The sequence below is a fragment of the Phaethon aethereus genome (genome assembly GCF_964289735.1).
Source record: "Phaethon aethereus genome assembly, chromosome: 5".
In the NCBI taxonomy this organism is placed as follows: Eukaryota; Metazoa; Chordata; class Aves; order Phaethontiformes; family Phaethontidae; genus Phaethon; species Phaethon aethereus.
In genome coordinates this window covers 4,297,901-4,442,079 of record NC_138579.1, presented here as the reverse complement: position 1 = coordinate 4,442,079, position 144,179 = coordinate 4,297,901, and the positions used below count along the sequence as shown (strand labels likewise).

General features: G+C 46.3%; 1 protein-coding gene across 1 annotated transcript; it reads left to right on the top strand.

Moving 5' to 3' along the window:
• Positions 1-52,632: 52,632 nt before the first annotated feature.
• On the top strand, positions 52,633-123,479 carry DDHD1 (DDHD domain containing 1; the record flags this gene model as incomplete). The annotated part of the gene is made up of 13 exons (XM_082000986.1): positions 52,633-53,371; positions 70,799-70,972; positions 79,299-79,400; positions 85,957-86,085; positions 87,866-88,013; positions 97,288-97,394; positions 97,542-97,648; positions 108,267-108,529; positions 110,687-110,762; positions 117,479-117,628; positions 118,969-119,221; positions 120,519-120,701; positions 122,777-123,479. The coding sequence occupies 13 exons, from the start codon at positions 52,633-52,635 to the stop codon at positions 122,956-122,958; spliced, it is 2,613 nt and encodes an 870-aa protein (XP_081857112.1). The 3' UTR covers positions 122,959-123,479.
• Positions 123,480-144,179: the final 20,700 nt, after the last annotated feature.

Genomic DNA, 144,179 nt, shown 5'->3' with positions numbered 1-144,179 from the left:
TTCCTTCTCTGGTGCAGCTGTACCCTAATCCCAGAGAGATGCTATGGATGCTACACTGACTTCATTTTTGAGGTCATGCTCATCCAGCCCAAGGTTTCCATACCACACCAGCACACCTTAAGTGCTACCTTCCACCCTGGGATGTGAAGACTCCTTAGATGCTGCCTTATCCTTCTTTGCAGACCTGTCCTTGCCTTAGACAGCAGTGAAGGGCAGAAAAAGAACAGAGAAAGAAGAAGTGATGGGATCGTCACCAGCGGGTGGGCACCCTGATCTCCAGGCCTGGATACCATGCAAGTTCTGAGCACATGGCTGGCCCGGGACCAGGAGTCAAGATGAGTTCATGCACTCCCCGTGCCAAGCTGCACCACGTCTAGGGACCAAGCTGAAGGTGTGACAGGGCGCATCAGCTGTAGGTGACTGCATGGTCTAGAAAATGATCTGGTAAAAACAACTGTTATAGGTTCACAGGCTGGAAGGAGCATCAGGAGGTCCCTACTCCAACCTCTGAGCTCTGCCCAGGTTGCTCAGAGTTTTATCCAGTTCAGCTTCAAAAAACTCCAAGGATGGAGACTGCACAGCCTCTTTGGGTCACCTGCTCCAATGGTTGTCTGTCCTCATCATTCGTATCCAGAAATTACACTCACGTATCACACTTGGTATCTCCTCTCTGTGCATTTGTCCCAATCCCAAGATGTAGACACAGATCTAAACCAATCCTAAGGTCCTAGTTACAGCTTTACTGACTCTTCTGCTGCCCCCTTTGTCCAGAGCATAGTCACAAAGTAGTGACAAATTGTAAAGGAAATGGTGCCGTAGTATCCAAGTCACTGTGCTAGCAGGAGGATGAAGCAAAGAGAGTACACTGAAGGCAGCTGAACCTCAGCTAAAGCATGGGACCTCCCCCTCAAATGCAGCCGCATGCCTTTTGAGCTGAAGCCACCTCGTTGGTAGGTGTTGGTGCATGTTCTTTCACAATGGGGTCTGGCCCTGAAGGGAGTCTTCAGATATTGCTGCAATTTCAAAAAATGTGCAGTCTCAAACAGACGTTCAGGCTGAAGTGGAGGCTGCAGGTGGAGTAACACCATTACGGAGCTGTTGGACTCATCCCAAGCCCCAGGAGCTAAGGTCAGAAAAATCAGAATTAAATTGAAACGAGAAAGAAATCGAAACCAGTCCGGGGTGTGTTCATTCAGGATATTCTTTCTTTAACTCTGCCCTACAGTCAAGAAATAATGACGCGGTTATAATTCAAGCATGGTTATGTTTGTAGCCCTTGATTAGATTCAACTAATTAGATTCAGCAAAGATTTTTCTTTCTCTCTTCTGTTTTCCTTTATGCTCTTTAAAGTTATGATGTTATTTTGGGTGGGTGAAGGCTGCCAAACAGTTAACAAACTAGCCAGCACATTTTCAGAAAGGTCATCTTATTCTGCCACGTGTCGCACCCAGAGCACCGGGGAGGCGTAGCAGGGGCAGAAGCAGCCTTCAACTTGCCATCAGCATTGCACAGTCCCCCAGGACTGTATCTGGGCTTAACCATGGACCTAGGAAAACTGCGGCTATGACAGTGCAGGAGAGCTGGTGAATGGTTTGGGGTTTTTTTTCCAGTTACACACTTCTATGTTATGTTGTGATCCGTTTTTTGTGCTGGAGACCAAGAGATATGGAGCTGGAAATCCCAGTCCTTCTGGACCCAAATGCAGAAATCACCTGGCTCTGCCAGACCAAGCTTTCACCCCAGTGGAAATTAACAGACGAAATGTTGTCCATAAGGTAGGAAGGAAAGTGGTACTGTCACAAGAAAGCCTCTTAAGCAAGCATGGCTGCACTCTGTGTTCAGGAGAAAAGAAGAGTTCAGAAGAAAATAAAACACCAAAGTGTTTTGCCTTGGCTGATCAAAGACATCGGGGAGCGCAATGCACATCTTTAGGAGAAAACCCAGCAAGTTGCTGCCACACAAATAAAAAACAATAGATAAAAAGCAGATTAATGCAGAGCAATTTTCTTGGGCCTGGAGATGGCCCAGAAACTACAGAAGACCAGGGAGCAGAAAAGGGACCCACCCTGGGGTGTCCGTACCCATGACTGACTCCAACAAAGCCACCAATCTGATCACAAACTGCGCCAGCACAGACCCCCAAGCCAAATGCTTCAAATCCAAAACCTCAATTTTTGGATTTGGTTTAAGAAACACTAGATTTGCTGAAAGGCCAGTTGAGGTTTTGGAGAATGGAGTCCCCCAAGACCTCCAGAGGTAGGAGAGGGGCTGAAAGGATGCAGTCAGCAGGGAGCAGAAAGGGAAGAGAAACCAGCCTTGCCAAGGAAATTCCAGGAATGGTGATGGCAACAGCAGCACTGGCTCTGGCTCCCTCAGCTACTGCTTTAAGGCAGGAAAGGAGGAAAAGGGAGGGAAGATGTCCTCAGACGTGAAGGGTTGGCACTGATGGGGCTGTGGACTCTCCAGGTTTTATGGCAGCAGGTATAGAAACAGGGGTCTAGAAACTTGGCCCAATAATGTCTGAGGATTCTTCTTAGATGGGTACGAGGCCGAGGTCTGTCCCATCTCTCAGACTTGCACCTCTTGCAGATATGAAATGACTTTACTATCTTTTTATCTGCTGCTAGCCACACTCGTGACATAGCTCCGCAGTCGCCTGCCTTACAGGGCACCCTGGCACCTGTAAGCAGTGTCGTGCCGGAAGGGGACCAGACCCTGCTGTCACCTCTGTCAGGCCAGGATGGCCACCTTTTCCACTCCTCTGACCCAGCACAGGTATCTATGACATGCGTCTGTGGTGGTCCTCGCAGGCTCCCTTTTTAACCATCAGCAAGAAATGGGTAAATTGAAGGTGCCCTTTTCCCCTTTTGCAGCAGAAGATGTTGGGTGGATGGGGCCCTGGGAGCACCTCTTTCTGCCCACCAACTCTGTAGGGAGCCTGAGTGGACTGGACCATCTGGAGGCACCTAAAGTGTGATGAGATGCAGCCAGACCTTCACGGATGCTGATCCATGTCCAGGAGCAGAGGAGAGGTGTGTCGCAGAGGGCACGCAGGCTTAGTGCAGTGCCATGGGTTTTGGGGTAGCCCGTATTGCCTTTTCCAGGGCTCTTCCTCTCCTTACAGGTGAGAGGGACTCATGTCAAGTGGCAGGAGACAAGTTCAGGGCAGGAAAAACCCAGCAGGGCCTCTCTTCCTAGGGAGGGCTTTTCATGCTCTTGCTCCACCATGCCCTTTGTTGCCCATTTCCCACAGATGTTACCTTGCTACTAAAATTACACTTTCTCAGCATAACCTAACGTATTTAAAATCAAGTCCAGCTCCCTGAAACCGTGACACTCACTCAAACTCCAATATTTTTTAAAAGACCATTTTCTGTTCTTTATATTTTCTGAGTCTTGAAGGTGATCTCAGGTTTCACACCTTATTTGAGAAAACTTTTTGAACAAACACCGAAATTCTCATTTAGTCACATGACTCCAAGAACTGGGACTTAAGAAATACCACAGAGTTTGCAATGAAAGCCTGTGAGTTGGCAGCTCTGCCCATCTTTAGGCTTTGCTCAGAGCAATCAAGTTCAGATCTGCAGTTTCTAAAAATGCCAGAAAAATCAAAGCACTCCTCAAGTGCCCTGAGCCAGGGCAGGAAAATGCTTCATCCCTGTGCAAAATGTGGACAAGACAGCCCATGCTTCCCTCAGCCTGCGTTCCTCTGCTCCTCTGCAGGCAAATACTCTCTGCCAAGGCAGCAGTCAACACATCAACATCAGCAAAATGTCCAGCAAGGACCTGGTGCCAACTTGTGCATCTTGGGCTGAAAAAATGGTCCTGAAGGGAATTTTGGCAAAGAGGTGAGTGCATTGTCCTGGGTGATGTCTGACATGGGACCTCCTTGGTCCCCCTGGATCGTTGTACATCTCATGGTCAGATTAATCCCTCTGCAATGAATTCAGGTGCCAGCCTGAGGCCAAAATGCATGAATGTATCCATACCCAGCCTTACTCCAAGCGTGGCATGTTGGGACAGGAGGGTCATAGTCCCTAAACGACAGTGGGCAAGAAGGGATGAAGCTGGCGTTGATTAACTGAGCTGATTTTCCCAGAAAGAGCAGCGAGGGGGATCTCTCAGCCAGCACCAGCCGCAGGGGGGACCCATGGGTGCTGGCTGGCTGAGAGGGTAAACGCAAGGAAGAGGCGTCACGCATTCTTCTGTGCATCCCTCACCTACAGCTGGCTTCGAGGAGGAGGTGGCCAGCTTGCCGCTGAAGGGAAGGGTGTGTTAGTGCAGCATCCCATGTGAGCCGCCCCAGAGCCAAACTACCGTTTGATTAATCAATCGTTCGATCCAGCTCCCTGCCTCCCTCCGCATGCGACGAGCGTGAGCCGAACATCACGCACTCACAGCCTTCAAGGGCTGGCTTAGGCAGCCCTGATAGTGCTGTTTATACAGCTTCCCGATGGAAACAATGTGGATTTTATTAAACGATCCCATTAATGTTTCTCCATGTTGTCATTGCAGACTTCAAACGATGATTTATGTTGGCTCATAGGTCTTTGTCCTTGCAGCCGCACCGCGAGCAGCATCCAAGGACAAAGTGTTCTGGGACGGGACGGTGGGAGTCCTGCTGCTCTGGCTGCGCGGCTGTGCCGAGGTCTGCTCCTCCAGTGCCACGCGCCGGGGAACAAAGGGGACCGCTGGCTGGCCAAGGACAGCGACACGAGCCACATGGCCACCTGGGACCATCCTTCGTGCTGCAGTGTGGTGTTGTCCTCCCACGCCGATGGCTTAAAGGAAGAGCTGCACAGTGCTGCACTGCAAGGGAACCCGCACAACCGCGGGCAATTTTTGTACCCTAGTTGAAGTGACGCAGGTCTTTTTGTCCCACAAATATTCTACCTGTTTGTCCCGGGATGGTTCTTAGCCCTAACAATTACATTTATACTGCCAGCTTGCTTTTCCCCCTATTTTTCCCATTTCTCCACCCCATCATTCCTTGGTTGATTTTACCCCAAAAACAATTTTGCCTCCTTGCTGCCCATTTTGCATATCTGCCAGTTTTCACCTCAGGAGTGAACCGAACAATCCACTCAGCAGAGAAAACCCAGCTATGGAGTCAAGGACTGTCCTCTTTGGGAATGACAAGCCACAGCCACCCATTCTTGGCCAAGGCACTGCCTGGTGCGACTGAGCAGTCACTATGGATGGAGCCAGGTATATATCCCAGGCAGTTCTCCATATGTGCTTTGGGAGGCCTAAAAAATGCTGCAAAGTCCATTGTCTCCAAAGTACTCACCTGCATTGCACCGGTGTGTGCTGGGTCTGATCCGGGTGCAGCGCTCGGGTTGTGGGAACGAGGCATTCCTGACACAGGTGTTCCCATCCAAAAAAATCCCAAGGTTCTCACTGGCAGGCACCAATTTTTTGTGTGTGCACAGGGGCTTCACTCTCAAAGCTGACCCCGAGCATCCTCCAGATTATTTTGGTCACTCGGTCTTCCTGCCAGTGAGCAAAGAACTCTCAGCCCCCGTGGAAACTGCCTCAAGAGCATCGTTCAAGATGAGTGCTCTAGGTGAGATGGCCACAAAAACACATCCAACAACTGCATGGCCACGTGCAGCTGCTGAAAAATCAGTCAAGGTGGTCTGTAGCAAAGCTGCTTTTCATGCACCCGGGACAGCTGAGTGAATCTGCTCCGTACTCTCTTGTTTAAATACAGCCCCTGCCCTTGGCTGCAGTCTGGAAATATTTCACCCTGTGGGAGTCTCTCAGGGAAGATCTTTGCTCTTTGGGGAACCGCAGTCACCTTAGAGTGGAAATTGTGAAGAGGTTCAGACCTCCTCTCTCTCACACATGTAAGGTCACCATAACCACAGTAAAAGAGAGCTTTCAAGTTTTTGGAGTATAGGCTGTGACTTTCCCACTGTTTTTCTCGGCACCTGCAGGCACCAAACATTTCCATGCCCAAAAGTGTAATCCCGAGAACCACAGGGTGATGTTTTATAGAGGATTTTTGGGAAATCCCATCCAGAATAGCAAAAGTGCAGTGCAGTTTCTTGCATATTTTTGCTTTAAAAATCATCACAAGCTAAAATCAAAAGGCAGAATTATACCAAACAAAAATGCCTCTTGTTGTCATCCGCAGGTGATGTGGATGACAGAAAGATCCACAATTAAAGATCCACATAAAGATCCACAGTTGAGATCCTGCAGCATCAACAGGCTTTCCTTGCCCAGCTTTGGAAAGCTCATGTCCCTGGGCTATAGCCCTCCTTCTGCTTCTTATTTCTTCTTTGTTGGTCTATTATTCTCCTCAGACCTTCAGTTTTCCAAGCGCATCCTCTGGCCAGCCGGGACTTGACATCCACAGCACTGCAACAAACCTTGGACCAAACCCCAGGGGCTTGTAGGCATGGCCAGACCAGCTCTCCGGGCACCGGCTTGCTGGTATTGGAGCACGATGGTCACCACAGGCACCAGGTCACCTTGCAGAGGACAGTCACAAGCATGCAGCTGCTCTCCTTGCCCTCTGTGCTGTCCCCTCGACTGGGGGACACGTGTTGTCTTCTGTCTGCAAAGGAGGATGCAAACTTTTGCGGTAGTAACAACAAAACCAAACAGTCTTGACTCTGCTTCCTCCTCAGGACGAAGACTGCTGTATCTAGCTGGCAGCGCCATTTAAGAGACCATCAAACCACCAGATTTCTTGCCACACCAGTGGGAAATGGCAGTATGAAAGCCCACGTCTCAGATGCCCACCCGGACCTGCCTGAGCAGGGATGAGCCAAGGGCTGTATCTGAACAGGCCACGGAGCTTCCTGCTTTGGGAAGCCCCCTCCCACCCAAGGTGGCAGGAGGTGAGCTCTTCTCCACAGGGTTTTGCAGGGAAACGTTTCTCCTGAGTGCAGCATAAAGGCCGCCTGTATTACTACGGGCTAGTGAAAACCCTAAAACAGTAAAATACAGCTGAAGGGCAGAATATATTGGGAAGGGAGTCATATGGCTGGCTGGGAAACACAGGGCTTTGAAAGGGGATGGGGCGGGACAGGAAGAACATTCCTTTCTCACTACAAACGCCTCGAGCCGCTTGGGAAACATCCGACGAGGCCGCCCGCTCGCACCCTGGGGCCGGCAGCGTGGGTCTTGCTCGCTGGCAGATGCTGCGCCGCCGAGCTGCAGGCTCGTCCGAGACCACCGCCATAGACGGAGGGGGATGAGGTGCTTGGAAAGAGGCGGCCTGAGCCCCAGATGCTCTGGCTGGACATCGCCGCGTGTGCCAGGCGCGGGTTGCTTTGTGCGTTCACCTCAAACGGGGGCTTATAGACCCTTCCCCACCTTGCTGTGGAGCACAGAGGATTGGGACTGACTTCAGGGCAGGTCTCCTTTCCACCACCTTGTTCCTCAGCCCTCTGCCCCAGCCTCTTCTCTGCCCCAACTGTTTAATAGGGTTGTCTATTCTCCCCCAAATTTCTGGATTATTGTCGAAAGCGGGGTTTGTAGATACATGGAAGTGAGGAATTAAACCCCTCCTCTGCATCTCCACGCTGACAAAGCCATCACTTGGGACATCAAGGCCACCCCAAATGACCAGATGAGAAAAACAACTGCTGCGCTAGACCCCGGCTCCCTCGGTCCCTGCGTAAGCAGCACAACCCCAGCAACAAATTCTACAGACACCCAAGCGAGGGGAGCCAGGCCTGCTCCCCCACTGCTGCATGAGATGCCACCAAAACTGGCATCAGGATAGACCCCATCCTACAGTGGGCTTTTTTTTTTTTCTTATTTACAAAGGGCTGGCTTTTCCTTTTGATAATTATCGACCACGCTGATGTGGTTTTGTTCCCTTTGAAGTCACTTGTGTCTCCACAGATGCTTGCTGCTGCTTTGAGACACGCTTTTGTCCCAAATTGCTGAGGACACCCATGAAGAGACACAGTAGTGGAGCGGCCCCGCTGCCTCCTCCCTGGCACAAAACCGCATGGGGAAGGTCTCCGTTCCTTCCCAGATAGGTACCGGTTCCCCAACGAGTGCCAACAGTGCTTGTCTCCTGCAGGTATGTCACTGAGTGAGCTCTTCTTGTAGAGAAACTCTTAACGTCCGTCCTTCCCTCCTAGCAGCCGGCCGATGGCACGGCGTTTGGCCTTTTTAAATTTGATGTCCCACCTGTGTTTCGCTTCGCGATGCTGAGACCGACGCAAGGCAGAGGATGCAGCCAGCAAACGCGCACGCACCCGGGTCCCCACACCACCCCGGTGACACGCAGCACGTGGCACGGGGTCAGCAGGGTTTCTCAGGTCAACGCAGCCTGGGGCCAGGCAGGGTCCAGCTTCCCCACACCTGGAAAAAGCCGCTGCAGAAGCTGCAGCCGCAGCCGGCGGGGATGCGGGCAGAGCGCATCTCACCCTGGGCAGGCAACAGGTAAGTAGTAGAATTTCCTCCTTTTATTTTCTCATCCCGACCAGAAAAGAGGAAGATTTTTGGAGCTGGTGGGAGAGGCGTGATAGTTTAAGTCAACAGTTTGCTGTTAGCACTGAAGAACCCATGCTCTGCTCATTACCTGGTAAACAAACTGTGCTCTGAGAAAGAAAGGCCTGTTTATAAAAGCTCCTCTTGACATTTGCCTCCTCAAACATAGCAAGGCATGTGCTAGAAATAGCTGCATGAATGATCGAGTCTGTTTTGAGTCTCCTCTCTTCAACAACCAAGGAAATCCCTATGTACAAACATTTAAACTGTAACATCTGGAGCGCAGTAATTTTATCTTGAAGATCCACATCAAACAAACCTGCAGCTCAGCCCAAGAAGATATACAAATACTTCCCCAAGGAGACCCCAGTCTTACAACTTGGGTACCAGGAGACTTCTGATTTGAAAGAAAGATAATTCAGCATCTCTTTATCCACGCCTGACAAGTATGCCTTCGGAGGGCATTAGCACGAAATTATCGCTCTTAATCAAACCCCAAGTAAAACAGATTTGTCCCAATTATTTGATGCAGGCCTTGAAACACCCATTTTAAAATTTATAACCCAAGAAACCCTATGCATCATTTACAGCCAGAACTTTACCCAAGAAATTTCACTTTGGTTACACTTTTTCTGTACAGCTGAATTGCTAAAATAAGCACCCAGCCATATATAGCACAGTACGTTGGCACTCACAGCGGTGGGGAATGACTGGATTCAATTTTCCATGGAAGATGACAATTAAAATTGCTTTCTTTGGTATACCCCATCCTTTCTGTTGTTTTTCTGTGCTCTCCAAGCACAGAGTAAATTTAGGACGCTGAGCTCCTTTTCCTTCAAAATCTCACTTCCAGTTTCCATCTTATTAAAGACATGACTTAACTTTAATGTGTGTAACATAAACGGTATCGTAAAGAGGAAGAATTAAAACAGCATGGGAACATTTGTACTTTCAAGAGAGGGAAATGGCATAGCTTATTTCCTTTTTGGTTGTTGTTGTTTATCCACTGGATAAACCTTGGCATTCCCTCTCCTACCGAATACTTCGCCTGCCTCGCAATAATTGGGAATTCCACGTTTTGCAAAGTTATTGTATTATATCCACAAATAATCCGTCTTGTCAAGTCCATCTCGTACGTCGAAGATAAAGTTGGAGCTGAGTCACTGCAGACATCTGGAGAAGGTTCATTACTTGTAATTGCGAGCCCCTCTGTTAATGCACCCCATGAGAAAGGAGCTGACAGGCTGCATATTTCTGCAAACTGTTCCCAGAAAGAACCAATTTCCTGACTTCCATGTGGTGTCAATAATATAGGCATGAGATGGAGCAGTGCTTATGAAATATTAAATCTGCTTACAGGACCCAGCTATAAGCAAATTCAGACCACCTGGGAGATGGAGGTTTGCACTGGGTATGTGGAGTTTGGCACTCACCTGGTGTAGGAGACCAATGGGCTCTAATCTGTGCATTTTGGCTTATTTGCCACAAAACTTCCTGACGGTAGTTTGAGGGGGGGGGGAGAGAAAAAGGCAGAGGGTGGAGCGGGTACAACACATTTCTTCACGTTTAGGATTCAAACCTTTCAAATCACTGACATTATTAAATTTACTATCACAAGCAGCCAGAGGTCTTATTATTCATCAGTCAAAAAAAAAAAAAGCTGATATTTCATGGCTTTTGAGTTAGATCATTTTGGTTCATGCCAATGAAAACAAAGCATTAGTGTTTTGATGTTTTAATATAATGATTTAATTCTCTCATTGATATTAGAACCCAGAAACACAACAAACACGAAGACCCCTACAAAATCCTTGAGTCGGAGCAAAGGCTCTTAAATCACTTCAGCACTCCGACCTCCCGTTTCACAGCGTATATTTTATGTCGGGGATTTTGCAAAGAGGGGGTTCGTACCGTTGCAAGCGTGCGGTTTGATAGTGCTAACCTGCATCCGACGAGCTTGCCTGTGTAAATTGAAAAACATCTGGGCTCTTTCTGCTGGCAAAAGCAGCAGTTCCTTGACCTCGGAGCAGATCCATCGACTTGAGCTCCAGTGCAGCCTTTTCACCAGTTCATCCCTAATTTTCCACTCTTTGTGCAATGCTCCCCAGGAGGCAACCCCGCACCCCTGGGCTGGGAGCAGTCGGAGACGTGGAGCCACAAGCAGGGGGAGAAGGCAATTTTAATGGCATCAGGCCACCACCTATGTTGTACTCCCCAGTGTTCAGGGCTGGGGATGAGGAGTGGTCTCCATTTTCCCTACCTGGAGTTAAAAGACAGTTTTCCCCCAAGAAAGACAAGGGGAAGAAGCAAGGGAGAAATAGGCTTTCAGTAGAGCAACAGCAAGATGCCAGCAAGCCTAACGGGGATATTTGGCTCTGTGCTGCATAGAAAATAGAGGTAAAGCATTGCATGGGATTTATTAGCAACACCTTCCAAGAGGAGAAGCTGTCTGAGATGATGGGGACAGGCCCCAGAGGAGATGGGAGATGCGCATGGTTCTGCAGACCAAGAGCTGGCCTGCACCAAGCTGGGACACAGGGCACGGAGATGTAGGATGAGGCCAGGCTGGCACCTTTGCACCAGCCATGCCACGTCCACCCCACTCCTGGGGGGCAGGAGGGTGCACCCCCCTTCCCAACGCTGCGCTCCTCTGCCGGGGCACCACATAGCTCAGGACGTGGAGGTCTGGGCGCACGTACGCCTTCCCATCTATTTATTTCATGTGTGCGGGAAGGGGCTATTTTTGGTTTATAGCCTCTTTGCTGCAGCCAGTATCTGTCAGCGGGACATGACGTACGGCGCTGTGTGACGGCTTTGCTCCCTGCGCTCCCCCTCACGCGGCAGGAATGCCTCTTGTTTTCTCTCCTCCGGACCGCATCGGAGCTGAGAGCATCCAGCCGGGCCAGCTTGAGGCACAGGCAAATCAGGCAGCTGCCCAAAGCAGCCCGGACCTCCCTGCCTGTGCCAGAGTACTGCAAAACCGGTGGGCTCCTGCCACCAAGGGAGGGCTGGGGAGGTGCCTGCAGGGTTGCCTGCACCAGCAGCAACCGGAGCAGCACATTGAGAACTTCTCCCACTCCCCATCTTTGCCCCAACACTCCTCCTGAGGACCAATGGGCACAGGTTGAAAAGCTCTGAGGTGGATTTCACCCCGGCCACACGGCTTAGACCTGAAAGTCTGATGTTGTAAGGTGCTTTTTTGAGTTTTCTCCTGTGTCCATGTCCTGCATCCTCCACCCATAACTCAGTTGTGGATGCAAAGCCTACAGCTTCTCAAAGGATGAGTAGCCCCGCAGCCAACTGGCCATCATGTGCTTGTGCTGATCGAGGCTAAAATCTTTCCCGTATCACACAGGCTGAGCCTGGGATTTGACCATCCTGATGGCTGGTAGAGCTGGTGCAGCCAGAGGAGGGCTGAGCTGGTGCAGGAATTTGTCCTTTCTCTGGCCGTGCAGTGTACTGTGCAGAAGGACAGGCACCACTGAGGGGTTCAAGGTGCTCCTGGAGTAAGCACCTGCGACTGTGCAGTCACTGGGATGCTCTTCTTCCTTGCCTCATCCTTGGGTTTCTGTGGAGACACTGCTGACATAATCCTAGACCTGCAGAGAATGGACTCGCTGGGGTTTATCCATTGAAGCCTCTACTTTTTCACTCACCACTTCGACCACTTCAATCTGGATGGATAAAGAGCCGCCAAAACCTGGATTTTTTTTCCTTACTTGCCTTCACCCTCTTGCCACCACATTTTCCCAGCACGACATGAGTGATGCTCCCAGCCCTGCCTACAAGCCCTTGGCTGCCTGCCTGCTCTGCAGAGCTGCCTCTGCCCAGCCCGTCTGCAGGCAGCTCAAACCCACGTGCAGGCAGCACCAAATTGCACCCGAGCTGGCGAGGTCTCCTGCAAGGCAGGTACATCTGCTCAGGACCAGCATCAGTACCTGAAGCCTGGAAGGGGTGCATCAAACTCATGGAAAAAGTCTTTCTCAGCCTGCATCAAGCTGAAGATGGAAACACAGGCGCACATTTTTGTCTCCTTTTGTGGATTTTTAAAATCAAAACTACATGAACAGGCAAAGTTGCTTTTACCTGCCAGGGAAGTGTGGTGCTGGTCTCCTGCCTGCTGCCTGTCACTGGTAGACCTAAGCCTCTGACTGCCACATCTCCAGACCTCCAAAAGGAGATTCAACAACATTTACATCTAATTGCAGATGCCACACTCTGGCACTATCTAATGTTTCATGCTTCTCACGCAATGGGTGTTGTGTGCTATCCAAACAAGACTAATTAAAAATGTTAATAAAATAAAGGAGTGGTCCTTTGTGTTCCTCAAAAGGAAAAAAAAAAAAAGCTCCGGTTTGATGAAGGATGAAGTCTGTTGCTCCTGACAGCAGAGTCATACCTGGGTCTTGCTTTAAAGAAGGCTCAGCCCTGCTGCTGCTAGTACAAGGCTGCATGTCATGCCCATTGATGGTTGTTTGCATGGCCATGTTTCCATAGATGACTGCCCATGCACAGCCCAATAAGTTGTCATGAGCTCAGACAGCCAAACGAGCACCCCACCGTTAGGTGGGGGCCTGGCCAGATTCTAGGACACCTACCAGTCTCAGGAGCTTCATTTTACACCTTCTCTTCTCCCAGCAAAGACCCAACACCACACCATCCGTGGGTTCAGCAGCCTTGGAGGGTTACAATGACCTACGATGGGACTAGCAGTCTCATGGAGGGATGAAGGACTGTGTAGCCCCCCGTCTTTGGTACTCCTTGTAGTAAAGGGGAAAGGGGCTAAGAAATCATCCCTGGCTCACAGAAGATGCAAAGGTTTGTGCCTGAGCCACTCGCTGAGTATGCAAAGAAGCTCAACCCGGGGCAGGACCTCTCCTCTGAAGATACGCTGCCCTGAGCGCTGTGGCATCCCATTCATATCAGTTCATTCATGGTGTGGCTCAGTGTCCCCTTCTTGCATTAACAGAGCGGGGCTGTGCTGTGGCAGAGGGTTTGTGACAGCTCCAGCAGCTCTGCCTGGCTGTCCATCTCAGCTCCAGCTCTGAGACCCCAGATCCCTCCATTCTGGCCCAATCCTTCCTGGTGCTGAATGCAGAAGTAGTGCAGGCAAAACCAGGGACACGCAGCACCGAATGTCACCAGTCATTTATCACCTCAGCCAGAAGAGCTTGGTAACAGGCTGTTATCTTTAGCAGAAAGCAGCAGTAGAAAGGAGGCACCAACCCCAGGTCACCTCCCTGGCTGGTGCCGTTATAGGTTATCAGGGTCTGCAGCTCTCCAGGTGCTCGGGGAACAGAGATACTCCTCACCACCTGCAGATCAGCTCACCCACCCACGGAAAACCACTCAGCTGGGTGCTGCTGCCCATCAGTACACGTTGGGGCTTTCGCCAGCTGAGATTTGAGCTGGGGTGTGAGCTGCCTCCGTGAACCACGCTGACCTACCCCAAAACAGACCTTCCCTCTGTCCACCCTCCCAGTGCAGGGAACATGATGCATCGCCCCCAACCTTCCCATCTGCTTGTTTCTGATGGATCGTGGTGACCTTTTCAACATATTTCCCGGAGTATTATAAAGCATTATCTGAATGGGCCTCTTGCAAAAAAAACAGCACAAACCAAAGCAATTCGGGTAATCATGGCCTTTTGGTCCGGTTTATCCTGCACCAAACTCCATGGATGGGCAACTCTGAAAGTTTCCCAGACCTTCACGGTAGACCTTGGAACTGTCTCTCTGATTTATCGGTTGTTTCACGACACACGCATTTCTCCTATATAATCCTAGTGTTTTGCTTATAAGCCATATTATAACTGGGAATCAATCTTCTTTATTTGAATGTTTAGGACAGATTCACACATCATTTTACCATTAATTAGAATAGACTCAGCTTTGCAGATCTTTCAGGTTTCAAGCCTGGCTGTGGTGTTTTGGTTCTTTGCTGCTGCTGGCGTCACGTGAAAAAAATCACAGACTTCAGGGCTTTCTGTTGCGGCTTGAGGAAGAACACAGGTTGTTTCATCACGGGTTGTGAGACATGTGTTACCCGGCTCATTAATTCACAACAGTTCTTGTTTTCTCTGCCTTTTTCATGCTGATCTGATACATTTGTGAAGTCCGGGGTTGTACTGCAAGTGATTAATGCTGCAGTAAAGTCTAATAAACTGAAATTCCAACAAAAAGTGTGAAAAATGTAATCTCTAATGTTCTGAAAGCTCACATATGACAAAACCCATAAATCACCCCAGAAGTAGTCATTATGGTGAGTTACTAACTAGATTATACAGCTGCATTTGTCATAATTTCCCATTACGTAGAGAATAAACCTATCAGCCTGATTTATGGCAGAGGGCTTCACAATATGGGAACTGGGACCTGTGCTCTTCTGTGGCAAACGAAGAGAAATGTTGTGTCTGCTCAGCTGCAGCATGGAAAAGGCAGGAGGGGGGATCTTCCCTTTTGCTCACTGGCATTTGAAGGCACTGATTCAGGGACAACGGGTGCACAGAGAGGAGCCGGGCTTATGTCTGTGGAATGGCAAGAGGGAGCATCCACCAACCCGTCCCAACACCACCAGCAGCAGCAGAACATGCTCTCCACAAGTAAGGGGAAGCAAGAAGCTGGAAGGTCTTCTGGGGACAACAAAGTCGGTTATGGGGAAAGTGTATGCTTTAGTCATGCCTGAGCATACGTTTTCTCCAGACCCCTTATATACACCAAACAGCCATGCTTTGAGCATGGACCTAGGCAGAGCCTTTCCGCTTTTATGGAGGAAAGAACGGGAAGGACTGGCTTGGATCAAAGATGGCCAGGTTCAGCCTGTGGAAGAGAATTTGGCCCACACAAAGAAATGGCCTCATGAACAAGGGTAGGCTTCATTTCTCTGGAGGTCCAGTGTGTTTTTCAGACCACTGCAGGGTAAGTTAAGCCCTCCTACAGTGACCGCCATATCGCCACACCGTCCCGGATCGCATGAGAACGTCTGCAGCAATTCGAGGTGATTCCCAGCCCCTCCACAGAGGCACACAGGGAGCTGAAGTGGCTGATTTACTAGCAAGCACAGCCGATGAAGGCGACATCAATGAGGACACTTGGCAAGCCCGGCTCCGCACAACCAGAGCCTGCCTGTCTGTGGTGGTACAGCCTGTAATTAGCTAACACTCATCTGCTATATGCAGAAAGGATAAATATTGACAAACTTTGCAAGGGTCCCCATTTATGCAGCAGCTGCTGAAAGCACCAGGTGGTTTGGTAGCCTGGTGCATCTGTCACCACAAGCTGCCACCCACCCCTACAACAGCTCACAGCCAAGAGCAAGGAAGAGGCTGCCCGTGTCCTCCTCTTCTAATTAAATATCACAGGGGCCGGTAGCACAGACACAAGGCTCAGAGCAGCACTGTGAACTCCTTGCCTGTTTGCTGCTAGAGATGAGACACTGGAAGCTGCTAACACCTAGACAGAGGGGACTGGAACACCAAGTTTTGCTGCTGAGTTCTTGCAGGACTTTGGGCAGATCTCTTTGGCCTTCTGTGACTCAGGTCCTCACCTGTAAAATGGGTGGAGGAAAGACTGCTATTTCTGACCCAGCCAAGTGAACCTCCAGGCACCACCACGTTTAAGCTGCTGAGATCCTCTCTCTGGAGCACCTCAGAGCAATGGGGAACCTTTTTTCACCTGGAGCAGCTACAGGCATCCAACCCAAAAGCTCCCCATGGTCATTCTCCCAAAGGCCAGGGAGCCAGAGAGGGCAAGAAACCTGAACAAGCACTTTTGCCTTTCTAGCTGTGGAGAATCAAAAGCAGTTTGTGTGTTGTGGGAGGAAGGAGCTGACAGGCCAGAGTAAGCCAGGAGCTCGGCAGTCATGGGCCAGGTGCCCAGAGCTCCTATACTCCCCTGGGAGCCTCCCACCATGGTCTCAACTGTTTAAACACTCCAGAAAGGGCCCAAACATGCAGGAGAAGAGGCTGTGTTTGTCCCCCAGGAGATCTCTGCTCATTGCCGTTGTGCAACAGGCAAATGCAATGAAGAAAACAGTGACCATAAAGGTGATGGGGATCTCTAGGTGCTGGGACTCCATAGTCCCACTCTCTTATGGGCCAGCTTGTCAGATATTGGGTGAAGCCAAACAACATGGCTTTTTGGTTATGTATGGAGAAGTCCCCACTCAATGTCACCTTCTAAGGGCACAAAAAGCACGAAAGGTCTTGAAAAACAACATTATAAAGGGAGATGGAGGTGAGACCATGCTGCCACCCCTCTGAAAAGTAGCAAAAAGTCTTTCAAGAGTGATCCCTGAAGTGAGCACACATTGTTTTTCTTGCTCTAGTGACAGCAAGTGCTAGCAACAGGTAAGTGTAACCTGAGCAAAGAGCCTTATCTCTGTGACACCTGGAAGGCGATTTGCTAGACGTTATCACTGAGCAATACTTTGATCTACCAGGTGGGAGCAAAATGAAGGGATCCCACATGTTTCTTAGGAGACTTCTCCACTCTGAACATTCCTGGCCCACCTGAGCCCACCTGCGACATCCAGCTCGGTCTCAGATTCCCACCCCAGCAAAGCACCTGTGGAGCTGAAATCTACCTTGAAAGGCAACTGAAAAAAATCAAACAGGAGAAGAAACTTTCTTCTGTGGCAGCCAGGAGAGCTTGCTTTGGCCAGACAGCAGAGCCCTCTTCAGTCCAGCGGCGGGTAGTGAAGAACTGGTTGAACCAACGTGACCTTACAGGCACTGGCAATCTCCCAGCTGGGCCAAGCGGGGGCTTATCTGGTGCTTGGGTATAGTGGACAGCAGTGCCTTTGGGACACAACCAAATGCACCCAGTCATCGAAGCTCTCACCATAGATAGAAGACACGGATCTGTCAAAACCAGAGGGTGGGAAATGCATCATATAATTAGAGATTACGATTCTAGGAGGAAGTATTTTCTGGAGAAATCTTGGGGTGGGGGAGGAAAAAAAAGGGGAGAAAGGGAAGAAACCCACGTTCTGAAGCTAATAAATAAAAAAGACGACTTAACAAAACTTGTCATTATGTGACAAGGTAGTTTTTCTTGCAAGCAGGTGCACCGCAGTTTTAGAAATATTAAATCTTAAGAGGTTTGCATTGCACAATAGATGGCAGCCAGAAAGCATGTTGATGTTTTTTGGCAATGTTTCAGATGTCATGGTATTTTTTTTTCTTTAAAGCTTCCATCAGCAGGAGGGAAAACTGTGCCAAGGAAAAGGAATCAAATCTGGATGCAGCAAGACTTGCACTCAGACGGAGGCTCCCTGCCAGATGCTACAGGGCCAAATCGGAAACAACCACATTGAGTTCATTATGACAACTGCATAATCAAAAGCCTGCATAAAGGCAAAAAAAAATTAATCTATTTAATATTTAGCTACATTCTCAACTGTTGAAATAGATTTGAAGAAAAATTCATCATAATCCCCTCTTCCTGTTGAGAAATTCCTCCTTGTTCTCCGAGACGTCCATGAGATGGCAGGAGTGCACCCTCCGCCGATGGCCGAAAGGACCATGTCACAGGTGCCATTTCCACATGGGGAACCTCGCTCCAGCTATGGGCACCGCTGAGAAAACACTGATTTATCTTTCTGTTCATTGCTGCTGGAAAGAGGTAAGGGAGCGGCACCAAAAGGCACACCTTCAGAGAAGAAATTAACTGATAGCAGTTTCCCAGTGAGGCTGGGAATGGCTCCGTTTGCTCTTCTTGCTTTCAGCCCCTCTAAACTGCTTTGGGTGACACAGCCCTGCTCACTGCAGACTCTGGGTCTAGACACTTATCCCGTGCCGTGCGCAGGAATTTGTGAACGGGCACTGAGAAACTCAAAGAGCGCGATGAGAAAAGGATCCGGACATCCGCCAGAAAGCAATCTGGACAGCCCCAGCGTTTATGGCTGGGGATGACTATAGAAACAACCCCTCAGGGATGTCCCAATTTTCAGCTCTGTTTACAATCCCAAGGTCTCTACACAACTGGGGCACAGCTGCAAGCCCACCTCTGGTTAGGCAGGACCCACAGCAGCCCAGTTTCTGCACACCAGGCCAAAGGATGCAGCCAGGCTGCAGAAGTGACATCCCAACAAAAGATTGCTGATAGTGGCTGAAAAGCACCCAGCTGCCCCAACAGCTTCAAGAGAGCACGTTGCATGAAGGACCTGCTCTTTGCGTGCTCAAAGGTCTTAAAAACAGGAGGTCCTCCAATCTTTCACCCACTGGTTTGCCAAATCCATGCTTGACTCATAAAGGCACATACAGCTGTTGCAGTTTTGCATGGGGGAAAGGGTTCATGCGCATATGCTGTCTCTGTGAAGGGTACAAGCACTTCTGCACCAGCTTTGTGCTTGCTCAGGGACCCTCAGCTCAGGTTCTACCAGGACAGGAAGGCAAAAAGAACTCCAGCAGCCCCATGCTGGGTCCTCTCCAGCAGCGGGTATAACTGGGACATTACAGCCAATACCTCTTCCCACTGATCTGCTCATTGCATCTGCACTGTGGAAGCAGAGCTGGGCCAGTTTTGCTGCGTTCGGAGGTCCCTCTGCATCTGTGAGTTCACACCGACGTGCACCGCTGCAGTCAAATACATGCGTGAGTCACCATGTGTGTCTGCCTTGTACTGAGCAGCAGGGCATGGGGGCTTAGGGGATGCTGAGCGGGACCCAAAAGCCTCAGAAGATCTGTATGTTTTAGCAGAGCAAAGGCCCACTCCTTCTCCAGTGTCCCATCTCATAGCAGGCGCTGCCCAGCCAGCAGTGGAGCTGCACTCCCAGGATCATCTCTGTAGCCTGCAAACAGCTGTCCTGCAGAGAGGTGCTGCCCTCTACAATGACCAAAAGATGATGCTGGCTAACTTTTTCAATGACTTTTAATCTTCACAGAACCCAAACCTCCTTTATCTCTTGTCCATTGAATCCTTTGCTTCTGTATTTTCCTTAACTGTCTCCTGGCTTTCAAGCTTTGCGGTTCACCAACCCCAACATGATCTACAAGATCGCTTTCCTGTTCCCTTAATTCCCTCTTTCTTCTGGATGGTACATCAATTGATATCATAGCTCCTGGTTGCAGAACCAGTTTCGTATCAAGACAGACAGATCCAATGCATCAGATTGCACAGGTGAATCATCCTGAAGAGCTGATGTTTGCCTGCATCCAGGGACAGTTAGCTTGCTGGTTATAGATAATGCTCAGAAAGCAGTGGGACCGGAGCAGTGTGAACCCATCGACATATGAGCTCTACTACCTGGCTCCTGAGAGCCCACAGATCCCCAAGACAGCAAAGGGACATCATCAGGATACAACAGCTTTGAAGAGGAGGGGATAGTGGAGCAGGAATTGTCCCTTTCTCATGAGGACCATATCATTCACAAGGTTAGTGTCCCATTTACAAACAACATGCAAACCCACAAGACTTGACACTCAAAGAGAGCTCTAATCTTGAACCCTCAACCTGACTTGAATCACTGTTGCTCTCTCCAGTGTTTAAATAAATTATTAGAAAACCTCTGCCAAATGCATAAACCCCATCCTAATGCCCCCTGATGTCAGAGAGAAGGTGCCTGGTAACATTACTGGTCTTTGGATCAGGCCTCGGAAGAGCAGCTGCAAGATATTAACTCAGAAATTCATCTTTGCTTTAACTCAGTCTAAACCTTTGTAAATAACTCACGATAGGTCAGGGAAAAAAGAAGCTAACAGCTCATATCTGGCTGTGTTCCCCTGTCCTATAAAATAAGCTTACGCTCTGAAGAGGAAAACTCACTAAACAAATTCACTCAGAGCAGTGTTAGTTTCCATTCCACAAACAAAACCATTCGAGAAGCGCAGAAATCACTGTGATGATTCTTCATCTTTTTCCATGGCCGATAAAAATTTCCTCCTTGTTCTGTTCAGCGTTCCCACTGCGACTGTTTCCCACCATCTCCCGACTGCCAGGAAAACCCTCCTGCTGCTGCGAGAAGCGTGACAGCTCCTAGGAAAGACCTGCTCATGGTGTGTAAAAGCAAGGTGGTACGGGGAGGAGGAGCAGGTACGTTTTATTCTGGCAGGAGATACCATGGGCAATGTGTCTGGCTTGGGGGGGTACCAGGCTTTAGGGGGGTAGGTCTGTCCTAGCTTGGGGTGTGGGTGAATCATTCCACCTTCTTCTAGCTCCAGTTGTGTCAGGCAGCATCTAGAGAGCCACAATAACACAAATCATAAACCGAATACCTTTTTATTTTGTTTTTTCCAAGGTGGTTCTGAAGCGGCAGGTGCTGTTACCTGGCTCAGCTGAGAAATTCTGTGTCATGATTATCACGGCCCCAACTGGGAAAAAAACAGCTCGACAGGGAAATACAGAGCTGCAAGAGAGTGAAGATAGCTGCACCTCATGTGGAGATCTCCCACAGGCAGAAATACGGAAATATTAGCATATTTTCCATTATGCAAAGGACAGGATTCCCGTGCGGCATTGGCATATGCCGAGCAGCTGCGAAAGGCAGGGATCGAGCGTACCGTGCTGTCACTGCTGGGGACAGCAGCCAAATGCATTGACACTTCTCATCTCTGCTGGCTCTAGACCAAATAGCTTTATAGCAGGACTTCCAAATTACTATCTTGACCACTGCATGTGTTTCTTCTCTGGTGCTTCTTAAAATCCGTCTATGTAAATGCTTCTTCCTTTCTTCTACCAGGACAATTAATTTTTGCCCTAAACCTCCACTTTTCAGTTCTCTGGGCTCCGTGGGTATCTTAACAAGGCTGGGAAATCTCAGGCCTCACGCTGCCTGCGTCGAGGGGTGTTTAACTGTGTAAGTGAATCATCTCCCAACCCTCGGCGAGGGCAGCACCCCTGAGAGCCGCTCCGCATAACAGACCTTCGCAGAGCCCGAGCCCGACTGAATCGAATAGCAGGGACGAAGCGTTTCCCAGGGCTGTCTTAAGCTGCTGCTGAAATGCGGTCTCTTTTGGAACGAAACACAATCACCGATTAACAACACACGCCATCGGCCATTTGAAGCGGCGAGTGAAAGAGTACAGCTCCAGCAGAAATTGCAGACAGAAGTGGTCATGGCGCGAGGAGGGCAGAGCGTCTGGCTACAGGTCTCTGTTGAATTAGGTGTTGGAGCAGACCAGATCGTAACAGCAGTGCTAAACCAGATGCACTGATGTTTTCCTATCAACAGGGATTACATTGGTTAAACCATTTATTTGATACTGACTAATCGAGGAAGGCTCGGAGGAGCTGGGAAATGAAAGGGGTAATCAGATATTCTGGAGCTCGCCCGCTCCGAGCGCACACGCGCGATGTTCAAAGCCAAAGCAGTGCAGGTGCATATTCCCAAATGCAGACTCTTGTCTTGTGCGATTTAAAACTGGGCTGGCAAATGACTCAGTTTTCCATGGGAGCTACTGTGTCTGCAGAAAACTTCCCAGACTCCAGCTGCCATCTCGTGGTCGTATGAGACATCTTCCTATTTTTTTCCTTCGGACCTATGATTCATGGCTCGAGCAGTACTTTTCCAGGGTTGGTAATGGCAAAAATTTCTGGGAAATGTTTTCCCCAGGAAAGCCCTGGTTGGAAGCATCATATTCCTAAATTGCGGTGTTTCTGACCTTTTCACCAGGCTTTACAGAGGATACTTTATTTTCCACCAAGTGACATTTGGAAAAGGTGGGCCCTAAGGGAGGAGTGGTATTTAACATTGCTTGTCATCCTTGAAAACTCCAAGGAATTTCAGGCAGTGTTCAGCAATACGCTCAAAGTTTGAACTTTGCTTCTGTCTTCCCCTGACTCTTGGTTTATACCCTCTGGCCCAGCCACCCCAGGCAGGGAGGCTTCAGAAGACTGATGGGTCTGCAAAGCCAGTGGGCCAAGATACAGCATGCTGCAGCCCGTCCGAGTTGGAGACACTGTTTGTTGGCTCCTTCCTCCGAGCACTTGCTCCAGCCCTGCTCCATACAGCAGATCTCAGAGCCATCTGCACCCCCAGGAAAACCAGTGAAACAAAATCAGAGGTCCACCTGCACAGAACAGCTCGTGGTACAGGGAGTCCCATGGTAACGTCCCGGCTCCGGTGAAGCTGATGGGAGTTTGGCTGGTTTTTTCAGCAGGACCAAGGTTTTGTCCCTGTTCTCTTTTCCAAGCTCCTTCAATATGATTCAGTGTTAGTGGGATTTACAGATGCTCATGGGGTTACTCTGTGCATAGTAAGGTACATTCCCAAAGCTGCTCTCATCTAGCTATTAGCCTATGTGTATAACCACCACATCACACCCTGCTCCCCTGTCCTGTTGCATGTCATCATGGCCAGCAACCACCTCACTACAAAGGCCTGTTCAACTCAATCTCCTTGTACTTAATGGCATCTGTGTGGTCAGCATTGAAAAGCTCTGGGTTCCTCAGACGCTGTGCATTAATAGGTGTACACTGCATAAGTACATGGTACCTGTGCGTTGACATGAGATGTGGTTGGTACCACCCGAGAGTGAGCCATCAATAGCATCGCGTTTAAAGTTAGCTAAGAAAAGATGTTGCAAGCTTCAAAGCCAGACTTCTTTGCTGCTGAAGGTTTCAGGCCAAGGCTGGATGGTGCTTTGTCAGAGACACTTGCACTGCACCACAAGTTATGAGCCAGGCTGTGGCAGCTCCAGAATGAGATTTTCTGGCCCCTGTTTTGCAAGACATTAATTAATCACGAATCTTCGATCTGAAAAATAGCTGATGGCCCACCAGGACACTTCCTTTAGCTGGTACCATCTGAAGTCCACTGCAAAAGGAACACAAGTCTTGTGCATGGTCTGTCGCTCCTACAATAGTTCATGTATCCTGCTTCCCACCATCATCTCTCGGTTATCTGTGGTGTGTTAGCTATAGAGCTGTACCAGTCCAGTGGCAAAGCTGGTGTCCAATGCCAGGTACCTGAGTAGTCCTACTACTGTGCCTCCTTCTAGACCTGCATCCTCTGGCAGTCAATCCAGGCCTACAAAAAATCCTCAGAAGAGCACTTTCATTTTGAGTGTCTCAAAAGCAAGGTAAGAATCATGCCGCAGCAGGACCCTTGGACCAGCCATTACTACAAAATGTCCACGGCTGTGTTGTGTAAAGTCCTCATGTCAGAAGAGGCCATTTTCCTTTCATGCACTTTTCTCATTTGGACTAGGTTTTGGATCAAACCTTCACATCATATGATAACAGTAAAAGCCAAAAGTTTTCCCCTGAAAAACTGGGATCTGCAAACAGCAAAATTAATGAGACCTACAGGCTGAAATAAGGCAGTAAAAGTGTAAGGAGAGAAGCGATCACTTAAGCTGACTTCTAGTGCCCCAGGGAGCTAGACTGTATTACATGTCTTCAGTATTAGGTCAAATTTCATTGTCCAGCTCACGGGGGCTGGAGTAGGTGAGATAATGGAAAAAATCAAGTAACACAGGGCCCACGGTGTGGATCCACACTGACTCTGTGAGGAACCACCCAGAAATATCTGCTTTCTGCTGCAGGAGCAGCGTGTCCCCAAGCGAGCGCCCAGAGCAGACAATCCCATGCTGGGCGCCGTATGAGCACGGTTGCATGGGCCAGGGCCCGGGTGGGCACTGGAGGAGGAATAGCCAGGGATCTGTGCCAAAGCTCATAAACACATCTGTGCCAGAGGTTTATTCACATCCCCAGCAAACCAGGTGCACCAAACATTTTGGGGTGAGCCCTGATTATTGCTTCTCGCAGGCTCAGCCAGCTCGCTGTTTGTGCAGGCCTGATGCAAGGTTCCTGTAATGTCCTTTGCATCTCACGCTGGCCAACCAGTTCCTTCTTAGCTCAACCTGCTTCCACATCAGATGAAAGCCTGTTTCATGCACTTTGCTCAACTCAGAGATAAGAATCACCAGTAAGAAAGGATGTCAGCTGCCAGGTGAGCAAGGTTTGTAGGAGCGTTGTGCTGTAGGAATGATTAGAAAAACCCTCATGACAATGCCCACAAACTTGGCTTCAGGAAAATACCTAAAGGGATGAGCTTCAAAACACAGAACATCAGCAAAAAGGTTTGGCAAGGCAGTTCTGCCCTTCGGTTCTTTTGTTCTGCCATTGGTCTTACCCATGAGATCTCACCCTCTCCTGCTGATTCCTAGCCACTACCACAACTCCAGCAATATCTGAGCAGAGCTGAGGTGCTGGTGAGCTGTTGGCACCTTCTCGTAAGATGTGGGTGCATATCTCATCGGCACATATTTGGCTTTGTGCATCTGTATTGCGGAGCGTAAAAAATTGGCTCTTACAGGTGGAAGAGGGAAAGTTTGCCTTTTTCCATTCTCTGTGTGGATTTGGTGTGCAGATTTAATCAAGTTCAGTCTCTTGTGGTGCTTGCAAAGTCAAATGCCAAGTCTAGGCACAGGCTGGCTGAGCAGTTGCTGAGCGCCTCTGCGCTTTTCCCAGCAGAGTTGTGCAACGGATCTGATGTTTTTCTGCAACAATGGCGGGGAACCTCTTCCTTTCTCAGGGCAAAATAGGCTTTACTAACACATTAGCCAAGATTTTATTGTAAAACCGTGGAAGAATGAGCCATGTGGTCAGGGCTGTATGAATGAAATTCCAGTCTGTAAATGCTTGGGCTGCAGACTCCCCACCCTGGTTTACAAGCTTTCCTGCACCGTGGTCCTGATGTCGGCTCGTGCTGGCAAATGGCAAGACTGGGGCCACAGTCAGTTTGCCACACCAGTCTCTGGTACACAAACCCGTCCTTTCCAAAGGGTTTCTGCAGCAAGCTTGGTCTTGCCAGGTGCCATGCACTCCCGGTTCCCACGAATTTCAGAGGAAGCACTTGGCAGTTTGCAGGACTTGGCTCACACAGTATGAAGGAATGTCTCGGCATCTGTGGCACTTGGATTAGCAGTCTTCACGCTGTCAAGCAGAGCCGAAGCCGACTCCTCATATCTTTGATTAGATCAGTCTCAATCCGATTAACATTGCCTAATATGAAAATTTCAATCTACAGTCATTGACCTTCATGAAATTCTACATGATACAATTTTTTGCACTGGAAGTAAGACACATAATGTGTGCAGAGCAAGGATTCGGGTGAGGTTGCAATTCCTCAGGACTACTAGGAAGAAAACATCTCACAAAAAGAAGGGTTCTAATTATCTATATATTTCTTTTCTTTCATTTGAACAGTCAGATTCCTGCGGAGACCAAAGGTACATCTGAAAAGCACAGACTTTGTGTGTGAGACTCAGATAAGTACTGATCTTTTGTAATTGGACCTATTACTAAAATTTCTGTACGGATTTCTGAAGTCACTCGCTGTATTATTTTCTGGTGGTGGTGCAACAGAAGCTGTATGACATGACAAAATTTTACCAATAGTGATGAAGGGCTGTCTTTCCATGAGCTCTTCTCTGTGCTGGTAGGCAAATACGGAAATGAAAATGTGGAGATGGGGTGGGAAAAAAGCAGAGCCTCATCATCGTAGCATAAGTTTGAAAAGACTGCTTTTAATGATGCTTGTAAGGAGCCACAGGGGACAGGAAGTTTAAATCTCTGATCCCCCTCATCACGTCCTTTTGGACAACGTTGGATGCACGGTCGCTGCAGATGGATTCCAAATGCTTGGGATGGTCTTGCTGCAGAAAACCTAGCAAACTCCAGAAGAAAAAAAAAAAGACTCCTAAGCTAGTTATTTAAACATTTGGGAGCTTTTTGTCAATTGGTGTTTATCTAACACAGAAATGTAGCCAGCTTAGCTGTACTTACACATGTCTGAACTTGCCTTTTGCAGAGCATGGGACACAGTTGTGCCTTCCCTGAGCTGGTTGAAAGGTCTGTGCATTAACCTCCTCTCTCCCCAGCATTAACGCTCTCCTCCTGCCAAGAGGGGAGAAGGAGGGGCCAGAAGTGGGGCTGCAGGAGACCTGAGCCCTTTCCCTCAGCCCTTTCTTATAGTGCTGTTTTCATCACAGAGATTTTTCCCCACTCCTTCTTTAAGAGGGACCCTGAAGGCAGATGCAAGAGAGGGAATAGTTGTTATTTGTGCAAAGCTCACACCGCCAGAAGGCTTGGAGAGCAGCTAGATACCTTCTGATCTGGATTCACATCCAGGCTCTGCAAGAGCCCCATGTGCCTTCCCGCAAACCATTCAACCATGCAAAGCCTCACTTTGGTCGCTGCCAAAATCGTGTTAAAATACTTCATTTTTCTTGATTTTTCAGTTTCCTCTTAGAGCTTTGAGGTGGGTTGACCCTGGCTGGATGCCAAGTGCCCACCAAAGCCGCTCTATCACTCCACTCCTCAGCTGGACAGTGGAGAGAAAATATAACAAAAGGCTCGTGGGTTGAGATAAGGACAGGGAGACCATTCAGCAATTACCACCACAGGCAAAACAGACTCATCTTGGGGAAATTTATTGCCAATTGTAACAGAGTAGGATAATGAGAATTAAAACCAAATCTTAAAAACCCCTTCCCCCCACCCCTCCCTTCTTCCCAGGCTCAGCTTCACTCCCCGTTTCTCTCCCTCCTCCCCCCGAGCGGCGCAGGGGGACGGGGAATGGGGGTTGTGGTCAGTCCATCACACGCTGTCTCTGCCGCTCCTTCCTCCTCAGGGGGAGGCTCCTCACCCTCTGCCCTGCTCCAGCCTGGGGTCCCTCCCACGGGAGACCGTCCTCCATGAACTTCTCCAGTGTGAGTCCTTCCAGCCTGGGGCCCCCCACGGGTGCCGTCCTTCAGGAACGGGCTGCTCCAGCCTGGCCCCCCACGGGTGCCGTCCTTCAGGAACGGGCTGCTCCAGCCTGGCCCCCCACGGGTGCCGTCCTTCAGGAAGAGGCTGCTCCAGCCCGGCCCCCACGGGGTCCCAGGTCCTGCCAGCAAACCTGCTCCAGCCGGGGCTCCTCTCTCTCCCCATGGGGCCACAGGCCCTGCCAGGAGCCTCCCCAGCGCGGGCTGCCCACGGGGTCACGGCCTCCTTCGGGCATCCCCCTGCTCCGGCGTGGGGCCCTCCCCGGGTGGGGGTGCAGATCTGCTCCCCCGTGGAGCTCCATGGCCGCTGGCCTCCCCGTGGGCTTCCCCAGGGGCTGCCGGGGACCCTCTGCTCCGGCACCAGGAGTCCCTCCTGCCTCCTTCTGCACTGACCCTGGTGTGTTCAGGGCTGCTCCTCTCACATATTCTCACTTCCTCAGCTACAGTTCCACAGTTTGTTTTTTTTTACCCCTTCTTAACTCTGTTCCCCAGAGGTGCTGCCACTGTCACTGATGGGCTCGGCCTTGGCCAGCGGTGGGTCCATCTTGGAGCCGGCTGGCGTTGGCTCCATCGGACACAGGGGAAGCTTCTGGCAGCCCCTCACAGAAGCCACCGCTGTAGGTCCCCGCTACCAAAACCTGGCCACGCAAACCCAGTACAAGCTCACACATTTTGGGGGATAAACATCGTTGCACCTCTCTCTTTGGCACCACACCCAGCATGGTGGTGCTCTGTTTTGGTCAAGGCCTTTAAATCATTCATAATATTTATTAAGAGCTATTAAAGCCTCCTGGACAAGCTAGACATGTTCCAACTTGATGAGGCATTTCTGGATTGTCAGCTATGTCATTGCTAAAAGGGGGTAAAATGAGCATCATCATGTGCGAACCAAATTGTGATACCAAAGCCATTTCAGATCCTAAAGAACAATTAACCAAGCAGCACTTCACCTGCCAGGCTGAAATCAACCCAGAAGGAAGTTTGAATTCCCCAAATTTGCTGCCTAGAGTCACCTTTCTACGCACACTAAGGTAGTCTCTGATGGGTTTCTGTGGGGTTACGGAAGGAGCAGTCTGTATGGAGACGCTTTTCATGATCTGTGCTGATCCGTGCGGTAAAGAGGTTTGTTTTCATGGTGGGTGTATTTGCTCTTTGCATTGCTCCGTCCTGCCGTCCGCTGGCACTGAGGACCAGCTCGGTGCCCACCAGCTCCCGGGGAGCCCTCCTTCCCCCTGGGCTCCCTCGCCTCAGCTCGCCGGAGCAGAGGCGGTGAGAGGGCTGGGTTCTCGGTGTGGGGCAACCCTTCCTCCACCAGTTTCGTGCCTCTGGGGCACTGGATGGGGACGGCTGCAAAGGGCCTGCTGTGACTTTTGCAGCATGGCTGGAGGAAAACACACAGCGAGGTCAGGGTGAAGGAGAGAGAAAAGACTCCATCTTGCGCCCAGGGTGGAGAGGGCAGCTGCTAGAGGTGCCTCAGGTACCAATATCTGAGTAAAACAAATAAACCAAGAGGGGCTGGTCCCGAAGCACATGGAAGCTCCTGGAAAGGCTCCTGCTGCCCTGATGGAATCAAGCCCTTAGAGAAGCTCACTAATGAATGCACATCAGGCCAAAGAGTCCTTCCACTCAGGCACGACCAACTGACTTATAACAGGCACCAGCACCCGGAGGTGAAAACAAAGAGCTGCTTCTGGCTGCTCTGAAAAAAGCATTTTAAAGCAGTCCTGGTGGAGCGAGCCCGTGAAGGGGGCAAGCTGCTTCTCAAGGAAGAGGACACCACCAAAAACATGAGCAGCAGCCTACGCCAGCAGGAGCTGAGCTGTGTCGGGGGAGTGTTTTATTCATGCTGAGCACAGGCACAGAGAAGGGTATTGTTCGCCCGCACGTCCATGATCCAAAGCATCCACAAGCCACATAAAGAGAAAAAGCTGGACGCGAGAGAAAGGGAGGCAGCGTGGCCCTAAGAGAAAGTCACAAGGCAGAGGGTTGTTTTTTCTAAGCATAGCATTGCTGTCAATTTAGACGGAATAAATTACAAAAATACAGAAAAACTACTTGGCAAAGGTTTTTTGCACTGGTGATTGCCATGAAGTGACCGACAAAGGAGGAGGGATAGCATGTTTGCGGTACCTCTATTTGCTTGTGTGGCTGTGCCCAAAACTGTGGCCACGAGCCCACTGCTGGAACAGCATGGCTCAGAGGTTTTTGCAATCCTTAGCCTAAAAGCACATGGCGAAGGTGCTCAGGCTTTTATCGAAGCATGGATGTTTAATGATCAGGGCCACAAGGGAAAAAAGTGACCTAATATTTTGATCCAGGTGAAGTGACCATGTGAGACTTAACCAAACCCTACAAAAATGGGAGTGTCAGAGGTAGCCTGTTTTGTAGGAGTTTAGTCTGCCATATAATCCATAGGGGAGGCTGATGTCCTTGCATCTGCTCCTGCTCCCACAAAGGGGCAGAGTCTCTGCAAAAAAAAAAGCCCAGATCCCTGGCTTTCCCAGGCAGTACAGGCAATAGGCTCTTGCTTTCCTTTTACAAAAAAAGATATGATGAATGCAAGGTAAAGTAGTGAGAAAAAATGAATAAAAATACAAATCACTGCTTGATTTCAACTGTCATCTGTGATTGGGCTGCTGGGGAAACAGACACTTTCCCCACCTTATCAGCAGCCCTGAAACTTGATGCATTTTTGCTAGCTTTGGCCTCTTTCCTCGGATATTGCTTTTCCAGCATCAGAAACAGTTACAACAGTTACAACAGTTGCAAAATGTGGATTCTTGGCTGGCTTTGCTAGGCCTTAGGAATGGAGAAGTTAAAAAAAAAACCTCCCGAGAAGAGTAGCAAAAGGGGAAGTTGTGTGTCTCATTTTAAGCAATGTTCAGGGCATAGTAAAAGGCAGCAGAAAGGTCACTTCTGCTGGGCTACTCTTACTGGGGTCTGTCTCAGACACAAGGCAATGAAAGGGCCAATACCGGCACCTTGATACTTGGTAGGGGCCCAAGGCTTCATGGATGTAGAAGCCACGATGATAAAGCCTACTCACTGCCATCCAGATACCTCCCCCCAGAAATGTTCTTCCCTTCATTTTCTTAAGGACCTGAACAGAAAGTAATGGACAAATAGACCATCGCTTGCCCAGAGAAGTCTAATTGCAGCATATCCACTTTGCCTGATTGCACTTTACCTTCCCAAGTCATGGTCTGCAATGCTGGCCACCCGCTCAGGCCAGGAGGGGTGAGAATACAGAATGTGGTTCTGATTTTACTCCCCCCCCCGCCCAGCAGGAACTGCTGACTTAAAATCACTGTAAAAAGAGAATGAGACACAGGACACAACTGAATATGGACGTTCACTTCATTAAACCTGTCGTTACTCGTGCTGCTCAGTAAGCCAATTGCAGTGCTGACGCCAGCTTTGGGTATGTGACTCTGTTACCAGAATCTCCCTTATGAAGTACAAATCCCGTGTAATATCCAAGTGATAAAGTCCCGTAGGAAAAACAAACCCTCAGATCAGGGCGTGAAATCAGACGCAGTGAGAGTGACAACAAAACATTTGCTCATCCCTCACCCACCTAAAATGTCGTACCTGTACTGAGCCAATTTGAGAGGGCAGGCATCTGTTTTCCAGTGCAAGTACCGGCTTGGGGAACAGGGCAAGGATCATTACAGACACCGCCGTGTCGCAGATCCACCCGTTACGCTTTGCTTTACAAACATGGTGTACATGACTGTAAGCTCCTAACCACTCACATAGTTCACCGAGGGTGAGTGGGCTACAGTGACCTGGGACTTAAATAGCCAATGAGCCTTTCCCTAGGAAGGCTTTGGAGAGCCAGAATGCTCTAGAAAGGGCTATGATTCAACCTACTGAAGAAGGGAAAATATTCTGAAAGGTTTAAATTATTACATTTATGCCAGCCCAGGGACGGATCCACAGGTCAGTAGCAGGAGGAATACAGTCCTCCAAGCAGTGTCCCCATCCATGCTGCCCAGGCAGGAGATGCTGGAAAAGCTCTTATATGTCACTATGCATTATATAAATGGGAAATTTTGGGGCGGTATGTTCATGTAAAAGAACACAAATTGTTGGGAAGCAAAAGGTATATTAGATAGTTGCCTGCCTCTGCAAGGAAACAGGGAAGAAATTTCTTCATGTGGTCTTTTCAATAATCTGAGTCCTTGGAAGATTTCCACCACAGTCAGATTTCCTACCAGAGTCAGATTTTCTGCCACAAGAAGATTTTCCACATCAGATGCTTGTTCTTTCTTTCTTTTTTTTTTTTATCCCCCTGAACCATATGAGTACAGACTGTCTCATTTCAGCCCATAAGACAGCAGCAATCTTGGATAATGTGAAGGCTTAATAAGCTTAACTGGAAAAAGCCCACTCTCTGAGGTCCCTCTCCTGACTTGCCTTGCCAGGCCCTTTGCGACTTGCTGTAACAGTACTTCCACCATAAATAGAAGGAGATCTCCTGCTGGCACCACCGGCCTGGGCTGTAGGAACAGTTGGCCTTCAGTCCCTCTCAGGCTTGAAAAACTACAGTTCAATCCATCTGCCAGACATGACATAAAAGATGGACCTTTTAACAGTACTTTAGAGAAGTGAATAAATCTGGCAACAGAGGCAAAACAAAGTAGCTGGAATATTCAGCAAAGAGCAAAACCAGAGTGTCCTGAGGCCCATAGGAATTGGAGGCTTTTGATGAAAGCGATTCCACATAATTAATAAAATGTGGTATATTTATAGCTGGAATCTGACAGACAGACAGCTCCAGCCAGATGACAGCACAGTGTCTTTGACTGCACGCTACCACAGCAGCTTTCCACAACCCTCCTGCACATTTTCACACGTGCTACAGCCACGGGCAGCCAAGATCCCGTTTTACCTACTAAAACACAAGTCATAAGGACATTCCCTTGAGGCAATATGACTGCGTCAGATGATCCAAGGTCACTCACTCACTATCAGGTGTCATCTTACCAAGACGTAGTGTTTGCATCTCTGCATACGTGCAGGCTTAAAGGTCTTCTCAATCAGACCCTATTTCAGTAAGATATTTAAGACAGTAGCCGACTTTACATGAGTATTTCCGTTAGTGTTCTCATGCTTGAAGTTAAGTATGTCACTTAGCACTACCGTCAAGGATGCAGTGAGGAGCACTGCTACTTTATGTTTCCAGAACAGCATGTACTGCGAAGACTAAGTAATGTATTTTCTCTCTCTTACGATTCATCACGCGTAACCCTTACCTCAAGTTTGAGCCAGAAATGCGTCCAGTGGATTGTGATCAACTGACAATAATAAACGCTTGGGAGGGGAAGGGATGAACCACAGAGGGCAGGTGAATTTTTAACCCTGCTGAAATCAATGGCAACACTCACACTGGTCTCAGTAAAGCCAGGATTTCACTCATGATCACACTGACAGTGACCTCAAAGCCACTTTTAGTGCCAAGTGTTCCCAAGGTCCTACAACTCCAGCAATGCTTTGGGGTGTTACTATGAGACGAAACATTTGTGTCTAACCCTCGAGACCTTGTGACTCTGGTACAGAGGGCTTTAAAATTGCTTCATTCCCCATCCAACCCCGCTCTCAAGAGCCTAAGCTGTGAACTCTAGCACAGCCCCACACTCCTACAAAACCCTCCTTACCCTGGCCCTGTGTACACCAACCCTCTCCCAAGTGAATGAAGGAGTATTTTTGATTTGTTCCCTTATAATCCCCATGTGCAGGAGTTCTTTCACAACTTGTAACCACCTTTTGTTCTTGGCTTTTCAGCCAATCACCATCCAGGGGGTTTTGTGCATGATAAATGGCTTTTTTCTTTTCCTTGTGGCACTTCCAGCTTGTGCTCTGTGTGTGTCATATCCTTTCAGACAGCCAATGACAAGGTAGAGGCTTTGGCCTCCTACTCTTTACACCAGTGTCTACAGAAGGGAACCAGCCTTCTGCTTCCCCAAAGGTCTGGATGGTTGCCTCCAGAGGGTCTTTGTGCTTTGCCTCTCGGCTTAATGGTTGGCACAGCAAGAATACAGAGCCCTTGTTTTCAGCCTTGATCTGGTCAAATCCACAGTCAACACTTACCAGAATGTTACACAACACCCCTCTCCCCCCATAAAAATTATGTATGTCAACTTTATTGTTCTTGGATCTACAAAACTCATTTGCCTCCTGTGTGCCCACACTCTCAGTATCTCATCAGGAAGAAAAAAGAAAAAAACCCAAAACCAAACAAAAAACATGGGAAGAAATATGTTTACTCTCAGATTATGTTGTAATGGCTTTGGCTAAATGAAAGACCTAGAGAAAGTGGAACTTCAGGCACTTTCTGCATTCTGTTACAACTGGTTGAAAACACCAGAAAAACTACCTTTTCTACATTATTTTCATCCATCTGCTCACCATCTCTAGCAAGGAAAAAAATAATAGTGACCCCTCTAATATTGGGAACTGCCCCAATCCCAGAGCCGAAAGACATGTGACAAAACTCTTGGAAGAGTATTCTGGAAGGAAGGAAAATATCTTAGAAATGAGATGGCATCATTTACAGGACAGTGTGTACCCAGAGCAGCTGTTGGCATCCTTGGAGATGGGCTACATCAGTGCTCTGTGAGGAGAACTACCTGGGTTTGAAGGACTATCTCTGATGCAGGACATGCATCTGGATTGCAATCACATTTATGGAAGAGGTCTTTTGTCCCCCTCTATCAGCATGTGCACGTGTGTGCACACAAAGACAGAGCGTTATTTTAGTAAGTGAGCCTACCTTGTAACTAACTCCTTTTTAACACTCCGCAGAAGAAGGCTGAAGGGGTCCTATCAAGCAGACTGAGTGCAGTCCCTCCATTTGATGTTTTTATATCTTTCAAATCTTTGCCCCCTTCTTTACCAGGGGACAGGTGCAGGGCCAGGATTTTTTTTAGAGAAAGAGCGAGCAATAATTCATGTCCAACATCTCTACGACAATACTAGTTTGCGTGGTAACAGACTCCCCATCAGAAACTCTTCCCTTAGTCCCATCAACCCCACCTTGCCTTCTTGAGCAAGTTACACTGTTCTCATTCACGTCTGGAAGAAGGGCAAAATCTGTACCCCTGGAGATGCAGAAAGAGGTAAGGAAGAGCCAGGAGGAGATGTGGTAGCTGAGCCCACACGGCAGCACTGCTCCACTTCAGCATTTTCTTTGCAAGTGCTGCCAGCAATCTGCCTGTGCGTGGCTTTCTGCAAGTCTCACCGGCACATATGTGAACACTTAACACTAGGACTTCGCCAGATAAAAGTCTGAAAGGGTAAATATTTCTATCAAGGATCATTACTTTGCATTTCTCCTTTGTTTGCTCTGGAACAATAGGGGGAAAAAAAGGGAGAAAAAGCGTGTACTGTTTAACAATGCTGCATTGAGAGAGACAGTACCTGGTATCACAGAAATGACCCTTTCCTTGCCCTCTAATTCGTGCCTTTTAGAGCTAGGGGAGTATTCTGCTGCTGCTTGCAGCAGGGGTAAGGGAACGTGGAGCTGTGGCTTTGGAAGAACATTTCAAATCTAGTGAAAGGCACATTTGACCTTGGTGTACCAATACTGCTGGTGTTCAAGGAAAAGAAAAACAATAAAACCAAACAGACAAGCCTCCCATGTCTGACTGTAGGGTAAAACACTTGCAAGGGGGATTTTTAACCCAGTTGATCAACATCCCTTCTAAAAAAACAGAGAGTTAATGTTCCCTGTGCAGAAAATATCATGTTGTAAGCAAAGGTTTTTTGGAACCCTGCTTAATTTGATGAACAATATTTTAGTGGACTCCAATTACTAATACTATCAGTGTATCCAAATATATTTGGATAGCTGTGAAACTGAAAAAGCAGAAGTGTTTGATAAATATTTCCTGCCTGTATTTGGAATGAAGTTGAATGCCATTTCCACATTATATAATGATGATGAAACGCTTCCTATTCAGGCTACTTAAAAAAGAACATCAAACAGCACAACTAACATTTTAAAAGCAGCGGGTCTAGAGGACTTGCATGTTGGCATTTTAAGAGCTGGTTCTTCAGATGAATATTCTTGCATGAGGTGGGAATGTGAGAGTTTAGAAATGGTCCAGGAGACCATTTCTAAGGAGAAAAACAGTGTTGTGTCAATATTTGAAATGTGTCACTGAGGTAAGCCCACATAATTTCAGGCTGGCTAGTCCAGCATCGCTCCTGACCTAAGTATAATGAAGTGGTTTGTACCAATTAAAAAGGAGGTGGAGGGTGGGGATATAATGAAAGGGCAATCAGCAGTTTTCATGGGAAATGGTTTCTGTCAAAAAACAAATTTCATCTTGTTCTTTAATAAAATCACAGGTACGGTTGATAGCAGTAACTGTGTTAACTCAGTGCTGCACAATATCCAGATCTGAGAAAAAAAAAAAATCAAAATCAATATGAGTGCATAACAAATGGTTTAAAAATAGCTAATGGAAAGATCTTAAAATGGCTTGGTTATAAAGGATTCATCAATGAATAAAGACTGTTTCTAATGGACTCTTGCAAGCACATGCACTTATGCTATTCATTGTATTTTATTTAGGATCTGCAAGAAAATACAAGATGATTGCATCATTTGTGAACTGGGAGAGAGAGTTTCAAAGCTGATGACACTATTTAAAATTGCACTGATGGGAGTAGCTTGTCTTGCAAACAAAGGCTGCTGGGACGAGGTTCGTTGGGAGAAGTTGGTAAAACGAGGTTGGTAAAGGAAGTTTTAGGACAGGCGAGTGCAAAGTCCTACACTTAGGAGCAAATATCCAGCAGAGTGCAGGGTCATATAGACATAATCTCTAAATGCAGAAGGGCCTCTTGGTTAGTCCGTACGCTGGGAAGCAGCAGAGTGCACTGTGGAAAACTGTACTTCAGGGACTTCTGTAGCGAGCTAACTCCAGCACAATGCTGTGGCCACTGAAGCTAACAGCAACCTTGGGCAAATGAATAGGTTAAATAGGAGCGATTGCTGGATTTCATTTTTGGTGAGGTTGCTGCGGAAATTCAGAGTCCATTTCTTGTGTGCACATTTTTTTTAAAGAATGTTAAAAACTGGAGGATATTCAGAGATGATTTGCAGCGCATTATACTTTCAGTTACACACATACTCCCTACCTTCATGGTACTGATTTTTCTCTGGACAAAGGGAGGTCCTTGTGAGCTCCTCGGGAGCTCCTCATGGTATCTCCCTACCTCTTTTCCAGGAACTTCCCAACTGTATTAACTCTGCAGAAAGGAATCATGTATACATATATGGCTATGGAAGTCTTCTGTGAAGGTTTCGTGATAGAAGTATCACAGCATCCACTGCTCCTAGTCCACACAGAAATTCACAGTGCTATACAAATGACATTTCACAATAAAGGTAACTTTGCTTTAAAACTTCCATATAAACACTTACATTCTTCCATATTTATTGCACCATAAGGAAAGTTTCCTCCTCTGATGGTAAATGAACTTTTGGTCTTATTTTTCATTCCGTGTAACTCTGTGATGATGGAACTTGAATCCTGTGTCATGCCGGAAGCCTTCAAGCTACTCCACACCTGTGAGCTCAGAGCTGCTAACAGTAAAAAGGGGAAAATACTCCTTTTTTGAGCTCAGATGAGAGAGGTCTGGGCTCTCAACTTCATTCATACCAGCCCATTCCAGCAAAGACCTTCCTCACAAAATCAAAGTGAAAGCCATTGGGACTCTTTTGGGAGGGGCTCCAGCCTCTGGAGTTCCCTTCACTTTGCCTTTAATAAACCAGTTTTCAGGCCACGTGGCTCTGTAGGTCTCCAAGATGGCTGTAATGAAGAACAGTCACACTGCAACTCTCTGTGCCGTGGTTCAGCTTGATGATGATGAACCACTAGCACTCAGTTTTTCTGCCTGTTGTCTACAGAGAGACTGTGCACAAGAATGTAGTGTCTGCATGTGGAAAGCAGACATGTCCCTCCCGAAACGCACATTAAGACTAAATCAAATCATCTGAAAGAATATATAAAAAGGTAAAGAACACTTCAAATGCCCCTTGTTCACTTGGATAATCTTTCCTTGATCTCAGACAAGGAAAAAAAGAGGGAGAATTTGAGTAGGATGATATGAAGAAGGGGGTGAAACACTTGTTGAATGAGAAAAGACAGTGAAATCCCCCCGGCTTTGATGGAAATGGGGACAAAAAGGGAGAATCCTACAATCCAGGTCTTGAAAGCAATCTACAAGGTAAGTAATCTTACTTACCTTACAATCTCCACTGTGGAGAAAAATCTGGGACAGGCTTCATGCAGAGATTACCTTGTGGAGTTCATTAGAAATGAAAAAGGTGAGTTAAACAAGATGGATCATGTCCCTGTTGCTAGAGCAATGTGATCAAACACCCTAATGCAGCCTCCTCCGCTGACTTCTTGCTTGTACCTTTCTTATCCCCCCGCTTTTTCCTCTCTTTCTCCATTTGAAAAGGTAGAACAGGGATGCACAAAGTTCCTGCGGTGGGGGCTTGTGAATGCTGACAAAGTTCTTGGAGCTTTTAGGATTAAAAAGTGTTGCCGATGCATTCCAGAATCCGTGTGCAGTTTTTCAGCATGATTTTAATGACTCAGGGAAACAACACACCAGCAGCGAACATTTTTAAAGCTTCACCTACCCTTCCAGCCTGAACTTAATCTGGCCTCTCTCTGTGTTTTAACACACTCCATTAACAGGATTCCCCGGCTGAGAGCAGACGTAGGAGGTAGGACACAAACCTATTTTTGGACATACAACGCTGTGCAATACACAGAAGTCCCCTTGTCGCTGGAGACTGTAGGATGGAGACAAGCAGAACATGTAGGAGATGGGGGAATCAGGGAACACACGCACTGTACCCTGGGGTTTTTTCCACAGCTGACAGCGGGGCTGTGAGAGGGGTTTTGCTGTAAATCAAGGAGAACGACACACACAGACGCTTGGGGTGGGGGCACACAAATGTACATGGCACACAGCCAACTACTTTCCTTCTTGCATTCTGACTGTACACACACAGCCTCTAGCTGCTTCTTTTAGCTGGAGTGAAACCCAGCCATCCACCGCAGGCCAGCACAGGCGGTTGGGTGTTTTGAGTAGTTCACATTCAGAGGTGATATCCAGTCGTCTCCTCTTCCCCTGTTCTCCTCTTAGAAAAAACTGTGTGCGTGCACCACGGTTGAGGTGGGTGTACAACCTGCACACAGCCACATCCCCCCGTCAGGCTGCAGGGTGTATAGGGCTAGACCAGCACCCTGACCTGCCGACTGTGGTGCGTATATGCGTAAGGCAGCAGGGACGTTGTACGCACAGACGTGACAAACGCCGAGGTATCAGCTCTCTCGCCCTTCGAGGTGTAGGTGAGATAGGAGTATCACTCACATACCCTCTCACTGCCTCCTTCCTCCTGGGTATGTTGCGAAAAGGGGGTGTCTCATACACAGGTGACCCCACCCCAGTAAGCCAGGGTGTGTTTCTGGGAGTCTCTCTCTTTCCCACAGACACAACAACCCTCAACCCATGAGAAAGGATTGGGGGGGGGAACTGGCACCGCAGAGGTGATCTATCACAGCCCCTCACTTGGCTGTAGGGTGTGTGTTGGGACAGGGAGTTGTCTCACACAGGTGTTAAGCCTGGGCACCCTCCCTCACCCTTTTTCCTGCTACAGGCTGCCAGGTGATTTATCACACAGATATGCATCTCAACACCCCCTCTTGTTGATGGAGAGGTGTGTATTGGGGATGGAGGGGGATGTTTCTCACTCACACAGGCAAACAAGCACAGGTGAACCCGAGGCCCTCCAATTGTCGGGGGCATAGCTAGCATTTGGAGGAGTGGGGTCTCTCTCACACAAGGGTGTTGCCCCCTGTTAGTTTTCAGAGTGTGTGTTTGGGGTATGCCTGTCTCACCCCCACACACACACAACTGAGAGACGCCTGGCTGAAGGGAGAAGGGGTGTCACACCAACAAGCTGAGGTCAAACCTGACCACCTCTCCATGCCAGGCCGTGGGGGTGTTTAGCTGGGGGAGGACATCTCACGCACAGTGTCACCCCGTCCATGATTGCCAACCGTTAGCCTGTAGGGTTTCCTTGGCGTGGAGGGGTAGGGTTGCACGCACACGGCAGGGATCCCTGTCTCACTCTGGTGTGACACCCCCAGCGCACATGGAGGTGAACAGGTTACCCTCCCCGCAGGGTACAGGGGGGTTGATGAAGGGACCTCACACAAACCTTAGTACTTCCTGGCACACTGCAGGGTGTTGGCTGGCGTTGCTGCTCTTGCATACATGTGTCCCCCACTCACTCTCTTAAGTTACCAGGTGTGCATTGGGCCTGACACACACACTTACAGGCCAAGCCCCAGTTACCCCCCGGGCAGGCTGTAGGGAGCAGCACACACGCACACACAGATCAAGACCAACACTCCCATCAGGCAGCAGGGTGAGTCCTGGGGTGTCAGGTACCCCCCACAAGACAGCAGGATGAGTGCTGGGGGTGTCTCACAGGCAGACACCATTCCCCCGTGGGGCTGCAGGACATGCGTCCTCTCACACACGCACACACAAGGGTGTGTGATAAATGATTTAGTCCCAAACAGGATTCCAATTTAAGTTTACAATTTATTAAACGAATAGAGGCAAGCAAACAGCGCTGGGTGCGCCGGGAGTCTCCGCTCCACCTAGACGCACACCTTCACTTCTTACAATTCACAGAATCACAGAATCACAGAATCACTAGGTTGGAAAGGACCTTTAAGATCATCAAGTCCAACCATTAATCCAGAACTACCATGTCCCCTAAACCATGTCCTGAAGCGCCACATCCACACGTTTTTTGAACACTTCCAGGGATGGCGACTCCACCACCTCCCTGGGCAGCCTGTTCCAATGCCTGACCACCCTCTCAGAGAAGAAATTTTTCCTAATATCCAATCTAAACCGCCCCTGGCGCAACTTGAGGCCATTTCCTCTTGTCCTATCACTAGTTACTTGGGAGAAGAGACCAACACCCTCGTCGCCACAACCCCCTTTCAGGTAGTTGTAGAGAGTGATAAGGTCTCCCCTCAGCCTCCTCTTCTCCAGACTAAACAACCCCAGTTCCCTCAGCTGCTCCTCATAAGACTTGTGCTCCAGACCCCTCACCAGCTTCGTTGCCCTTCTCTGGACACGCTCCAGCACCTCAACATCCTTCTTGTAGTGAGGGGCCCAAAACTGAACACAGTATTCAAGGTGCGGCCTCACCAGTGCCGAGTACAGGGGCACAATCACTTCCCTACTCCTGCTGGCCACACTATTCCTGATACAGGCCAGGACGCTGTTGGCCTTCTTGGCCACCTGGGCACACTGCCGGCTCATATTCAGCCGGCTGTCAACCAGCACCCCCAGGTCCCTTTCCGCCAGGCTGCTCTCCAGCCACTCCTCCCCAAGCCTGTAGCATTGCATGGGGTTGTTGTGGCCAAAGTGCCTTGGTCTTATTAAACCTCATACAGCTGGCCTCTGCCCATCGATCCAGCCTGTCCAGATCCCTCTGCAGAGCCCTCCTACCCTCCAGCAGATCAACACTCCCACTCAGCTTGGTGTCATCTGCAAACTTACTGAGGGAGCACTCAATTCCCTCATCCAGATCATCTACAAAGATATTGAACAAGACCGGCCCCAGAACCGAGCCCTGGGGAACACCACTCGTGACCGGCCGCCAGCCGGATTTAACGCCGTTCACCACGACTCTCTGGGCTCGGCCATCCAGCCAGTTCCTCACCCAGCGAAGAGTAAACCCGTCTAAGCCACGAGCCGCCAGTTTCTCCAGGAGAATGCTGTGGGAGACGCTGTCAAAGGCTTTACTAAAGTCCAGGTAGACAACATCCACTGCCTTTCCCTCATCCACTAGGCGGGTCACCTGGTCATAGAAGGAGATCAGGTTGGTCAAGCAGGACCTGCCTTTCATGAACCCATGCTGGCTGGGCCTGATCCTTTGGCTGTCCTGCAGGTGCCCTGTGAGCACTCTCAAAACCAACCGCTCCATAATCTTCCCTGGAACAGAGGTCAGGCTGACAGGCCTCTAGTTCCCAGGATCCTCCTTCTGGCCTTTCTTGTAGACGGGCGTCACATTGGCAAGCCTCCAGTCTTCTGGGACCTCCCCTGTTGACCAGGACTGCTGATAAATGATGGAGAGTGGCTTGGCAAGCTCCTCCGCCAGCTCTCTCAGTACTCTTGGGTGGATCCCATCAGGCCCCATAGACTTGTGGGTGTCCAGGTGGCTTAGCATGTCCTTGACTGCTTCCTCCTGGATTATGAGGAGTACATTGTGCTCTCCATCCCCGTCTTCCAGCTCCGGGGGCTGAATACCCTGTGGATACCTGGACTGGCTATTAAAGACCGAGGCGAAGAAGGCATTAAGTACCACAGCCTTGTCCTCGTCCTTGGAGACAATGTTCCCCACCATATCCAGTAGGGGATGGAGATTCTCCTTGCCTCTCTTTTTGTTGTTAATATATTTGTAAAAACATTTTTTATTATCCTTTACGACTGTGGCCAGACTGAGCCCTAGCTGGGCTTTTGCCTTTCTAATTTTGTCCCTGCTTGACCTAACGAGATCCTTGTACTCTTCATGAGTTGCCTTCCCCTTCTTCCAGAGGTGATAAACTCTCCTCTTTTCCCTGAGTCCCAGCAAAATCTCCCTCTTCAGCCAGGCCGGTCGCCTTCCCCGCCAGCTCTTCTTACGGCACATGGGGACCGCCTGCTCCTGCGCCTTTAAGATTTCCTTCTTGAAGACTGTCCAGCCTTCCTGGACCCCTTTGTCCTTCAGGACTGTCTCCCAAGGGACTCTCTCAACCAGTGACCTGAACAGGCCAAAGTCTGCCCTCCGGAAGTCCATGATAGCAGTTTTGCTGACCCCTCTCCTTACTTCCCTCACAACTGAAAATTCTATCATGTCGTGGTCGCTAAGCCCAAGACGGCCTCCGACCACCACATCTCTCACCAGTCCTTCTCTGTTTGTAAACAGCAGGTCCAGCAAGGCACCTCCCCTGGTGGGCTCACTCACCAGCTGCATCAGGAAGTTATCCTCCACACACTCCAGGAACCTCCTAGACTGTTTCCTCTCTGCCATGTTATACTTCCAGCAGATGTCCGGTAGGTTGAAGTCCCCCACAAGAACAAGGGCCAGCGAATGCGAGACCTCCGCCAGTCGCTTATAGAATGTCTCATCCGTCTCTTCATCCTGGTTGGGTGGCCTGTAAAGACTCCCAGCAGGATGTCTGCCTCATTGGCCTTCCCCCTCATCCTTACCCACAAGCACTCTACTTGGTCTTCACAATCTTCGATTTCTATGCAATCAAAACACTCCCTAACATACAGAGCCACCCCACCGCCTCTCCTTCCCTGCCTATCCCTTCGGAAGAGCTTATAGCCATCCATTGCAGCACTCCAGTCATGAGAAGCATCCCACCATGTTTCTGTGATGGCAACTACGTCATAGCTGTCGCACTGCACAATGGCTTCCAGCTCCTCCTGTTTGGTGCCCATGCTGCGTGCATTGGTGTAGATAATTCTTTCTTTTATCCTTTTCTAGGCTTCGTTTCTCGCCTTTCTCCGCCTTTTTCTTGGAAGATGACTCTTTCTCTAAGTACGTCACCACTTCCCCGGTCCGGTCTGCGCATGCTTCATCTTTTTCTAGGTGGTCGTCCGGTGGTCGTTGGGAGGAAGATGCGCCTCTTCGTCAGTGCACTCTACATGACCTCTCTGTTTACGCATGCGCTCCGTTATTCTACTTCTATTATGCTACCTCATTTGGCTAAACATTTTCTCGACATTTCTGCGGTTATCTACAACACTGGTTTGCACTAATATATCAGGAACTAACATACACGTATCAGGAGGCTACATAAGCTACACCTATCAAGGCAGTTACCTAAGCTACACTTATCAGGAAGTTACATAAAGACTACCACTCCCCTGTTTATGGTCATGCCCTACATATATTCCTTTATTTCAATATAAATGACATTTGCTTCAAGCTTATATTCACTAGATTTTCTTTACACCAATCACTCATTCCTCACAATCCCCCGTTTTCTTTTTCACCAATGTGATTCGTGTAAAATTTATTTAAAGTTTGTTTGATGGGTATTAACTCGGGTTCCTCTATATGTTTTACCAACATTAAAACATGTTTTCTCTCACTCTGTGTTGGTTCCATTGGAGTGGCTGTAAATTTCATTCCATTAATCGCAGAAGCTACAGCTCGTGAAAGACAAGGAATTAGACATGGTATTATTAACATACCTCCAAACAATCCTGACAAAACGATAATGATTTTTGTTACCCAGTTTCCTGAGAATAAATTTTCCCACGTTGTCCATAGTCCTTGGACATTTACTCCATTCCACGTTTGGACTGGCACATGGGCTACTTTTTTCATTTCTCTTACTAATTCATTGATGGCTTTTCCTTCATAATTTATTTCTAAACAACAATTTGTGAGATTAAATTTTCCACAGACTCCTCCTTCCTGTGCTAATAAATAGTCTAGCGCGAGTCTATTTTGATATAGGGCTGTACGCATTTTAGTATTTTGTTTAGCCACCAATCCTAGAGCATTACCCGTTTTATTTACAATTATTTCTACTACAGCTTGCAACCTGATTATTCTATTCAACATGTAAATGGGGGTCCTATATCCCCAGGACCCATCTTCTGCCCATGTCGCTGGGTCATAATATGCTATTATTCTTTCAGGTGGCCACTCATTATCTTTCCATTTTCCTATTTGTAGCTCTCTTTTTTCCCTTCTGTCGTGAGTTTCTAATGCGTCTGTATATACCGGTACCCCTAGGTGTTCTCCTCGGTTTATAGGTAATAAGAAAAAGCTTGGCCGAATAGTTCCTAACACACATGCTCCGGCCCAATTTTTTGGTAATCGGTTATACGCAAATTTTCCACAGATCCAATATTGCCCCTCTGGACTTGACCACCCTTTATTAATAGTGGTTCCGTTGGTCCAATTTGCATAAATTCCGCTTATTTCTTGGGCAGTGCCCCATTTATCCCACTTTTGGTAAGTACTATTCCAGTTATATCCCCCTTCACATACTAAATATCCGACTGGTTTATTCCCGCCGTCATTTTGCCAACAGCTTCTTCCTATTATGCTTGTTTGTAATATCCATTGCTGCTTCCTAACCTGGGTTGATTTTTTCCAAACATTAGGGTCTGATATGTTGCTTTCTTGGGCCTCCCAGGGCCAACTCTCCCCTTGATTAGTTCCACCACATACATAACAATTAGTTACATTTAAAGATTTAGCTATGTTTTCGGCTAAATTTATAAAAAGGTTTTTTGCAACCGTTGGGATTTCATATTTGGTCCCCGTTTCCATCTCATGATAAAAAGAATGGAACAAAATTTGGTTTTCTTTACTTTCACGTATGTCCCCCTTTATTTCCATCTTAATCTGAGCTCCGGGATCATATACGCTAGCATATATTTTTATTCCAAATTCTTTTATCTTCTTATCTTTCCACTTTTGAGGATTTTCTATTGTTAAATTTATTAAAGTGCACGCCCCTGGTCCACAATTTGGTGGAGCAGGGAGATTAGTTATTGTGGCTTTTAATTCCCCACAATGTTGTTCATATCCCCATCCTTTTTCGGTAGACCAGCAGGTACAATCCCAACCGTTGTTACAACGATGACCGCCCAGTACAGGTGTACAATGAGTACCCGGGGGAGGCATACAAATGTACTTGGGTAATGTTGCATAATAACATTGCCACCCGATATCACCACATGAGGTGCTTTTTTTCCCAGTCTATTGCTTGACAAACATCAAAAATAATTGAAATGGGCTGTTCTAAGCTTGTTGTTATTACACTAGTATTCAACTTCTTACTAAATGTTGGTTGCCAATTTGCCAATCATCCTCCAGTCTTGAGTTCAATCCAATACATAGCAGGAAGATTTTCTGGATTATAACAAATGGTATCATTTCCCACTAAGCATTTCCGATATTGCATTCCATTATATATACAACCCCCATTCTGTTTCCCTTTGCACTCATAATAGGTGTGGTATATTAATGTTTTAGTACTTACTCGTCCGTGCCAGGTGGTTCTCATGCACTCGGTGCAATCCGGGTTGCTTGTCACTAAGTTGGTGAGTCCGAATAGAATCAGGAGAGGTCCGGTAAGGGTTCTCATGGTCGGAGGCGTCAGCTACAAGGGGTGCTCGTCCTTGACTGGCCTTGCTTGGTCGCAACTGAAAATCCCTATCTGGTCTTGCCCTCTCAATCTCAATCTATCTCAAGCGGACTCCTTGATTTCGGTGACAGCAATAATATCTCACCCACCAGAAATCATCTATAAAAGTGATCCGCCCACACCGAATGTAGAAGAAACTTAAGCTTTGATTTGGAAAATGTTCCTGTTTGCCTCCGTGAGAAATGATATATTTGTTACACAGATTACACTTAGCTCTTATAAACGTACAACATCATTTACATAGTGAACATAAACTTAGTCCTGCCTGACAATTGCTTAGTGCTATAGCCTTTAATTCGTGATCATTTCCCATGAGTTCATTCTCTTTTTAATGTTATTTTTGTAGCTCCAGGTTGTGAAATAACTCTCCAGTCTTTCATAGGTCCTTTTACTCGAGTCGCGTGTGTCCACCCCTTTTCCGCGGTCCGGATGGCAGTATCTGTGGTTAACAATACAAAAAAGGGTCCTTCCCATGAAGGAGCTAGAGTTCCTTCCTTCCAAGTTTTGATCAATACCTTATCCCCTGGTTTGAATTGATGGATTGCAAACCCCAAAGGTGGGGTTTGTGCCATGATTCCTATATCTCTTAGTTCTCTCAACCTTTCTCCTAAAACGATAATATATTTCCGAATATTATAATCTTCCACTATATTGTTTCCAATGGGCATCCCTTGGAGATAGGGCATGCCGTATAAAATCTCATATGGCGATAATCCAGTCTCACTGTGCGGTTTGGTCCTTATGTTAAGAAGGGCTAGCGGTAAACATTTAATCCATGACATCTGTGTTTCAACCATTAGTTTCGCTAGCTGTTGCTTTATTGTTTGGTTCATTCTTTCTACTACCCCCGAACTTTGAGGATGCCATGGGGTATGATATTCCCATTTAATACCTAATGATTGGCACAAGGATTTTATAATTCTAGAAGTAAAGTGAGTGCCTTGATCAGAATCAATATATTGTATCATCCCATACCTGGGGATTAGGTGTTCTAATAAAATTTTTAACACCGTCTGAGCTGTTGCTCTTGCTACAGGATAGGCTTCGACCTGTCGTGTTAAATGGTCTACTATAACCAACAAATATTTCAATCTTCCTATTCTCAGCAATTCAGTAAAGTCAACTTGAATCCTTTCAAACGGTCTATAAGCTAGCTTTCTTCCTCCCATGGCCACTTGTCGAAACATGGCCTTATTTACCCTTTGACAAGTTAAACACCCTTGTGTAATTTGCCTTGCTATTTCAAAAACCCCAATACGGCCAAACTGTTTAAGGAAATGATGACTTAATGCTTTTGTACCCCAATGTGTTTGCGCGTGTAAGCGTTCTAATATTTGCCTGGTGTAGGCTTTTGGCAACATCTCTCGCCCATCAGGCAATGTCCATTTTCCTTGTTCCGATCTAGCTCCTATTTTTGTTCCTCCAAGGTAAACTTTTTTTCCTTTTCCTCTTGTCCTCTTCCACCAGTGTCCTCCCTTGTTTGTGTATGATTAATTTTAACAGTTTCAATCCTCAAGGCTGCTTCCTGAGCCTCCTTATCTGCTAAATTATTTCCTCTAATTCGATAATCTAATCCCTTTTGGTGTCCCCTCACATGCACCACTGCTATTTCCTTTGGTCCTCTTAACACTTTTAAGATTTTTACTATCAACTCCTGATGTATTAAGTTCTTTCCTTGAGTGTTAATCAAGCCTCTTTCCTCCCAAATTTTTCCAAAAGTATGGACTACTCCATATGCATATTTGTAATCTGTGAATATGGTCCCTCTTTTTCCTTTTAATAATTCCAGGGCCCTACATAGGGCATAAAGCTCACAAGCCTGAGCTGACCATGATGGACTCAGAGGTCCTGATTCCACAAGTTCTAAGTCCTTATTAATTATTGCATATCCTGATTTTCTCTTCCCTTCTATTACTCGGGAGGATCCATCTACAAACAATTTTTCTCCTCCCTCTAATTCAATATCTCTAAGATCGAGCCTTACTTTTGTCTGGGATTCTATAACTTCTAAACAATTATGTTGTAGCGCTACTGCTTCTGAGGGTTCCCCAAAGAGGAACTGCGCGGGGCTCTGGGCAGAGGTGACTCCTAATTCCAAATTAGGTGAATCTATCAAGATGGTTTCATATTTCAAAAGTCGACTATCTGTCAACCATTTCTCTGCCCTCTGTTGGAGGACATTCCTAACATTATGTGGCGTATATACCTTTAGAGGTGCACTAAAGGTAATTTTCCTAGCTTCCTCTATCAATAATGCCGTAGCAACTAGGGCTTGGAGACATGCTGGCCACCCCCTGCTAACCGGATCTAATAATTTGGATAAATATCCCACCGGTTTTTTCATTCCCGCCCAATCTTGGGTAAGGACCCTGTAAGCTGTTTGGTTAGAAGTGTTCACAAAAAGATAAAAAGGTTTTTCCAAATCTGGGAGACTCAAGACAGGTGCTTCTACAAGGGTTCTTTTAATTTCCCCCAGCTTCCTAGTGTCTTCCTCAGACCACTTGAGTTGATTGTTAGATAATTTCTCATACAAAAATTTTACCTTTTCGCTATAATTCTCAAGCCGGGGCCTACAATATCCCAATAATCCTAATACCTGTCTTATTTCCTTTTTAGTCTGTGGAGGTCTTAGGATTAAAATACCAGAAACCCTGTCAGGGTCTAATTTCTTTTCTCCTTTGCTTAACCAATGTCCCAAATATTTTACTTCTTGCTCTGTAAATTGTAATTTCGAGCGGGACACTTTTAATCCCTTTTTCCCTAAAAAATTTAGCAATCTAATGGTGGCTTTTCGGGTCTCCTCTTCAGTTTCTCCTGCTACCAGTAAATCATCCACATATTGTAATAATTTTACCCCCTTGTGTACTGTAAAACCTTGTAAGATTTTCTCTAAGGTCTGTCCAAACAAATTTGGTGACTCCGTAAACCCTTGTGGTAGCACAGTCCACCTTAATTGTTGTTTTCATCCTGTTTCGGGGTCTTCCCATTCAAAGGCAAAATAATCTCTGGACTCCTTATCCAAAGGACAGGCCCAAAAGGCATCTTTCAAATCTATTACACTATACCAAATATGTTTAGGAGACAGGTGACTCAATAAAGTATAAGGATTTGCTACGACAGGGAATTTGGTGATTGTTCGCCGATTCACAGCTCTCAAATCCTGTACCATCCTATATGTACCATCTGATTTTTTTACAGGGAGTATCGGGGTATTGTGGGGTGACATACACAGTTCCAAAGTCCCATTTTTTAGTAAGTTATCCACAATAGGTTTTAGACCCCTCCGGCCTTCTATAGATAGAGGATATTGTTTAATTCTAATTGGCCTCTGAGGGTCTGTTACCTGTACCTTGATGGGTTCCATATCTAGTCTCCCAACATCTCCTTCCTTATACCATACTTGGGGGTCAATTTTTTCCTCATCAACTTGGGTTAAGGTACATAAGTTAATATGTAACCGATCCCCTTGGCTCTGAATAGTTAGGTTTAGTTTTAAAATCAAGTCCCTCCCTAATAGGTTATATTCTGCTTCTGGTAATAAAAGTAAATCATTTAAGCAAATTTTTGTCTCTGTCTCAATCTCTACTTCTTCTAAGATGGGGACTTTGAAGCGCTCTCCTTTTGCACCTATTACTGACATATAGGCTTTTCCTTTTCCTACCCCGTTTGGGAGTTTCTGAATCGTTGACTTCTCAGCTCCAGTATCTACTAAAAGTAAAAATTCTTCTTTTTGGGGACCTACTAATAGTTTTATCAAGGGCTCTGTTGATGTTGTGGTCCCCAGAAGATATAGCCCCTGACACCCCTAATCCTCTTTAAACATTTTCTCATCCCGTTCCCGTTTACGGCAGTTTTTCTGAACATGTCCCTTTTTGTTACAATAGTAACAGATGGGAATTGTGGGTCTGTCTTGATAAGATTGTCCCCGGGGTGGCTGTTCTGGTCTCTTATCTTTTTTCTCTCCCAGCTGAGTCTTACTCCTCTGACTTTCCCTCACTGCTGCTACAAAAATTCTTGCCTTTGCTTTTTGTTTTTCTTCGTCCCTCCTGACATAAACCTTTTGAGCTTCTCTTAATAATTCTTCCAACTCTCTCTCTTGCCAATCCTCTATCTTCTCTAATTTCTTCCTTATATCCCCCCAGGATTTTGCAAAAAACAAACTGGGTCCTTAGGAGAGCAGTTCCAGCCGGAGTATTTGGATCAATTCCCGAATACATCTGTAAGCTTTTTCTCAACCTCTCCAACCATTCAGTTGGAGATTCTTCCTTTCCCTGTTGTTCACTAAATGCCTTATTAATATTTTGTCCCCTGGGGACTGCTTCCCTTATGCCCTGTATAATTAGGTTCCTCAAATCCCTCATGTTTTGTCTATCAACGGGGACTTGAGGATTCCACTGGGGGTCTATATTAGGCCATTTCTGATCCCCCGGGGGTCCCGCTTGGTTTTGTCTTTCCCATATCCTCATTCCCGCCTGTCTAATCATCCCCCTTTCTTCTGTAGTAAATAAGATGGTCAAGATTGACTGAATTTCTTCCCAAGTATAAATGTTTGGACCTAGAAATTGGTCCAAACGGTCAGATACTCCTAAAGGGTCATCTAAAAGAGCACCCAATTCCTTTTTAAAAGATCTTACTTCTGTTGTATGTAATGGGACAGTTACATATCCAATTCCTCCTCTATTTCCACCCAGAAGTACTTCCCGTAAAGGATACAAAGATGTTTCTGGGTGCTCAGTTTGGGATCCTTTCCTTAGAGTTGAATTCGACCCCGGGGCCATAGGGGAGGTCGTCAAATTAGGTGACAGTGTTTGACGGGTAGCTGGATCATACGGGGGAGGTAAGTGATCTAGGGGGTCCCAATCCTTCTTTTCCTTTTCCATGTATTGCTCCCCTATGGTCTTATTTTCCCTTGCTCCTATTTTAAGATTATAAATGCCCACACGGGCCTTTATCCATAAACTAGCATACTCGCTCTCCTCTTGGCAAAACGGCTCCTTAGAATTTACATACAGGTTTAGCGCCTGACAAACCCAATCCTCAAATGACCCAAATACAGGCCAAAAAACGTGGGGTCTCAAGGGGTTCTTTGGCCATTCCATCATACAATATTTAACTAATTCCTCCTTTGTTTTTCCTCTCCTAGGGCCCTTTATTATTCCAATGTTTTAGCATTATTCCCAACGGGCTCTCCGGAGGTATATCTGGTAATTTGCTCCCTTTTTTCTGATCCTGGGTTCTCGATTTTGTCTGACCCATCTTAGGAATTTTATTTTGGCAATTCCTACTGCCCTTGGTTGTCAGTAAGAGTGTCTTGCAGGGGGTTTCAAACTTGTCACTCACCTACGGATCCTATAAAAAATCGCTTCGGTCCTTCACCGGCCAAGTCCCTCGCGGGAGATTGGAACCGCGGTTAGAAGACCTCCACAATCGCTTCGGAACGAGGTTCTGTCTCAGTCATGCTCTTACACACACAGGCAACCGAATCCCACCCAACCGAACGGTATACACCTTAAATACTTACAACCCCGTTGTCTTCGTTTGGATCTTCGCGCGCAGAATTACAGGCAAAATAAACTACTGCAGCCGGCAAGGGAGCTCATAAAAATTAAATTCTTTGCTTGCCCCTATTTGGGTTCAGGATGGTGTTAGTCCCGACCCAACCCGATCAGGAGCCACCAAATGGTGGGGCGCCCCTCCTAGATCAAGTCAGTATTCAGCAACCAAGACCATCCCGGACGAGCCCCCAATTGTGATAAATGATTTAGTCCCAAACAGGATTCCAATTTAAGTTTACAATTTATTAAACGAATAGAGGCAAGCAAACAGCGCTGGGTGCGCCGGGAGTCTCCGCTCCACCTAGACGCACACCTTCACTTCTTACAATTCTTTCTTTTATCCTTTTCTAGGCTTCGTTTCTCGCCTTTCTCCGCCTTTTTCTTGGAAGATGACTCTTTCTCTAAGTACGTCACCACTTCCCCGGTCTGCGCATGCTTCATCTTTTTCTAGGTGGTCGTCCGGTGGTCGTTGGGAGGAAGATGCGCCTCTTCGTCAGTGCACTCTACATGACCTCTCTGTTTACGCATGCGCTCCGTTATTCTACTTCTATTATGCTACCTCATTTGGCTAAACATTTTCTCGACATTTCTGCGGTTATCTACAACACTGGTTTGCACTAATATATCAGGAACTAACATATACGTATCAGGAGGCTACATAAGCTACACCTATCAAGGCAGTTACCTAAGCTACACTTATCAGGAAGTTACATAAAGACTACCACTCCCCTGTTTATGGTCATGCCCTACATATATTCCTTTATTTCAATATAAATGACATTTGCTTCAAGCTTATATTCACTAGATTTTCTTTACACCAATCACTCATTCCTCACAGGTGCAAGGTGTGCTTTAAGTGCATCTGTCACGCACATGAGGCCACAGTTTGTGTCTTGGGGGTGCTGGGCACACTCACAGACTGTTGTTTTAGGAGCACGGGCCGTCAACACGCCAAGCCGCAGTTTGTGTTTGAGGGATGCCCATCACTCACACGCTGGGCTGCAGGATGTGTTTCAGGGTGTCTCGCCCACCTGTGAGGCTGCAGGTTGTGCTTTAGGGTGTCTCACACATGCTGGGCCTCAGGTTGTGCTTTAGTGTGCCTGTCTGCGTGTCAGGGTGCCTCACCCGCATGGAGGGTCACAGGCCGTGTTGGCAGGCGTCACTCATGTCCATGAGGCGGCAGGCGGGGCTTTGTGTTTTAGGGGTGTCACGCACACAGGCTGTAGTTCAAGGCGGCTGTCACACACGGAGCCAGGGCTGTGCCTGAGGGTGCCTCACACCCAACGAGACAAGGCTGCGGGCTGTGCCTGGGGGTCTCACACGCTCAGACGGGGCTCCAAGCGGCCTCTGAGGGCGCCCCTCGCGCCTCTCTCCACTCCCCCCGAGGGCCCGCAACCCGCGTGCCGCCGCCCCGCCCCCGTCCGTGTCGCGTCGCGTCGCGCGTGACGATGCGGCGCCGCCCCCGCCCTGACGGAGCCGGCGGCGGCTGCGGCAGCCGCGGGCCGGGCGCGCGCGAGGCCGGGCGTGGGCGGGGGCGTGGGCGGGGCGGGCGGGGGCGTGGGCGGGGCGGGCGGGGGCGTGGGCGGGGGCGGGCGCTGCGAGGCGGCACCGCCGGGCTGGGCGCGCTGCGGCATGGATTACCCCGGGCCCGGCTCGCCGCAGGGCGCCTGGGACCTGCCCGGTGAAGCCAGCGGCTGCTACGAGCGGTCTGCCCGCGGCGAGGAGGAAGCGGCGGAGGAGGCAGCGGCAGCGGCGGCAGCAGAAGGAGCAGCAGCAGCAGCGAGCCCCGGCGTGCAGCATCCCCTCGCCCGCCCGCCTCGCCGACTCCAGCAGCGCTCCGCGCCGCTGCTCCGCGCCGCGCTCTCCACCTCCTCTTCCGAGGGGGAGCCGGAGGCGGCGGCCGCACTGCCGCGGGAGCCCAGCCTGAGCGACGAGGCCGGCGGCGGCGGCGATTTCGACTCGGCCGAGTCCGGCGCCTCTCTGCGCTACTCCACGGGCACGGGCGGCGAGGGCAGCGAGGGCGAGGGCGCGGGACTGGCGAGCAGCGAGAGCGGCGGCAGCGGCTTCTCGCTGGCGGCGGCCGCGCTGCCCGAGAGGAGGCGGCCGGGCGGCGGCCGGCCCCGCTATGAGGTGGTGCGGGAGCTGGGCGCCGAGGAGGTGCGCTGGTTCTACCGGGAGGACCGGAAAACCTGGAAGCCCTTCATCGGCTACGACTCGCTGCGGATCGAGCTGGCCTACCGCGCCCTCGGACCCGGCGGCCCGGCCGAGCCGCGGGAGGGCGAGGCGGCGGCGGTGGAGCCGGTGTGCGTGCGGAGCGGGCTCTACGAGGTGGACGTGGCCAGCGCCGAGAGCTACCCCGTCTACTGGAACCGTGAGTGCTGCCGTCCCTCCGGGGGGGACCCCCTTCCCCCTCCCATGGAGACCCGGGGGATCCCGGTGTCCTTGCACCGAGACCGCGGGGGGTACCGCGGCGGGGGGGGGCGGTGGCTGGGCTGCCTCTGGCCTCCTGCTCTCCCCAAAAAGGGACGCTGGGCATCCCTGTGCGGACAGAGTCCCTGCGCTGGCCCCACCCGCCGTGGGGACCACCGGGTAGCCCTTCCTGCCCCTCCAGCGCACCCCCACAGGTAATTGGGGGTCAGGGCACTCCCCATCACACCAGCCCGGCCAAGGGGCTGGGCACCACTTGCTGCCCATGTGGACTTGAGGATAAGTGATACAGGACAAAACATTCTCCAGGGAGAGGAGACCCTGGGTGCCTGTCTCTGAGACACACCTGAGCGAGGAGGGACTGGGAATTCTCCTTCCAAGTCTCAGACAAAAGGGTGGGGAACTGGGCATCCCACCCTCCCATGCACACTCATAAGTGAAGCGATGTGGGCATCCCTCAGCCTGCACTTGAGAGAGTGGGCGCTGATCACCCCTGCTACACACCTTCCCAGAGGATGAGAGGCACCGGGTAACCCTCACTTGCCGTACAGGGTCATGGGGGGAGGCTGTACTGGGCACCTCTTCACCCACTTCCAGCTGGAAAGGGAACTGAGCATCTTCCCCTCTCTCGCCCCCCGTGTGCACAAGCACCTGTGGGGGATCTGGGCATTCGCACCCTGGCATGCAGAGACATGGGAATGGGACGTCTGGGCATCTTCTCATTTCTCAGCACGTACAGAAGAGAGAGGAAAGGTGCCTGAGAACCTTCTTGCTTACCCTTCCCATTTCCTAAACAACGGCTGAGAGAGGGTGGAGATTTGCCTTCAGCTCTCCCCCCTTCCCTCAATATGCACACTCTTCCTTCAGAAGGAGCAGGGTAGAAACAGCAATTGTTTGTCCACTGTCTCACCACCACATGCATACTTCTGATCCCTTTTCATTAGTGAGGAATGATGGCTGATACCTGTCTTACCTCTGCTACCCTTGTCCTCTCCTTTAGGAAAATGATGCTATTGTGCTTCATCTTCCTTTCCCCATCACCTGCCCCTGGGAGGGGGCATGAAATGGGGCTTCTTCCTACTGAAGGGACGTAACAGGCATCTCAGATACACACACACTCTTTACTTCTTACCCTTCCAACAGAGGGGAATTTGCTTCATCCCCTCAACTTCAAAATGAGGTGGTGATGCGCCCCTCTCCCACCCTTCCCCTTGTATTCATGTCCTTTGTTGGAGGAGAGGGCACCTTGAGGACCAGAGATGAAGGAAGAGCAGTCACCTCAGCTCTTCTGCACCTTCCTTTGGAGGGTATGTCTCCCAGGGTCTCACCGGACAAGTGGGCATCTGCTCTCCTAGAGCAGACAAGCTGTGCCGCTGCTCGCCCTCTGTCCCTGAGGACTTGCTCTCCAACTGCATTCCTTCAAGGACAAGGGAAATGTTATGGAGTAGAGCGAGAGATGCAGAGTGGCTGAGCAATAGACACTGTCCTGGCATGGACATGGGATAAGGGCGGGCAGTTTCTCTCGTCTCTTCTGCATATTTCTGAGGCTCAGGTGGGAGTCACAGAGTCAGAGCAGCTAATCTGGAAACTAGGGCTTTTGGTCGTTTTCCCTCATCTTTCTCAGCATCTTTATGGGAGGGAGATCTGTGAAAGACAGCACGGAGTGTACCACTTCACTTGTGGTGTGACAATTTGTCCTTCAAAGCATTGCCCCAGCAGGCAGATACTGAGCTCAAGTAGTGAGCAGAGGTCTTGGTCCACATGTATTTTGAGTTAGAGGAGCCTGGGCACCAGCTCCTTGAGCAGAAAGTGGAGGTGGTTCTCCCTGTCACCACCCTGAAGGCCCTGCTGTTGCTACTTGATGCATCTGCCACATGGTTACTGGAAAGAGATGATGCAGGTCATCCAAGGGATGAGGAAACTGCTGCCATCCCTTTTGTAACTGTGCTATAGGGAGAGAGGGGAGCGAGTGAGCAGGGCTGTCAGGTGAGGCAGATTGCTCCTGGTAACAGCAGCATGAGGCTGTACTCATCAGCAGCTTAAAGGTTTAATTTCTTGACCCTGTGCCTTGTCCATTTTGGAAGCTGATTCAGCCTCATTAAGCCTGAGGAGCAGATGTTTCAAATGCCAACATACACTGTGCAGAGATGATTTCTGATGCTTGGAAGGAGAGATTCCCAGAGGTTAGCAGCAGAAGCGGTGCGAGGCAGGGGAGAAATAAACTCATGGTCCTGAGAAGACTAATGACGGGGATGTTTTCTAGTCCTCAGAAAGCTGATTAAGGAGAGTGCTCAAGTCTTTTCTTATTAGCAAGTCCACTCCTTCACAACACTAAGGTAAACTTTTGGTGTTTCAAGGGTCTGTCAGTGTCTTCAGGTCTAACTCCTCCATCACTTGCACATTTCCTTGCCTCTATTCCCTGTCTACGTGAGCACTCTTGCCTTTTTCCCATTCTTTCCTCCCAGCTGTTGTGTCCAGACCTGAGAAAGCAGCAAGGTCAGGTCCCAAGGATTTAGTTTCATCTGTGCTTTTGAAGGCCTTGGTGTAGCTGTTACTCCCAAATCATTCCCATTTGATAGTGTGTGTGTGTGTAATTTTGGATCCGAAGGGTAGCTACTACGTTGTTTCACCGTGGTGTGGGAGGGAGCCGGTGGTGGCAAACCAGATCTCACACTAGCGAAGCACAAGCGTGAGGGAGGAGGGTCTCGTGCTCTGATCGCATGAGCACGAAGTATAATGGGTACAACTGCCTTAAATATTCTGACGTGCATATGAAAGAGTACAGAAACTGCTGTCTGGTTTTGCTGATTCACATTTTCGGTTCAGAGCAAAGGTCAGAAGCTTTTATCTTTGTTGTTCTTACCCGTTTAGTTGTTGTTCTTCACGTAGGTGCCGTACTTCAGGGAAGGCCGCTATCCCACAGCGACAATACTGAACACGCTGACAGTTCTTCAGCTATTGTGGCATCCTAATGACAGGGAAATGTTGACTGTAGCTTGGCATGTGCTGAAATATTTTTGCACTCCATGTCTTCAGAAATCTTAAGCTCATCACAGGATTTGGTTGTAACATCAGGTATATCAGACCGAGTTACAATTTGAGCAGATTAATTACTGAGAGTTTTATCCTTACCTTGTGACCTCTGGGATTTATTTAATTAGTATTGTAGAACTAGCAAAGACGGCGCAAGAGGACTAAAACTGTTTGTGTAGGCTTCCAGATAAGTGAGTAACTTGGAGTTGGGCAGCTCCTTGTCTTCTGTGGACATGACAACTAGTGATATTTTATATGTGGGTCTTCTGTTTGAATTTTCCTAGGTTATCCAGCACTCTTCTGCCCTCCTAGTTGAAGAGGGCTGTTTTACAACCAGTTTTCTATAGATTTACTCAGTCGAGTTTTCAGAGACCCAGGTGGGTCTGTTAAATCTGCCGCCTGTGGACTTTTGGGTGACTGTCTCCTGTTCCTTGGCTTGTGAGTTTGTTCCATGCGACTGTTGCCCTGTCTGGTATTTGCTTTTCCCTTGCTTTTTAATGGTTACATTGTCAAGTTCCATGCATTTAGTTCTTGCAGTGTTTTCTTGTAAATCAGTCCGCTTTCACTCTCCAGGTAGTTGTCTGCATCCCAGCACGTTCTCCAGTTTGAATGCTGACTGTGTGTTGGGGACACTCATCACCTTGGCTGACATCTGTGTTGCAACGGTAGTTTTTAAAATTGAAGTAGGACGTCTGTAAAATCTGGTGGTATGTGGAGAGAGGCAGCAACAAAATGTGTATTTCTACAGCCATTTGAGGAGTTTGTGGAGCGTTGTCTTTTAGGGAAGGATAAAATACTCCACTCCCACACACAGGTTTGGTAAGGGTAGGGTTTTTTGTTTGTTTTTTTAACATGTATGTTTTTGTACCTAGTAGTTGCAGAAGTCTATTAACTAAAATACCTCTTGTATTTAAAAAAAATTGTTCACTAGGACCATCCCTGAGTGAAGATGTAAGAGTAATTTCTGCTGTACTGATATAATAGGTATTTCACTGACCTTAGCCTAGAAATACCTGTGAAGACCCAGTGGATCACTGGGTCTTGATACTAAAGTCTGTATGCTCGGGCTGGAATTGGGCAGCTTTTATTTCAACTTTTCTATTCCAGCTGCATTTAAGCTTGGACTGAAAGAGATGTCCAAGATCCTAGATTTTCTTTGGTAAGCTGCCTGTGAGCTGCTTTGTAAATTGGAAGAAGAGGCAGTCTGTAGATAGCTAGGGTCTGGCGGTCGGAAGATATCGCGCTGTACGGAAAGTTAGGGCCCCTCTCCAGAAAGCCAATAGCGTTTAGTTTATGATGCAAGCAGACGGAAGTGAGGTTATAAACCTAAGCTATATAACGCCGTGTCACACACCAATAAACGCCATTTGCCGTCCACCACATTGGTGTCAGCGAGCTGATGGCCCGAGCGGCCTGGGGTTGGTCGCCGTGCCGTTCCTGAACCAGGTCGCCACGCCTGCGAAGGCAACAAGTGGTGCCGAAACCCGGGAATCGTCGCCTGGACAGGTGAACGGCGGCCGGAGCGGCAGGACCAGCCCGGCGGGGAGGACGCTTCCGGACCAACAAGGAGGATGGAAGCCCTTGTGAAAGTCGTATCACAATTACATAAGCAGTGGGGTATTGGTTGTAAACCCAAAGATTTTACTCTCGCAGTTGCGAGACTTTTGCAAATTGGGGCCATTCTGGATATTCTCCACCCTGAAGTGTGGGATAAATGCACTAAAGCGTTAGCCGAAGAGACGATGTCCTCGGGTTGTGGGAAAAACCTTAAGTCGTGGGGGAAAGTCGTACAGGCCCTGCAGAAGGCTATACAAGAGCAGGACACCTGGAGGGTGGCAAAGAACTGTTTGTTGGTCACCCCGAAATTGGGAGTCGGGGCAGCCACGCAGACTTTGCACCCCCCAGACGATGACGATTCTACTGAGCCTAAAGATCTGCAAGAGGGCGACACGTCCCCTCAATTCGTCCAGAGAAGGGCAACGAAGCTGGTGAGGGGTCTGGAGCACAAGTCTGATGAGGAGCGGCTGAGGGAACTGGGGGTGTTCAGTCTGGAGAAGAGGAGGCTGAGGGGAGACCTTATCGCTCTCTACAACTACCTGAAAGGGGGTTGTAGCGACGAGGGTGTTGGTCTCTTCTCCCAAGTAACTAGTGATAGGACAAGAGGAAATGGCCTCAAGTTGCGCCAGGGCAGGTTTAGATTGGATATTAGGAAAAATTTCTTCACTGAGAGGGTGGTCAGGCATTGGAACAGGCTGCCCAGGGAGGTGGTGGAGTCGCCATCCCTGGAAGTGTTCAAAAAACGTGTGGATGTGGTGCTTCAGGACATGGTTTAGGGGACATGGTGGCACTGGGTTAATGGTTGGACTTGATGATCTTAAAGGTCCTTTCCAACCTAGTGATTCTGTGAATTCCCGAACTCCGATCCGCTTACAGACGGACAGAAACGAGCTAAATTCTTCTGGGGTAAGCTAGCCGAGGAGGCCAGGGGCGCCGCCGAGAAATCAGAGTCTGAGGAAGTCTGGGCTACACCACCGCCCTATGCGCCCCAAGATGGCGCCGAGCAAGAAGGCAAAGGGCGGGGCGAGGATGCCCTTAGCGGGAACAGGGAGGAAGCGTTAGCGTTAACAAGCGCACAGAAACGTGAAGGGGAGGAGAACGTGAAAAAGAAAGGTGATGAGAGTGACCGGGAAGGGGAGGAGAACGAGAAAAAGAGAGGTGATGAGGGTGACCGGGAAGGCGAGGAGAGCGCGAGCGAAGGGCGGAAAGCCAATCAGAGCGGCCATCTGAAAAAATGCCCCGATAAGCCAAACACCCCGCCGAGCAGAGGGCGGGACGAATCGAGAGGGCGGGAACGGCCCGCCCGCAAGGGAAGCGGGCGGGGCGAGCCAAGAGGGCGGGAACGGCCCGCCCGCAAGGGAAGCGGGCGGGGCCGGAGCCCAACAAAAAGGTACCGCAAACCAAAAAAAAAAAAAAAAAAAAAAAAAAAAAGAGCTGGGAGAATGGGAACAAGGGTGGAGGCTAATCCTTACAGGGCGAGGGTATGCCGCAGTTAAAAAAGATGGAAAAGTTAAGTGGTGTCCGCTTAAGTCTATTAAACCGGACCTTCTGAATAAAGCTGATGAAAACTGTGAGTTTTTGTCCACAGGACCGGATTATCGGACGTCCTTGTAACCCGTACACCCCTGTGGCGAGAGAGGACGACAAGCATCCTGTCCGCACCTGGGAGCTCCACACTGGTGGAATCCAAACAGCGGCGACCTAACCCCCAAAGGGGGAGGCTATGAAGTCTTTGTGTGATCTTGATTTTAGGGCTCGTCGCTATAGGGCAAGCAGTATCAGAACACCATCCCCATCGGCCATTTAAATGGTCCCTCCTTCGATTCGATGATCAGCAAGTTATCGCAACCCGCTGCTTTAAGAATGTTCTTGTTCAAAATTTCCTTTAACTATCCCCAGTTATACCCCGTTGCTCCCAGCTACCCCCCAGTCACCTCTTGACGTGCCTTGTGTTCTCTATTCAAGTTCGTAATATGTATATATTTTTTAAGATTATTATAAGGCATAGAGTAAGAGTAGGATGCATTTAGTATGTTTCCTATCCATGATTACGATATATATATTCTTTAAGATTGCTATATTTTAAACAATTCAATTAAATTTATTAATTAAATAGTAATTTAATTACTGTTAATATTAATTACTATAATTAATAATAATTAATTTATTATTATAAATTAATACATTAATTTAATTAATTTAATTACGCATAGGGAGGGGGGAAATGTAGATAGCTAGGGTCTGGCGGCCGGAAGATATCGCGCTGTACGGAAAGTTAGGGCCCCTCTCCAGAAAGCCAATAGCGTTTAGTTTATGATGCAAGCAGACGGAAGTGAGGTTATAAACCTAAGCTACATAACGCCGTGTCACACACCAATAAACGCCATTTGCCGTCCACCACATTGGTGTCAGCGAGCTGATGGCCCGAGCGGCCTGGGGTTGGTCGCCGTGCCGTTCCTGAACCAGGTCGCCACGCCTGCGAAGGCAACAGCAGTCATTAGCGCCTTGTGAAAACCTGCTGCACTTCGAGCTTTTTGCAAAATGAGAGGTGAATGCCAGGGCAGTGTTACCTGCTCTCTGAACTTAGAGTCAAGATTACTGAAAAATCTTAATGTATAGTACTTGATGCTTGGCACCAGATGAATACAAAAGGCTATTTTCTTAGCGGATTTTTGTTGTTGTTATCATGTGCTTGTTTTGAATGTAGGAGGTAGACATTAGCAGTAAGATATGAAGCCTTTTGTACCTTACCCACCGGTGGTTCTTTGGGCTGTACTGTCAAGGCTAAAATTCAGCATTTCAGAGCTGTAAGGTGCTTCTCTGCTGTCTGCTTTGTGCAGGAGCGTTCGGTGCTTGTGCCTTCCCTGGACCTGGCAGCATAAATTTGTATGTTGACACTTTACAGACTGGCAACCCTAAACCCATCTTGAGGGACAGGTCCCGCTAGACCTCTCGCCCAACTGCTTTAATCAATGTCTGGTATTCTGAGGCTGCGTGTTTAGTTTATGGGTTTTCTCTTGTATTCTGAAGCAGAAATAGTATTAAAACAGATTCATGAAGCAAGATGAAAATTAAGGGTTTGGAACCAAGAGTTTTTCAGTATGTTTGTGGTTTGCATTTGTTTTAGTCTGTTCTTAGCAGCAGAACGCATTTTTAGTTGCTTTGCAGCATGCTTAGGTCATTGCTTTTGTTGCGTTGGACAGTCTTCAGACTTAGTTGATACCTTTATGTAAAGGACCTTTTGATTGAAGGCTGAATTCCTTAATACTGTTTTCTTGCTTTTTTTCTCCAGGTATGTTATTCTTTTACAAATAAAATACTGATAGTTTACATGGCAAGGTAAAGCGCTACTTTTGCTACTCAAAACCTTTCCTTGGTTTTACTTTTCTGCTTCTGTTCTTACCATACCTTCCTTCCAAAAGTATCTTGTAGCTTAGTTTTGGCCAGCTCCTTCCTGACCAGAAGACCTAACACACATAGATGAAACAATTTTTTAGATTTGCAGTGCTCTGTGTATTAAATCACAAATTACATTTGTTTGTATGTTTGTTCTGTTTATGGTCTCTGGTACTTTTCCTTCTTTCAGTAGAGGTAACTTAAGGATGCTTTTACTAGAAGAGGTGGGAGATGTCATCATTTTGCTTGGATGTGCCTTTGAGGGCAAGTTGCTTCTGTGTCCTCAGCTTTTATTTTTGAGATTTACAAGCATTATTTAAGGAAAATGAATCTGTTGTCTCACTTCTGTAAATGATACCAGAATCACAGACTTGCTCTTTGGTGGATGGTGTTGGCTACAGCAGAATAGCTAAGGATGGACTCAGCTTAGAAAGCGAGTTGTGCTTGCTCTTCGATGTGGTCCAGCACTTTTCCTGCTGGATGTGGTCAATAAGTAAGAAGGCAGAGATGCAGTGGGTACGGGGGTTACAGGTTATGGGTGACAGGCAGAAGGGTGTTATTTACTGTAGCTGAGAAACCAGAAGATGCTTGTGGGATGAGAAGGAACAGGAGTTCTGTTCTGACTTAATTCAGGCTTGAATACTGATTTGACTGTGGCGATATCAAAGAAATAGGATAGGATTTAATTTGGAGGTGACAGAGCTAGATTAAGGATAGATGACAGGTGAATTTCTATGTGTATGTGTGTGAAAGGGAGATGCTGTCTAGGGAAAAAACGATACTGAAGGCAAAGAGAGACCTTGGGCAGAGCTGCTTTTTGCCCTGAGAGGACCACGACAAGAATCTGGAAGAGCTGACACTGTATAGGATAGTAAGCAGAAGGACTAGATGGAAGAAAAATTTGCTAAAGAGAAAGAAATTAAAATAAGAAGCATGAACAATTCTCTCAGTGGTGTCTGTAAGGTTGAAAAAAGTGAAGATGAAGTAGTGGTTTTGAGTGTTGGCCAGAGAAAAGGTCACTAGTGTGGTATGATCTGTTTGAGGGGGTAGCAAGTACACTAGTGAAGTTACACTAGAGTGTACCTGGTGTGGAACTGGAGAGGAGAGGCTCCAGAGATTGTAAATGTTGTAAATGGCATGGTTAGTGAGTGCTGGGATGAAGGGAGTATGAGGTGCAAGTGGGGTCCTAGGCAGTGATAGTGAAGATGAAAGAAACTAAAGTGATGCTTTTTATATATATATATATATATATAAAGGGGGGAGTAGGAACATATAGAGCAAAAAATTGAAGGAAAGAGTGAAATCTGGGGATGAAAGTGTAGGGAAATCTGGAGTTGGGGTGGGAGTAGACAGAAAAAGGAAGTGACATTCGGAGAGCATAGAAAAACAAAATCCCTGCAGAGGAGAAGGGAGGAGGAGTTGAGAGCAAAGGTCAGTGTCCCCTTTCATTAGTGGTAGGTCTGAGGTATGCACAGGAAGAAGCTTGCTCTTCTGTTTTTTTAAAAGATATTCCTGTATTGGAACGTACTTGCTCAAACTGTATATAGATGGTCATTGCTGCTCGGTGCTGGCGAGACCTCGCTAATGAAGACCGATTTGACGAGCGCCTGCCAGGAGAGCACACACGCTGAGCTGAGGGTGCGATTGTGCAAAAGTCCCGTGACTTTCAATGTGATTTGAGCACATGCTTACATTCTAGGAGGTGCTCACTTGTTTGTCATGTGGCATAGTCATTCTTTTCTGGGCTGGTTTAGCTCTCACCTAATGCGATTTCAAAAAATGCAGGTTTCTGTGGGTGAGAAAAGAGCTGGTAAGGGACTAGCTCCTACAGCTTGCTGACTCCAGCAGCAAACGCTGGTGGTGGAAGTACTTCACTTCAGAGTACTAATATTGAAATTTGGTAAACTATTTTTATTGATAAGAATTCAACAAAAATAAAGCTCTAAACTTAAAACCGCAGCCCTGTTTCATGTTTCCGCAGCCCAAGGTTCTTTGAGCTCATCATTGACGTGGCTGGTAAGGTGAGCTTTAGGATTTTAACTTGGACTATCGGGTTCAGGTCTGTGTAAAGAGCAATTGCAGAGATGTTAATTAAACTATTATCTTAAACCAGAAAAATCCTTTTTGAAAAACATGATCTACCCTACATTTTAGGGTGATATAGAGCACTTGAGAGATGACTTTGAGGGCATTCATCTCTTTTTAGGGCTTCCTTCTGTGTTTGATGCTTGAACCAGCCCCGAAGATCAGCCTTTCGTTATTGTCTTGGATTGCTCAGTTCACAGTGTAAAGCGATTAAAAACGGTTCAGAGCAAAACAGTTGCAAGCTGTTGCCTGAATACTTCACAGGGTCTTGGTAAAACAGAGGTGATTTCATGCTGACAAGTGGAGTAAAGCGCGTGTTCCTCCCTTGGCGTATCTAACGCTGAAGCAAGCGCAGAGGCTCGCATGTGTAGCTGGTCTGTAGATCAGAGTCTAGAAAGAAAATCCCATCTATGCCAGATTGCTCTTAATGGGCTTAGTCTCTGTGAAACTCAAAAGTAACTTCCACCTGTAATTTTGAAATTGCTTCAATAAAGCAGTTTAGAATTATTTGATGGACCAGCAAAATAATATCCTTTACTGCTCAGTGAACGAAGACTCTTTTCATCTCAGACACTGAATAAAAAAATAGAAGTCTGACTCCGTAAATTCATGTAGCTCTGTTAAGTTTTCTGAGGCCAGGATTTCACCCTTGAACTCCTCTTCAGGTTATGTTGTTACTTTTGGAAGAGCAGAATGGATTGTGTGTGTTTGTGGTTAAACAAAGGAAGGTCACCCAGGCTGTGATTAAATGAGTGGCTCTGTTCATTTAAATGTCAGTAGCCTGCTCTACTCTGAAATAATCTGTTAGGGAGTAGCTAAGAAAGCTGTAGAACATTAAGCTATTTTAAAAAAAAAAAAAAGTCAAAAAAAAAAAAGTCAAAAAGTCTGTTACACTACCTAACACGCATGAAATAATGAAATCTTAGTTTTAGACTATTTTATTATAATACCTGTTTGTTCACCCGGCATACACGATCATGTCACTGACAGTAAAACGTAGGAATCTTCAATCTCATGGTCAGTGTCTGTAACCATCTATTCTCATAATAAAGTGTCCTGTCCTCATGAGTTTTCCTTTTTTTCCTTCACGAGACTCTATAAACCCAGCTGGGAGGGAACTAAGTAAGAAGAACAGATCTTGTCCCGCAAACTGCACTCTGTGCATTTGCATCGGCAAAAATAGAATCTGCAAATCATTATTGCTGTAGAGGCGATGGTTGGGTAGGAGGAACGCTGACGCAGAGGTGGAGTCATACCTGTCCTGGTACTTAACAGTGCTTCCACTAGTGAAAAGTCCTGTGGGCTGTGCAGTACTTAATATACCTAAAATAAAATTTTAGGCCTGATACAGTAGGAATGGATAGCAAATTTTTTAAAATCTCCAATAGTACTGTTGATGTTACTCTGGACTATATTTATTTCGGTGACTGATGGCAACATTCAGGTTCTTGTGTGTATTACAGTTGCTGGGAATGCTGTGCCCCAAGACACATGATGTGCAGCACTTTTAGTGGGCCTTTGTGAAAAAAAAAAAAAAAAGAAAGCAGGGAAAAAAAGACCATTTCCCCCATTCCCCCCCCGCCCTTGGTAAATGTATGGGCATTTCTCTTCATTATTTAAATAGCTTTGGGCTTGAGATGACACATACGGTAGCCTCACAGTTACCTTCAGCTTGTGCAGTTGTTCCCCTCACGCAATGCAATTTGTTTGCAACTGTAGTAATAAGGAAGTCAAGTCTAGGGGACAGAAATTACTACTCTGAAAAGCAGGAATCTGAAATTACTACACTGAAAAGCATCTCGAGCTGACTGTATTTTATGAGCTTGTGTTTATTGTCCAACCTCTTGGCTTTGGGTTTGGAGAGCTGGGAAATTGGGACTGTGAATTTAGGCAAATCACCACCTCTGATTTAAATTTCTGAGCCTTTGAACATTATATTAACCTTTGAGATCTCATTTGTGGGTAAATTGGTATGGCTGTCTTGAGGCTGATGAGTGAATAGTGCCAGAAGTGCCTTGACTTTGCCATCAAGCCGTCTCAACAGGACCTCGGCTTTGAAGCAATGAAACAGGAGTTTGCTGAATCTTGCTCTTATAATTTTATTGTCTGTTTGTCTTCCAGATTGCATGTTAGCCAGTGTGGGTATTTCCGAAACAGACCTCTTTTGGGCTTTTTGTTTAAGCCCTATTTGTTAACCTTTAGTTATTATCTCCGTATCATCTTGGTTTTGCAACTGTTTCCTGGTTCTGAATCAAGTAAGGTGAAAGAGGCTTGTATGAGCCACATCTGAGCTGGACAATATTTCAATTTAAGTATACGCAGTTTCAACTAATGTGGTGGCAGGAAACAAATTAAAGTGTTCATGTCGTACTACAAGAAGAAAAATGGAGGCAAATTCTGCTCAATTATTACTTTTCGTACCATGTTCTGATGGTTAGTTAGCTTTTTCATGCAGTTTATATTGGATGTGATCACACAGTTTAAAGACATTCACCAAAAAAAGAGTAGCTGGTGTGTGTATATATATACAGACACATATGTGTTTATATATATATAAAATTTACTGCACGTGTGTACTCTATGTTGCATACAGTTTTTATTTTAACATAATTTTTGTTATTCAGAGGATTTAGGTGGTTCTCATAACACAAATCGCTCATGTTCTTGGTCCCATCACGTCATTAATTACAGCACTTGTATTCTTTTACTCTCTGGGTTTTCAGGAAAAAAGACCTTTTTTTCTGTGAAAATAAATAAAGCCTTTGTTGCAGTTTATATCTCTTAAACTATTTTCCTCTAAAATGTATGACTAATTAAAACAAAGTGCCTTTCATCAGCTTGTAATACCTGCCATTCAAATTTATTTAGAAATTCTTTTATAAATAAACCATGTGAGTGTATAACCAGCCAAATATATTGGTATCTTTCAGTTTGAAGCACTGCCAACTGCAGATTATATGGTCTGAGACTTAAGGCAGGAAAGAAATCAAGGCAAATCCTTTCCTAGGGATCAAGACTGTAGAGACAAAGATAAGTAACACTTCATATTATAGATTTGGAATTCTGTATTAGCAAAAAAAAAAAAAAGGTTAAATTACAACACGATGTAAATATCTGTGTATTTGATTCTCTCTTAAAACAAAAATAATGTAAAGAATGTAGTTTAAGCTTTCTAAAACCATCTAAATATCCAAGACATGAATGATTTTATTGAAGGTGGATAGGAGTGAGTGAAATCGGGTGCTAAAATGGGAATTTGGTTCTTCACGTTTTAATGGTGATTAGGTTGCATCAAGTTCTCTAAATGAATCTTTAAATAACAGCACCTGTCCAAGATTAAACAGAAGAATTGTGTTTATGAAGGGATGCCTTTGCTCTGTCCCACAGTCCACAGATTATACTGAAAAGTCTCCTCTTGTGTTGCAGTCACCTCGTTTCCCCACCCAATCCGGAGTATCCAGTGTAATTACATTTATATACTTCTCTTTTTCTCGTAGCCAAAATGCCACTTCCTTTTGGAGCTGGTGACTTTTAGCATCAGTAGGTCGTCTTCATCGTTGGGATTGGAGTTAGACTTTAACCTGGACCAAAATCCAGCATTACATGCTTATGATATTATAGCCATCGCCATTCAGTTTTGAAAACACAGACGTTAATGGGAAGTTGGTTTTTCCCACTTTACCAAGCGTCGGCTGTGATCACAGATTTGGTTGTTTCATTTCTGAAAGACAGCGTTCAGTTTTCTTAAAACCAAACCGTGCCTCTGATGGAAGGAAATGTCATTTACTCAATTCCTCTGCCAGGAGGTTTTCTCTTGGGGTTTCCCAGTAGCGCAGTGATCAAACCTGCCGTCTAGCTGGCGATGCAAAATAAGACAAGCTTGTAGTTTAGGATGCTGTGGCTGCACGCATAGTGTGCAATGGTTTAAAGGAGGGGAAAAGGAAAAAAAAAAAAACACCAAAACAAACAATGCAACTCCTGGGTCCCTCTCAAACTGAACTTTGGAAAACAAAATTACCTTGCTCGGGTTGTAAAGCCCTAGTCTGAAAACAAAGCTCCATAATAATCTGTCTTTTGATCTGAAAGTGATTTATATTTCCATATAAGTGCCCTTTCCAGAGCCAGATATATTAGTTTATTCCCAAACTTAACTGTGCTGTAAAGATTTTACAATAAAATTTTTCTTACTTTAAACATGCCAATTTTTCCTGGCTGAGCCTGTCTGGAAAAGGCACTGCCCATCTTATGTTTGAGAGCTGCTGTTGAGTGCTACAGTCTACTCTTGTAAAGAACCACTATGGGAAAGTCTATCACAGGCAAAAAGAGCCTGAAAATGTTTATTTTAATGCTTTATGTTTAGAATTTTAGAACTCTGTAGGTGGAAATTTCCATGTGAAAAACTTAAAACCCTTCAAAACTGAAAAAGAGGTGTCTCATATTCGTTTGGTTTGGAGTACAAAATAGTATTTATATGATTATTAGTTTTATTTTTTTTAAATCAATGAATGGAGCCTCAACAGAATGCATAGTCAAGAATTAAGGTCTTGCTTACAGATTTTCCCACTGAGAATTAACATCTGACGTAGTCGTGTCATTGCTTCAGCAACAACGGGATCCTTTATCTACGCTCTTGTATTATGTGCATTTCATTTTTTCCTACAGACAGGGCTTTGTTTGTAAGGGCAGCCTAACTGGATCTGTGTGCATTAGCTCTACCGAAAAATGCAGCTATCTGACAGGTGTAAAATGCAGGGGAATACAGCAAAGGTTAAGACACGTGCATGATGAGAAGCTACTGTATGTGGTGACAACTAACTTCCTGTGGTTAACTTTAATTTCAAGAAAACCAGATACTCATGTTTCACACTTCATTGATGGGATGTAGACTCCAAAATCAGTTTGAATTTTCATAGACAATTGAATTTTATATGTTGTTTGTAGTGACTGTTAACTTCTGCAGTTTAAAGGCACTCGGGTCTTTTGTTCTTCTGATATGTGTGGATTAATTTTCGTTAAATAACCGTGCCCTTTGAACGCCCCAACCTCTTTATTCATCTGATGGATCATCAGCATAGGAAACGTTAGAAATTCCGTGTGTAACAGCTGACTCCTGTTTGGAGTAGCTATTTTAGCAGTGCAAACAGAAGCTGAATGGCGTAACTGGGTCTTGCACAACTTCTGCCTGCGTTTTGGTCAGGCCAGCGAGACCGGAGTCATCTGCAGTGTATAGATAGGCAGAGGTGATGATGCAGGAAGGTCAGAGAGTTTGAACAGGGTAGTGCGGGACTTGGGGTGGATGAACCAGCATGCCCCATGTCTGCCAAACTGGGATATGTGGGAAGTTGGGATGGGAGAGGCTGGCGGCACTCAGAGCCACTGTTTCGAGAAATTCACTCTGTTGTGCCACGTGTGCAGAGAGGGGCTGTTTTATAGGGGTGCCTGCAGGTTTCCCTGTCACTGGAATGCTTGGGTAACGGGGAACATGTCTGCCAGCGCTAAGTGAGGGAAGTTCAGTGTTCATCTGGGCTCCTTGCTCCAGATGATCTGCCTCCAGCATCCGCTTCCTCTCCTGCCTCAAGCTTTCCTGCTCTTCACCTTTCCTTGCTGAATCACAGAATGGTTTGGGTTGGAAGGGACCTTTAGAGGCCATCTAGTCCAACCTCCCTGCCATGAGCAGGGACATCTTCAACTAGAGCAGGTGGCTCAGAGCCCCGTCCAACCTGACCTGGGATGGTTCCAGGGATGGGGCATCGACCACCTCTCTGGGCAACTTGGGCCAAGGTTCCACCACCCTCACTGTGAAGAACTTCTTCCTTAGATCTAGTCTGAATCTGCCCTCTTTTAGTTGAAAACTGTTACCCCTTGTCCTATCGCTACAGGCTCTGCTAAAAAGTCTGTCCCCATCTTTCTTCTAAGCACCCTTTAAGTCCTGGGAGCTGTAGGAAGGTCTCCCCGGAGCCTTCTCTGCTCCAGGCTGAGCCCCCCCAGCTCTCCCAGCCTGTCCTCCCAGCAGAGCTGTTCCAGCCCTCGGAGCATTGCTGGGGCCTCCTCTGGCCCCGCTCCAGCAGGTCCATGTCTCTCCTGTGCCGAGGGTTCCAGAGGTCTAGGAACAGATCTTTGAGTAGTAAAGCCTATTTTTTCCCCATCTCCTTTTTTGATTTAACTCAAGCTTTTGCGGTTGAGTTCTTGGCTGCTTTGGAGAGCTAAGCTCATGTGGTTAGTGTGCACGCACACACCAAGTGTTTGCATTTGGATGAGTCTCTATATGTGGGCAGTACACAGCAGCGCGCATTAGCGTGCACTGGAGGTGAGTGGTCTGATCGCTGTGGGCTCTCAGCAGAGCTGTATCTGTGCCGGTCTCGTGAGGCCGGAGGTTGGGATCTTACAGGCTTGTGGAGCACAGGCACACACAGTATTTCTCCTTGATTTTCCAGATGGAGGAGGAGAAATTCTGAGCTGAGCTACAATGGATATTATTGTCTTAGCTTGCTTGCAGGGGTCTGTATGAGAGGAGGAGTCTTGCTCCCTGCAGCCCAGTAGTTAATGTGAGCATCAAGCGCAGCTTGATGAAGAATAAGCACCAGGATACATTTTTCGTAGACTTCTCTTTTGTCACGTGGACAGCAAATGCTGGGCACCCAGCTTCCTCATTTGGAGCACTGAAACTGAAACTAGAATGGCAGTGACTGAAAACAGCCCTCACTGAAAGACATTTTAATAGAAGAATAACTTTCTTCTTTAAAAATAGCCTTTATGCAAAGTGATGTGTAATTTGGGTTATTGTAAATGCAATTCGCAAAGGAAAAAGGACTCTGCAGTCAGGGTAAGCGTGAATGGTTTTGTCTCTCCTCCTCATTCTGCATCCTCTTGATAACTTTGAAGCCAATGGCTGTTATCAGTCCAACTTTAGAGAGGAGGATGAGTCTCACAAAATTCCTAAATTTTTGAAAATACAAGGCAACTGGATAGGGAGGAGTATATCCCCTTAAAGTTGTCCTGTTGTTTATCCTTAATAAATTTTGCAGAATCTGCATCTTTCCGTCCATCTCACATCCTCACACACACTCTAAAAACTTGGCCTTTAGCAGATTAGCGCTACTTTCACTACTCGTTTCAGTCCCACGGGAAAAGGTGGTGGTATTTCTCGAGGCATTTGTGTTACCTTGTTAGGGGTCCCAGCAGAGGGGGTGTAACTTTTTCATCAAAACACCAAACAGAATTCCCTTTCCCTCTTATCTGCTGTCAGTTTGTGATTTGTTGCGTTAAAAAAAAATAAAAAAATCTCTTGTTTGATTTCCAGAAACAGAAAAGATCCCTGTAATGCGTGGACAGTGGTTTATTGATGGTACATGGCAACCTCTGGAAGAGGAGGAAAGTAACCTAATAGAACAGGAGCACCTCAACCGCTTCAAAGGCCAGCAGCTGCAAGAGAGCTTTGATATGGAAGTATCAAAACCTGTTGATGGGAAAGAGGGTAAGATTGTTTAGGTCACTGTTTTTATACTATGTTCTCTGGACAGTCAGAGTCTATTTTTCTGGAAGGAGGGTAAGATTGTTTAGATAACTTTTGTAGTTGGTTTTGTAGTATGTTCTCTGGACAGTTGGGGTCTGTTTTTCTTAAGTAAGAATGTGATCTGTGATAGTTTTCCATCCGATGTAGTGGGGAACATTATTATAAGCATCAGTCTGTTCTCCTATTTTTCAGTGCATCTTGATGTTGTAGGATTTCCTGCTGTAGCATAGTTGATGAACACTGTAAAAATTATATTAATGGATAAACTTCCTGTTCCCATTTTGCTTCATGTTTCTTATCTCTTAATTGTGTTTGAAATCTGACTTCAAACTGAAATCTCTTGATGGGACGAGAAAAGTCAGTGTCGAAATGCAAAGTGGCTATTAGCTCTCTGGCCAGCATTCCTAATTCTGCCCTAAAGGGAGTATCAGTTTTACAGGTCACATTTCATTTCCCATTCTAGTTCAGCCTGTGACTTTACTAGTAGTTTTCAGCTGTAGTAAATCCTGAGCATTCATTCTGTTTTGGAAATCCTTATATTTTAATGACAAGGCTGAGGACATTCAGTTACTGTTCTTGGCAATCTCAGACAAATGCATTTAACGTTTTTAAGAATAGCCTTCTGAAATTACTGATCTATTATTTGATGTACGCAGTTGAATTTGTTGATCAGGGTAAGTATAGCACAGTGAAAGTTCAGTATTTTTGATTTTAAACTTCCCTTCTGTTTATTGCTTGTCACTTGATGAACAATCTACAAACGAAGAGCTGCAAGTACAGAGGCCTCACAATATATTTTAGTAGGGTTTGATTGTGTTATTCTTTATAAAGCAACTTATTTTTAAACCCTTTAAACTACAGCTTTGTACAGAACAGCTGCAGAATGTAGGAGTGGCTGTGTTTTGGCCATGAGCATGGAGGAGTTCTCCTCTGTAAACTACATGACAACACAGGTTGATAAATTGGAAGCCAGGCAGTATTCAGGGCACTACTGTAATTACTACAAGGAAAACCAGAATATCGTTTGGTGATTTAGGGAGATTTTCCAACAGTAGAGAGAGCAGTTAAGTTTCTAACTCTCCTCAAGGCTAGCAAGGGCTCTGTGAATATTTTTGTTTCTATTTGTGCCACTTTAAAAGATCTTTTCCCCTGGCCAAACCTTCAGTACTGTCTTCTGCTTTAACAGCTCTGTCAGGCAGGCGCATAAAACGGTGTGACCCCTGAGCCACAGCACGGTGCCAGTACAACCGCCCGTTTGAAAGGCACTTCTACCTGTACTTCTGTGCGCTTGTACTGATTTATTGTTTCAGTGCGCCGGTACGAAGCTCGGTTAGTACAGCTGCACCGTCCCTGTGAGCGCGGTGCTGTCTGCGGTCGGGTAGTGTGCTTTTACACGGCGAGCACATCCTTAGGGCTGCCGAGTGCTTCCAGCCTTTGGTAGCTTAACTCCTGCTGGAAGGAAGGAAGGAAGGAAGGACGGCTCCAATTGTACTTGGATTCTCCTTATCGAGTAAGGAAGAGAGTTCAGGGTTTTTTTAGAAAAAGTCTGGTCCGTGGAACAGAAATTTTCAGATTTAACGTAGGAGAGATTGGGGAGAGTGGTGAGAAAGATGCAATGCCTGACAGTTACGAAAAGATAAAAGATCAGAAAAAGAAAATCCAAATTCAGATACCAGTGCCTTTTCTAAAACTAAAATAAAAAAAATAGCTGTGCATGCAGTCACTTCAAAATGGAATAAATGTCAAGTCACCAATAAGTTTCAATTATCATTTTTTTTGGTAGTAATAGGAGAGTTGCAGGAAAATTATAGCTAACAGTAAGCGTGAAAAGTGGTTTTGTCATTATACCATGCCTCTCAATACATCTCTGATCAGCTGGCATCCTTGATTGCCATCTGCACGTGGCACAGGGAGAAGCTTTACAGCTTGTATTATCACTGGTGAAGTAAACATAATTAGTTGGAGAAGCGCTGAATTCAGTTTATAAATTTCTTAAACGCTACAGTTTGTTGTGATTGCATCCTGTATGAAACATGTTTTGGTTCCATCAAGGTTTATGGGTAGCTGTTATTTAAGACTAGTGAAAGGATAGGTCTGTAAATATTCTTGGGAAGCGAAGTGACTATTCGCAATGCTATGATAAAGCATTGTAAATGATGAAAAACTAGCAATCTCTTCTAATTCCTCAGCAAAATCAATACAATCTGCTGTAACAGTCTCTTAGTTACTTAGAATGAACAAGCCAGTTTGCATGATAAATAACGAAAAACTAGCTTGTCAACAAGCATCGTGTTGATACTCCGTCAACAAACCCGTTGGTTTGTGGTTCGACCCCAGCTGTGCCGTAAACGGTGGCAGTAGGCTGAAAAGTTAGGAGCAGGTTCCACTTTGCTGCTCCTGTTCTGGATAATTTTCTCTTATTCAGCCCTGGGGGCAACATACGATACCCTGCAACTGAGTATCCGAGACTCAGTTGGCAATTTATTTGCACTTTAAAAATCACTATTTATTTTATTGACCTCTGAAATCTTTTGGTGAAGAAAACAGAATTGCTAGCAAGTTTACTAGGTGTTCGGCACCCTCAGCTGTTGGGCAGCCTGCCTGGTGCATTGGTGGCAATGGAATCGCCCTCTTTAAGCACAGGGCAAGCGGTGCTGCTTCCCGTCTGCTCGGATGAGCTCGTCTCTGCAAAATCTGGCAGCGAGCACTATGTACGTTACCTGTGAAGGGTAGCTGCTCAGCATGCAGTGCCCATCTGCTTTCCTCGTACCTTTGGTTTTGGGATACACGTTAGGAGGGTACCCTTACGCCTAAACAAATGATTTTCCACTCCAATGATTTGATTTACTAATTCTGCTCCTGGATTGCAGCACGTTAACAAGGAAATAACTAAGCTTCATCCAGGGCTTTTGTTGATGATAAGATGTTGACGAATAAATGCCCAGTCATTAAACTCTAAAACTTCCTACGAAAGTGCAGAATGCTCAGAACCTGTGCCCTCTCAGTAATTAATACCTGTGCTACCTTCCAGCGTCGTTTGGGAGCACATGAAGCTGTAAATGCTGGAGGTAACAGAAAGCATACGATGATGTTTAGGTGAATGATTTCTCAAGTTCTGTTTTCCATGGGGCAGCTTGCAGACCACTGCTTCAGTGGGAAATCCCTCTGATCTACAGAGCAAACTGCAGTGGTATTTTGAGTTTCATCCTTACCAAGTATTCAATTTCATGCCTTGCAAAACAAACAGTGTTTATGGTGCCTGATGTCGATGACTCCTCTTGGTGTCTCATCCTCTTCAGTGGTCTGCTGAGCTGTTGGTCTCAGCAATGGCATGACTTCCCAGGTAAATTATTTGTTATGGCAGAACACCGAAATGAGGCACTTTATTTCTTAGGACTGTCCAAGCAGGTTAATGTGACCTTTAGATTTACCATATCCAGTTGACCTGGATTTGTCTCCGAGAAGGTTATGTCCCATAGGGGTTCACAGACATGGTTCCCAGGTACCATAGCTCTATCTGCTGCTTGTAAAAATCAGGCAAATTTCTGAGATTTCTGGAGGGATGCTTGGTTTTGAACATCTTGGCATCTGTAACATTTGTAAAAGGCCAGCTACCCTGACCGGCCATCTCTGAAGTGCAGCATGCACAGGAGGTTTTGGCATGTGACAGCCGACTCCCCAGACCATGGCAGAGCAGGCAGAATGTGTGCGTGTCAGGGAGCGATGCTGAGGGCGTGAGCCTCTCTCTTCATCGACTCTGCAGGGAGCTCTGCCTCCAGAGGTGCCTAAAACTAGGCCTGAGGAATGCTGCTGGAGTCCTGGTGCAAGCAAATGCTGCAGGGCCATCGCCCGTCTCCTCCATCAGTTGGCTGCCCTCAGCTTCACATCGCATCATCTGCTTTGATCCTGGCCAAATTCCACGTACATTTTTCAGTTTGAATAGTTCATTTTATTGTTGATAGATACAGGAAAGTACGTTGCTATTCTGTCTTTTAAGTCAGGGTAATCGATACAGCTACAGGAGGACACCACACTTAGGACGAGGAATTAGGGGTTTGGCTGCATTTTGACTGCTTTGTTGTGGAACTGAATGGCTGCAGCCTGGATTTGAGTTAATGAAAATCACAAATTTGCACAAAGGCAAATCTGCATATCAGCAGATTCAGGAAAGCATCTTCTGGCTTGTCATTACATAAAGTAATTTTACATAATTTTTCTGAGCAAAAGGAGAGTCGTCACGTTGTCATTTTACAGTTGTGTTGAGAGCTTGGCATTTGCCATTCAAGACGTTGCTACAGACAGTCGAGTGATGACACCTTAAACCCCTAAATGAGACGCTGCGCTGCTGTGACAGCGTATGTGGGCTTCCAGGTCTGATTTGTTGTGCTGCCGCTCTGTTGGTTGGTACACAATATTGAGAGGTTTTTGGGCCCTCAAATTCATTTGTCCAGTACTTCATAGAATCATAGAATCAAAGAATGGTTTGGGTTGGAAGGGACCTTCAAAGGCCATCTAGTCCAACCCTCCTGCCATGAGCAGGGACATCTTCAACTAGAGCAGGTTGCTCAGAGCCCCGTCCAACCTGACCTGGAATGGTTCCAGGGATGGGGCATCGACCACCTCTCTGGGCAACCTGGGCCAGGGTTTCACCACCCTCATGGTGAAAAATTTCTTCCTTAGCCCTAGTCTAAATCTCCCCTTTGTTAGTTTAAAACCATCACCCCTTGTCCTATCGCTACAGGCCCTGCTAAAAAGTCTGTCCCCATCTTTTATAAGCCCCCTTTAAGTACTGGAAGGCTGCTTGTTAGTTTTCCTCCAGATAACACTAGGTTTTTTGTATATTGGCTTTGCTTGTCCTTCTTGAGGAAAATTCATTCTTCAAATTTAACATACATAAATTAATATCAACACAAGATGTAAGGTGACGTTTTGATCTAAATTCTTAGGTTCAAAATTCTGCAATATTTGATACAAATTTCAACCCTTAAAATGTGGAAGTATCTGGGGTATTTGTCTGACCACACTGAGAATCGGTTGTACCTCTGGGCCTTTGTGCAGAAATATGGACCTTTCTTGTATTGCATATACCCAGTGATTACATACATTACTACTGTAAATTAATTCCATAAATATTTCTGAGAAAACCCTAGGTTATTACACTTGTTCTGTGAAGCAATATTTCAGTCAAAACCATTATGAAGGTAATACAAAAAGGGTGTCATAATACCTTCTTAGCAGTCAATAAGCTTAAAACTTACAGAATAACAAGGTTTAGAAACTGCTTTTTGTGCATACTTAGGCAGACAGTGAGTTCAGGACCTGTCTAAAGTAGTCTATCAAAGGAGCAGTTCTCGAGAGATTGCAGTAATATCAAGGTCATGGTAAGATAAAACAAGACCATGAACTCAGATCATAGCAGGTTCATAAGGGTTCTCAAACTAGATATTTTGCTAAGGGTATTTAACCATAATAAAGGCAGCGATGTTCAGACCAAGAGCTTCTTGATGGAGGGTCCATCAATCAGTGTTGATTTTTCTCTCTTGCTCTGTGACTAGAGCCCACATATCCCTTGCTGTGAGTTCCTTCCTTCAGGTGCAGGGAGGCGGTCAAGGATGGACGAGCACCTTTTGTCACACAGTCTGACTTTCAGCTGGAGGTTCAACCCCTGGGACCCACAGCTGCCTGGTACATGGTGATGCCAAACAGCAGAGCAGGACCTGCAAGTGCTCAGCATGCTCCTGGGGGGGTAGAGGTGATACGCCCCACTGCTCTAGGCTAGCCTGAGGGCTAATTCTGATTCTTCTGTTTGAGACCACTGAGCAGTGGTTCAAAGGGCACATCATAAACTGATCCCCGGTACAAATAATATCCTCTAACAGCTTTAAGGTTTGCTGCTTCTGCTTTAAGAATACCTGGTTAGCTGTTACTATCGTAAATACAATTGAGTACCTGTCGTCTGTTGCTCCAAATTTTAGGTGTATTAGTTTAATTAGCTGAAATTAAGCCAAAAGCTTAATATATGTGATAGTAAGATAGGAATAGACATAGTTCATTGTATTAGCACAAAGACTTGTTCAAAATTCAGCTGCAAATTGCCCGAGCAACCTGATCCAAATAGGAAATTGGATCCAACTTAAAAAGTTCATCCTGCTCTGTGTGAGGGATTGGAGCAGACGAATCCCAATCGTCTCTTCAGAAAATAATAGTAAATAAAAAATAATTCACAGAAATTTTTCTGTGATCAAGTCTGTGATTCTGTTATGGATGATTTTAATCAAAGGTAGAAGAAATCCGGTGAGTCAGAATCAGAAGGAATTTTTGAAATGCACTGATTTTGAAACTGCGTAAGTTTATTGGTTTTTCTTATGGATTTTCAGTGTGTGATTAGATGCCACTAAACTTACAAAAGTTGTGTTTGGAATAGTTGATTTGTTTTGCCTTAGATTTCAAATACATTTTTTTTTTGTTCATAAAAAATTTATATTTGAATTTTTGTTGCAGCTGGCTAAGTTAACCTTTAGATGGGAAAGTCATATTCATAGAATCAGAGAGTTGTGCAGATCAGAAGAGATGACCTAGTCCAACCTCCCCGCTCAAAGCTGCGGAGTCAGTGAGAGCAGGTTGCTCAGGAAGTTTCTGGTGGGGTTTTGAATATCCAACAATGGAGACTTCACAACCTCTCTGGGCAGCCTGTTCCAGTGGTTTACCATCCTCACCCTAAAAAAGGTGTTTTTTTTCTTATACTTTACTTGCGTTTCCTGTGCATATTCTTCTTGAGCTGCCATAGCCAGTAAACTATTTTGTAGACTAAATTATCCCATCAAGTTCCAAGTGCAGTAGCTATGAGCCTAATTTTCCTCTCCTCTAGAAAACTGACGTGCAACAGTAATATACTTCACTTGCACCTGTATTAAGGCACCTGCTGACAGAGCTGTTAGCTGAGGGTGTGAAGGCGTGTGAACCTGGACCAGCATAACTGTGGCAGTCAAAGTCCTTGACACAAGCATGGAATATTACCCTCTTGTGCTGGCATCAGTTAGCGGATCATAGATATTAACTGCTCCTGGTGTTTGTAAGGGAAGATGTCGTTCAGCTGCATTTCTCCCCGCTCTGCAGCAGGTGATCGCAGCTTAATGACTGTGTGGATTCAGAAGCCAGGCTGCAGCTTCTTGATTTCTCATTGGATTTAAATACACTCTCTTGACTATATCTGGGTTTTGAGGCTAAAACATTTTGAAATTAAGACTATTTGTATTAGTGAGGGCCCACAGAGCAGTAACACAGAAGATGTAGATCTAGTTGAAGATGTCCCTGCTCGTTGCAGGAGTTTTGGACTAGGTGACCTTTAAAGGTCCCTTCCAACCCAAACCATTCTATGATTCTATGATTTGTAGGACTTCACTTTCAGCCTTGCTCAGGAACCCCTGAAGAAGCATAGAAGTCTTCAAAAAGATATCAACCTTAATTGATATTCACCAATTCGATCAACATTCAAAAAATATCCATCATAACCGATTCAACAGCGAATCCAAGCCTCCTGTTGCGTAAGTGCCAAGAACAGCTTCTTCCTGCTCGCCTAACTTTACCTGCTCCTTAGCAGCAGCTTTCACTTAGCTTAGCGTATTTCTTCCATAATCCCACAGCACCATCACCTAAGTCCCTGAAAAAGAATCTTTTGGACTGCTGTGCAATATTTCAGTATTCTCACGAGGAGTGAGATAGCACAATTGAAAGTCTAGTAGAAGTTAGGGACTTGCCTTACCATCAAGGGGAAGGAAGCTCAGAGGCAGAGCGTGCATGCTGTTGCATTTCACCGTGGAAGGCAGCTTCTTGAGGATTTACAGAACAGGGTAGCAGTAGGGTATTTTATCTGATCTAATTTTTAATGATCCTTTTACACTCTTTGGTGGAAATAATAGACCCGTGCTTAAAATTGAGTTGTTTTGGGTTTTTTTTCAAATGTTTGGTGTATACTTAAGAAGGGTTACTGTGTTCTACCCTCTACAAATAGAGTGTTTATGCTTTTGTATGAGTCTGATTACACTGTGTTCCAGCTATCTTTTACTAATGCCTGTAAGCTTTGTTGTGATGTCATAACTGTTTATGAAGAGTGACGAAATTGAATTTGGCTAGTGTGACCTGACACTTCTGCTACAAAACCAGTTTAAGTGTATATACTTTTTAAAAAATGTGCCAACTTTTTTTTTTCTAAAAATGGTAACACTAATGAAAAAAATGACACCCCTTTTAAAAATTTTACTTTGAAGCTCAGTGTTTTTACTTTTAGTTCTCTACTACTTCCCTCCCTTCTCCCTCCCTTCTTTGTTCAAATGGAGAGGATATAAGGAGAATTCAGATGCTGCATGTCTTAAGCGAAAGCGTTCCCAAGGTACAGTAATCGTAGATTTCTTTTTTGTAGTACTTCTGGCTTAGGAAACTTTAAATTCTAGTTTGCTTGTATAAGTTAAATGTGTTAGATTTACATGCTTCCATTTCTTGAGCTGTGTTCATGCCATTTCCTTCAAAAGGGAAGGAAAAAGCACCATAGATCTTAGAAGAAAAGTAGAAGTGTTGTGAATCTTAGAGAAAAATAGATGCTAACAGTATCGTGCAGTAATCCTTATTATAATTATTTGTGACTGTGATGAAAACTGTAAACGTTTGTTTCTTACACTCTGTATATTTAGTTTGGCTTTTTCAAAAAACGCAAAGCAACATTTTCAGAATCACAGTAGGCCTGGTACAAGATCAATTATGTCAGACAAGGAATTTTTTTTGCTACTTTTTTTTGATAATGCACGCATCTTTAATTTTATGTTGTAAATTATTTTTACTGCAGCTTTTGTATGAGTACTGGAATGAAATGAGACTTTGGACATACGATATAAGAAGGGGAGGCTGTATAGAATACGTGGTAAAGGCTGCTGTGTTGCAGAAAACAACTTTGAGCTTTGCAGCAGCTGATGTTTTGCAAATTTGTTTCAGAAAGTGGGAGGAGATCTCACAGGAACCATTAATGATTGCAGAAGGCTCAAAAGTCCTTGTCACTGGTCGTTCTCTGCCACCGTTAAAGCCAGTAGTGATTAAACTTTTACTGACTTCAGTGACTGCGGAGCTAGACTGCTGAAAACTGCACCCTCGATTTAAAATGTAAATGCACATGGTTGGTTTAGAGTTATTCTTGTCATACCATATATTCTTTTAGCTCCCGGGGATGTTGTGAAGTATGAGAATTTATTTTGACATGCATAAATGTTTGCCTTTTGATTTCCTTTGATTGTATTTTTCTATAGTTGGGTCCAAGTGAAAATGTCTGGAATCAAATTGTTTAATAGTAAACTTTTTCCTGCCTCTTCTCACACATGGAACTCAAGTCTGTTAAAGGTGTATAATTACTGTCTTGAGCAGTAAGAAAGGACTTCTGCCTTTTATTTTGGAATTCTTTTGTTTGGGTTTTTTTCTCTACATCATGTTCAGTTGTGGTAATGAATGTGCTTGAATTAAAAAACTCAAAGTAGGTGCTTATGTAACAAATGGCACTGATGAATTGCGAGGTGGTGAAGTGCAATACAAAAATGACAGCGATGTGAAACAACCCAATTTAGTTAAGCGCAATAGCCTTTTTAATGGCTTTGCATTTGTTTTTTAAATAAATTTAAAAAAAGTTTTAAAATCTACAGCTGAACCTCAGTTTTATATACCAGAACTTCAGAGTTGTTTCAGAAAGAACAACAGCGGCCAAATTATGCTCTCGGCTGTGTGTGTGATGTGGCAGGGTTTTGTGCAGAAACGAATGCTTACTGGTTTATTTTAAAATCCTTGAAAAAAAGAAGGCAGAAAAGGTTTTCGGGCAGTATGTATCCCTTCTCTGGTCTTTAGCCCTGACTGGAGTGACAGTGCCTTTGTGGAGGAGACGGAGATAATATCAGCTCTTGGCGCGTCAAAGGTGCTTGCCTCCAGATTGATTTTTGACTTGAGCATAGCCAAACTCTGGTGGTAGAAGAAAATCACCCCATGCTTTGGTCTCGGCAGGTGGATGAAAGTATCCAGCAAAAAAGAGGTGCTTACCTTAAAAGGTATTTAATTTGAAACTGTTGGCCCCATGGCACGTCATGGTCAAGTGCCTGTCTGTCTGCACCCACTCCTGGAGGTGTTCCGCTCCCCAAGCACTTGTGCTGGGAGGATGTTTGCGCTAGCAGTGCGCATCCCCAGCTTCTCCACGGGTTTTGTGCTGTGAGCATACAAAATAGCACAGGCTTCCTGCTCCTCGGTTATTTTGACAAAATAACTCTCCAGTTATTTTGACTCAAGATGAGTTTCTGCAGTCTAATTGAGATCAGGCTCTTCAAGGCTTTAGGAATACGTATTCAGTATTTTCTGTTTACCTCTTTGTTTTTCATGTTTAAACTTTTTAGAGGTATTTTTCCCTCTGTGTTCCTCTATCTTGGTGAAACTGGAGGTTTGTGTGATAGTAACCATTGATTTCTTCAGCTGAAAGTTCGTTCTTGATCACTCTCACTTCCCCTGTGCTTCTCTCTGTGTTTGCATGGCTTGCTCGCTACTGTCTAGCGTCTGGCTGTCTTCCATCTATAGTGGGGTTGTGCCTTCCATGTTACTCATACTCTAGGTGTCTGTCGTGGTTGATAGTCCTGAAAAATGTTTCATTTCTACTTTCTGGCTACAAAAGAAACCAAAACTTGGTCTCACGTCTATGGGCTTGACTGTTACTCCCAAACTGGACAACTAAGCAGTGTGCAGAATACCTTGGGTTTTCTGCAACTGGGGAAGATGCACCTTCGGAGATATCTACTGAGAAAGCTGTGCATGTTGTCAGTGTCAAGGAAGTAGTTCATGTGAAAACAAAGCCGCAAGAAGTCTGATCCACAGGGAGCTTCCTGTCCTGTGGTTTTATGGGAGACTCTTCATCTTCTGTGCTTGCTGTTCAGAGATGCTGTAGCCACAGCCAGATCTCAGCGCAACTCAGCGATCTCCTAGCCTGGTGCCCTGGAGAGGATCCACAACCGTAGAAAGCGTGCTCCTGAAGGATGCAGAAGGCAGAGGCGTGACCACAAAGAGCATTCCCCTATGCCATACCCACTGCCTAATCTGAATTCTGCGCCTTGGCTTCCTCGGCCATGCTACGACGCACCTTGGTGACTTCCTGACACTCTGACATCTCAGTATGAACACCTCCCGAGTTGTCAATTTGAGCATTTACAGGACAGTCACTGTTTGTTCTGAAAAGGGAATGTAAATCATGTTATGTCATCATCGCCAGGAAAACATAACTTTCTCTTCCTTGCGTTCAGTTTCAAAAGAGCCGTGGCAGCCCTTGTTATCTCATACCTGGAAGTCACGGTTTGCATAGTTTGAATTTTTAGCATGCTTATTTTCAGACTGCTATCAAATCCTCTCCAAAGACACTTTTTTTTGTTCTCTGCCTCACTGTTAACACACCCTGGGACCGTCAGCAGCAGAAGCTCCTTTTAGTTGGGCGCTTGAGAGTCTTGAGAATCTCTCCACAGTCCTCGGTGCAATGTTGGCCCTAATGAAAACGTACCTTACTGCAGGGTTTTTTTACCTAAAGAGTATCTCCTGTGCATAACGACAGAGAGCTGCTGTCTCTGCCTAGGTGTGCATGCTCACATGGCTTGTGGATCATTTATCCCTGTGACTGGTCTCAGCCAGGCAGCTCTTCTCTCAGTTGGGTTTCTGCCATGCATGTCTGCAAGGGAGTTTTTCTCTCCCCAGACATTGTCATCGCTGGGACAGATTCTTATGTAAGGATAGAGAAAGCACAATAGTCATCAAGTGGGGTGTCAATCCTGTTTTGAAGGGATATTCCTGCACACCAAGAGGGCCTAGAGCTCAGGGTGATAGATTCTCCCTTATTAGGGGATTTCTGTTCCACTGGTGGACATCACATCCAGGGTCTGAGGATGAACAGAAATCCCAATGTTTATATAAATTAAAAAAGGGGAGACAAAATCTCACCCCACCTCAGTAAGAGAATGGGTTGGCCTGTGGAATGGACACACTGATCCTCAGGCAGACTTTTTAAACAGTGCATCCCATGGGATTTCAAAACAGAATGCCAAGGTAGAGCACCCAGCTTTGTTCTGAGCCAAGTGACTCTTGTTAACTTTTAAAGGAATGTGTGTACTCCTGGTTGGTAAAATAGACACCCTGGAAGTGTTATCCAAACTTTTGCAAAATACTGCATTGGCGTGCATTGGTGCCTTTGAAATGTCCTGCAAGCCACTTTTTTTCAGCAATTGAGTCTCTCTACTGCTGGTTTGGACTTTGCTCTGGAGTGTGCACATGGACAGGCACTCAAAAGCAAAGCAGTGAGTGTGTTGGTAAAGAAAATTTACTGAGAGATGCAAAATAAAATGTTAATATGTCAATTAAATTGCAAAATTTATCATCTTTCTGGCAAAGTGGTGGATTCACTGAAAAGTGTTGTCCATATGCATGTTCTGGATCCTGCCACTTCCCTAAAATCTCCTGATATTTTGTGGTTGAAAGAAAACTGAGAAGCAAGAACAAACACACACCTTTTATAAATATATATATATATTTTACTGGGTGCTGGGTAGAAAGGAAGGTTGTATAGTCCAAGTGCTGTAAAAAGTATATCTGAGCTTGAATGCAATGTGTATGTTAACAACACATCTCAGAGAGGTAAGTTGCTCTGTTGTCAAGAGACAAGGAAGTACGGTCCTATTGAAGGTTACTGGTAGTTTCATGTGGTGCTTGCGTTAACAGTAGACCAAAGTTTTTGGATTCCTTTTTGAAGGCATTACTAAATATGCAGGGAAATAGTGTTGGATATTTCATTTGCAGTTCCTCAGTGCTTACATGTCTGGTAGTTGATTTTGATGTGTCCTTCAACATATGTGTTTTTGAAGAACACCATAAAAGTTAGGAATTTGTTCTTCCCAAGTGAGAATAATTCATGCAGGGTAGGAAAAACCTATTTCTTTCTTTATATTCTTTCCAATAGAGAGGCTGGACTTGATTCCAGAAAGAGTTTGAGGATCACTTCTCCCCAAACTGCTGTTCTTCCAGTGGTAGTAGGTGACTTGGCCACGGGCCTCTCCATCTCTTCCTCTGCATGCTTTGGACATTGAGCACAACACTCTCCTAAGGTATCCAGCTTCCAGCCCTCCTCTGTCAGCTTCCCCAAGAACATATTCTGAGAGGGATTTTACATAATACAGATGGAAAAGCTCTTAAAGACCTGTGAGACAATCCATAAAAAGTCTACATTGGTCATGGAATTGAGCATGGAGGAGATTGTGGAGACATCTGCAAGGAGGTCCCTTGCCTTTGCTGCTACATGACTATGTGCCTGCCTCTGGACATCACAGTCTGTGTTGTGTTGTCTCCAAGTCTGAAAGAGGAAGTTTTGCTGGGAATTTTTTTTCCTGCTCCAGTTCTAAATTGAGATTTCTGGACATGGATTCACCTCTGCACCTGCAGGGGTGTTTATGAAAAATTAGTTTGCATGTTCATTAAGTTCTCACTCAATTGCTTCTTGCTCTGGCCAGTCATTCTCTAAGCTGATGTGTCTGCTCTTCAAAGTCAGGCTGACTTCCTTTCCTGTTCTTCCTCTGTCAGTGTAAAACAGCAATGTAGTTCTAGTTATTTTTTGTGAATTAGTTGTTGACTATAACAGAAGGAGTCATCCTTTTCTAATCCCCTTACAGACTTCATTTAGTTTTTCTTCAGACTATGTCAGGTCTATCTGCCTTGGCAAAGAAACAAAAAATACTGCAGGAGAAAGGTCACAACATCTGTCTTAACATGGCTGGTTTGTGCTGTGGCAGAGCTAAAATATGAAATTGTGATGGCTCAGGCTTTCTCAGAATGTTTTTAGAAGAGTATAAAAAATCCAATTGAGTGGCTTCAAGTAGGGGACAGGTTAGAGCTCTGATTGTTATGAAAAAAAACCCAAACCCAAAACAACCTCTCTGGGTGTTTTCCATGACTTTGGACTTCTTAGCAAGACCAATGACAGTTAAGTAACACTTCTTTTGTCACAGGGCTATTACTTTTGTCAGCTCTCCAGATGTTGTGTATCCCACATTAGATGAGACCTAAGCAGCAGATTTCCAAACTTAGGTGAAATCCCAGTTACAAGGAATACAGCTGTGGTACTGCTTTGCTCACACAAGCTCCAAGCTTAGGTGAGGGATTCTGACTTGCATTATAACATGCCTGCTGTGCTTAATCCCAACAATCAGGCAGTGTGTCATGAGGTTGGTCCCAGAGCTCAATCAGTTCCAAATCTGGAAAATACAACTGCACAAAAAAAAAACGCTAGAGCTCTTAGTGGCTTTTGAAAGAGCTAGACTCTCTTCTGTGCCAGAAATTACTCATTCAGGGGCTTTCTTATTGAACTGCATTTCCAGCTCCTAGATATTTCTGAAAGGATAGAAATGCCATGGAGCCTTCTAGTAACGGAGCCTTGAAAGCCTCTGTGTTGCTGTAGTGTGCTGTAGTCTTGGTCAAAACCAGGGATCTCGCTGTACAGGACACAGGAGAGAGAAGATGGGAGTGAAATTGTGCTTTTCTAGTGAGGGTGCATGGGGCAGTCACCTGGTTATCACGCCAACCTGCAATATTTCAGGATGCTTTGCCCTGCCCGCCCTGTTTTTTGTTTTCAGCTAAGGGAATATTTTGGAAACCTACCATCCCAAAATGAGGGTGGGAGGAGAATGATGCGAAATGACCTCAGAGTTGGTCTCCAAACTGCTGCTTGTCCTGGTCAGATTAATTCTAAACTTAAAAACTTTTCAAGGTAAGAAGTAATACAGATTTAGGTATAAGAGAGCTCTAGATTTTAACGTATGTGTAAATTACTCTTCTCTCTCTGTGTTTGAAGAGGCTTTTTTTTCCTCTTACCCATCTAAATTAAATGTTATTCCTTTTTGCTGCAGCTATTCATAGTCTAAAGTTGAGTCGCAACCATGTGGACTGGCACAGTGTGGATGAAGTGTATCTTTACAGTGATGCAACAACATCTAAAATTGCAAGAACTGTTACACAAAAGTTGGGGTTTTCCAAAGGTAATATTTCTCAGAGTATGTAAAGAATATTATAAATACCGGTATTTTAAGTTTGTCACTTTAACACTAGAAGGAGATTTCAAGTTTGAAGTTTTAATATGTGACTAGCTCACTTTTGCCATTGCAGTTTTACAGAAGAGTACATTAGGGTCCTTAGGCTGTTGTACATAATTGTAAGTAGATGCGAATAGGCTATGACTTATTTTTATTGCATATTTTATTATTATTTTGGATGCAGCAGTTAACATTACATAATAAGTATATGAAAATATTACAGTGGCAGAGTCTAGCAGCTACAATATAAGAATTACATTTCCCTTTGCAACCTTAACTTCACCGCTGTGTGATTTATTCCTTAAATACATGATCATACCTTCCCCTCTAGCCAGCTCTTGGGTTTTTTCTGTTCATTAAACAGACATATGAACTGAGCAGAGGGGTGAAGCATTTAGACAGAAATTGTTTCCAGGAGGAAACCAGGCTCATTTAAGCCCAAAACTACCAGTTATAAAGCCAGCAAGGCTGAGATGGTTGGAGGAGAGGATGGTCTCTCTCAAGTAAAAGGCAGATTATTGCCAACCTATAAAACTGGAACTTGTCCCCTCTGTTGTGGTGCTCCTGTGCACTGCTGGACAACTACAAAAACCAGAACATACACATCTGTTTTGTTCCTTGGTCTCTGAGGAGACAAGATCGAGTGATAGGTTTGGCTTTAATCTCCATGCCTGTGTTCTGTAATTAATACCCTCTTACCCCACAGGGCTCTTGGGTGGATACTTAATTAATGTTTGTCAAGAATTAATATAATTCAATGCTTCAGTTCCAGAAGGAATGAAGTATTCTGTATCCAGAACATAATTTGGATAGTATGTAATAAATAATAAGCAAGATCTGTCCTGAGCAATTTGGGGGGAGAAATACCAAGTAGATGCCCACTTGATAAACAAAACCTGTCCTGTGTAAAAACTGCCCTTAGCGTTTTTGTAGTGTTTTCCTCCTCCTTAAAAACAAAACAACTTGTTTATTTCAATTTTTGTGGCGGGGAATGGTGCTGCCTTCCTCTACCTGGCCATCTGAAGGGGTTGCTGGATTCATGCAGGACCTTGGCATGTCCTCTGTATGGGTCTGTCACTAGAGGGGGATGAAGACACGCTGTGCCAGTAGGTTTCTCAAGCCGTTGGCGCAAGTAATAGCCAGATTTGCCCTGGCTGATTGGTTTTTGGTTTGGCCACTGAGCTGGAGAACGAGTGGGAAAATTTGAGGTTGGATCAGCTTGAAATAAAACAGAGCTTTTCCCTGTCAAAATGAAAACATGTAAAGCTTTTCAACCAGCTCTCTTAATTGGGTCAGAGAGAATGACAACACCAGTTTTGTGGTGAGATCATTCCCATGATCCTTCCATGCTGTGGAAGTAAGCTGGAGATGTAAGGAAGTTTAATGGCTGAGACGCACAGAAAAAGTGCATTGCAAAAGTGGATGGACAATTAACGCAACTGTTTTCTAAAATGTTGTTTTTCATAACGTCTCTGAAATTAGTTATCTTTACACTGGAAATGGCCTGTTAATACATTGAGTCATACAAGTAATGTCACCTAGTTGCTCAAATCTCTCAGGAGTGTAAAATTGCAAATATTTAAAAATACATGCTATTCCTTTATGTATAATCTCGTTTTCAAAATAGTTTAATGTATCGGTCTGAGACAAGTCAAGCTTCTGTCAAGATATAAGACCATTGCACTTCATAGACTGTAACTGATCTAGGATAATGTTTTTTCTACAGCTTCAAGTAGTGGGACAAGGCTACATAGAGGCTATGTAGAAGAAGCTACGTTAGAAGACAAGCCACCACAAACTAGTCACATTGTGTTTGTTGTGCATGGTATTGGGCAGAAAATGGACCAAGGAAGAATCATCAAAAATACAGCTATGTGAGTGCTTCGTAATATTTGCAGTACGGACTCTAGCCTGAATATAAGGCTGATGTTATAAATGACAGCAGACCCTTTGGTTTATGCTGTATCTTTTCCTGTTGCCTTCTCCTCCTCTTCCGCCGAGTCATTAGTCTCTATATTGTGGGTACTCTACTTTCTATGTTAATTTGGATGTATGGACCTAGTGAGAGCAGCTGCAAGCCAGAAGAACAGAGAGATATTCTGTTTTCATGACCATGCTTGCGACTTTTAGGGGAGTGGCCCATGAATTACTAGCTCCTGCGGTCAGTGACTTTTCTGAGCGAGGAGAGATTTTTCATTTGGTCAAAATCAAGGGGAATCTCCATTGTTCTTACTGGTTGTCAGAATAGTGGGCAAGTGAAGTGCATACTGGTAAGAGAGGGGAAACGAGGAGCTCTAGTGGGAATGTTGGCATTCCCAACAGGACAGAGTTACTTAATGCAGTTGGAAGCTATTGCTGTGAGACTGCTCATGGAGTTCTGTGCACAGATACCAGTTGACAAGTAAAACGTGACTGAAAGCTTACCGGATCTTTTCATTGAATGTTTTCTGTGAAGACTGGTTTGCAGATGGCTTTTGATTTGACACCTGAGCTAACTCAGAAGGCCAGTTATGGTGCTGGTGAATGGGAAGAGAAACTCCAGAGCTATTGAGAATGCTGTACCCGGAAAGATTTTTGAGTATTAGAAGAAATTGTAAAGTTGTGATGACAGCATTGTGGGGGACAAGGTGGTGTTAAGGAATGTTTCATTAGCTGAAATAAGAGGCTAAAAAAGTGTTAATTGCAGCTCTGTATTACACAGATGGTTTAGTATGTGTGTCCCAAATAGTTCCACATTTCATCAAAGTTGACAGAAACCGTGACATACCCAGTGACTCTTCTGAAAGTGTGTGTAGAGCTGGGATTGCTGGTTTCGTGGCAAGAGCTTTGTGAACTTCCCTTTCAATCCAGATGGGCAATGTAGGTCAGTGCTTATGTGCCGTCGCTGTGGCGTGTACCATCTTGTCAGCAGGCTCTTGTGTTCGTTCAGCTCGTTGTTCCACTCTAGTGTCCTCTGGTGTGGTAGAGTACACCTCTTGATTTCACTGCTGTGTCATTTGCCATCTCAAAGCAACAGCCTTCTCCTCCCCACTCCCCTTGTCCTGGCACTCCACTGCTCTTTTTTTTTTGGTGGTGGTTAAGAGCAAGCAATCAAAACCAAAGAGAAAAGGATCCACAGCCCTCCATACAAAGCTGAAATTAGTAACCAAAATAAATGTAAAAACTTAAATTTTTGTAGGAGGCAATTACACCGGAAATGCAAATACCCTAAATGCAAGTGCTGTTTTAACAGTGATGAGAAATAAAACTTCCACCTTGGAATCGTTAAGGTTTTCTGCTTTTTCTTTCTCCCTACCACATTTTACATTGAATATACGTACAGGGGTTGTAAGGGTGGATTAACTTCAGCTCAGGACACAGTGCATAGGCATTCATTCCATAAGAAGTCCTGCTTTAATTGGCAGCCTGTTATCTGAAATCTTTTATCTGAAAGAGAAACAAGACTTTTTGTGCCTCAGTGAATCTTGCTTATATCCTCAAAAAATACCAGTCAGTATTGCATAGCCTTTTAAAATGCTAATTATTGGCATAAACTGTGTATTCTGTACAAAATCTGCAAATGAAAGCATCATTTTAGATTGAAGTCTCTCTTTTTTTATAGCTTAAAACTTACCAGTGAGGAAGATGCCATACGTTCTAGGAAGAGATTTTAGAAGAAATGTCTGCCAGGCCAGCACAATGGCAGCTCTCACAAGCCATACTAGCACTTTCTGTTAGCACTTTCATCCATGATACGTGTGTGGTTGTTGGGGTTTTTTTAATATTCTTTTGCATTAGGGACACAGGGAGTCAAATGTTGCCTTTTGAAAAAGGATGAAACGGATAAAGAGAAATATTTTTTGACCCTTTACACTTTAAAGTAGAAGCTAAGGAGAAAAGAGTGCAGTGTTTTTCTCCTTTTAAATGCACATTCTTTAGTAGGAAACCTGTAGTTGCAGCCATGCTAAATCTGTAACTTAAGCCATAGGTCTGCCCATCAGTGTTACCATTTCTTTCTTCTCTCATCAATATCTGGGCACCACCAGCAGGTGTAGAAGGCACTTTCAGCCCTCAGAGCTCATCGTTGTCTTGGGCTGCGTGCAGCTTTGAAGGCCTTGGATGTCACCAAGTGTGGGAGCCTTGTGCTGGTGTGGGAGCCCCGGGGCAAGTGTTGAGTGTTTCCTTTAGAAATAGAAAGTTGCTTTTGGTTTAGGCCCCCCAACATCTGGCAGGACACGTTCCTCTGCACAGAGCCACCAGTCCTCTCCGTGGACCCTGGGGAGAGAACAGAGATGAGGCAGGTTGGAAGAGGCAGTCTCCATGACGCCTTGCGTTTTTTTGGTACGGAGCTCGGAGGGAATCTGGGATCTCCAGAAGGGAATGCTTGTTCAGGATCTCCAGAAGGGAATGCCTTCCCTTTCTACCACCCACAAAAAACTGTCTTGTGCATTTTGTCTTTGCCACGCACAGTTATTGTTGCTTCTTTGGGGGTTCAATCTACCCTGGGATAAAATTTTTGTATTTGTTTCAACCTGTGTGAGAGCAACACTTCAGTTCATAGCACAAAACGAAAGCCTCACTTGAACAAGTGGTCTGGAAAGAAAGGTGTAAAAATACAGCTTATAACCCAGACATGGAATACTCTCTCTGTAACCCAGGCTGGTGAGAGACCCTACCAGAGCTCATCTGATATGCTCTATTGGTTGCTCCTCAGGTTGCCACTTCGAGAAGAAATTGGTGCATCTCACATGATGCATCTGCATCATTAGGCAGATCCTGTTGGTTACGGAGGTGAAAACAGACTTCTGCTTCCAGGGTAATTTAAAATTGTATGGACTAATTTCATTAAGGAATGGAGTTCAATGGGATCATTAGCGTGGTTAGATGCTACGGTGGCAGGGGGTCCTGTAAGTAGGTAAATGGAAAAGGTGCATTTTATTGATGCTTGAATGAACAGGTCTTTGGTAGATGGGACGTGATTTTATTTCTTCGCAGTGTAGTTAAACACATTTATTACCTAAATGTAGCACGGCAGCTGGTACAACAAGCTGCTCCTGTCAGTGCCGCTATTAACTGCAGAACTCGTCTGGGAAGAGACAGTACCTCCTCCGGGCTGGAACAGTGATTCAGCTGACCCAACGTGAACAGAATAATGTGCTGGGAGCTGCTTTGGTACCGCAGGGATGACTGGTTAAGGAAGAAGATATTACATTCTGTATTCCTGTGTAATATAAACTAAGACATTATGGCATAAAGAGGGGTTTTTATTTGCCATCAGATGCAGTATTCTGACATTACTAGCTTTCTGATAAGGTACAACATTAACTTAAAAATGCATTTTGGGATAGCCTTTTAATTTTACTGTATGCTCTTTCATACTGTTAATTGGAATTCTTTTTTCACTGAACCCTAATCTCCGATTTTGTTGAACTTGCGCTTCTAGATTATGGCGGGGGGTGGGATGGGGCTTCTTGCATATATTAGATAGAATTTAGGAACGTTACTATCCATGTTTCCAACCTCATTTAAAAGAAACCCTGTTGTTTTACCTGACTTAGGTAAAGGTCAGACCTTTAGGCTGGCCCTCTAAATTTCATCAGCTCCTGTGCTTAAAAATTGAATGGAGTAACTCTTCTGTGTATTTCCATAATAGCTGTCATGTTGTGATGCTTTTTGGCTGCTCTTAACCTAAAGCTGGTATCTGTCTGCCTCTGCCTGAATCTCTTGTTTTGCTTTGAAAATTGTATTTGCCTGTGCTGCTGCTCATAGCACAAAAATTGCTGTCTGCGCAAGCAAGATCATCTTGGCGTTCCATAATCACCAATTACATTTTTATTGCAAGTCCCATTAGAAAGCATTTTAATCGTGGATTATCATTATAATAATTACTTCAAAATAGCTATTTTGGTAAATTTCCAGTGGTATGCAAGCCCTTACAGAGCGCAGAGCCTCTCAGAGGCCTTTCAGTGCATTATATATGTGCTGCTAAAATCTTAAATCAATATTTCCTGTAAAATTTTTCCTCTAATCTTTAGCTTTTCAGATATTTGTTAGTTTTGCTTATTTTCCATTTAAATGCTTGCATTGCATTAAATACATATTATGTACTTGTTTTCCATTCTTTTGTGCCGGTAATAACTGCATGTTCTTCTGAAGTTAAGTATCCAAATGGGCTTACAGGTTTCACCTTGAGCTTGTCTTGCATGCTACATGAGAAGTTCAGCCCAAGAGGTAAAAGGTGACGGTTAGGGCATTACATACTTTCACAAGAGCTTGTTTTGTGTGCATTTGTTAATTATCTAACACATGACTTCATATTGGACGGAAGTTAGAACAGCCTGTTTAGGACTTAGATGTATCTTTAGATCTGTTCTCACTCCCATCCTCGCCCCAGCCCTCATTTCTGCCCAGTCCTGCCCCTTCCCTGCCCACACCAGCACAACTGTCTGTAGTGTCCCGTTGTAAACTGGACCACTGCAGCTGGTCCAAAAAAACTGGAACACCATCTGGAAGATGGGAGTGAGTGGCGAGGATGCAGGGGATGACAGTGGGGACGGGGAATGCCTAATCTGCTTTATGCCAAAGCCAGCATCTCGCTTAGGGGCAACCTTGCCACCGTTTGGAACGCAGTGCTGGGGAGGGAGGCACTCGCACTTGGAGCACCTGGATCACCGTTGGCTTTTCTCAGGGATCCCGTAAGCAAATAACTGAGCAGCTTGAGTTCCTTTGATCATGCAGAGTCCCGTTATTCTTGAAAAGGATGAAGTGTGAGTCGTGATCGTGCCTACTTTGGTTGCATCCTAGAATTTCCATCTTTCTTTGGAAGTAAAATGAATCTGCATATGCCCTAGAGCCGCGGTTTTAATGTGTCCTGGTCTGAGAAGAGATGAATCCTTGAGGAACCGTGGCAGATGACTTGTGTCTTGCAGTTGCTCTTTGAAATCCACCTAGACTAAGACTTGAGTTTGCAGCTAAGCTTTTGAAAACAGCCTCCCTTTCATTTCCTCTGGCTTGAACAGTTCTCAGTTTTTATTACTGAGGCCCACTGCTCTCACTTCAACTCGCCAAATTTAGCTCAAGCCAGCCCCGAGTTTCCAACAATAACTCATGGTATTATTTTCTCAAAGAGGCAGTGAGTGCTGCCCTCCATTTGAGGGAACTCCAGAGTGGTGGAAGCCGTTGGGGAATGCCTTAGAGCATAATTTACCAGTTGTGTGACCAAAATCCAGAAATGGATCCACACAGTTTTGCAGGCAGTAGTGAGAGTTTAGGTTTTTTAATGGGGACATCCTATTGCCCTATCTCTTAAATCAAGAGGTCAGAGGAAGAGGTTGGCTGGTGTAATGCTTTTTAAATTAAAAACCATTCCCTTTTTCTTGTCTGTGGATCATCTGAATGAAGAGAGTCTGCAAAGATGACTTGTGAATGAAATGACTACCATCTTCAAGCCCTCAGGCATTTTGCTCCGTTACCAGCTATCGAGGTCATTTTGTAAAATTTGTGAACTAGCTGAAAGTAACTCTTTTGTAGCTCTCCAGTTTTTAATGTAGTATTTGTGAATGCTCCACAAGAGTAAAATTAACAGCATAAAATTAAAAAAACTACAGCAATAATCGTAAATATGTTAACATATCTCAGGAATATGCTTGCTTAAGCAAGGAAGTATACCTGTGAAAATATAGTTTCATTATTTATTATTTTAATCAGAGAAAGGCAGCCAAGGACACTTTATTTATGATGGGTCTCAAAGTATCTCTTTTCAGGCCATTACTTCTTGCACGGAAAATAGCAATATGTCAAAATGCTTTCTAAGGTATGTGTTGCATCTGTGCACAAGTGATTTTTTTTCTTAGAAAAATCATAAATTTTAGTTGTTACCATGTGCTTCGATGCATAGATTTAAGTAGTTGTTGCTCTGGGGTCAGTATTTCAACATCCATTTGTATTGGAAAGGAGAAGAATTCTTTGCCTGTTTAGATGAGGATTTATTACTTCAGTTGGTGTTAATTTAGCAAGCGAGTAGAGGGACATGCTATCTAATAAAATAGCTCAAACTATTTATTTTTAAAAAGCCAGGAGAAGAAAAAAAAGGACTTTATAGCAGAGCAGCTAAGCATGTGTATAGCAGGTATATATGCTGGCATTTTGCATGTGAGCGTAGCCACATCGCTTGGCAATTACACCACAATTTTCTTTGGAATTTATAATATCATACTGTTGATCAAAATCAGTGGGAGGTGTTGTACAGTGCCATTCACTGTAAATGAGATGTGTTGCGCTGGGAATTTTCTGCTGGTGTGTTTTAATGCCTCCACGATTCTTGCGATCAGGAGGTTGGTGTGACATTGCTGCTGTAAAATAATGAAAGAGAGAATAATTGCACCTCTGACAGTAGTTGGCTAGTGACGCTGAACTGGATTGCCTTAGAAAGTTTAGCGGAAGGCAAAAAAAAAAAAAGAAATGTTTTCATAACTACATAGTTTGTAATATTAACCAGCTTCATACGGTTAGTGTGCAGTGCAGCGTATTCGATTTGACGTCGGTGAGGTGGCAGTTAACAAAAATTTGGTGAAACGGACCTTTTGTGCTCTTCTCCCCGAATGTATTCTGCAAGGTATAAAGAAGATGCACACAGAGTTGGGTTTTGGTTTTCTAATGTACCCGAGTGCTTTTGACTGTTTGTCTGTAATCCGTTCTAGCAGAAGTTTGGGACTATTCTGCCAGAGGCTGGCCCACGTCTGGACAACCTCAGCTGACGTGGGGGGAACCCTCCAGATCCGAGTAAAATTACATTTTGCGTTTCACAAAATTTTGGATAAGGCACAGCTTTTAGGCAGGGGAGACTTGACGCTTTTCCCAAAAGCTTTGGCAGGATTGCTAGGCTACACCGCTTTTTCTGAACTCGTATATCTATCTTTAAAAAGGAGACTTTTAATTAAAAAAAACCCTCTCTGTCAGTTTGCCTGTGAATAGCTTCAGTAAGACCTGGACCCTTTGGCACAGGAACAAACCCTGTAGCTGTCATGTTTGAAGACGGGCATATCAATAGCTCTAATAGCTATTTCTTCACAATGTTTATAGCTGCTACTGATGTGTAAATACTTTGGTTCCTTCATTTAAAGTAATTGTTGCTGTGTAGAATTCTGTGCTTTATTCATACGGCGTTTCTATGCTTTTACGGCTTTTAAGCCTAGCAGCTTTAGACCGCTGCTTGGCTGGTTTCCTGCTAAACTTAGTGTTTCTGAATTCATCTTGGCTGGCCACCATCTTCCTTCATGCAGACAAAGTTAAGCTGACTTGGCGATACCAAAGAATTGTTAGCGTTTCCAAAGAATATTCATTTAGATTTTAGGTCCCTACATTTCCTTGTGCTAGTACTCATCTGATGTTCTTCAGACAGGTGTGTTTCTCTTTTGGTTACTCGGGGACTCCAGGAATGTTAATGTATTTACTGAATTTTTATCTTCTTGATAATCTAGAAATTCCGTGTGGCTGAAGTTGGGCTCTCAAGTGTCATTAGAGGTGTCTTGTGTGGGGTGGTGAGGGTTCTTTTGTGCTTTGCAAGACTAGGTCAGTTTGGACCTTAAATCAACCCTGATATAAGCAGATCCTCTTGCTGATTTTTTTTTCCCCCCTCATCATGGGAAAGATTCTGTTTTACTTAAACTTTTGCCATCTCATTGGATGAGAGAGCAGGAGGAGTGCAATCAAACCAGGCTTTAAAAGTAGAGTTGCTGATCAGTTGCATTACTTGGCTGTTTGGTCAGGCCATCAGTAACTGCTTTGGAAGAAAGTGTGTAAAGGACCTTTCCCTTTTCCTTTTCCCCTTTTTTTTCCTTTTCCCCTTTTTTTCCTTTTCCCCTTTTTTTCCTTTTCCCCTTTTTTTCCTTTTCCCCTTTTTTTCATTGTCCCTTCCCTCTAAACCATCTCCTTTCTACTGAAGGAGAACAGAGAAGCAATAATATATTCTAGGAAAGTGTCTCAGCTGAGTGTTTAAATGCAGTTTAACTTACTAAACCGCATTTAGACTGGTAGAAGTACAGATGGGAGATGAATGTCATCATGCCTTTGATTGTAGCAATCACTAAAAGGAGTTTGCTTTGAAAATAGGGGGGAAAAAACCCCCAAAACCACCATGAGGCTTTGCCTCAGAAATAAAAAAATCCTCTGATGCTCAGAACTGGGAACCAGCTGCTGGAAACCCAGCACTGCTGCCTCTCGGTCAGATTTAGTTTGTTGTGCTCATCTTCAAAAACACTAATGCCATTGGGAGCCACGATTCATGTAAAGAAAAGAAAGGAAAACCTAACAGTTTTTTTTCTCAGTTTGGCTGCTGACTGTTTTTGATCGAATGCACAGCTATTTTACTAACTTGTATAATTTCATGGTGGTTTTTGCTTTTTGCTGATCAATCTTTCACGCAACACTAGTAAAACAGCTTTTTTAAAAGAATATCACATACCATTATTCCCCTTCTCCCCCAAACAACAAAGAGGGTCAGATACACTTTGTTTCTGAGGTGCTTTAACGTTTCTCACATCCCTTCAGAGAGGTGCGTCAATGTCCATATTCAGATAGGCTTTAAAAAGGAGAAGGCTTTCAAAAGGACAGTTAGCCTCGCAAGTTCAAATGCTAATGATTGATCCTATTTCTCACTCTGAGAGCTCTCAAGCCTTCCAATTTGATAGGTGAAATTAAAATAAAATGCTGACTTTTCAAGAGATATTTTTGATAGTTTTCTTTGTGTGTAAAAGCACAAATTGTCTTCCTCACATACTGGTCTAAATGGTTGATTTCAGTGGATTCAGGATTTCAAGGCAGCGGTAAAATTCTGAATTTTCAGATCACATTCTACCCCAAACTCACCAGAGTTAACAGATACCTTTCAACTGAATTTAGGTGGTTTATGTTAAGCGCATAGTATAATACATTTAAAGCTTTTTAAACTCTTTTTTTTTGATCATGTAATGCACCATATTTTTCATTGTATGAAAATTTAAGTGCTTTGTAACAAAAGCATGAGATGAGATAATTACCTGTGTTAGTAAGCATGCGTTGCACATTTGAAAAGTAGTAATGCAAGAAATGTGTTGTTGCTGGATGCATTGGCTTTATTTGATAAAAGCACCGATTCTTTACAGGAACATGTTCTTCTTTTCTTTTTTATAGGATGCGAGATACTGCAAGAAAAATAGAAGAAAAGTATTTTTCCAATCTTGCAACACATGTTGAATTTCTTCCGGTTGAATGGAGATCAAAACTTACCCTCGATGGAGGTACGTTACGTGGTTCTTTTGCTGTTTCAGTAGCTGCAGTCTGCAAAATTGTCCCCAGAAGTTTCATGCCATGTTCTCTGCATGTGCCTTGTTTGGATTTTATCATTCTCCTGCATGTAACTCAAGTCTCTTTGGGTTTTTTTCCAGACACCGTGGACTCCATTACTCCAGATAAAGTACGAGGTTTAAGGGATATGCTGAACAGCAGCGCGATGGATATCATGTATTATACGAGTCCTCTGTACAGAGACGAAGTAAGTGTGGTTTTACATAATTTTTACTAGCGCAGGTCGTAGAGGCTGAAACAAACTGGGCTTAGGAATGTGAGCAAAGGTTCCTTCTGAGACACCCTGCATAAAGAATACTAACACTTTGTAAGTATGTAATGGTCATCCACAGTAATCAAAATACAGAGTTTTAAGCGTGAGGTGTAGAGAAGCAGCAGACAGTACAATCAGTGTAGCTTGTTTAGAGCTGTCTAAAATGGGTTTGTATCAGCAGCTTCGAAATGGGAAGGTTTTTTACGGTGTTTTCATGCATCTGCATATTCAGAGCAATGAGAGTTCATAGAGCTGAGATTCTTCTTACCTCTTGCAAAATCCATGGATGTTTGTCATTTCACTGGTGTCAGATGGGATGACGGCATGTGTAAACGCGTTTCAACGCGTTTGCGTACACTCGCCTTGCGGGAAAAACAAGGCGACGCTCGGTGACCTGTTTGTTAGAGGGCTGTTGATGTAGTGGAACACTTACCTTGCCACACCTGTGTAGGCTCATGTGTGCTATAGTCTCTGTAGCTGTAGTGACCCCATTAATCAGAGGGGCAAAGCCTTGAATAAGTGATAAAGTAGCCTGTAAAATACATGCAGTGCATCGCCCCCACAGCATCCTTTCTATGTCACACAAACTGGAGAACCCCGGGGGCAATGTTTTGGGATTAGTTTCTATAGGAGTTCCAGTTTTTTCTGTATTGCCTGCATTACGTGTGGAGTAATGGTAATGTTTTTGCAGCCTTGGTGCTCTGTGCTTGGTTAGGCTGGGGCAGGGAGAGGAGAGACTTTCAAAGGTTACCTGTGGATTTGATGCTATCTTTCATTAAAATGAGATATGTATAAATCCTTTAGACTGGCAATATAATTTTAAACCCTAAACTACCTAATAATACTTCTTTTCCTGATAGCAGCAATGGTGGTGAGATAGCGGTGAGCCTTCTAATCTTCCAACACCAGCAATAAGTGTGCCGAAAGCTGTACCTCTTTTGTTGCTCAGTAATGCAAAGTTCATTATTCAGAGCTCCTGGGTTCTCCGCTGTGTATCAGGTTTCTCTCCCTGTTGCAGAACTGAGGCCAGCATGAACTTTTGTGGCAAGCAATGAAAACTTCTCTGGCAGCTTTGAAATAGATTTTTTTTTTTTAAACTGCATTAGAGGCTTGCCATGTCTGTGGGCATCTTATGGGAAGTGGATTAGCGAGTAAAGTTCAGGTATGCTGGCCAACAATGCATGAAAAATTTAATTCATTGCTCAGTAGAACTGTAGTTTTGCAGGTATATCACCACCCCTCAAGTACAAGAATTGACAAATAAAATGAGTGTGCTGTGGCTGTGCTTAGATTTGATTACAGAAGACTAAGTTGTTTTCATTACTGAATCAAGTAAATTTTTCTCGAAATGTTTGCAGCAAGTTGATCATTACCTTACCATTCTCAGACTGCGTTGATAAACCTTTGTCCCGGGTCCAACAATCTTACAACTTCTTACAGCAAAGTTGTACAATTCAAATTGCAAGTATTTGTCCAAAAAAGAAAGTGCTATTGCAAATGAAATGTTAAAAACTTGAAGAACAGGTTTCTTAAATGCATCTTTGGTGTTACAGTCAAAATGTTTGGGATGCAGGTTTCCTTGTTGTTCATTCAGCTACAGAGTTCATGTTCTGCCAGTAAGTTGTCCGGGATGTGACTTTGTGTTTGAGTCTGCTCGTTTGATTAGGAGTTGTGTAAAGCTCACAGTCATTAAATAGTTTTTGTATCTTTTTTTCACCTTTTATTTTGCCTTTACCTACAGAAAGGAGACTCGTTTTGGTTTGGCGTTGGTTTGGGTTTTTTTGGTTACTCATCCTACTTTATTTCCTGTGACCTGACTTGACAGAGTTTAAACACGATAGTGTCAAGTTGAGCATTCTTCTGGAAAAACAACTGCGTTTTTTCCCATATTAGTGTGGAGCCTTTTTGTGGCACTTTGCTCCGAGTGCTCATTCCAGCTCAGAAATAAGCCTTGTCTTCAAGTATTCACGTGATCACACGTTGCTCGGAATTAACATTCCAGCTCACCACTTCATCACGCCAACCCGATTCTTTGTATACTGTGGGCACTCTTAGCGCTTTCCATCCAGAAGTCCTAAAAATATCTCAAAAGGAGCTAATTAAACTTTGTTGTGCCCCTGTGAAATAAATTGCGCAGTGCAGCGAGTTCAGCCTAGAGAAGAGTAGAGCCGCTATTCACCGGACAACACCCAACAGTACTTTGATACGAATTTTCTTTCTGCTTCCAAGGATCTTCCCCACATCTAGAAGCAACGTAACTGCTTCTTTAAAGCTTTTGACCACTCTTTAAACAACTCGTTAAAGGATTTGCAAGTGGGTAGCCACTGTCGTCTTTTGAGGGGTAGAAACTTTGTCGTATCAGCTTTGACATGGGATAGCAAAGGGCTGTTTCAGGTGCAGCCGGATTGCTCTGCTAAGCGTTACGGGAGCGTGGTAGATAACCCCCTCTCCGATTTCAAGTATTGCTTCTTCTGCAGCATGGTAGGAGGATATCCAAAAGGTGCCTCTGACATCTGACATGTAATGTGTGATACCAGACAGGTATTAATAATTCAGTACAGCCCTATGAACATCTCGGGCTGTCTGGTCTCAGAGTTCAGTCTGGAGGACGTCTGCAGCCAACTGAGTCAGTTGTGCGTTTGTGTGCAGGTCCTCAGCTGTACGGTGGTCCATGATGAGTAAAACAGAATCCCTCTTTAAATGTTACAGACAATAAGGAGAAGCAACAAATCGGTGTTTTGATGCACGTTGCCTATTTCTAAATGAACAATAATTTCACACTTTTAATTCTGACCTTGCTAGTGCCATCTATGGTAACTTAACCTTGGGGTTTATTGTCTTCGGTGGGTGACTTCTGTGTCTTCACATCTGTGTCGCTGTAGCTTCATATTTCTTTAATAATAAATGGCTGTAACAGAGATTAAAAAGACTAATTGATGCATAGTAAATCTAGTGCTGTCACCTTCATTATACTGTTATGTACTTATTTTACTATCTTCGCTGAACTTACTTCCAGACTAATTGTAATTCTGTAAATTATTGATATATGTCTCAGCAGAAAATGCCTTTAGTGCAGGATAAATATTATTTACATCCATCATCCCAAGTTCTCAAAAGATTTAGTGCAAATATTGCAGTAGCCTCTGATCAGTAGGAGATGTTTATGAATTACTTCTGCCACGGCTGAAGAGCAGGGAAACGTGGTGGGTATTGAATGTTTCTCACCAGCGGAGGAGAGGAAACGAAGAAGCCAGCATCTGGGATGTGGAGGCTGTGGGCTTGGTGTCGGAGGTACATTACAGGCTTTAGGAGGCCAGGAGGAATGCAGTGTAAGGCAGCCAACTTAGCATTGCTCCCTTGGGCAGGCTTCGCTGTCTACCTTGAAATGGCTTGATGGTTTGCTATTATACATGTATTAAAAAGGAGAATTAGTGACTGTACTCCTGAAATTTGGGGCAAGTATTAACTTTTACTAAAGCTTTCATCCCTCTTTAATACGAGGTTTTGCAATGGAAATGTCCTTGTCTTATGCACTCCTTTCAGCAACAAAAGGCAATTGTTTTATGTGTGTCTGAAAACGAGAGGGATGTGAAGCAAGAAATATTTAACTGCAACTGTTTCAACATTGCTTTTGCTTATTCTGTTGAACCTAATAGTCTAGGAGCTGCTTGGCAGCACTTTCATGGCTTGCTTTATTCATTTGATTCTCCTTGAATGTATTCTCAACTTTATGAAGTGATAGGTTACTGAACCTAAGCTTAGTCTTGAACACAGTGGTTGGATTAGAAATGGGTTAGACTCAGCTTTTCAACAGCAAGGGGGATACTGAAAGAAGAGACTCGGGTCTGAGCAGATCCGCAGATCCGTTTTTTTGTAACGTCACTAAGACAAACAGCCGTTCCTGTCTGTTCACACAGATAAGTCTCATTCTGGCCTCTCATCTGTTGTTGTGACACTCTTCCGGCATCCATCAGTGATGCCATCAGGGAGCGCGACAACTGTGGTATTCTGGAGAGTCAGCAGTCTCCCCATCTCCGAGTTGCATGCTGGCACGTTCTCCTGGTTCACGTGAAGCAAACACTCCTTGTCTTTGCTTTCATGGTCCTTTACAATCCATCCTTGAGCTCCAGATCTTTCAGTGGCTTTTAAGGACCTTCTTCTACCTCCAGTTGGATCACACACCTTCTTATTGCCTGCTTGCTGAATTTCAAACAAGTTTGCACTTTCTCCTCAAGTTCTCTTGACATTTGGAGGGAGCTGCTTGCAAAACTCGGTGTTCCTCAGATCTCCTTAAAATTCCTTTCCCACAAAGCCTACAAAAACAGTCATGCTATTCAAGCTGGAGGGGACACAGAGGTCAGGTTTCCTGCACTCCCTTTTCATATGTTGTTTTTTTTTCTCTTGGGCTTCAAGCTGTTCATATGAGAAGATTGTCTTGTGGGTGAGGGTCCTGTGGAAGCAGCACAGAGAAAGTTACAGCAAGGGGGTGGTTGGAGCTGAGAGCAGTCTCGGAAGAGGGCAATCAGCATAGCCCAAGAGGAGAGCAGGTGGTTTTGTTGGCTTTGACAGATCAAAGAGGTTGGGACTGGAGTGCTATATCCAAGTTTTGGCAGCAAGCAGGTCACTGAGGACTTGACTAAGAGCAGTGCAAGCTCTGCATTACTTCTGTGCTCAGGGTGCCAGCCCAGGGGTTTTGTACTCCTTGTTTTCTTGAAAAAACTAATTTCCTGGCTATTGAGGGGAAAATGTCATTTTTTACCCTGACGTGCATTGAAAAGCCCCTTCCACCCCAGCGATATGCCTGCTAGTATGGGCAGGGAGTGCAGTTCCTCCTCCTTGGATCTCCCTGGTGTAGGTGTTTGTCCAACCGCGCACACAGCCGACTTCCTCCTGCTTTGCAAGAAGCCGGCACGCTTATTTGCGCTGGTGTCTCGCAAGGCTGCTTCTGCGTCATGGAGGAATGAACAGCTGTTTTGGATGCTGGTGCCAGGGATTTAGAGGTTTGGTTTTTTCCAGCTCAGCACAGGCTGCCGTTAACGTTCTGCGCAAAAGGGCTTCAGCTGAGACAGACGGCAGCTCTGGATGTGTCACTGCCTACACGGTCGCTTGCTCCCCATCATGATCCAGCAGTTCAGGCTTACTCGGTACCTATGAGGTGATTAGAGACATGATCCTTCTGCCCTTATTATTAGCCTTGCCACAGCTCCTTCTTCTGCCTGAGATGACAGTGGCGTGTCTCATCCAACTCAGACTCCCATCTTGTCTTTATAAACCACGTGCCTGTGCCAAGCAGGATTCCTGAATGGGTGGAATGGGCTGTTATTTTTTGTCTTCGTGGAAGCCATATGCCAAACAGACATGTAACTGGAAAGCAGAGGGGACTTTTGGCCTGATAAGGTCCAGCAACCCATTCCTTGGTTGATGGTCTGGTTTTTGGCTTCCCCTCGAATTGCAGGGCTGTCATGCTGGCTCTCCATGAATATGCAGGAAGACCATTCCTTACTCTGCCTCTAATTTGGGTTGTGAAGGGCACAGAGCATTTAACCTCGGTTTGTCAGAATACAAGCTGATGACTTCTGAGCAGCTTGATCCTGCAGGCTTGGGTTTCCTGCATGGAAGATTTATTGGCAAAACTTCAGCTGATAAAGGGAGCTTCAGGCAAGTAGTAATCAATCTCCTTTTTGTGAAGCAAAAATGAAACACATTCCCAAAAGAAACTTCACAGGGGAACAGCAGCGTCCCACATCTGCTCGGTCGTCCTCTGGCGTTGTTTCTACATTCACCCTGTTTTGCTGAGATCTTTGCTGGAAATCAAGGCTCTCCCTTGCCACTTGGGACCGGACTAGAACATGTAGGAAACACATCCCTTTCTCGGATGCTGCTCTGTCAAACTGTATCAAAGACTGTGGCTCGAGTGTCTGTGCTCCTGCCGGTATTGAGCAGGTCTGAAAATTTAATAGTACATAAGGGCTGTCTCCCTAGACTGAGACTTGTGGGGTGCTTCATGTGCCTGATTATGACTTGCATAAAATCAGTCTTGGAAATTTGATTGCATTAAAGACTTCAGGTGTTGTAAAGCCCTGCCTTATTTGTATTTCATTTTCTCTGGGTATCTATGAGTATTTGCAGGGGTACATCTCCAGAGCTTGTAGCATTTTAATCCTGCACCAGACTTTTACACTGAAACAACTCAGCAAAAGGTGCTGAGGAATTTTTTCCCTAAAAATCAGAACAGGGGGAAAGGACTTTTCTGGGGAAGAAAGTAGGAACACTGGAAGATTTTTCTGTACCTTTCTTTCAAATAGTGCAGTGTCCTCAGGCAGATGCTACGCTAATGCTGTGGTAGAAGGGTCAGCTGGAAGGAAGGGATTTGATATGGCTGTTTTTTGAAGAAATAGCAAGTGTTCCCTTTGTTACGGTGCTTTGATCTGTTCAGTAACAGACACGTAAGCGTGCCGCATTGCACTGGTCCTTCTGGAAGAGCCGAGGGTAGCCGAGCGGAGCGGCCAGCAGATTAGCAGTCAGAGCAGCAAGCAGGGTTTGTGGGAGCAGCTGCACGGGAGAAAAAAATTGACTCCATCGACTGCTGCCACATTTACTCTTCTGTGAGAGATTTCAGCTTGTTTAGTCTGTGGGAGAAGCCTTAGGAGATGGTGATATGGATTGGGCAAAATCTCAAGGAAAACCTTTTTGTGGGGAAAGCCCTACTGAAAGCCCTGCTGGGGGGGCTGGAGAAACGGCTCTTTGTGAACGCTCAGTCCCACTGGTCCCCAAAGTACAGTGGGAACTGGGAGGGAGGAGGCAAGAGCGGAGACGGAAAGAGAGAGAGGGGTCTGGTTGTGTTGCATTCCGCTGTTCCGTGTTGGTTGGGTTGGGTTTGGGGTTTTTTTCTGGATGATTGCTGCTTTCCTGTTCTCAGGCAGAAGCAGCAGGTGCTTCCTAAGCACAGAGTAGATCCCATGGACCGGCAGGCAGTGAGGCTTGGGGTTGGCAGGAGCACCAGGGAAACCAGCGGGGAAAGGGCTCCCGTAGCGGGGGAGTCATCGGACGGAGGCGCAGCGAGAGCAGGAGAAGCTGCCAGCAAGCTCTGGGTGAGGCACACTTTACTTACCACCTCACAACGAGGTGTAGGTGTGGAGCACCCACTCGAGTGTTGTGGTTTCGGGAGGCTGAGGAGCGAGGGTTTTTTTGTTGTGGGGTTTGTTTTTTTTTTTTATTAAACAGAATCCCATAGACCCTTTAGAGGGAGCAGAAAGACAAGCTGTGGGGAAAAAAAAAATCAGCTCTTAAAAAGTTGGTATTAATTACAGTGATGCCATTTAGGAGAGAAAATTTGATAGGTAGTTGTATTTTTCATGTTTAATTTCAATGAAAAAAGTCACTGATTTTAACTAATACAAAGCCGTTTAGTGTTTATAGAAGGTACTTTTATATGGAGTGTTAGGATCTACATCAAGCTGTAACTACAGAAGAGCTTTGAAAGCACTTCGTGTTACATCTGCTGGACTAAAGCTCTTTTCACACCAAGCTTTTCTTCTAGAAGTTAGAATATTGTATGCTTTTTAGGACTAAGAAAGCAAATCAGGATTGAATATTATCTTAACTTCATATACTGCTTAATTTAGCTGGGACTTAAAATGAATATGCTTTTTCTTTTCCTTTTATTTTTTTTTCTTACTACATACCAAAAGGTTTAGTTTCTAATCCTAGTACTGATACAGAACTGTTGGCAAGATACAAACATCCATAAGCGCTCCCTGCAGGGGAGGGCTTCTGTTTTTGGCATAGCAGCAAACCAGACCATTCACAGTGCCTGAAAATCTGGAGGCTTTACTACAGCAGACCTTCTACCCTACAATTAAGTTAGGTAACCAGTGATTTGGAGTTTAGAAACAATCTCGATCAGAAGATTTAGTTGAATAAATTGCTTGGACTCTGGTCTGCAAACTTCCAAATACACAGCTATTTGGAAATCCATGCAGAGTTTCTTAGTAACTGCCCATTTTTTTTGTCTAACTCCTCAGTAACAGCATGTTTTTAAGGAGCAGTTAAAAACAGGGTTGGATTCTGTGTCCAACCGGGACTTTCCAAGAATATTCTGTCTTATGCCCCCAGATCGCAAGAGAACAAGACCTTTGTAATGAAATGCCATGATGCCAGAAGATTATTTACCTGTTCTGTGCCTATGGGCTGTGGGGGAGACTGACATAGTGTCATTCTTCCTGGAAAATATCTGCTTTTCCAGGGAAATAGGCTGTGCAGGAGTAGGGTACAGGAGAGTAGGGTACAGGGCTGTTGAGCAAGTTGGGCAGGACATTGGGAGCGACAGCTCGTGTGGAAGAAGAAGCCAAGGGAAGCAGTTGAGTTGTGCATCTTGCTTTTCCCGCCAGAGGAAAACCTAGGGACACTGAGATATATTAATACTGCTTATTTAGGATTTTTTAAAACAAGATGGCATATTTTAAGATGACTCTTCTCCCTGCTGTACTGTCAGGGATGCTGGAAGCTGTGATGATGGCATTTTTTATACTGCTGACTCTGAAACCTGAAGCCAGCGTTCCGTCCAGAGCGTCTACTGTATGGCTGGGGTCCCAGGCTCGCTGCTGAGGTCCCCAACGGCAGGACGATGTATGTTGGCTCCCTTGGAGGGTACCCTGTCAGCCAGCCAACACAAACTGCTGGATGTCAGCGTTCCCTCATTTCACTGAGCTCCTGGCAGGAATCCCAAAACACTTTGATTTCAACAGATCTCTGCTATTTGTCCTGGGTTTTAATCAAAACCTTTTTAAATGGAGAGAATGCCAGCCAGCCAAAGCTAGTCCTGATTTCTATTTTCAGCTCCAACTCTTGGTAAAACCTCTGCCTGTTTATTCCTGTGTGGAAGTAGTGCCCAAAGTCTGTATAAAGCCAAATGCAAGAATAGGCAGTGTCACTGTCAAAAATACTTGAAAATAGGTATTATGATACTCATTTCTCCAAGCTGTTGCAATGCTTTGTTAATCATTTCACAGTTCTCTAAGCATAGGGTTTGATGTGTGAATTCTCACTCAGTAAAATCTGTATCAAACACTGACAGTCCTAGTGCCATTCATATTTATATTCAGTAATGATTCAGGCTCTTGAAAAATCATGTTCAAATTACATGTTCTATAGCTTTAATTTCTGGTTGCTAACAAGGGAATGATTTGCAAATTCTTGTTTGTCCTCCTCTATGCCATAGCCTGGAAGCATTGCTCAGTTACGATGCTGAATTTTACAAACAAAGCTGCCTTTTTTGTATTGTCTAGTTCCTAAATCTCACGGCTTTCAACATTTCTCTCTAAAAAATGCTTTTTGTGAATCTGAACATTTTATGCGTATGTACACTGGTGTAGGATTTGAAGCAGATAAGCCTCTCAGAGACTCAATTAACATAGGACAGATATATATTTATTGCAGTTGTACTACAGGGCTAGCCCATGATGTTTGAGAACCATGTTGCATTCCTGTTTTTCCCCCCAAAACCCTCCTAGAAACCTATAACCAGAAAACTGTTTTGCTCAACATTGTTTATATAAAATGTTCAACTTCTGGCTCTGCCTGTCTCATTTGTGCTTCTTCTCTTCCCGTATCTTCCTTGTGCCCAAGATGAGGCTTTTTATTCTTTAGCAGCATCATTTCTTTCTGATTCCTTTGGAAGAAATTAATGATAGGTGCGGTATGGTAGTAGGGGAAGCTGCATCTCCTTGTAGCTAAGCGCTGGGCAGAATAACAAAAGACTTGAGGAGTTCAAGGATGCTTTATGAAGATCCAAAAGCAATTTGAGGATGTTTTCCCAGAACCCATTTAGGCTGTCGCTGTAATATCTGAGCATATCCATTTTAGTGGATTTATCTTCCCGGTGCCCTGCAATAAGGTAGGAATGCTGTTGCTCACTTTGATAGATGGAGAAGAGAGATTCTGACTTGTCAAGGGTTATGTGCCAAGTCTGTGGCGGAGATGTGAGTTGATTCTAGATCAAGTGTGATTCAGGCTCCTTCCAGCCTCCTTAGGTTAAAAAAGGAGTGAACCTCTGATGCAGGAGAAACATGCAGTGCTGTGAAAAGGTGGAGAAACTGGGGGAGAAACAAGAAATAAGGGAAATACAGCTGTATTAATAGTCACTGTTGCGCTAACGGATCGCCAGTGAAAACGAAGTACCTTGCTGTTGCTGACCTCAGAGGATGCTGCTAAGTACTTTTAAGCACAGCTGTCATTTGTTTAAGGGTTTATTTCAATTTAATGCTTTGGACGGTGTAGTGTAGCAGTTGTAGGGTCACCCATGTGTCCTGTGTGGTGGTTTGCTACTGGGTCTGGAGAGGAGAGGTGGACCGCTGGAGTCAGTGACAGTCAACCAAACTGTTGCTTCTGACCATGAGACTTTGCTCATTTTCCCAGCCTTAAGTAAACAGGCCATCCTGTTCGTCCTAGATGCTCAAGAAACTGGTCAGTGTAGCACATGAACATACATGAACATGAACAGGGGTGATAAAATGTTGATATTAAACTTTCTTTCCTTACATTCTTGAAACAGCTGGTCAAAGGACTGCAGCAGGAGCTGAACCGGCTATACACTCTTTTCTGCTCCCGGAATCCAGAGTTTGAAGAGAAAGGAGGAAAAGTCTCGATTGTTTCCCACTCGCTGGGCTGCGTCATCACCTACGACATCATGACTGGCTGGAACCCCGTCAGGCTTTACGAACAGTTGCTGCAGAAGGAGGAGGAGGAGCTCGAAGACCGTTGGATGAGCTATGAGGAGCAACGTTTACTTGAAGAACTTTACATAACTAAACAACGGTAATGCATCCACTTCTGATTATTAAAGGAGAAAAACCTAGATGACACCCTTTGAGCGTTTCCAGAACCCACCATGGCTGTTACCTTTTGTGGCTGATGTTCTTCTGCTGGTGATGAATGGCAGTGGTAAATGCTAAACGCAGGACTGAGCAGGCACAGGGAGCTGGCACTGCTAATAGGAGCTCTGAACCCACATCCTACGTGCTGTACCAGAACCAAGCAACTAGCTCATTGACCAGATGCATTGGGAGCAGATCATAGCCAGGAAGAAAGGAGAAGGTCAGACCATTAGCCCTCCAGACACTTGAGGAGGAACACAACAAAGTAGCTTGCAGGTGGGCGGTGAGCTGTGATACTGAGCAGAACCTGAGCAGTGAAATTCCTAAGTTTCTAGAGGAAAATGAGAAGTTTCCTCCTAGACTCAGCTTGGAAATTGAGCTCCACCAGCTGGATACAGATACTGTAATTGCTGTGATTGGGTTTATGGGGTTACTACTCTGCTGCAGATCATTTACCAGCTTCCCCCTGCTGCCATCTGGAAGTGTTGGGAGTGTGAAGCAGCACTGCCCACTGTGACAAACACGATCTTGGTTTCAGCACTTTGCAAGTATTGGTGGGGATTCTCACTGTTAGGCGACTTTGCAGGTCATCATGATGTCTCCACAGTGTTAAGGTGATTTTCCTGTTCTAACCTGCCTATCAAGGAGACACCCATAGATAGAGAATCTAATAACAGTTGCATGAGCTTCAGTCTTTCTAGTGGGAGGTGAGGTTAAATCAGGATCACAGTCCTTTTTGGTTCCTTCTTAAAACCTGTCTTAGTACTGGTAGCACTTTGGAAGCACTAATACAGCATCAGATCTCCCACAGTGCTTGAGATCAGTATGTGTGTAGTTAGGGATTGCTACAGGACATCTCTATCAGCTGTGAGGCTGGATAAAGTGCAGCCTTTCTAAGAGAAGGGAAATAAGAAACGTAATGAAGTTGTCCAGTGGTAAGACGACCCTTCAGGCATATCACGAGCATATGATCAGGAAAAATTACCATTTTCACACTCACGCTCCAGCTCCTTAGGCATCCTCTGAAGTGCTTCAGGTTGCATCCACTGTAATCCAAGCATCATTTGACACTGGTGCTTCTGTATAGCTAAGAGCGGCTCTCCGTTTCGCTAGCCACCGTAGTGCAATTCAGTCTGAAATGACAGAGAATATAATACTGACATCCTGTAACTTCTGGATTTCTAGTGTTTTAAGGATGGCAAACACATAGCAGATTTCTGGAAATGCTTCTGCCTGAGTAGGGTGTCTTGCAGCATGTATAAATATTCTACGTTGTAGAGTAACATACATACAGCGTGTGAGGGTGTGTATTGGAAGCATTTGACAGTGGTTCACAAGAGTCAAGAATTCTGCATGCCTTCTTTTTTAAGACTGAATCTTGCTCACTAAAGCATAGAAACCTTTCTGAAAGGTTTGAAAGGTTTGCCCTTTGGGAAGTTTCAGCTCCAGACTTGCTTCTTTCTAACCAGGATGGCAGAGGTTAAACTTAATGTATTTGTTTCTGTAATGCTTTTGTGGAACTTGAGGAGATGGTGTTTTCCTGCTCTGAAGAGGGCACAATGCTGTAGGGCTGGGGCTGGACAGTTTAACCAGTCTGCATGGGGTGCTTTATATTGTAGCTGCTTTTTGAATTCAGGCTATCTCAAAGAAGAGGTGAACAACCTTTTTTAATGATAGTTGAAAGAGTGGAACACTGTCCTCTAGATATTCTATCACAATACAGAACTCCATAACGTTTGGGCCATGGAGTTTCCTGTGGCTGATTTTTTAAAAAAAAAGAATCAGCAAGTGATTTGGCTGCAAAAACACCAAGGAAACAGGAGGTGAGTCACCCACTCCTGAGGAAGGAGGGTGGGCAGATGCTTGGGGTGGTGAACAAGGAAATTGTCATGTCGTGGTTGATTCCTTCTGTGGTCAGAGAAATGGGATTTCACATACACTGATTCTTAATCAGTTGGACTGCATCCAGGAAGGACTGACACCATCACTCTCTCTTCCCAGCAGACAAAACTGCTGGACCCCACAGGAATGCCTGTTTGGATCAGAGAGGTTAAGGCTACGTTTTTTATTGGATCTCAGAAAGATCTCTATTTTCCAGGTTGAGAGAGATAGAAGAGAGGTTACATGGGTTAAAGGCATCCACCATATCAAAACCACCTGTCTTAAAATTTAAGGTATGTATGTTCAAGAGGTTTTTACTGAATGTTCTACTTGCTGTAAAAATACACCTGCAATATGAGTTATTCTACGTACTTTTTTTTCCATGTCCCTAGACATGACGTTGGTAGAATAATTTTAATTTATTAGTTGTAATGTGTGCAAATGCATTACTGTATTCATATATTACTATTTATTACAAATATATATGTTTACCTGTAAATACATAAGCCTATATAGATTGTATATATTATATAGATTGTTAATATATTACACACACATGTACACCCATGTGGGAAGGTAAAATCTGTTTGGCAAATCACATTGAACAGGTACCTTAAACAATTTAACTTCTACTTTGTTAACTAATTCATTTTCCTTGGGGACTGTTTCTAACATGTCACATCTCTGAGCAAATCTGATTGGATTTCCTCCAGCAGTGGATTTTCCTTCCAAATTACACTGGTTTGACAGTTAGCACAAGTTAGTTTTAGTCTTATAAAATAGATTGCTTGCTAATCAGCTGTATAAATGGCTACAATTTCATATCACTGGGAAAAGGCATTCTCTAGCTTCTTGGTGGGATGTGCAACACTTTCTAATTGCTTGCCTGTATCCTGAGGTATTAAACCACAAAAATGTGACATGATAGATGAGAACAAAATAGATTATTGTTTCTTAACTTACCATTTTTCTTTCCTTCTGAGTTCAGAAGGACTCCTTGAAGCCAAGGTCAATGTTGAGCCATAAAAAAGAGGAAACTAACCATAATTCAGTTTGTCATAGCCTTCTCCTTTTCATCACTCCTTAAAAGCATATATCATGCTATTATCTCTGCCATCAAGGAAGCTGGAGTCAGGCTGATACTCCTCCAGCTCTGTGAAAGATTATTCTTCACTCAGTTGTGTTTAAACTGAAGATTTTTTGAACAGCTGCTTTTTAGAGGGAGCAAAAAACGGGGAAGAAAAGAGGACTGTACCAGTCCAAATTACTGCTAGGTAATTTTCCATTGCAGTACATCCTTTTTCTTACCCTTTCTGAGAGGAAGATATTTTGTTTCTGTGAAGCTTTACACTAGTGACTCCCATTGCTTGAGTACTGTGCCTGAGACAGAGCTCCAGGGGAAGAGAGAGGCTTTCTATGGACATAATGGCAAAGTGTTTCTGCCAAGGGAGGATCTCTTTCAACAGGATGTCATTGAAAGATGATTGCTCATGAGCAAGCCAGTCCAGCTTACTGAGGGTGACTAGCTTGTTGAAAGAGAAGTAACTGCTTTGTAGGTACCAGCTACCTGCAGCTTGGCTTTTCATGGCAGACCAGAGCTCTGGTTTGATCATGAGTTGCTATTTACCACAAATGCTTGATCTGCAAATCACTTCGGTCTATGAGATGCAGGACACTGGAGTCTGTGGTCACCGGTTTCCTTAAGCTGTATTACACAACGAAATGGGCATGTACAGCTGTAATGAAAAAGGCTAACCCCTGCCGATGTGTTCCTCTTTTATGGACTGAAATAAATTAAGCATCCCAGCATGGGAGAAAGCCACTACTCCTATATTACGCAGAGTTAACGCTTGCTTGATGTTGAGCAAGCATAGAATCATAGAATCATCTGGGTTGGAAGGGACTTTTTAAGGCCATCTAGTCCAACTCCCCTGCCATGAGCAGGGACATCTTCAACTAGAGCAGGTTGCTCAGAGCCCCGTCCAGCCTGAACTGGGATGGTTCCAGGGATGGGGCATCTACCACCTTTCTGGGCAACCTGGGCCAGGGTTTCACCACCCTCATCGTGAAAAATTTCTTCCTCAGATCTAGTCTAAATCTGCCATCTTTTAGTTGAAAACCGTTACCCCTTGTCCTATCGCTACAGGCCCTGCTAAAAAGTCTGTCCCCGTCTTTCTTCTAAGCCCCCTTTAAGTCCTGGGAGCTGCAGGAAGGTCTCCCCGGAGCCTTCCCTGCTCCAGGCTGAGCCTCCCCAGCTCTCCCAGCCTGTCCTCCCAGCAGAGCTGTTCCAGCCCTCGGAGCATTGCTGGGGCCTCCTCTGGCCCCGCTCCAGCAGGTCCGTGTCTCTCCTGTGCCGAGGGCTCCAGAGCTGGACGCAGCCCTGCAGGGGGGTCTCCCCAGAGCGGGGCAGAAGGGTAGAATCTCCTCCCTCGCCCTGCTGGCCACGCAGCTTTGGGTGCAGCCCAGGACACGGTCGGCTTGTAGGCTGTGAGCACACATTGCCGGCTCATGTCCAGCTTTTCATCCACTAGTACCCCCACGTCCTTCTGAGCAGGGCTGCTCTCCAACTCTTCATCCCCCAGCCTGTACTGATACCAGGGGCCCTGCACTTGGCCTTGTTGCACCTCATAAGGTTCACATGGGCCCACTTCTCAAGTGTGTCCAGGTCCCTTTGCATGGCATTCCGTCCCTCAGGCATGTCAACTTCACCACTCAGCCTGGTGTCATCTGCAGATTTGCTGAAGGTGCGCTTGATCCCACTGTCTGTGTCATTGATGAAGGTATTAAAGAGTACTGGTCCCAGTATGGACCCCTGAGGGACACCGCTTGTCACCGATCTCCATATGGACATTGAGCCATCGACCACTACCCTCTGGATGCAACCATCCAACCAATTCCTCATCCACCCAGAAGTCTACCCATCAAATCCGTATCTTTCCAATTTAGAGAGAAGGATGTTGTGGGCAACCGTGTCAAAGGCCTTAAGCACAAAGGTAGCTTTTGATAAGTCCAGTATAAGAATAAATATAGCAGCCAACTTGGTATCTAATATTAGAGGAAATAATCTGTGTTTGACTGACCCTTTGGGGAGAAAAAAACCCTTGAAGATTTGGTGTGTCATGTGCTCTAATAATGTATTGGACAAGCTATCTGAATGAGAACTTGAGGATGAGCTATCTTTATGGCTTGCTCTCCTCTACTTCTCCTCAGATGGCACAGTTGAATAAACTGCTAAGTCATTAGGACCTGCGTGGGTTAAAAGCAAAGCCAACACACCATTGTAAATGTAAAGCTTAGAAGCACAGCCTTCTCCCCACCTGCTATGTAAGAGGAATTGCAGTTAAAGGTTAAAGGGGATGAAGAACATGAAAACATGGGGAATGGTGCAATACCTACCTCCTTATGACTCTGTGGTGTATGAAAATAACCGTATTGTAGGACGATTTTCAGTCACAGTGGGGAAGAGGAGGGCAGGACATACCACAGTTGCTCCCTAGTACTGAAGAGGAAATTCATTTAAATCTGGACTTGACAATGTGCCGGCCCAAAGTGCTTCAGGATTCCTTAGCACTTCTCATTCACTCAGAGTTACAGAAAGTCTTCTGGAAAAAACTCCAGGTTGTCCTTAACCTTGTGGTTTCTACGTAGCATCATCTGGCAGTGATGTCAATGTTGATAACAACTATCACAAATCATTTATAAGATACTAATGAGTTACCACATGGACAAGAATTACGAGACCTTTATGGGATGCTGACATGCAGCCTTATCTGAGAGGAGGCAGCCTTTAAACTGAATGCAGAAATGTGCCGTAGTAGTTCAACACACAACCGCCCAGTTAAACTCCCCATGTGATACTGGTGTAAGTCTCTGTTGTCTTTTTCTGCTGCAGAACGTTCCTGGGTGTAGGAATGGGTAAAGGCTGCTGCAGAGGTCTGTATTTCCTTGCTCTGGGAGGCTGTTTGGGATCCTCCAGGCTGAAGGGCAACACAGAAATAGAAATTGTAATCACCTTCTGCGTCTTCTTTTTAACGTCACCACTAAGCACATCCATTCATCCCCCACGCTTACCTGTGCACAAATGGGCTGTGCTGCCTTGCTTCTGTTGGCTCATTCAGCTTTTTTTTTTAATTCTGAAAATACTGCAGTCTTAAGTTGAATGGGTGACTGTTTGCTCAACTTCTGCTTAAAAGACAAATAAATTAATTAATTAAGTCTTCTGTTTATGAATCATACTAAGGAGAAAAGCGCTCTCTTGAAGGGTTGTGCTCTTAAACATTTTTTCTCTGTTTGTTAAACGCTTACAGAACTATATGTGAAGTGCCCCACTCCTGCTTCTAAGAGAAACACCGAAATTAATAGATGTTTTCTAGAAAGCTTTTAGTCCTCTATTCCCAGTAGGTTTCGTGGCATGGCAGTCTTCTCTTCAGCCACTTTGCAACAGAGCTGAGAGTCTAATGGCTGCAATTTAAAGGACTTTATTTTTGGAAGACTTACTTTTGATTTTTAGTGTTCACTGCTTTGGTATTGGTCTGGTGTCGCCTGTTAAGGTAGCCACGAATTGGTACTTTGTAAGCATTTGCAGAGATGGAAGACCGTGTTGAAAGGCTTGCGCTTATAAGAAAATACACAGCAAAGAGCAGTGCCCTCCAAGAAGAAAGCATCTGTCTGTGGGCACTGTTAATCCTGTGTTTATCGAGAGAAACAATGGAACAAAAGCCATGCACCATGTAACCACTGAACCTATTTTTTGCCCAGTCTGTAGTGGACTAAGGTGAATTCGTGAAAACATCTTTTAAGCACCTGCTAGCGAGTGTAAGCTGGCAGTCACCTTCCGATTTCTTTCTAAAGCGGAAAGACTGTAATTGTGTCCTCCAGGCGCTCGATACGGGAATATCAGAGGGACAGGGTTAAAGGTTACTTATTCAGTTTAAAGGATTGCAGCACTGTGAATATCTGTTTCTATTGTATTTGAAGATGAGAAAGCTTTTTGTCCAAACTGCAAAACTGTAAGGGTCTCTGTAAAGCTTGATTATAAGAAAGGAAAGCGGCTTTGCACTAGCCTAGAGTAACAATATAGATGACAGAGCGGTGCTTTGCAGCATGGGACACTGAATAGCTTTGCTGAAGACCTAGATTTATTTTTTTTTTTCCCATTGAATTGGGACTTGCGCGTCCTTTTGGAAGGAGGAGATGGGGTACCAGTGCCAAGTCAGAGAAGGAGGAATACCTGTACTCAGCACTGGTGAGGCCGCACCTTGAATACTGTGTTCAGTTTTGGGCCCCTCACTACAAGAAGGATGTTGAGGTGCTGGAGTGTGTCCAGAGAAGGGCAACAGAGCTGGTGAGGGGTCTGGAGCACAAGTCTGATGAGGAGCGGCTGAGGGAACTGGGGTTGTTTAGTCTGGAGAAGAGGAGGCTGAGGGGAGCCCTCATCGCTCTCTACAACTACCTGAAAGGGGGTTGTGGCGACGAGGGTGTTGGTCTCTTCTCCCAAGTAACTAGTGATAGGACAAGAGGAAATGGCCTCAAGTTGCGCCAGGGGCGGTTTAGATTGGATATTAGGAAAAATTTCTTCTCTGAGAGGGTGGTCAGGCATTGGAACAGGCTGCCCAGGGAGGTGGTGGAGTCGCCATCCCTGGAAGTGTTCAAAAACCGTGTGGATGTGGCGCTTCAGGACATGGTTTAGGGGACATGGTGGTTCTGGATTAATGGTTGCATTTGATGATCTTAAAGGTCCCTTCCAACCTAGTGATTCTGTGATTCTGTGATTCTGTGAATGTTTTGTGCACTGCTGGAATCCAATAGATGAAACGGACCATTATTTCTACACCCTCGCTCCATGTGCTGACATACAGCGAAGGCACATGGGAATCCAAGCATCCTCCACATGCACTAGGCAAGAATGCAGCAATTCCTCTTGCTGGTTAAGTAGCAGCGCACTCGAATCGCTCAGTCGTCGTGCCCTGCAAACTGGGCACTGCTGTTGGGAAAGTTGCAGTGAAGGTCTGATAACGGTAAAATTAATGCTTCTTATAAGAAAATATTCTAAAGGTTGAAAAGTAATTTTGACTTAGGAAAATATTTTTGACTACAGAGTTTTACATCTGATGTTTCTAGGAGACGATGTCTGAGGATTGGTAATGGGATACGAAGCCATTCACCTCTAGGTCACTGTTGCATCCTGGCCCAGGTTGGTAGTGACCAAAAGTCGTTACCACTGATGCATGTTCAGTGACCTTTGACAGATGGGTTAGCGGTTGGGGTTCAGGTTTACTCAGTTGCCTTTCAGTGTTAGAGGCAGTCCTTTTGGAGTAAAGTCACGGTAGCTTTGGACAGCGTGAGAGTAGCCTGCGGAGTCGCTCAGTGTGCTGTACCTGTCCTGGGTAGTGGTTCCTAATGTGTGATGTGGTGGCACTTTTGACAAGCAACTTTCTGTTCACTTAACACCGGTTGTTTTAAAGAGGTTGTACGTAACACCAGCCTGTATGTGTAGGTATTACATAGTAAGTATTACTTACTACTGTAAGTATTGTCTAGGTTGTCTGTAATAGGGTAGCTTGCGTTTCTACTTCATCAGTGGGTGTGTATAGCAAAACAAATCATGGAGTACTTGGTTAGGGTATGATTAAGGAGCTGTGGCAAGCTCTGGGAAGTTTCATGAGAAATCTTCTGAAACTCATCACATTTCCTTAGCGTCTTCGACATTCTTCTCACTCCATAGAGTGTTAATAGACCTCTTTCAGTTCAAATATCCAACTTGTTTTTCAGTTTTCCAACTATGTAGCACAACAACATGTAACTCTCTTCTCACAGCAAAGGAAAATGGGAAACTTAACTTTCGTGTTACAGTATGTATGTTATAGTGGTCTTCCCCATTTTGACTTACTAACACTATACGAGTCCCTCAGTTGAAACTGAGAAATCTGTTGAAAGAGAGAAACCAAATCCAGCCATCTTAGAAAGCAATATTTCCAACCTTATTAACGTGGATGAAATCTCTCCTTAGGTTGAGAATTTCTTCTGTATGGGATCTCCATTAGCAGTGTTTTTGGCATTGCGTGGCATCCGTCCAGGAAACAGTGGTAGTCAAGATCATATTCTGCCCAGAACAATTTGTAACCGCCTACTAAATATTTTTCATCCAACAGATCCAGTGGTGAGTTTTAATTGCCGTTGCAAGCTTTTACCGTGACTATTTTTAAGCATCAGCTGTGTGATAATGTGTGATCTTCAATGTGTGTGAATTCAACGCAAGTATGTTCCAGCACAGGACTATTTGTTGATGATTATTGTACAATGTCTTGTTTTTTGTAACTGTAGAATAACAGTTTCTATGAATAATTGCCTTAAATACCATATACTTTGCTTCTCTTCATTTTAATAAGCATAAGGTTCGAGATTACTGAGCTTTTTTTTTTTTTTTGCAAAGACATAAGAAATAATCCTTCTCAGTCAAGTTCCAACTTGTGCTTAACTTGCTGACTTTCATTAAACATCATCTGTCCAAAGACACTACAAAAGGCCTCACAAGATACAAGTTTACAAGATACTGTAGAAAAACAAAGACTCTCTTTTTTTTCCCAACGGGTCCAGAGTAACATATTGTTGGAGAGTGGGATAGGTCTTGGGAGGACAGTTTTGGAACAGCTCTGCCCTGTCCTTACACTCTTCCATAGGCAGCCAGTGTTGGCTGTTATCAAAGGCAGGATGCTGACCTTTGATCTGCATCACCTTGACAACTTCTTTGATGCAAGCTTGATTTGGGTTTTCATGCTTACTGTAGAATAGTAATTTGGGGATACTTCTGTGTTTAAACTCTAGCTGAATCTGAGTATATTCAGACTTCAATCCAAACATGCTGGTTCTGCTCATCTCAAGGTCTTTTTCAGCTCTAGCTACTCCAAAACCAGAATTTCCCTGCGATGTCTAGGAGGATTGGTCAGGCTGCAGTCCATGGTCCCACTCCACAAATAGTAACTTTACTTAGTTTTAAGACAGAGAAGTGCAGAGTGCTTTTCTACATCTATGTAAACAAAGAAAAATAAAGGATCAATAGAAAATGCTTTTTTTTTTTTTAATAAGCACACCAATTCATGGTATGCACAAGGATCAGTGAAGAGTCATCAAACAAAATGTTTACATAGCCAGTTCTTCCCTCTCTGTCACGTTGGGCAGAATCAGTTTAACTGTGTAAAAAGTTTGCTCTGCCAATGCATAACGACAAACATGTTAACAGTAACTTGGGTGTTCATAACAACAGGTAGTAGAAGTGTTGCAGAGAAGCGTGCAAATGTGAGTGTACAAGCAACTAGGCAACATCTTCCAGGCTGTGAAAATAAAAGTGAACCAGAATATAAGGCCACCGTTCTGCCACTTTCTAGGCTTCACTCCTTGCGGATATTTTGGATTTGAGGTTGGAGAGGACTCTGGATGGGAAGGGAATGTGATTTTTCAGTCTTGACAGTCAGGATTTTCTTTTCTGAATTACTCTTGCAGGCCTATAGGTTAGAACCTTTAATTCTGAAACACTACAGCAACATTTCGCCTGTCCAGATCCACTGGTACAACACTGCAAACCCTCTACCTTACGAGCATATGAAGCCAAGTTTTCTCAATCCAACAAAAGAACCTACCTCAGTTACTGATAGCGAAAGTGTCTCAACTGTACCGAGCCCAACTACTTCACCAGTCATGGTTCGACGCCACTACGGGGAGTCTATAACAAACATAGGCAAAGCGAGTATATTAGGTAATTGTTCTTTATGTCCTTTTTTTTAATATATGTCTCTGTGTATGTGTGTGTGTGTGTATATGACCTTCTTGTAGAGCTTCACTGTTTGGGCTGCAACTGTAAACAAGCTATTCCTGGCTGTTTCAATTTGTCTATATAGGTGTATGACCTGTTTGAATCCCAGATGACATTTACTTTGAAAAGACAGTTTTGTACACTGGAGTCAAGGCTTGCAGGAGAGGATGTGGGTCAGGGAGTTTATGCTATTGCTGCCTTATTGTTTTCTGCCTTATTGAAGTAACATCCTCGTGATTTAATAGTTTCCACTCTACCTCATGGGGGAAAAAAAAAAAAATTAAAGCTTGTTTTGTGACTACATTTTCTCGTATTGGCAAAGAGGAGAAAAATCAGTCTATGAAAGCTATTACAGTTTCATTTAACTCGTGATTTTACAATAGGAAATTCAGGCTGTTTTAATATGAAGTCTGTCCCCGTCTGGCTTTATGATTCAAAATAAGCCCTGGTTTAACTGAGCTTAAATTCACTTTCACTGGAGCTTATATTTGAGTACGCACTTGCAGTTTTTGTTGACTCAAGGCTTTTCTTTAGCTCTCTATGTGGGATTTGGAAGAAGGCTAATGTAACCTAGTGCCAGAAATCTTCCCAGTCAGATAAGTAAAGTATATAAAAACAGTTTAGTCCTTAAGTGGAAATAGGTGGTATTTCAATTGCTGTGTTACTATAGTAACGTTAATGTCCTGTCCATAAGGTGGCAGCAAAGTCGGGAGAAAGCATCACAGATCTGTTCTTAACTTCTACACCCCTCTTCCTGAGCAACCAAAATAGTCCTTTTAAAGGATGATATAGCATTTCTAAATGTCCGTAAGGGTGATGCCAGCATAAGGACCCTTAATGGCAGGAGTGTCTTAGATGTCTCGTTGGGATTCTTATGTGCAGAAGGTACTAAGGTTGTTATAAAGCATTTTTGTCGTAGTCTTTTTATGAAAGCAGAAATACAACATATCTCTAAAAGTACCAGATTTCTTGCTGCAGAACTCTTCGTGTGTATTTTTGTTCCCCTAACTACAGTTTCCAAATTACAGCCTTTGCTTGTACGCTAGATTACTCTCACGATAAACAGTGTACACTGAAGTCAGATAAGCTGTTCCCACCCTAGAAAAGCACGAATAGTGTTTTCCTTCATCTGTCAATCAACTCTAATTGATGAGTGCTACAGTGACTTCAATTTGCGGTTTGATTTAGCTGCCCTTGTGCTTGGTTTTTGGTTTTTTTTTTCCATGCGTGCTGAATGCAGGCGCTGCGAGTATCGGGAAGGGCCTCGGCGGGATGCTTTTTTCGAGGTTTGGTCGATCTAGTACGACCACCCCACAGACACTGGAGACGGGAAAAGATGGAGCCGAGGGAGACGACAAGAAGGCCACAACCGCTGGGACGCCGCCTTTCCCACACAGCAGCTCGGGCTTTCTGGAGCCCACAGGTTAGTGACGAGTCCACCTTGCACACCCTGTGGAAACGAGACCTTTGGTGGGCTGCATCTCCACGCTGTGGGAGGCTGGAAATGCCCTGACAACATACGCTGCTGTTTAATTCTGTTGGTTTGCTCTGTAGTGATAAAAATCGAATCCTCTCCTGCTTTTTGAAGCTCTTAAGACTATCGAAGGAATGATTCTTTGTCCTCCCTTTTATCTTTTTTTCTCTTAAAGGAGGTTTATCTGTAGATGTGTTTGTCTGTACATACATGCACGTGACAGAACTTTATGCATGTACGAGTTTCGGCTAATGAGATCTGCATATCAGTAGCTCCTCGACTCTCACTAGGGAAAGCGATGTAATTGCTGCAGAGAAGCCCACTCACCATTTATCATCATAAAATGGATTTATTTACATTTCCCCGTACACTTGCAATTCTGAAGCAATCTGGATTTTTGAAGGCACATATGACTGGAAACAGAAGCTGCTCTTGTCCTGATCTGAACCGCCCAGAACAGAAAGTGCCATTTTAGCAGCTGGGTGGTTTTTTTGGGAAAAGTATGGGTATTTCCTTTACAGGCATTCATACTTCATTTTATTTCCAAACCTCTCATTGGCACTTTTGCAAGCTGGGGAGTCACAAGTATCCTGTGATAGCGTTCACATGATACATTGCTGCCCGTTCCTCGCTGCGAATTTCAGCAGATAACCTGCCCGAGTCGGTATCCGAGGACAGAGACCTTGCTTTAAACTTGAGGAAAACGGAGTGGCGTGACAGCCAATATTGCGGAGCCGCTGGTGAGGTCCTTGCGGGGAGGTTTGGCACGTCAAGGGCCTTCTGCACGCTTCCTGCGTCCCCCTCCGCCGAAAGCCCGTCCCTGCTCCATAGGAGGAGAACGTGGAGCGGAGGCCAGCGAGGCTGCGAGCGGAATGACGCAATCCACGGCCAAAGTATTTGCTTCCGAGAGGGCGGCCGCACGGCCTGCGGCGGGGTTTGGCGGCCTCCCGAGCTCCCGTGGCGGCCTCTCCGTGGAGCGAGACGGAGCCACTCGGGGCGTCCTTCCTGCAGGGCCACGGGTGTTTTGGATACCCGCGTCTCAGTGGAAGTGACCGCGGTTGTCTCCGGGCACTCGACGGCTCCGGCTCCCTCTCCTCGCCGCCGTGGCGACGCGGCGCGACGCTCCTGTGAAAACACGACGACGCAGAGGCAGCGCTTGCGCCACGCTCCCTTCGTGCCCTCTTTGAGCCAAGAATTGAAATTCCTTGAAACCGGCTTTGATAAATGGCTGCATTTTTTACTCAATATGGGGTTTGGGCTTTTCTAGCTAAGCAGGCTTTTAGTTTTGTCCTTTTTATGTTCCGTTGCTCCTTGTAGAGATTCTCTAACCGCTAAAGTGCCTTAACAATAGGTTAGCCATTGGCCCAGTTAAACACGCCATGAAAATGGCTTTGAATGTGGTATTAATCAAAGCAGCCATTGAAATGAAAGCATAACTGCTGAAATCTATTTGGAACGATCTGGAAATTAAAAGGGCTAATGCTGCGTAGGGACGGCTGGTTTTCAGAAAGGGCTCGTAATAAAATACCGGGCGTAGTCCCACTAAAGATGCGAGAAGTCCGTTTATTTCAGAAAGTTCTGAGCACCCACCTTCTGGAAGTCAATGTTTCCTAACGGGGCCTCAACGTTTGCTGGATGCTTCTGCGTAGTTATCGTAAGGTGCAGAAATAAATGTATTTATATAGCCACTATAAGGAAAACAGCCGCTTAAAAAAATGCCAGCTTTTTCCAAGCTTTAGGTTTAGTTTCTTTTTTTTTTTCCCCGCCCCAAACTAAGCACCACTCTTAGGTCAGGTTTGTGCTAAATGCATATGCATGAAAACGTGTGTACATATTAGTAAAAATGACAGTTGACTTAGGTGAGCATACTCTTAAATGTAAACACAGAGATATTCCGTGCATTTTAAATACAGCAAGTAGAATCAGAACCCAAAACTGATGGCAAAACATACCAAAAGCATGGTGGTTTTTCTACTGCTGACGTATAATTCTAACAATGTTTTTGTTTCTTGTTCACCTTCTAGTGGAACTGGAGCACAGGATTGATTTCGAGCTCAGGGAAGGTCTCGTGGAGAGCAGATACTGGTCCGCGGTCACATCACACACTGCCTATTGGTCATCTCTGGATATTGCTCTTTTCCTCCTAACCTTCATGTACAAACACGACCAAGAAGATACCGACAAAACCAATTTAGACACTATTTGAATTTTTGACTGGGGATGGGCCGGGATGGGAAAGGAAATTTTAAAACAAATGGCACAAAACTGATGCTTTACTGTTGAACTGCGGTATATATGGCATGGAGGTTTCAGGTTTAAGTGCATGTTTGGATTTTTTCCTCTCTCTAAGGAGCAAAAATGATTTGTATTTAAAAGCACTTTATAGTTTTAAACATTTTGCAGTGCTTAATTAGACCGGAAATGATTCCAAATTCTTGTTAACTTCGACTGTATAAAAAGCCGATACAATGTGTAGCATCCCATAAGCACGGTTGTGCAGTGTGCTTGGGTGACATACTTGTTATTGACCATAATTGCTGTTTAGTTCATTAAAGTACAACAGATTAGTTGATTAAAAAAAAAAAACAAACCTAAATTAATTTCCATTAACAAAAATATGTGTTAGATACAAACCTAAAACTGCCATGTTCCGATGTTTTATGTATCAGTAAATAACAAACGGTGGTGTCATTTTTCTAGGACTTTATTCAGCGCCGCATCCTGTTATCCACAGTACCATTGAAAGACCATTCTGACTGCTGGCTTCTGAGGGCATATTATACGTGACACGTTTAGAAACTAATGCTGAAAAAAGCATGAAGCAAATATTTGAAATACTGTAATTATAATTTATTATTATCTCTAATTGTTTCATTTTATTCCAGTGTATAAAACATTACTTTTCTACTGGTTTCTTTTGACATAATTTAAGAACCACATTTATTTTCTACAGTGTTAAGACTTTTTCTCAGAAATACATATCTTTGTACTACTACTATTCAAATGAATATATGGACACTGTGGCACACTTTAAGTATTTTTTCATTAAAAATAAATATTTGTGGTTTCACACAAATGACATCAGTCACATTCTTCTCAAAGGTAAGTAACTACCTTTGCTTTTTAGGTCCCAAGCGTTTCGCAGGCGCATGAAGGTTTTGACCCCACATTAGACTTGCTTTGCAGAGGATCCAGCTGTCTTTTGCCTACCATTATTAAATGTATGTATGTGTGTGCGTGTTTGTATAAAAATATAGGTATATCTGTGTATTTATGCACAAGGAACCTATCAAGAGGAAAGAGAGCGGCATAAAATAAACTCGGTGAGGCCCGAGAATGCCAGAGCTTAGATTAGGTTTGTATCTGAAACTAATTCATGAGAAGTCAGGAGAGAAGTGTCGTGATGAAAGGAAATAATTTCCAAATGAAACACTAAAAGGTCATCGCTGAGGTTTTAAAACAACGTGGAAGGCTCTGGAGTAGAAGGGTCGGATACGTGGCCTCTGAGCTGCCTCTGGCAGGGGTACTTAGGGTCTGCGTGGCATATGTAGAAGCTGCAGAATCTAAATTTTTGTTCGAAAGAAGAAAAAAGCCAGGCCGTGGCGTTGGTGAATAGCGGTGTTCTCGGTGTAGACAGATGTGGCAACACCAGCCCACACCAGCAGACAGGCTCAGCCGGGGCTCGGAGATGTGGAAACCACCCAGACATCCCTTTCTGAAATTCTGGGGGGAGAGAGAATATTATTCTCCCAAATAATATTGCTTGGGCTGTTGCTTGTTTCCCCGGTCCATGGTGCGATGGGGAAGGAATGGGGAGCTGGGCCTGTATGTTGAGGTTATGGATTTAGGAATAATTCTGAACGGGGGAAGAAAGGATGCAAAGAAAAAGGAAAGGGAGGAGTGGAGGGTTTGGGGAGGGAAGAAGATGACAGAAACAGCACGACTATAAATGCAGTGAGACAATACCCAGCAAAGATGTTCAGATGCTGTAAAGGTCCATGCTTCAGTGTGGGTCTCTGAAAAAATCCATCTGGCCTCAGAGAATTGTAACTCTCCCGCCTGACATGTTTACCTTCACTGACGAACAGTCGTAAAAAATTAAAATCAGCCCTCGAAGAGAAGGAAGCTTGACACCTCTGCTCCAGAAAACAGGCTTTTGTTTACGTGGCTGGCTTTGCAGATAAGCTGTTTAATCAGCTCTTCCTAATTAGGAGAACTTAAACGTAAAGAGAGAACCTCCTTTTATATTTAGAACGTGCAAAACGTTTCCAAATGTGCATGGTTTGTGTTTCAGTACTTTGAGTTGGATCATGTCACTGCTGCGATATCCCCTTACACTACTGGATCTGCGCTAGATCTCTTTTTAAACGCTGTAAACAAAAGGGGGTTAATTCCTGTAATTCTTGTGGTCTGTGTAAACTCTGCTGTTGTCCAGAACATGTTTCAGATTTACGGAATAGCTGTTCCCCTCGCATCAGAACGTGCTGGTACTCGCTGACTGCTCTCCGTGTAAGGGGTGAGATCCTACTTTTAGGTACGTACCCCTTGGTAAATCAAGGAGAAGATAGAGCTGAGAAGTAAACCGTATTGCTGGTAGGGGAAGGGAGAAGAAGGACCACTACGTGTTCATCGCTTTGCATTTTTCCTGAGTTAATGGACGCGTGTATGTAGGGTTCTGTCCTAATTTGTAACTTCATGGAGCGTCTACTGATCTCCAAGCTTAATCACGAACATAAAACACACCTCAAAAGAACAGAGATTTATTCTAAAGTGTATGCAAAGGTGTTGAGGCATGCTGCGGACAGGCTTTAATCTTTCTAATCCTAAAAAAAATTTAAAAATTATCCTCCCGCAAAGATGAAATACTATTTGATAATTGAATTTTGAAGTCGCTAGAAAAAAGGTTGCGCCATTTCTATTCTGCAGTGTAACAGAGATTCAAGTAGGGTCACGTCTCTGCATGCTAGAGTCTAAATTTCACGCTTAAAACTTTCTGGTCAGATGGTCCGTGGCATAATGGAGAGCTGGAATGTCCTGGCTTCCAATTACTGGCTTGTTTCTTCTGCAACAGCGGTGTTTAGCTTTACAAGCTGTGTTGACTGGTGGTTTTTCTTGAGAAACCAAGATAAGAGAAATGTACTGCGCTGCTGTCAGTCTTCTGACTGATACCGAGTTGTTTTCTGAAACTTGTCCGTGAGTACTTTGTCCAACTTTGACACTTACAGTTTTTTTGCTACGAGGTCATTTTTGCAGATAATCAGCTTTAATTTTTTTTTTCCCCTTCTTTTTACTGAATTCCATCCCTTTGCCCCTAATTACTCTGTCTTGGTTTTGCTACAACCTCCCTTCCTCTGCGTGTGCTCTTCCTCTGCTTTTATTGCCTGTGTTTCTGGAGTTACAGACCTTTACCATGAGAGTCTAGATGGCCAACTTCAGTTATTTTATCTCCTTTCCTAATTGGTGTTATTAGGCTGAACTGAAACATGCTTCACGTTCACTTTTTTTTTTTTTTTTGTTATATATATGTGTGTGTATATATATATGTAACGCCTGTTGCCACCTCCTCCCTTTTCATGGCTTTCTGTTGTCCTGGTGCTCATTTCTCATGCCACTTGTCACTCGAGCTGACTCTGCCCGTAGCTAAATCGGTCGGCATTGATTTTTTTCAAGTTGAGTTCATGAATCACTATGTCAACTGTTTGCAGTTAGATAGTTACTGTATATTTGTGTGCCCTCTGCCCAGCGAGTTTATTTGAAATTTGTTGCTTCCCATTTTTCCGTTATTAGCTTGGAGATTAGGTTGCTGCCTCTGCACATCATTTTTCCGCTGAAGTCGGACCGCGGGTGATTGACCCATGGTGTTCTACAGCGTCACCTCCCGTCTCTGCCACGCATCTTCGGTGACCGTCAGGGGTTCAGTAAGCTTTTACACACCAAGACCCAGTAATAGGCTGCCAGTACTGAGTTATTTTCAGTTTTCCCAGCATTATCTTACTGGTTCCTGCCCGTCTGCAATTGTAGTGACCACTTTTCCGTGCTTCCTGAGAGCCTGTGCCTATTGTCTTTGCTGATCTTGCAAAAAGCTTTCAAATCTTGATTTAAAACGTCACCCGTGTGACAATCCCGTTTTCTGGTTTGTTGGCTAGACCTGTGCCTGACGTTTTTCTTGCATTCCATGTTTGATCTGCATTTAATAATCATTTTCCACAAAAGCAGACTTTTTCTTGGTTTAGCTTTCCCCTCCCTCTTCCGTTGGTATTCCTCAGTACAGCTTGTCTCTCACCCGTTGCGCTCAAGCCTCTTCTGAAGCGTTTGGTTTTCATTTCTGCTTCGATTTCTGTCCACTGGAGTTGAAGCTTGCTTCGTGCTTGTTTGAGCGTGGCCTGTTCATCCTCAAGACTTTAAGGGAAACTTTGAAGCCCACTTGAAAAACCCAGAGGCACGTATTACCGTTGTGATCCCCAAGACTTCTCCTGAAAGCTCAGCGTCAGCAGAGCCCAGCTGGGTGTGTTTAGCTTTCAGGATGGGTTTGCATGTTCTCTCTCGCTGCGTTTTTGTCTTCTCTGGTTGCTGCCACCGGTCAGCTTAACTCCAGGACTGACAAAGCGCTTTCTGTCACTGTCAATGAATTTGGGCATGTTAGCGAGCAGAGGATCTGGGCTGGCCTCTCCCAAGACTGGATGCTTGCTCTTCGGTTTTCTCCTTCATCCCTTGAGGCCCATTTGACCCACAGTTTGCTATAGAAACACAATGTTTTGTGTTTCTCAGCATGACATTGCAGAAACACTTAAAACTGCATGCACAGCTCCCAGTGTGTTGACACGCTCTCCTCTTCCAAGGAGTAAGAGGAGAAGTCCTAACACATGGAGAGAAATGCCTGGCTATCAAAGTTTCAGTTCACCCTGGAGGTCAGTGCTGTCTGGTCCCGTTAGAAAGCAAATTCCAACATCAGCCTTTTCTCCCCAAAATGCCCTCTCTCCCCAGCTGCAGCTGCAGCAGCTCTTGACTCGCAAACCTTGGCCCATCCTTTCCCTTCGAGAATGAAAAGTCATCGAGTCCCCCGCAAACATGAGATGTCCCAGGAGCAATCTCTTGTGGTTTTGAAATCCTCGATGATTTATCCGGAGAGAGAGTTTTCATTTGACAATTCTGTGGGCATCTGCCACCGATTAACTTTTCTCTTTGTTTCTTAAATAAAATACCCTTTCTTGCAGCTGCTCTGCCTGTTCCCTGGTGCCTGGACATGGGAGAGGTGCAGTGCAGACTTCTCTACAGACTGCAGCCCTGATCAGACGCTCGAGCCCCAAGGACCCCACATCCAGTTTGCTATTCTTGCTGGTTTTACGGCTCTTTCAGTATCTCCTTGAAAGTCAGTATCTCATCTCCGAGTGATCCCATACTTTGTACTTAAAGAGCGGCTACTTAAAGGTAGCTCTTACCATTTCACCATACCCCTTGATAAAGAAGACTCCTGATTTCCATTTTAAAGCAGAATTTTCAAGCATGTTTGTGCCGAAGCATCTGAGGTTTTGGGGTTTTACTACTTTCTCCAGTTTATAAGAAGGCTCCTTTAGCTTGGGTGTTGAACTCGTAATAGCTGTTTTAAGTAGAAATTAACCTTATCCAGTGCCTTTTGAATCCAGATTTCTTTCTCTCTGATATGATATCTCTGGTAACGCGACAAACCACCTCAAGCTACCAATGTGGTCCTGTTTATGCTACTTCTTTAACAGCCAGATCCCAGCCGACTGAAACAAAGGTCTTCCCTTGACTTTGGTGAGCATTGGAGCGTGTTCTGAGAGCCTTTAGTGCTTGTTGCTCTTTCTACCTTTTCTTAGAGGAATACATGTAACACGGATTAGGTGGAGAAATAAAAGGCTTTGGCATTTGGCTGCCAGTTGGTCAGCACTGAACCCTTGAATCTCTTGAGCAGGGAGATGACACCGCGATCTGTGTTGGCCTCCATGTACTGCCATGTGCTCCGGATTACGCCCAACAGCCTCTCAGCGAGCAGAGGGTTGAATTCTGGTTTTCTCTTCATATGCCTCTGCCTGCAAAGCCCAGACTGGTTGGAAACCAAAGCCACAGGAAGGGGGAAAGGAGAGCAGCTCTGCTGATTCTGAATTTGTGATATCTTTCCACCTGCTGCTGTCTCTGACACCAACCCAAACCTAGAAACAAGTTTGTGCTACCACCGGAAAGAGGCTGATGGGCCACATCACCTCTGGTGTATTTTCAGAGCTTGTGTTTTCAGAACTGAGTCACTAATGTGCGCCGGGGTTTTTGGATTCCGAATATTCAAGCTCTGCAGGGTAAGGACCCAGCAGGCTGGGGATGGAGACAATTTCCATTACCCTCGACAGTGGGAAAGGCAGTTGGGAACGACTGAGCCCAGGCGGATGCGCTGGTGTAAATGGACACGGTCTCAGCGCGGTGGTGCTCGTGAGACCTGGGTGCTGAGCTGGCGGGTGCCGCCGAGCCCAGCCTGCGCAGAGGGAGCGGGGCTCGCCCCTCGCCGTGGTTTGGCGTGGGGCTGCCGGCGCTTTGTTGCCGGGGGTCCAGCCGGGCAGGAGCAGGCTCCCCCGCCGGCTCCCGGGGTAGGTGTTCCCCTTGTCGATCGGCGTGGAAATGCAAAACGGGAAAAACCTCTGCAAGATGAGAAGAGCCCTCCGAAAGGTGCACAAGCGTTTTATCTTCCCACCTTTTCATCCCGCTCCCGTCCCGTTGATGTGAAGGGCCAAAGGAGGAGCATGCAGTTTTCAGCCTAAAACTCCCAACGTCCTGCTCTGATAACGTCCCGGAGTGTTGAATGCTGCAAGATTTGTCAGAAATTTTCACGTTCACAATTACTTTCGAGTAACCAATGCTGAAGTTTAAAAATAACTTAATGTACTTTCAGCATTGCTAGGTGCGCTTTCGGTAAGGAAATGGTTAGACCTATTTGCAAAGAAGGACAGACCGCTTCCAAAACAAACACCATTTCTCTCCCAGCCGCTGTCTCACGGGAGCGTGTTCCAGCGATGCCACCGCTACGTTTCACCGCTATTTCCCCAACTAGTGCTGCCGGGCTGTGAAAGGTCCTGCAGTTAATCTCTGTGCTTTGCGTAAGGCGAGATGCTGTTGGGAAAGGAACCCTTAAACAGCTCGGATGTGGCACTGGCGTTCGGACTCGTCTGCTCCGCGGGGAGGGCTTGTACTGAAACGGCGGCTGAATATTCTGTGTTTACAAAGCCCGGCGCTCGGAGGGGACGGTCACGTCTCTTGGCGCAGCCCCCGGGGTTTGTCCTCTGCGCCCACCAGACTGCCCTTGCCTGCAACTGAGCGAGGGGGGGTTGAATTTCCATCTCAGCCAGGGTATGAGAAAGCAGCAGGGGGAAGGGAGAGGGGGTGAGGTTGCTTTGTGGTGGTTGCGGAAAAGGGGAGAGAGTTGGAATGGTCCTTCCAATGACGCTTTTCTCACGAAAGAAACCTGCCATCTCCTCCGCGTTGGAAAGACCACATCTGCCTTGGGGGGCGGGGAAGGAGGGGGGAAGAAGAAAGGGGCAGGAGAAGTGCCGATTAAATCAAAGCAAAGCTTGGCAGCGCTGTGGAAGGGCCTGATGCGTATCAGCCAGCACGTGTTCAACACATGTCGTAGCTCGATGCTCCCGTCAGGAGACGGGGGTGCAAGGCTGATGGCAGCGAGCGCGACGAGAGCTACGGACCTCTCCACCCGCGAGGGGCTCGGTCCTGTGCCTGCCTCCAGCACCCTCTCACCCTTTGGGGTCGGGTGATCCCTTCCCACCCACCGTGAGAGCACCTGAACTGAGGTGCTGCTGCCCACCCAAAACGTCGCTGTCGCAAGGCTTCCCCCGACGGCATTTAACGGCGGCGATGGCCACGCTCAGCCCGGGGACAGCCCCGCAAGGCAGCCTGTCTCCTGTCCGCGGGGTGGGACCCCCCAGAACTGGAGGAGGGAGCCCATGGCGTGCACGTGTGTCTCCGGGGAACTGAAACCCCTTCCTGAGCCTGGCCCGATCCTGGGGGTTATCAGGCGGGGACCTTATCAAGGTCTATCAGCATCTGCAGGGTGGCTGTCAGGAGGAGGGAGCCAGTCTCTTTTCTGTAGCGCCCAGTGGTAGGACGAGGGGCAACGGGCACAAACTGCAGCACAGGAAGTTCCACCTCAACATGAGGAAAAACTTCTTTACTGTGAGGGTGATGGGGCACTGGCACAGGCTGCCCAGAGAGGTTGTGGAGTCTCCTTCTCTGGAGACCTTCAAAACCCAACTGGACGCGTTCCTGTGCGACCTGCGCTAGGTGACCCTGCCTTGGCAGGGGGGTCGGACCAGGCGATCTCCAGAGGTCCCTTCCAACCCCCAGCATTCCGTGGTTCTGGGAGGTGCGTAGTCTCCAGCCCATTTTCGGTGCTCTAAGGAGCAGCTGGGCTGCGGTTCGGTGCCAGGGCCACGGCAGCCCCCGCTTCCCTGCCTAGAGACGCCTAAACTCGGACACCGATGGATGGCTCCGGGCAGGAGGGACCGATGGGTCTTGTCTGGCCTCCTGCAAGCGGCAGCTTCCCACCCAGCATCTCCGGGCTGCTTTCTAGGGATTATTCACTTTCTTTCCCAGGGCTGACCGAGTGTTACGGCTTTGACATCTGCAACCACAAAGTCTCGGGGAAAAAAACGTAACGTTGAGGCTGCTTCAGCCTGGCTCTGTCTGCAGGGAGTTTTGATTGTGAGCAGCCTCAGCCAGTGACTGCGCCTGAAAACCTCTGCAGACCGCGCTGGTCCCGCGCTCTGCAACGCGTCCTGTTCTTTTGTTCTAGCTGGCCAAAGAAAACCGGAGTCAGAAGCGTTTTGCAGTAAATGTTTTGCCAGTTCCCAGTTATATTTCATAATCGTGATGGCATTCTTGGCCTCCTTGGATTTATGATTTATGGTGACATATTCACAGCCTTCTGGGGGAAGCGGGAGCTCTGGATGCAAGCTGTTTCTGTGTAAGCCTTAAGGTCCTCTTGAGCATATTCTGTGGTATCTGGAGAAAGCGTGTGTGTGTGTATGCGAGCGTGGATGCATATATTCAGTGCATTATACACGTCTGCAGAGTGCACTTGTTTCTCCACAGTCTAAGCTGTGTTTAAATCAGGGCTTTAAAACGAGCCTAAAAGCTTCTGCAGAATAATTTTACCCTCTCCACACAATTTAGTTCATTAACTGGCTAAATCAGTTCTTGCTGACTCTCCCCAAAGATACCCCTCCTGAACGAGATTTTTTCTTTAGATTTGGATGAAATGCAATGGTTGAGTCATGAGTTTTCTCTCCGGCTTGGTTGCTGGAGTGGGGAATGTTGTTCACAATATTAGCTGTTGCCATATGCTTTTTTCATCAAGTAAAAGGGTGCAACTTTCTTTTTGCTTCCCCCTCCACTGACTCACTCCCCAAATATGTTTCTGGTTAGGATGCCTTGTGACTTCTTCCTGACATACGGTTTTCTAGTTTGCAGTTAGCTTTGTGAATCGTCCCTGTGAGCTCTAAAACATCCCAGCTCCTGGGGGGAGAGACGGGTGTCCTGGAGAGCCGTGGGAGCAGCAAGATGCTTCCCTGCCTCTTGGGTGTTTCGTGTGTTTGGCAGCTCTCCTGCCCCAGAAATGGTTTTCCAGAGGCCGGGCAATCCTGCTCCGATGGCCACCGGTGCCCTTCGCATCCCGCACGTGGATTGTTGTGCCTGGGCAGCCTCGGAAACGCCCAAGGGGGTCGCGAAGGGATCTCCTTTCTGGATTAGGTGAACTTGGCACTTGATCTGTTTGCGACACGATGCTTTTAGAACAAGTGGAAGTTAAGGAAGGGGGATGCTGGCTGCAAAATAGCTCAGAGGGACGATGTCCCTTCCTGACTTCTTTTAAGGCATAGCGTTCAGGCCTCCTTTTGTTGTCCCCCAGAGCTCTCGGTGCAGCGACCTTCACCGCTGGTGCCAAATTTCCTTGGAGAGGCTGAGTTAGGAGCACATGGCTTTTGTCAGAGCCAACCCAGTGCTCCCAGCAGCCTGTCCTTACCGGTGGGCAGCTTCCAGTGCTTGGCCAACAGAAGGAAACGGCTCCCCCCGAAAAGCAGACCAACAATCATTCAAGCGATGCTTCCTCAACCTGACCTTGCAGAAAACGGGCTTGCACGTGCGAGCGTGGGACTGGGTTCCCAAAAACCAGTGTCCATCACACCTTACCAGTGAGAGCTTGCTGCAGTAGGGCTGTAGGTGTACACCCCATCCTCACCTCCCGAAGTCCTAACAGCCCGGGAGGTGCCGGAGAGGCCAGGAAGAACAGCTCGCCTCTTTCCCAGCTAAAGGAACCGAGACGCCGAGAGTTAAGCGACTGGCACGAAGCCAGAGCGCTTGGAAACGAGCCCGTATCTTCCTTGCGTTAGCTGGGACACGGGCGCGCAGCACGGCTTGCCCTGCTGGAAACGTCACCCGTGATCTCTGGGGCAGCCACCCTGCAAAGAGGCATCTCCTGCTGGTTTCTTTTCCCCCAGAGTGCTCTGCCTCGCAGGACAATCCCCATCGGTTTGATCTTCTGGGGCGCAGGAGAGCAGAAACGCCTTCGCGTTCTCCCTTGTAGCACTTGTTATTTTCTACAACTTTGCCTGGAAAAGCTAACTCCATGCTCTACGCGCGCGGGGGGTTTTCCCGGCGGCCGCTCCGCTGGCGTGATGCTACGGAGAGAGTCGTTCCAGTTGAGTGACTCCCCAGCAGCACGTCCCCGGGCGCTGGGTTGATGGCAGAAGTCACGTAAGGGCACCGCGGGCCGGCTCCGCAGGGCGGCCCTGCCTGCTTCTGGGACCTCTCCCAGGGAGAGGAAACGGGGAGCCAGACCCTCCCCGTCCCCCCGCAAAGCCTGAGGGCTGCTCTTCCCCGTGCCGCCGGGGGTGTCACGCTGAGATGACGCGCCGTGACCCCAAGCTGTTTGGGTACAGGAGGTGGCAATTGTGGTGTCACGTGCCAAAGCCACCTGAGATGCCAGCCCTGCTCCCAGGACTCAGGCTCTCGGCTTGCTCCGTTAGACAGCAGGTGCCATATTCATGCTGGGATGCTGTGGTCCCTTCCAGGAAGGACGCGTCATTTATAGCCTACCTCCGCAGGCCGGCTGTCCACACATCCCTGGTGCTTTGAGATCCAGGAGTGACTCCTCCAAGATGGTGCCTAATTTCCGTGCAATTTGATGGAACATCGGGGTTTTTTGCTGTGGGTTGTTTTTTTTTTTTTCCTTATTCTTTCCAGTGCTGCTGTCACTGTTTTTTCCTGGCCTGGCGCTGTCACCACCCGGTGTCATCGCACCGGAGATGGAGAGGGAGGCAGAGGTGTTTCCTTGCGAGGCACAAATGTTGGAATAACCCATCTTTGCTCATCTGGCAGCATCTCCAGTGCCCAAAAACACACTGGAGAGATGTGAGCAAAGCCTGGCCACACCACAGCCCTGCAGGGAGGGACAGGGGACTTGATGCTTGGAAAAAATACTCTGGGAGCATGATCTCCTCGACTCTGCCTTTCAAAAAAAAGAAATCTCCCAAAGGAACTGATGGAGCCCAACGTTCGTGTTATTTAAAACTGAGCAAAATAAAGAGCTGCAGGCTGCAAGCTTAGTATAAACGGCAGTGGCTTCTCAGGACCTTAGTTAAAGCCCCCAGGGGAGAAAAAACACATCAGACAGCCAAAATAGGTCTCTCCTCCTCTCCATTGCCATGTTTCCGTGTAGTTGGGAGAACGACTGAGGTCTTGGGAATATCTTTTTGCCAGCTGTGCGTTCAAACGCTGAGACATTTTCCTGTATCTTCTCCCCTCCCTCCGGTCCCCTGCCAAGGAGAAGTGTTCGGGACTTGCTTTTCCCCGTCTGCACGACCGCCAGCATGGAGGACAGTGCTGGATGCAGGTGCCACGGACCTCTGACAGTCTGGCCAGTGTCGGGCAGGTGTGTCAGGATTTGGGCTGTCGGATGGAGATGGGGTTTCCCAAAAGTGGCCGGTGCTGGGTGCAGGGGGCTTTGGGGAGCCAAACGAGGTGAGAAATGGTTTCCTGTGCTGCTCCATGGCACCTGAGCACGGCCCCTCTCCATAGAGGGGCTCATGGCAAACCCCAGGTCTGCGTGCTCGTCATGCACCTGCATGTTCATCGCTTCACAGGCCAAGACGGGAGGGCAGAGGGGGCCCAGGTTGGGATCCCGAACCTGCCCAGTGCCCCTGTCCATCCCCTAGAAGTTTGCACTAAACCTCTCTCCCGCTCGTCAGTTCGGTTCATGGTCCCCACCGTGGAGCAGCAGTCCCAGCTGACACCATGACGTCCATCATGGTGAATAATTATCACCCCATCTTGATCGGAAAAGGGATAATGTTTTTAAATGAAAAGAGGGCAGATTCAGACTAGATCTAAGGAGAAATTTTTCACACTGAGGGTGGTGAAACCCTGGCCCAGGTTGCCCAGAGAGGTGGTAGATGCCCCATCCCTGGAACCATCCCAGGTCATGTTGGATGGGGCTCTGAGCAACCTGGTAGAGTTGAAGATGTCCCTGCTCATGGCAGGGGGTTGGACTAGATGGTCTTGAAAGGTCCCTTCCAACCCAAACCCTTCTGTGAGTCTATAATCTCTCTGCCATGGAGACCTCCTCTTACCCAACACATCTCCACCTGCACTGCTTTCCTTCCCAAGAGCTTTCTGATGGCCTGTTAAGCCACTTCAGAGCATTGACCTGATTTTCTCCTCTCCCCTGTGCGTCTCCAGGCTGTTTCCTATCATGCTGCCATGGGGCTTCGCTTCTCCTCCCACCCTCCCACGGCTGTGCGCAGCAGCGGCTCGAGCGCATTCCTTCACATCGTAATCTCCGGCTTGCTATCTAAGGAGCTGAAGGATATTTCCAACCCAGCGCTGCCAGAAAATACTGGCACCCACCTCGGGCTACCTTCCTCTCGTACACACATCCAGCCCCTCGAGCGCTCTGATACTCTGCCATGTTTAAACAACCGTTGCTTACAGTCAGCTCTCACTGCGGCGTGTTATTTTCTGGCTGTTTTTTTTTTCCCCTTTTCCAAGCCCCAGCCGATTTCTGCAGTTTCTCGCCCTAGTGACTGGGCTCGGCTCTTTGCACCGAGTGCCTGTGCTGTGCCTGCTGCACGAGAGCTGCAGCTCTAACCAGGCTGCAGAACATGCAACACAAGCTCCTCTTGGCCCTTCTGAGGAGCAGCAGGTCCAAGAGGTGACCGACCTTCTGCCATCGTTGCCAATGCCATCGGTATCGGCACAGGCTGGGGATGAAGGGATGGAGGGCAGCCCTGGGGAGAAGGACTTGGGGGTCCTGGTGGATGAAAAGCTGGACGTGAGCCGGCCATGTGCGCTCGCAGCCCGGGCCAACCGAATTCTTATAACCTCTCCTCATCGGTCACCATCCCGTCTCGCCACAAGCCACGGGTGAACCGGGAGCAGGTCCCCAGAGGGGACCTCCTCGAGCCCGCCTGCCCCCGGTTCGCAGCGGACGCAGGGCTGCACCAGCAACCGCCGGTGCACGGCAGCACCCTTGGCTACGGACCACTGCGTGCCTTGGCTAGGGACCACTGCGTGCCTTCGAGGAGCTCGCCAGTCCCTGCGATTTCACGCTGCAGCGGGGTTCTGGGGGTTCCCGAAATCTCCCCACATTGCCCGTTCCTGGCCGGCTGAGAGCTCACCTCTCCTTCCCACGGGAGCTGCCCCTCGCTCAGACCGCTCCGCTGGGAGCTGATGTTCATCCCATCCGGCTGATTCAATAACATCTGCCTTATTAAACCGCCCCGCTCTGCTTTGTCTCTGTTTTTCCAGCACTAACTGCATTACCACCCTGCTTGCATCCGACCTTTCCGGTGAAGGCTGAAGCTGAAAAAGCACAAAACATCACGGGCATCATCCGTCTCCAGCTTCCTCCGGCACGACAGGCTCCCGAATGTGCTCGGCTGCCGCGGCAACACGGGGCATCTCAGGTGTCTGAGAGGCGAGTGAAAGGTATCAACTCTCCTCCCCCGTTAATAGATGCATTCGTTTTCTGCTTGATGTTCCCCAAACGCCTTTATTTAGCTCAGAAAACTTCAGTGCAGCACTGAGAGCCAAAGCGATCCGTAACGGAGAGACACGGACGTGGCTGGGAAACCTGAGCCCAGCATCCACCGGTGCACTAACCCTCCGGTTTCTCTGCAGCCTCCCGGTGTTATTTTCCCTGCAAAAGGAAATGGTTTGGGGTTATATTTAACCCAAACCTGCACACAGGGGCTGTTGAGCTTTTCCACCGTACCAAACCACACCAGCCATCCAGAGCAGCACGATCCCGGCCCCAGCGGGGAGCTGCACCCTCAGTGGTTGTAAGTCACTGAGGGAGTGCGTTCGGCCTCAGCATGTCCATCTGTAAAATGGGGAGAAAATTGCTGCAACTTCCTTGGCTACAGCCGTTCATGCCCGGATTTGACCGGGGAAATTGGGTGACCTGTGCCCAGGGATGCTGCTCACAAACACCCCAAACCCAGCGAGAGGAGCCAGGATATGCTTGTGTTTGGTTAAAAACAAGATGGAAGAGCAGTCTGGGGGTTGTGGGGAGCCCCATGGATGCCCAGGTGAAGCGGTCATAGGAGACGACGCTGGGTCGCTCCCCCTGAACCCACAGCCTGGGGCCTGGGGCAAATTGGGGTGATTCACACGGGGCAAAGTCGCCCTGCGTGATGTCTCCAACAGGGCTGCGCGGCCAAATGCCCCCTGAGGCACCCGCGGCCCCAGTGCCCACGTCACATCAGCGCGTTTGCGCAGGTGCCTGTTATCGGCCCAGCTTCTGCAGAGCTCTGACGTGCATTTCGATAAAAACCCTCGTTCAGAGCTTTTTGTTCTGCAGCAGCACATGAGCAAAGGCTGCCAAACCCTCACAGCTCCGTCCTTGGTGCCCTCCTCCTCCTCCTCCACCCTTCGCAGCTTCCCGCAGCAGGGGTGGGATTTATCGGGAGGGTGGGATTTATAGGACGAGTGTGATTTATGGGGCTGCTGCTATTCTCGTTTGGCCTTCGGGGCTTTGCAGCCTTGGGGAACTCCCTGCTCCCCGTGCTGGCATGGCTTGCTCCGAGTCCCTTATATCTGAGGTTTTTTGGATGCTTTCAGGATCGGATGATGGGAAGGAAGCGGCAGCTTTTCCAGGGGACTGCTGCTGCCGGCTTCTCCTTCCTTCTGGCTGGGCTTGGGGGCACGGGGCAGCTCCTCAGAATGGCATATGAAGGAGAGGCACGGGGTTTGGGGGGCTGACTGATCCATGAGGATGTCCCAGCTGCCTGCTGGTGTTTGTTCTCCGCATCGTGGGGGGGTGTCTAGGTTTCCCCATTCACCCCCCAAGCCGCTGCTGTCATACCCCTTGTCGTGGGAGATGAAGAGTAAACCCAACTCCAGAGCATCCTTCTGGAGCGGTGGGGTGGGGACCGGGACACCGGCACCAAGCGGGTCGGTGGAGCGAGCCGGTGGGGAGTATCCCAGTGCTGGCCAGAGGGGTTGGGTGGCCCAGGCTGGAGTTTCTGGGGTATCCACAGTGGGAAAATCATCCCAGTCCCTCCCCACCCTCATGTCCCTTCAGCACCGCGGGACAGCCAGGCCCCAGGCCTGGATTTGCTGCTCTATTTCACGATTTGGCCATTTTTGCAATGCCGTGGGGTCAAACGGTGCCCTGGGGGGCTCATCTTAGGCTTTTTCACAGGGTGGGGGGCTTCAAGCAACGCTTGCAAAGACAAACTGGTGTGGTGAAACCCCAGGCCTGGGCAGGACACGGGTCTGCTCCCGCTGGGCTTTGCCTTTGACCCCCGCAAGACTTGAATTGATGTTGACCCCACGCCAGAGCGCGTCCGTAGGGGTGGGGAGGGTCTCAAGGGACGCCCTATGCCCCCGCAGCCCTCGGGCCCCCGGACGAAGCGTGGCGGGCGAGCTTCGCCTCGCTGCTCCCTGCGCTGGCAGAGGGAAAACCCACGGGCTGGGAGCCAGCTTCCCCAGACCGTTGGGGAGGGGAGAGCCGGGGCTGGAGAGATAACGGGAAGCGTCAGTGCCACGGTTTGGGCGATGCGACAGCGCTTGGCCGTGCCGGCCGTGGGGCTGCCGCTCCGCAAATACACGGGACGGGGCTACGCAGGGCGCTGGGGGCCGTTCTCCTCCCCTCCTTCACAGCCTGGGCAGATCTACAGGGCGCTGGGTGCCGGCGCAGGGTGCTTTCCCGCAGCTCTGCTTCCCACCAAGCGGCTGCCTCGGAAGGCCTGAGGAGCGGCTATGAATAATTGATGGTGTGATTTGGGGGTATTTTTTTTCCCCCGCCGCTTCCCGGTAAATCACTTCCAAATAAACGCTTTCTACTACCTGGCCGGCTCTGCAGATGATGGTGTTGGAGCCATCAGATGAATTATTTGGGATTTTTGGTTTTTCTTCTTGCTGACTAACAGTGGATAAATGATGCCGGGTGTTTCTTCTAACATCCCAGAGTCACCAGCTCCAGGGATGGTGATTGAGCGTTGCGTGACATTTGGGTTTTCTTCAAGCCCCGGCTCCCTGGGAGAAATTCAGCCTTCCAGCCTGTACTTTGTGTTTGTAAAGGCAAATGAATAGGAGACCTTCTGGAGGTGGAGAAAAGCCAGAACGGGAGTGGCAAAGGCTCAAAATATCTGATGGACAATAGAAAGTGGTTTAATATGTTGTGTATTATGGGAGAAGGGGGGGGAGATATTTGAACCTTTGGGCTGAAGTTACCCCCTTTCTCTTGGGCAAGTGCAGTCAGTAGTGCCGTAAAGTACCCTTCGAAGTCACTTTTAGCCAAAAAACTCTACAGACTGATCACGTTCTGGGATTACCTCATCAAAACACAGCATTTTCCATCCTGGGTTTCTAGAAAATGAGTTACACTGACCGCTTGCTGACGGCACCATGCAAAACATCCGCGGGAGAGCAGCCTCCGAGAGCCGGTGCAAGCAGGCAGGGAAAGCTACGTTTGGGACAGGTTTTGCCATAAGAATACGCAAACCTTGGTGGTGGGCTGGGTGGAGGCAATGTTCCAACATCACTGGGGGGCCTGGGGCTGGTTGAAAGACCGATGGGGATGGCAGCAGCTGAGGGACACGTTCCTGCATCCCCGTTGGGCAGCATTTCTGCCCCGTCCTTCACTAAAACACGGGCTGTGCAGAGCAGCGTGATTTGCTGCTGCAAGTCACGAGGTGACATTAAGAGTCCAAGATGAGGATGATGAGGGGTATCAAACCCATGAGCCAGGCGCAGGTGGTGCAGAGGAAGGTCAGCAACAGGAGCGGGGTCCTGGGCATGGCTGTTGTGAGACACTCAGGCACCGGGCAGGGAGCTGAAAGGACATTTTCAGCCCTGGGATGAATCAACTTTTAGGAGAATTTACCTGGGATTGACCCAAACTCTCCATCACATGGATTCAAGTGTTCTGCTAACAACTCCCTCTGGCTAAAACAGATGTCAAGAGGGTGCTCCAGGACCCACCGTCCCTTGCCGCCACGAAGTTCAAGGACCCTTCTGACCCTGGGGACAACTGAAGAATGCTTTGGGGCACGTTGCCTCCTTTCTGGGCCAAGGCAAGAGTCACACTCGGTGGAGGGTACTCCTGGCAGCTGGAAACATCAGAAGGACACGACTGCATGATAGAAAAAGGATAAAAGACAAACCATGGCACAGGGATTGATGTCAACAGGAAACTAATGCCTGACACACGCCGAGTCAGGAGAGCCAGCGGAGTTACTTGTTACGAAGAGCTGATTGCGGAGGAAGAGGTTGGGAAACAAAGCGCCCAGCCTGAGGCTTCAAGAGCTTAATTGACCCCAACTCCTGGAAAGAAGGTGAGGAGGGGACAGAGAAGAGCCCTGCAGCGGGGTTTGTCCTGCGGCACACGCCTAGCAAGCTCCAGTGCACTGTGGCTGATGTTAGACACATGCGGAATGGAAATGAGGTGTGAGTTTGTAGCCGTAGGGCAATGAAACCTTGGCTTGACTTACCAAAGGAGGAGGTAGCTCACTCCAGTTCCATGTCTCTTATCTGAGTGTAGCTATCTCTTGCAAGTTAGGATTTATTCTAGGTACAGGGATGTATTTTGTAACCTTTGGGCACGAAGGACCAAGCTGGATGATTGTGACAGCCTCAAATCTTGGTCCCTGGCTTCATCCCATGTGTCCTTGGCCATCAGGAGGAGACATCTGGCTACATGGCCCTCCTAAGGCCAACAGCTCTTGTTTTAGGTAAGGACACCCATCTTGGCACCAGTACTCCTTAACCAGAGCAACCAGCTGCGTTTCCACATCAGGTCGCCTGAACTTCCCTTGGAGCAACTAGGACAAACGTCCCATCCTGAAGACTCGAGGACTTGACTCTACAGACCTACAAGTCCTTCCTGGCCCTCAAACTCTATGAAGATACATAGTGTTACCTTGAGTGTTCAACCCTGGGCCCCACGTACCCCTGCAGCTCTGATACCTGCTGTCTTCTCTCTTCTCCCCCACAGCCAGTGGGAAAACCCAAAGATACAACTCCAGCTACCAAAGTGCCCCAGAAAAGGGCACCGAGGCTCTGTTACGGACAGGCCCAAAGATGAGACAAACTCCTGGGAGTTCTTCTGACCTCATTCATCAGAAGCAAATGTTACATCCAGCTGAGACGATGAGCTCAGGCTACGCATGATTGCGTCGGTGGAGTTGTGTCCAAAGGGACGTGAGCAAGGATTATTTTACTGCTGGGCAGTGAGGTATGGAGATGATAAATAATCTTCGCAAGATCACGAAAGGGAATTACTACAATCTAGAAAGACTAAACCGCCACATCTCAAGTGCCTCTTTGAGGTCTTAATCACAAATATTATCTGTGCGTTCATTACAAGGATGCTGAGTAACTCTGTGCATATACCAGCTGGTTGCACATTTGTACAATACGTAGGTACAATATGTATCTGTGACAGCTTCATTACTCTGCATATACATTCAGAAAAATAAAAAAGCCAAGTCACGTGGACATTTCCAAAATGACAAAATCAGGGAAGAACGAATGTGGCTGGGAATAAACAAGGAAGCGGAGTTACTCAGCACGTTTCCTTTGCCAGGAGCGCGACCTTCTCTCTGCTGGGAAATGGTCACTTGTGAAAAGAGAACCTTGGCTACGTCCAAAAGATGCTTAGAGGTGGAAGGAGATGAAGAGGCACATGGAGAAAACCACTCAGGTGGTTTGAACCTCTCTCACCTGCTGCTGCGCGGCGCCGGGGATGCGGGAGCAGCCGATAAGTGGTTTGTGCTGCTGTTCAGTCGCTGCTCAAGTTTATTTCTAGCGGTGCATTTTTTCCAAGGGACTCAAGTAACACTCCGAGTCCCCCATCGCTTAAGGGGTGTGTGTGAAGAGCTCAGAGTAAAACTCAGGAAGAAGTAAAGAGCTTGCAAAGCCCGTGTGAAGAGGAGCGGTACCAGTGGAGCGGGTTGTAAGGGAGCACGCAGGCAGGGAGGGTGTCGGAGACGCAAAAAGTGCCGGGGGAAAAACAGGCGTCTGCATTTCTCCTTTTTTGGGGTTTTCTTTTTAAATTTCGCCCTTGCTAAGGAAGAAGCTGCAGATGGGGAACATCGAGGCCCGGGTGAAGCGGAGGGGTGGCGGGGGCCAAGCAGGGGCTGCCGCCACCAGCTCAGAGCACGTTGCGCTCGGCCACGCTGGAGCGTTTGAGGAAACGGAGCTTTTGTTTACACAGAGGTTTGGGGAATTTCTCTGCCTCTGTATACGGCGAAGGGCCGGGCGCTCCGTCGTGCTGCTTTTCCCTGCTCCACGCACCCAGCCGAGGCACCCCGATGCACAGGGCAGATTTCCGTGGCCGGTCACCCTGGAGAAAGCCAGTCTGACCGGCTTGCCCGCGGCCCCGGCGCAGGCAGGCGGCAAAGCCAGTTGTTCGGCAGCTGCACAGAACAGCTTGAAATCCCCCCCCCAAAAAAAGGTCATGAATCAAAAAAGGGGCAAAACGAGTCGAATAAACCAGCGAGAGAGAAGGAGCCGCTCAGCTTCATCACTGCTTTCCCAAAGATGCCCGTTGAGTCATTTCAACGGAAAAGCATCCCGGTTTCCGCGGAGCCGAGGCAGAAGGAGCAGCGGGCCGGGAGCTGCGCTGCCGGCAGATCTGGTGGGTATCATCCCTGTCCCGATGGAAGCGGCCGTGCGTTTCGTCACCTTATTTGGCTATTGCTGCTCGTACGGAGCGAGGACTTCTTGCAAACAGTGGGAAGAACCCCGGGGATGCTTGGCTGCCTCTGACGCAAGAGCCTCGCCGGTGCATTTTTGACCTTGCTTTGCGTCTCGGCCGAGCATTGGAGAGCACGCTGCCCGCCTCTCCGCACACCCACCGCCGAGCAGCGGCGCTGGGAGGGCAGGAGAGCCCCGGGGTCGGCAGCGCCTGGCCCCGGCCGGGACGGAGAGGGCAGCGAGAGCGGCTTTTCCCCTCCGCAGGGAAAGAGAAACTCCGCAAATGGTTTTAAGAGCAGGAGGAACCAGCAGCCTCTGCCGCACGGCGTGCGATCAGCTGTACTAAAAGGTTACTACCTTCGGCGGAGCCGTATGGAATTGCACCGGCTGGGAACCGCGTCCAAACCGCTGGGGTTGAGAGTAACCCTTTCTGTATTTATTGCCCTATTGTTTTGCCCTGGAAGAACACGGAGATACAATCTGTGAAAGCTTTATTGTTACAGACCAGCCTTCCCCTGCCCCCCCCAAGCCATCACCCTGTAAATTATGCTCCAGCTTCCAAGTTTGGGGGGACGAACGGGGGTTACACTGACAGGGATTAAGGCCCCGGGAGGATTTGGTGGGGGAGGTGATCTGCTGTCCATCCTCCCACCGCTCCGAGCAGCGTTACCCAGTTTCCCTCTAGCAGCATCAGCCATGTTAGCCCACGTCCTCCGCGCTGTTGATGTGTCAAACCCGGCTTTCTCTGCCCGGGGCGAGCTCGAGAAAGCTTTTATTAAGCATGCGGGAAAACAGGAAAATACGTATCTTTATAAATATCTCCCTTCTAACAGCAAAAGCAAAAAGGTGGCAAGACTTTATCATCCCCATTAAGAGGTTTTTGTTGCCTCCACGACGGTGAAGCTCCCGCAGTTTGGGCATGGTGCTCCTGGAGAAATCTGTGGGCTGGCAGAGCCATCCCCGAGGCTGGCGGGGACGGCACGGCTTTGTTGGGATGCGGCTTCCCGGCGCCCGGCGCGGTGCGCGACACATCCTGCCCGCTGCCACCGACCACCGCGCTGGACCTCAAAACGCAGCTCCTTCCGTGTGAGGGTTTTCAGGAAGCCCGGTCGCCTTGGCGGGATGTATGTATCATTGGGTGGGGAGCTATGGGAAGCGGATATTTTTTTTTTTCTTCTCCGTTTGTGCCGGTTCTGACTCTTATTTAAAGAC